The 144179-nt window shown below is 43.7% G+C and overlaps 4 protein-coding genes and 3 long non-coding RNA genes across 9 annotated transcripts in view; 4 read left to right on the plus strand and 3 right to left on the minus strand.

Annotated features, from left to right (window-relative positions):
- Nucleotides 1-395: 395 nt before the first annotated feature.
- Nucleotides 396-70853, plus strand: LOC119655452 (bcl-2-related ovarian killer protein). 3 transcript variants are annotated; one of them, XM_038061351.1, is made up of 6 exons: nt 396-1071; nt 27609-28091; nt 63917-64167; nt 64232-64384; nt 70169-70477; nt 70543-70853. In XM_038061351.1, exons 3-6 carry the CDS (start codon nt 63934-63936, stop codon nt 70699-70701), a joined length of 855 nt encoding a protein of 284 aa, XP_037917279.1. In that variant the 5' UTR covers nt 396-1071; nt 27609-28091; nt 63917-63933; the 3' UTR covers nt 70702-70853. The 3 variants fall into 3 exon arrangements, with proteins under 3 accessions (XP_037917279.1, XP_037917278.1, XP_037917280.1); XM_038061350.1 differs by lacking the exon at nt 27609-28091; XM_038061352.1 differs by lacking the exon at nt 27609-28091 and having other exon boundaries at nt 396-696.
- On the minus strand, nt 27788-28511 carry LOC119654124 (malate dehydrogenase, mitochondrial-like). Its single transcript, XM_038059287.1, has 2 exons — nt 28471-28511; nt 27788-28388 (listed from the first exon to the last, which is right to left on the minus strand). Exons 1-2 carry the CDS (start codon nt 28509-28511, stop codon nt 27788-27790), a joined length of 642 nt encoding a protein of 213 aa, XP_037915215.1.
- On the minus strand, nt 48331-56620 carry LOC119655451. The gene is made up of 3 exons (XM_038061349.1): nt 55565-56620; nt 55212-55384; nt 48331-49108 (listed from the first exon to the last, which is right to left on the minus strand). The coding sequence occupies exons 1-3, from the start codon at nt 56602-56604 to the stop codon at nt 48564-48566; spliced, it is 1758 nt and encodes a 585-aa protein (XP_037917277.1). The 5' UTR covers nt 56605-56620; the 3' UTR covers nt 48331-48563.
- A 6135-nt stretch (nt 70854-76988) lies between the features above and the next one.
- On the minus strand, nt 76989-77695 carry LOC119654502 (protein mago nashi). The gene is made up of 2 exons (XM_038059935.1): nt 77333-77695; nt 76989-77277 (listed from the first exon to the last, which is right to left on the minus strand). Exons 1-2 carry the CDS (start codon nt 77591-77593, stop codon nt 77095-77097), a joined length of 444 nt encoding a protein of 147 aa, XP_037915863.1. The 5' UTR covers nt 77594-77695; the 3' UTR covers nt 76989-77094.
- A 30418-nt stretch (nt 77696-108113) lies between these two features.
- Nucleotides 108114-108969, plus strand: LOC119654684. The gene is made up of 2 exons (XR_005249838.1): nt 108114-108355; nt 108430-108969. It is a non-coding gene; the product is annotated as an uncharacterized LOC119654684 (long non-coding RNA).
- Nucleotides 108970-137238: 28269 nt separating this feature from the next.
- Nucleotides 137239-137668, plus strand: LOC119655690. Its single transcript, XR_005249941.1, has 2 exons — nt 137239-137400; nt 137462-137668. It is a non-coding gene; the product is annotated as an uncharacterized LOC119655690 (long non-coding RNA).
- Nucleotides 137669-143847: 6179 nt separating this feature from the next.
- Nucleotides 143848-144179, plus strand: part of LOC119655556 — a 358-nt gene continuing 26 nt past the window's right edge. Inside the window, exons 1-2 of the long non-coding RNA XR_005249919.1 lie at nt 143848-143933; nt 144014-144179. The exon at nt 144014-144179 is cut by the window's right edge and continues 26 nt beyond it. This is a non-coding gene — a long non-coding RNA (uncharacterized LOC119655556). The remainder of the gene's footprint in view (nt 143934-144013) is intronic.

Here is a 144179-nt window from a genome sequence, read left to right on the forward strand (position 1 = left end):
CGCTTACTAAGTATTAGATTAAAGCTACTTTGCGGAATGTTGGTGGTTAATGTATGTTAGCTATTGAGCTTCCTACGTCATGATCCATATTTCAAAATATTGCATGTTAGAACTAGATAAGATAATTTACCCTTCAGGTTGCTTCTCACGCGCCTAGTGAGGCAAATCGCAATAAAATTGCATCAAAAAGGGAAATCAATCTTAAAGATTGAAGAATTTTTGGGAACTTAGTATGGATAAACTTCAATAATTTAAATGTATCGTATCTAAATGGCAGCATAAATCGATACCCGAAACCCTGATAGCTTCGATATCACTTACAGGCACATAATACAGTCGGCGGCTTACAGCCCGTGGTACTCATAGAAAAGCTTCGCGTCGAAAGTATACTCGTTGGAGTACGCTATGGGGGCAGTGGGATTTGATTCTGTTCCCAATGAAGCGAACAACGCTTTATCTGGCTAGCGACTTGTGGTTCCATTCAAGCCGTTGGTACCGGTGCGTTTAGGCGGGTGTTTTCCGTGAAAGCAGTTGTAGGTGCATAGTAGGTGCTGAGTACCCGGAGTACATCACCAATCAGGAATTTAATTGCCGGCGATAAGGTGAAGGTCGTTCTTGGTGTGATTCCGTGATGGTCCAAGTGACCATTAACTACTCGAAGACACTCACCTGAGCTGATCCACCTGAGATATTCAGGTAAATGCTAACATCGGAAGTGCAGTGGGTTTGGCGGCATTCTAAGTTCTATTCTCCAACGTATCCAGAAAAAATGCTTTTTTATCAGTTTGTTATCAGCGCGGAGTGAATGTGCTCGTTAAGCTCACGCTAAAAATTTTAATGGTTTAATTGAAAATGACCTCAATATTTACTCGTGAGTGTAGAACGTAAGATCAGGTGTGCTGCGGTCTGTGATTTTGTACAGAAATTGTGCTCAAGCAATTGTTGCTGTGTTGATTTCGTGACACCAGAAATTGAAAGTTCAATTTGCAAATTGACTAACTGCGAGACGGATAGCGATACAAGTTGCCATTTGTTGGCCATTAGCAGCCAAGATTGCGGTGTTCTTATCGAGTGAGTCATTTAGATACTTTATCCGATCATTATGAGTTACTTGAGTAGAATTTCATTAGTAATGAACTGACTGTAATGGTCAGTTTGATCTTTAGGATCGTGAAGCGATTAACTTCGCAGAGGTGCGTTGTGCAACTCAACTGTTGGTTTTAATTAACTGTTCGATTTGATGCTTTTGATAGATGACTTGAATGGAGCCAGGATTGATCTGACTCCAAGGAGACAGGGACAGAATCGTGTGGGTGATATTGTCGACCAGTATTCTACAGGAAGAATATTTCAAATTATCAGCTAAAAATTTGGACACATTCAATATCTAATTATTTGAAACAATGGACCAACCACCAATCGGAAGACAATTTAGTAATAACAATATCAAGGAAAATACATTGCGTCCCAAATAAATGCCGTGCTCTTGGACAACGATGCGTGTATCTATTACAACTATAGTATACCGATTGGAATTTTAGGTTAATCTCCATTTTTAGGAATTTTAGTTCTGTGTCTAGTATATACTCGTATATATAGTTAAATAAGCCAAAGAACCCCTTTCCTCGCCCAACCGGACCGAAGAGCAGCTAACCAGAGAATTCGCTGAAGGCCCGAATCATATGATGCGTTTCAACGCAAACTGTGTGCGACCATCCCCGAATGTCGCAAACACTTCAAGCATTGACGCGATGGTTCTAATTTGCATAGACATTTATTATTATTCTGTTAAGGGAAAGTCGCACCGCGTCCTTGAAGAACTATTGTGCCCCTTTTACTGGTTATAGTGTATTTATTGATCATAGTATCTTAAGCAGGCCTATAACCGTTAGTAACTTTAGTATGTTCCCTACTTCCAGATCTTTCAGCTTTGCATCTGGTATTAAGTGTTCTCCCAGATGCCTCTACCTACTTTGCACAAGTGCCGGACACTGTCCCAGGACGTGCATAGAGGTTTCGTCCTCCTCTTCACAGAACCTGCAGGCAGTGTCCGTAGATATCCCTAGCTTCCCTAGGTGATAGTTCAGCCGATAATGACCAGTGAGAATTCCCACTATGATTCGGAGGTTCTTTTTGGTGAGGTTTAAGCAATCCTTTGTACGCATGGGTTCGTATCCCCCAATAAGCACCCTGGACTGCTCCATCCCTGGTAGGTCCGCCCAATATAGTTCCCTCAACCGTTTCTCTTCGTTTCTTAGATTCATAGCCATAAAACCGTTTCCAATTCCACAGAAGGGTTCTGGCCCATGTAAAGGCATCCCTGCTCCCTTCTTGGCTAGTTCATCCGCTGCCTCATTGCCTTCCAACCCAGCATGGCCTGGAACTCAAAGTATCCAGACCTTGTTGGACGAGCCGAGTGTATTCAGTCTCTCAAGGCATTCCCATACCAGTTTAGAGTTCACCTGGTTGGACCTAAGTGCCTTGATCGTTGCTCGGCTATCGGTGAGAATAGCTATGTTCTGCCCCCTGTAGTTCCTTTGCAGATTAAAGGAGACACATTTGTCTATGGCGTAAATTTCCGCCTGGAATATGCTAGTGCCCATTGGCTCAAAGTAAATTTTCCTTGGACTAATGACACCGGCACCCGCTGCCTCTGCTGTGAGGGATCCGTCAGTGTACCAAGTAATCAGTTGCTGGTTTAAGCCGTATGTCGCAGCCACGCTCTCCCAGTTTGCCTTGTTACTCCAACGTGTTTCAAACTTCTTATCGAAGTGAAACCTCGTTGTCATGTTGTCCCTCGGTATCAGTAATTCGGGATACCGCCTAGAAAGGATATCAATCTTCCTTCGATTTAGGCAGCTCCCCGCCTCACTCATACTACCGGCCATTCTGAATATTGATCTCCTTGCCTGCATCTGTATGTGCAGATGGAGAGGGGTTAATCCCAGAAGGACCTCCAGGGATGCCGTTGGGCATGTCCTCATTGCCCCACTGATACACACGCAAGCCAGCCTTCGGAGCTTATGTAATTCCCTGGCTTGTGTGCTGAGTTGGGTTCTTTCTGCCCAGATTACCGCTCCATAGGTAATCATTGGCCTTACTATTGCAGTATATATCCAAAGTAGTATCTTCGGGCTGCAACCCCATTTTTTCCCGCTATGGATCTGCAAGTCATCAGAGCCCTCGTGGCTTTCCGACAAGTGTTTCCGACATGTATCTTTCAAAGTAATTTTTGGTCTAGCGTAATGACATACATCTTAAATGGAAGACAGTACAAATCAAGACTGAAGCCTACTAGGTCAGACTATTACCGGACAGGACTCTTCAGACTATAGGATAGGTTGCAAGAATAATCACTTTTTGCATCTTCATGTATGAATGAATGTATCCTGAATTGAAGTTAGGAATGCTTTGGTCTCATAGAATAGTTCACCGTTAGTCAACGTTGTTGGAAGCTTCGATGTCGATGCCTGACAACAACCAATTTTTTATACGACCTCCGTGGATGGGTTTCCCTTTCCACATGTAGATTAGACTGAAATAATTTTCGACATCATCATCGTCATCATCAACGGCGCAACTACCGGTATCCAGTCTAGGCCTGCCTTAATAAGGAACTCCAGACATCCAGTCGGCCTCGTCTTTTTTTTCTACCATAGATATTGCCCTTATAGACTAACCCGGAAAGGGCTAGATCATCCTCATCCATACGGATTAAGTGACCCGCCCACCGCAACCTGCGGAATCGCTCATAGATTTGAAGAACTTTGACCCTATGGTGAGACGTTTCGAGCGAAACAGCTTCTTTGGTATGGGCCGATGATATTCTGGGCGTATGGACCTAGCAATATAGTGGAGAACATCTTATAGGTGGTATTCAGCAACGTGATATCTCTATAATTGCTGCACTGCGTGATATACCCCGTTTTATCTATGGGACAGGTAATGCCTTGATTCGCTGTCCCACACCTTGAGTGCAAGTTGATAAACCCCTTGGTGTAATTGGTCGCCACCATATTTAACAAATTCGCCTGTAATTCCGCAGGATGAGCATCGGTTGTTCCCTGTACTTTTCGAATTCACAAACCTGTTGGTTATGCCAGGCTTCCAGCTTCCGTCTGTCAAGTCGCTTTTCCGTTCGATGTAGTTCTTGCTAGGGCTTTGCGCGTGCCCTCGTTCTTTGAGAATGCAACATTACTCGGTATAGAGCTCTTTACCGTTCTGTTGCTAGCTTACATTCCTCGTCGAATCAACCGATCTGACTTTTCTTGCGGCTGGGTCCAAGAATGTTTGTGGCCGTATCAATGATAACGCTTTTCAGGTGGTTGTGAAGATTATATGTTCGTGCTTCATCTCCAGGAGATCTGTTAGCTGCGGATATTGCGGCATCCACTTCCCCTTTATAGGTGTTACGGAGGGCTGTGTTGTGAATAGCTTCAGTATTCACTCTCACTTGGTTGTCAGATTGGATTGTGGGTGGTGTTATAATTCGAGCCCGGAGCACTATATCAACGAGATAGTGATCCGAGTCTATATTGGCCCCATATATACTCTCACATTCATCAAGGCTGAGAGGTGGAGGCGTTCGATCAACACGTGGTCAATGTTGTTTATGGACCACACTCTCTCTACTCCGAGCATATGGTTTACTAGATGGCCGCTATAATATATAGTGCAGTGGCTCTTCTCCAGGAAACCGGTCCCTATTCAACGCATTTCTTGCAACGCTACTACCACAAACCATATATTGGGAGAGGGTATCGGCTAACTGCCTGGCAGCTCCATCTCTGTACAGGGAGCGCACGTTCCATGAGAAAATGCGCAAATCGTTATTTCGTTGACGTTGCCGGGTTCGTCGTTGTAAAGACCATCCTGTCCAAGGCTCCTTCTGTGGCTTCGTAACGTTAGTTTTCCGTGTAGGGTTGTCAGCCCTATCCAACCCCTAATCTGAAGGACCAGGCCCGCCTTCATCCTTCTCCGTCTGCAACCTTTCGTTAAGAAAGAGCTCCCAGCGGTCACAATGTGGAAGTGGAGATTGGGTTTGTTGGTAGAGCTGTTCGTGTTGGTTCAACCGGCGTTTCCCAGGTTTTATGCTCCATCGTGGGTACCAACCCACGTTTCGACCTAGGACCAATACTACCCTTTAACCACTTGCGCCTATGCCTACGTTTTTTCCAGTCCTTGAATATGTGTTAAAATCGATCGAATGGGATCTTCTTCGATGCGTTTTGAATCTTTTCAATCAAATCAAAACGATGTCCACGAAATGGCAATTTCAGTTTGGGGAACAGCCAGAAGTCAAATCGAGCTAAATCAGGCGAATAGGGTGGGTGCGTACAATATGCGTCGAATTTTTGATGAAAAAATCATGCAGAACCAATGCTGTGTAAGAAGGTGCATTATCGTGGTGAAGAAACCAAGAGTTGTTGGTCTTTCAAAAGCGACTGGTTCTTCGAAATCGATTGAATTGAGCCAAATAATAGTTTGGTGATTTTGACAAGTGACGATTGAGGACTAGACCCTTGGTTCTCATCGGTAGACTTGGAAGGACGACCAAGACGCTCATCGTCCTCAACGCGTTTTCTGCCTTTTTTGAACAATTTATACACCAAAAACACTGGCTCTCGACAAAACATTATTACCAAATGCCTTTTTCAACATATCCAATGTTTGGTTAGTCGAAAGACCATTTTTAAAACAAAATTTTATGCAACTCTTTTGTTGAATTTTTTCACTCATTCATTGTCTTCATTGTCTAGTATCCTACGACGTGAAGGCTCTGTTTTCGAACACACCCGTGAAAGAAGCCCTGACAAAATTCGAAGAATGGCTCCTACAGTTTGGCAATTCTATTGAATGGACAAGGAAAGCTATGCAATACACAAAATTGGCAGCCCAGTGTATGAACGAAAATTCTTTTACTTTCAGAGGAAGATTTTTTAAGACCACTTCGGGAATAGCAATGGGAAACCCATTATTCCCACTTCATGTCATCAATAGAGCAAAATATGGAGCAAAAAGAAGTCTAACCGAAAACGTGGCTGAGTTATGTCGATGACATCTTGATAATTGCCTTGAAAAACAACGTAGACGTGATGTTGAACACTATTAACACAATACACCCGAAGACCACATTTACCCAAGAGATGGAGGAAAACGGCAAACTCCAATGGGCACTCTCATTCGAAATTTACGAACTATCCCTAGCACTTCGTTCCACAATTACGAACAAAAAAAGACCTCCTTCGACATAATGATCCATCGACTCCTGACTACTCCGCTCTTACCAGAAAAGTTTCGTAAGGAGAAAGAATACATCATGGGTACGGCCCATAAGAACGGCTATGATAATGGGCTCATAGAATCCATGATAAAAACAAAAGTTCGAAAAATGCAAAGAGAAAACTTAACTATATTATAATAAATAATAATCGTTGGTGCAACAATCCATATTGGATCAGGGCCTTGAAGTGTGTTAGAGTATACTGTAGGAGGCAATGTGGTCAGCATTGCACTCGCCCGAGATTATTACCCTGATTTGACTCAGGTACTCATTGACAGCTGAGTCGACTGGTATCCGACGTCAAACACGATACAAAACCTAATGCCATCAGTGAGTTTTGAACCGCGACCTTCCGTACGACAGCCTTGTGCTCTAACCACTCAGCTATCCGCAGCTATATTATACTCGCAACAAATGTGGGGGGGGGGGGGGGTGTTAGGTTTTAATTACCTTAAATCTGTTTGCTAGAAACACCGCGAATTTCACATTGATTAAAAATAATTACGCCATGCAGCGAGATCCACTCTCCCAAGATGGCCGACGAGTGGGTGCTAAGGGTGCTTGGCGCAGAACAGTAGAGGATGAGCGCGAGCGTCTCGGGAAGTCGTGGGGGGTGGTGTATTTAAATGATTTAGTTGGACTTAGGGTTGCAAAGCGGTTATTATTAAGGTCTATTTCGTATTGTAGATTATGCTTAAGCGCCCTTATTGCTACAGATAATTTCCACTTAGTGAATGGAGATCGGCGATTCAGGAATTTTTTTTCTTTCTATCTTACATTTGGTTTCGGCTAAAGTTATTTTTAAGGTTTTGTATAAAACAAAACTCGATTCACTGTCTGTTTGTTTGACTGTCTGTCACAGGCACTTTTCGCATTAGAACATTAGTCACTTATCTATGTTCTATAAACCATTACCTACCGAAGAATAAAGGCTTCAACTGTAACAAATGGAATTAATGATAAACTTCTTGATATTTTGTTTATGATTTGATGATTTTATGGGGGAGAAAATTAATCAAAGCCTTCGTAATATTTTGCAAATGATTTGAGGAGTTTCGACTAAGTTCACTGTGAAATTTTTCTAGTAAATCTAAAGTTTAATAAATACCTTTTTACCATTGACAAAGGTATTGAACGTGCAGCATCTGGCATACTGCAAAACTCAATTTCCGATAAATCCTGAAAACCTTACCAGTTACCTTACCCAAAGTAATCATTATCGAACGTAAAGATTTCGCTGTCAGCACATTTAATTGAATAAATGGGAGAATCCTCTTTATTCTAGTGGAGTTTTTCCTCATCATTTCTATGCCAGTAGAGAGAAGTTACAAGACCATTTATATTTGTGGGCCCCAATCTCAAGATAATTATCCATTCCTCTACATAACTTTTTGCGTGCCTTGCGCCATCCCCCCATGCGAATCAATAAAGTAAGGATGACTGTTTAAGGTACGCAGGTGAGAGTAATTGCTTATTACTTGAATATCGATTGCGGATTAAGTTCTTAATATTCAAGGAGTTTTCAATTCGTATTTTCATTTGGATTTTATTGAAGACCAATTTTTGACCTCTAATACTATACTTTAGAAGTTGGCGGGTATGTAAATTTAAGATTTCTAAGAGAATAATACTGGATTTAGCCTATCATAATCATCAACGGCGCAACAACCGATATCCGGTCTAGACCTGCCCTAGTAAGGATCTCCAGATATCCCGGCTTTGCGATGAGGTGCCCCAATTCAATATCCCTAAAAGCTGTCTGACATCTTGGGCTACGCTATCGCTCCATCTGATCTGGCAGGGTCTGCCAGGTCTTCTTCTTTACCATAGATGCACCATAGACTTTCTGAGGCTCGCGGATTAGGTAATCCGCCCACCGCAACCTGTTGAGCTGGATTTTGTCCACTACCAGGCGGTCGTGGTATCACCCATAAGTTTCGCCGTTATGTAGGCTTCGGAATCGGCCATCCTCATGTAAGGGACCTAAAATCCTTCGTAGGATTTTTCTCTCGAAGGCGGCCAAGAGTTTACAATTTTTTTTTGCTAAAAACGGAAGTCTCCGAGGAATATAGTACATACGTCTGGCATACTAAAAGATTTCCGATGTCCTCTTACATCGAGGTGGCGGTGAGGAAGATGGGGCGGCAACCCTATCAGCCAAACCAACACCAAGTGGCCGAGGAGAACCTCCATAGTGGTGGCACCGGGAGACGCTGTATTCACTTTGGTTGGTTTGCCGGCCGTGATGCAGTAGGCAAATGCTCCAAAGGCCTAATCAGGGCGATCAGACCCGAGTCTGCACGGGGACTCATCTGAAATGGCAAATTGGTCACGCAACTTTACCAGGAATATACTGGTACCATGGGAACCGGGAAAGCCCCTGGACTCACATAATTTGGGTGAACTCCTGTTGTATGTGAGGACAGCTCGGTTATTTGCGGTTCGCCCCCCTAGTGGGAGTTTCATGGTGGTTGTGGTTATGCTCAAGCGAGAAGAGACCTTCGGGCCTCGACGTGGTGTTGTAGTGTTCGGTAGAGATTTAGGTAATTCTTGCATCCACCAGTATGAATGCTAAGCCATGCACTTGGTATAGACTTGTCTCAGCGGGGCTCTGATTGTGGTCACAAAATCAATCCGTGTCTGAAGAGGACCGTAGGATTAAGTCTCACGACAGGTACCTACGTTAAACACCATGGACGTAACTGTCCTCTTACACCCTTACTAGCTATCTTACCCCAGGTAAACTCTGTACAACGTGAAGATTTTGCTGTCAGCGCATTTAATTAAATAAATGGGAGAATCCTTTCGATTCCTTTGGCATCCGCGTAATTTCTATCCTTGTGGATTTATATTTGTGGCCTCAAGATAATTATGTATCCTTCTACACAGCATTTTCTGCGGATTGTACCGATTTCCCTGATGCGGATCAATAAAGTAAGGTACGCAGGTGAGAGTATTGCTTGTTACTCAAATATCGATTGCGGATTAGATTTCATTATTCGAGGAATTTTCAATTTACGTTTGAGTTAGATTTCGTTTGAACATAACAAACAATTCCTGCCTTTTTATATTTTAATTAGAAAGCTGGTTCGTACTCTGTCAAAATAAGACTCGTAGGAGCGTAGTAGCCGTACAAGATATATGCCGCCTTCTATGTATAGCTACCGTAAACTTACTTTCGTGTGGTTTAGCCACCGAGTGCTCATGTTGGATTTGTGGCCGTTCCATACTCCTTGACAATATGTCCGTTATTCTCAAAGACTCTGTATCGAAAGAACCGATCAATATGCTTTGCTTGCCTTGGTGAAATATTCATACACGAAATCGCAGAGAGAGAAACCGGACCTAGGGTGAACAGGAGCAAGTTGTCGTGACCAAATCGCTATAATCTTCATACAAATATTCGCTGCGGCTTCGTCCAATCCATGTTCGAATAAAAAAGAGATGAAGACGACTTACGATTGGCGCCAACTACACCAACCGAAGTGATGGACACCACTGTCCACTTGGAACAGGTACCACCGGCGTCACTCGCCCTACCGTCCGGGTCCCACCCCGAGGTCTACCCCATACTCAGCGAGGCGAAGAAGCTATATCCCGCCAGCGCACCCAAACAGCCACCACCAAAGCAACCTCAGCAGCTGAAACCAGCTGCTGCAGCGCCATCCAAGAAGGAGGTACGTCAAAAAATACCTCCACTCGTTGTAGTTGAAAACCCGGATAATTTCAAAGCAATTAAAAAATCCATTTCCCGTGCACTCCCTAACAACTACCAAATCAAGAAATCAGGTATTTCCCACCATATTATCACCAAAACGCCGCTATAAAATCATCGCGAAAAAATCCTCGTGGAGAACCATAATAAGTTCTTCAGATACATCCTGCCGTTTGAGAAGACGACCAGTCTCATCCTCCAAGGCTTTGATACGATGTTCTGCCCCTACTAGGAGATCGTCGAAGAACTGAAGGCTCGGGGAGTCTCAAGCACCCTGGGCTCTAAACCCTTTGCTACGACCTGGGCAAAAACAAACAATGCCAACCTCGACTTGTGGTTGGTTACGTGTGACGTGATCTTTAGCAAGGAACAGTTACGTGAAGTAAAGGTCATACAGCACATGATTGTCCGCTTCGAAGAGATAAAAAATAAGCAGGTGCTACAATGCAAAAATTGCCGTATACAGGTGCGGTAAATGTGACCAGCTACATGGTCCTAGCGAATGTGCTAAAACGGTCGAGCAGGCAACGAAGTGCGTTAACTGTGGGGACAACGATCACCCCGCCAACTACAGAAAGTGCTCACGGTTTTTTGAGGTGGTGGCAAGGAGAAACGCACAAAAACGTGCGCCTCCCACCACCTTCTCCCCACAACTGCCTCCCGCCCCGCTGGTCGCCCTATCACAACTTCAGCCTTCACCCGTCTGTCTGTGTCCTTCGTCGTCGCCGTATGAAGCGGAACCTCTTCCCGTGCACCCAACCGTGTGAACTAACCTACCACCATCTCCAATCCAGACTTCCTTGAGTTTGCCAGGAAATCGCAAGAATTCGGTATCTTGGCATCCATTAATGGACGTTAAGATAATCGAGTTGAACATTAACTCAATCATCGGTCGAGCCCGACATGAGTTCGAGCTTTTCCTTGGCGAGCACAAACCCGATATAGTTCTGTGAAACTAGGTTGAACTATATATACAGTCTTTCCTTTCCCAACTTCAACCTCTTCCGGAGTGAAAGACCACAGGCCAATCCTCAAGGCCGCAACACTTGTGGTGGAACGGCCGCCCTCATCGCCGACAAATTCCTAGTCACGCAAATCCACCCACCTCCTAATACTTTCAAATCAATCGAAACCACCATAATCTCCTTCAAATCCCAATCAACCTTGGTCTTCGTTTCCTCTGTTTACTGTCCCAACCAATCCCTCGACACTCACGACTTTCTCCGCATCAAGTCCCTCAGCGATTCTTAATACCGCCCTCCCGGTAAACAATGGTCCCTGATTATCGGTGGAGACATCAATGCCAGACACCTGCCCTGGTTCGTCTCCTGCTCCTCTAGCCGGAAAACCACCCATACAATATGTATTTTATTAACGCTATCTGTGTATCACTACACGCCCCCTAAATCGTAATACATTAGATTCATTCACTAATTGTAGCCCTAGTTGATACTGCAAGGCGATCAAGTCCTCATATTCGAGTACTTGTTTATATTCACCGCTGCTGCTCACCTCCATCTTCACCAGCTTTAAACTCCAATAATAGATCGAGAAACGTTTCCGCTTAGCTTCGTCAAGGAGGATCTGCTTTGGCTTACCGTAAGGTCACCGCATAAGTACGTTCACTGCATTCCTTTTGCCGCTCGCTGAGAAGATGAACCTCTTCAATAAGGCCTTTTTATCACTTCTTGCTCATTTCTGAGGTGCATTTATTACCCTGAAAACATCCTTCCATGGTATTGACTTCTTTGAAAAAAACCTTTTGGGAATGACGTCTTCGGCATTGATTGGCATCCTTCCTTCATCACGTGCTTTGGCGCATATTATGCCACTGGATTCCGTATTCCATTAAATTTTGCATCAATGTCCTTTCCCAACGACCTTAATGGTTTTTTATTATTTCGCGTCGGAATCACTGGTGTCGCTAGTGAACGGGTGGCGAGTTCTGGAATACTTGTCGGCAAGCGACCATCAATAGGGAGATTTATCTCTCCGGCAGTTTGGTTTTAGAGTGTGGACATCCACAGTTGAAGCTGTCATGCAAGTCGTGGACGCCGTTCGACGAGCGGAAGCACATAGCCGCCGAACTCGACGAGTGGTGCTCCTCGTATCGCTTGACGTCAGAAACGCCTTTAATTCAGTAAGATCTAAAGACATTCTAGGCGCACTAGACAATACTTTCAACGTGCAGAACTATCTCTTACGGATATTGAGGGACTATCTGAGGAACCGCGCCCTGCTCTCTGAAACACTAGAGGGTCAAAGGAGGATGGAGGTCATGTCGGGGGTAGCACAGGGATCCATCCTAAGGCCGGACCTCTGGAACGCTACCTCGCCTGGTCGGCTATGCAGATGATGTCGCGGCGCTTCTTGCTGGACGCACTGTCGAACAGGCGCAAAGCAGACTTGGCATATTGATGCGACGAGTAAGCGGATGGATGACTACTCATGGTTTCAACTTTGCACTGGAAAAAACCGAAACTAAACTCAATATTAGATCAAAATTCGTTTAAAATCTCTAATGCAATTATGTTGATGCGGGAGTGATCCCCATTGCCCTTCTTGCTAAGGAGCGTCAAGCCATATCCAAATGCAAGGGAGATGAGCCAAGGGAGGTAGTTGCTCGTGAAGATCGGAAACGCACTCTAGACGAGTGGCAGCTCTCGTGGCAAAATGAAACTAGATGGGTGGCTGAATTGGAAGCATGGTGAAACTGACTATTTCCTTACCCAATTTTTAAGAGGGCATGGAGGTTTTCAGTCTTACCTACAAGATTGGAAAGCCGCGATCTCCGGATTGTGTGTTTGGCAATGGAGTTGTGGACGACGCCTATCACACTTTTTTTCTTGTGTAAGATGGGATGGAATTCGTCAGCAGCTCGATTTAATACAGGGCATCTCTCCCCAGAATGTATTGTCGAGGAGAGACTGAGGTGCGCTGACAGATGGAGCTGTGTTGGCCATTAGATTCGGGTCTTTCTTGTTGCAAAAAATATAGAGCTCGACCAGTGGAGGAGCCGAATGACAGGTGGTTTTCTGAACTCCCAGTTCCCTTCCTCCTCTCCCTTCCCCTTTTGGTGAAAGGAATTCCCTAATTTGAAGGTTGGTTGTCCAACGACGTACTGAACCGGAACTCCGACACTGTGTGCGTAAATGCATTCACCACCATACCCCCAAGAAAATAGTCTATAGTTGGCTACAATTTTTTTAGGTTCGAAAGCTTCATTCAATCAGTTTCTTACTGTTCAATCAAGAAAAGTTGAACTTGTCTTTAAAGGAAACAACAGAATAAGAATGGTTTGCTGGTTTGCATGAATGCATCGAAAACTATTTTATGCCACACCTAGCCTAGCTTAGGCTCAAACTATTGGCGGTTTCAATTGGATATAATTCGCACCCTTACCGTGGTTTTGCGATTATATTGTATAAAGGAGCGTTTTCCATCTGATGCCACTCGCGGTCACGCTGCTCCCAGGGCAGAAGTGAGGCAGCGTCTGACATCTGGACGAAACCGTTTGTCCCATATTTTTTGAATGCTGGGGTGCCATGTCCCACACGAGGGATCCGTGGACCAAAAAGACGTGAGAGTAAGTTGCTCTCCATTTGGTCCGGTCCAACAGCAAGTGGTTGTGGACTTAGGATCCCTCACTTACCCTAAACAATAACGCGTATTGTATTCTTTGATAAGGATTTCAATAAGTCAGTGCGGTTTGTCAAAAAATGCTCAAATCGCGTTATAGTTACTAATAATCGTCTCCATAATTTGACGTAATTTGACGAATTTCTTTTAATTTTTTTTTTGCGAATTTAGATAAGAATAATGCCAACAAAAATGGAAAGTTTGGTGAAAATCCGTCTATTTTTTACCCGGTGCAGCGCATGGATTAAGCAGACATACGCAAACGTCCACTGTTGCTTATCATTTCCAAGTCTTGTCTTTTACATTTATGAGTCTTTATATCCCTATCCTCTTTTTTCTAAGGCAATCGTTACTGGATTTACAGATTTATCTTTTCTTACATTTGATTCAATAAGTCTTCGTTCTAATTATCAACTGTACAACGAAACTACTGAAAAGGTGGCATAAAGGGGGCATAAATTTTCTACTTAGTTGAGAGAAGAAATACAAAGCACTAAAAGCAGCTATAAATTTTGGTCCTGATCTGTGAGTTGTAAATTTTCATCTATGTAAGAAATATCACTTTTCATAGCTCATAAAACTTACATATGGGCATTCTGAAGAAATTGTTTAAAATTATAAATGATTAACGACTTCATTTCTATGCGAGGCACGTCCAGCCATCAGCAACCTATCCTAACCCAGCCTAGCCTTGTCACTTGCCCCATTCCTCGGACGGATTATGTCAGTCAAACCTGAGGCAAATCTAAAGCACTTGAAGCGGGTTCAGTATGCAAACTATAAATATAATGCGGAGACCTTTCTTGTCTGAGCTACATACGAGTATGAAGTATTTCCATGAATGTTGTAATGATAGAGTAAGAACATGCGTAAAATTGTTACTGCTAACTCGTTTGTTATTCTGATCGGCTTCTCGGAATGCTCAGGGGGTACTACACTGCCTGCAAGGCTAGATGATGTGGCGTGCTTGAAATCGGTAATTTACATCAGAGTTTACTACGCTCCATCAACCACATTTTCATGGTTATTATTGTAGTAAACAAATCGGATATCGATTATGACTGACTATTATCAGTAAATTCTTGTATTATTGCTCTCGTGACTTACTTTTTAATTTATATGTATTTTCTTTTATCAAAGTAGATAACTCGGGATTCGCAAGTCATCATATATTTGATTATAAGTTTACTCATTTGTTTATAACTTTTATCAAAAAGTGAGGAAAAACTGGAGGTCGAGAGCTTAGTACTCTCTCCTTTGCGGTTTCTAGCTATTGTTGCATAATAATTTAATTTATTCAGTTTGCACTAAATTTTCTACTTTTGCTCTGGGTATTATTTTTCACTCAACTGGGAAATTTTAGGTTATTAGAATGAGCTAAAAGCGGGCTTCCTAGTAAGATATCAGAGTAAAACACTATTATTGTATTAGGGTTAAGATACTTGTACGGACGGGTTAATTTTTTCACAATTCAACCAGAGTTTTGCGGCGCAACTGGGACTTTGTAACGATTGCCAGAGTTCTTTACCATTCGTCTTCCCTTGTTAGAACACAATCTGGAACTTCTTCTTTGTAAGGTTTTGTGTAAACACAAAATCTTATTAAAATCGGTTTACTGCCTGTCTGTTTTTTTTTCATCGTTGGAAGGTGGAAAGGTTCAAACCCTACTGCTGGCTCCTGCCATGCAGTTATGTGAAACTCCTACTCACTAAAACCACCTCCTTCTTCTTCCACTCTCCCCAGGGGACTGCTATAAGCATTGCATCACGGGGCTGGATCAGTTCTTAATTATGGCTCATTATTGTTCGCTCCCTTTCTTGCCTTCTTCGCAGTTCATCATGCCTTAGCTATTGATGAATCATTTTCAGCTCAGTTACCACTTGATTCCAAGCCTTCGTTGATTCCAACATGAACTCCACTATATTTTCAGGTGTTAAGCGCCTGTCTGCGATCGCCTCCAGCCTAGTTCGGTGTGCTATAAACCTTGTGCATTCAAACACAACATGCTCCGCATTCTCAGCCATGTTACCACATCTTGGGCAGTATGGTGACTCATCGTGTCCAAATCCATGTTCACTTAAAAATTGTGTTAGCCCGTAGCTTAGTTCCCCGTGCCTCCTTTCAGTCCATCTTCGAATGTGTGTGGAATGATACGGTACGTTCAACGGCCAGTTTGTGCCTCGTTCCATCTCTTCTGCCATTCTGCGATGGATTCCCGCCGTGCTAGTTGCCGTCGAAGTACAATAGACTCCCTGATTACATACATTTATCCGCGAAAATATCTATGGGGATTGTCCTTGTCAGTACATATGCTGCTTCTCCTGTACTTAGTCGATACGACATTCCTAGTTTTCCGCAGTTTGATTTGTTTTCCAGAACAGTTGCCCAAACTGGAGCTGCGTAAAGTAGCACGGAACTAATTACCCTTGAAATAAGACGACGTCGACTTTATCTTAGTCCACCAATGTACGGTAGTATCCTTGAGATCGTTGCAACGCACTCAATCTGTTTTTAAAAGTTGAGCCTTTTGTCAATCATTACTCCCAAATATTTAAGCGACTCTTGGGAGTCTGTTTGTCCGTCCGTCACATGCATTTTTCTCGGAGATGCTGATCGTTTTAGTCATGTGGGGTATCAAACTAAAGGGCTTGGTAAGTACTTTTCGAAGCCGGTCTTAGTTTTGGCATTTGTTGGAAAGGTGGGGAGTGCGGGGATTGAAAGTGATCATTTCAATAAATATATTGTGGTATCAGAAAATTTTTAGAACCAGACCCTGCAATTTGATCTTCACCCTTAGCGTACTCCTTTTTTCAGAACCTAAAATGTCTTTTATTTTTCGAGGAGTTGTCAATTGGCAATAGATGTTACACATAGGAGCTTATATTTGAAATCTTGGCCAAGTGCAGAAAATGTTTTCTGCATCTTCGGCTGGACCTTCACACGTAGGACAATCGAAGGACTTCCTATACCCACCGTGTCCGGTTAAGAACTGAATCAGATCGCAACTCGTCTCCCGGTGGTTTCGCATAGACCACATACTTATGTCTGGGATAAGCTTGTGTGTCCACGGGCCATTCTCCGCCTGGTCCCATATTGTATGCCATGCAGCAAATAACCTCACTTTGTTTGTTTAAGCTCGCTTTCTGATTCTCGTACAGACGACTTGTTGCATCGGTTAGGATACCCACTGGGACCATCCTCGCAACCATGCACGCTGCCGCATAAGGTATTGCTCGGTAGGCGCAACATGTTCGGAGAGCGCATAGTCGATATGCAGCTTGAAGCTATCTGCAATTTTCTTCGATTTTTATTGACGACGCACATACTGGTGTCGCGTATAAAAGGACAGAGCTGACGACTCGCAATTATACTAATCATAGGCTGTTTTTCGGGCCGCCTATATTTGGAAGTATCCTTGCCAATACTAAGCTGATAGTCACCGTTTTCTGGCCAGTAAGCTTGAAATGAGGTTTAAAGCTCAGCTTGGTGTTCAATATTACGCCCAGGTATTTCCACAATAGCTGGGAGCTTACAACATATGCTTTGATGCAAATTCCAGCAATTTTCTGTTTCCGCCGTTCTGTAAAGAGCACCAACTCCGTCTTGTGTTCGGCAAGCTCCAGCCCGTGGTCTTTAAGTCAAGATTTGATCATCCAGATAGTCTCGTTCGTATATATCTCTACTTCGTCGGTGTAATTGGATGTTATAACCACTCCAACGTCATCTGCAAATCCGACGAAAGCGGCTTGCTTAACTGCTGGGAGCTGAAAAACGCCATCATATATTAAGTTCCAAAGCAGAGGACCCAGAACAGACTCCTGCGAAAATCGTGCCGTTATTACATATATCTTCAACCTTGCATCCGAATCATAAAGTAGCTTCTGAAAGTAGTCGAAGATTATATTTGATATATATTTTGGCATTTCTTCCGCGATGAGCGTTTCGATGAGCGCGTTGTATTTCTCTTTGTCGTAGTTTTTATGGCTAGCTCAACATCAACCAAGTCTTCCGAAAGCTAAACTGCCTATTTGATAAACAGCCGCCACTATCAATTATTGGATATAGATTATCCCATTGGCTCACCTGACTTCGGGATTAATACAAGCTTTTGTATTTTCTACTCTGCCAGGAAGGATTGCCATTCTCATTACCAGTTTCAGCGCTTTGTTGGGGATTCAATGAATGCCGAGGGCTGCGGTATCCCGGATCCTTTTCACTGCGTCAAAGATTTCGTCTATGTTTATTGGAGCGATGTCTTCGGCGCTCATTGGTATCATTGGGAAGATAGTTCCCGGATGTTGGGGAAACAATGTCGAAACTATCTCCCACCATAATCTAGGGCACATAATAGCAGGGGACCTTTTACCTTTTATTGCCGACATAACCGACTTTTACGCTCCTCGCCATGGATCGGAGTCTGCCTCATCACAGAGTCGCTTGAAGAAATAATTTTTACTTTTGGTGTTGGCCCACTGCAACTTTTTGCGTGCGTGTTTATATTCGAGGTACGTTTTTTCCTACTCCAGCGTGTTTCTTCGGCGTTGACTCTGCCTTCTGGCCTTCAAGTATTCCGTACGATACTTCGCTTTTTCAGCGTTCCACCAGTAGTTAGAATTGCGCTTCCGAGAGTGTGAACGTCTTGGCATGGAAGCATCACATGCCCGGTATATTTGTTCGGACGGATCTTCTTTCGATTTGGATAAGACAATACCGTGAAAATCCTCTCTTCATGTAGGCAATACTATAAGTCTATAAATATTAGCTTTTGAGGTTTTGTGTAACACAAAACCTTATTCAAATCGTTTCACTGTCTGTCTGCCTGTCACAAACATTTTTCTCCAAAACGGCTAAAGCGATCCGAACGAAAGTTGGTGAAAGATGGGAACTATGAAATCGCAAGCATACAGTGAATGACATAACTTTATATGGAGTTTAAATATATTCAAAGGAGGATGTCAAATTTTTTTTTAAACCCATGAGTGGTTAGAGCGCAAGGCTGTCGTACGGAGGGTCGCGGTTCAAATCTCACTGGTGGCAGTGGGATTTGTATCGTGATTTGCCGTCGACTCAGCTGTGAATGAGTACCTGAGTCAAATCAGGGTAATAATCTCGGGCGAGCGCAATGCTGACCATATTGCCTCCTAGTGTACCGTTACGGTCTTGAATGAAGTGCTCTAACACACTTCAAGGCCCTGATCCAACATGGATTGTTGCGCCAACGATTATTATTATTATTATGTAGTCATGTGGGATATCAAATGAAAGATCTCGATTAGTACTTCCCGTGTGATATTAGTTTCGACGTAGCTTTCAAAATATGCGAGTGGCGAGCCAAAATGTGCACACTTAAAGTGAGACAGGACTCATTTTCAGACAGCTACCAAACGCAAAAATCTGATAAAAATAAGGTGGTGGGCTTATACTAAATATAGGCCTCAAAATATGTCCCATTCCTATATCTGCTCAAATAAACTTACGGATAGTATGTTACCAACTTTTAGGAATTGACTGAAAAAAACCCTCCTGATTTCTTCCTAGGCACCGGCATAGAGGACATTATTGCGAAAGTGATCATATCTTTAACGGACCTATTTTCAGAAACTACCCAACAGAAAAATAAAAAAAAAAATCGACAGTCTGCCACTATATGATACCTAGGCTCCGGAATAAAGTTAATAATAGTATATTACTTTGATTTTTAGTAATTGACTGCAAAACCCCCTTAAGTTCATTCTAGCACCACGAAATGCTACAACAATGTAGACCTATTACATAAAGCATGATCGCACTATTACTAACAAAATTATAATAGATCAAACTTGCCTCTTCTTTGCAAATTCAAGACTTTGAATGTCAATGTCACTTTCAGGTGGTGTATATTCTCTTGTAATATATGCATATATTACGTGCTACACACTAATGGGACAAATACGCGCTCAAATGTCCTTATAAAAGAAATACACAAAAACTTTCATACCTGAAGCGTCCAGCTCTCGGTTTCCCGACACATGGAACTGTCATGTACTCATAATTCCTCACATAAGGACATAAAACACCTTTTATACCTGAAGCTTCGAGCCTCCGGTTTACCGAGTTGTCTGTCTTTGTTTATATTTTGCGAGATGTGAGCTTCATCTTATTACCATATTATTTTGACTGGATTCATGGTAGCAACAGATCGTCTTACCACTTAGTAATATAATATTGGTTACACCTTCCATATTCGATTAAATTAAATAGTTTGCGGTTTTAAATAATGAAATAAAATATTCTCACGTGTAAAGTTGGTGGTTTTGGTGCCTTGATTACTTTTTAGGTCACTGACTTGGAATCGTGGAAATAGTAAAATAAGAATCCAATAAAGCAAGTGTACTAATATTTCAACACGTCCTAAGTGAGTGAAATGATATTTTGTAATTAATGCAGCGTCTGTGGTTTTTCAAAAAAAAACTAATTGAAATGTAACACAAATATGACCTGGTGGAGTTGTACTTATAAAGTTTTCATCCGTTTAATACTTGTCGGCGCCACAATTTATTCAGAAAATGTGTTCCATCCCCCCGTTGCATGCAGTAAAAAAAATGATTGAGTTTTACATATATGATATAAAGACAGGGTGTAAAAATTGAGTGAGCTACTCACAAATGGAGAAGTTGTTTTTACGTTTAACGCATGACATAATGTTCGCCACTCATGTGTTAAAAACATTGCCATGTGGGAGGTAAAAAGTGCGACAGTTTCCAATTTTACAACAAATACTAATAATGACCAGAGCTTTGACGTCGCCAATTCTCTACTCTTTCGAACGCTTGATTCCATATCCCTCCATGAGCACCCCGGACTGTTCTATTCCTGCTAAATTCGCCCAGTAAAGTTCCCTCAGCCTATCATCTTCATTTTTCAGTGTCGTAGCCATAAACCCATTCCTGACTCCACACAATGACTCTGACCTGTGGAGCGGTGTCCCTGTCCTTCCCTGTCCACCTCGTTCACTGTTTCATTGCCTTCTAACCGAATGTAGCAACACATTAACTGAGCCGAGGGTGTTCAGTCTGTGTAGGCATCCCCATACCAGTTTGGAATTTACCTGGTAGGACTTAAGTGTCTCAATAGCCGCTTGGCTGTTGGTTAGAATAGCAATGTTCTGCCCCCCAGTTCCTTTCGAGGTTGAAGGGGGCACATTTGTCTATGGCGTATGTCCCGGCCTCAAATATGCTGGTACACTTACCCATTGGTTCAAAGTTCGTATTCCTTGGACCAATGACCCCAGCGCTCTGCCATTAGGGATCCGTTGGTGCACCAGGTAATCAATTGCTGTTTTAAGCCGTATGTCAATGCCACGCTCTCCCAGTTTATCCAGTTGTTCCAACGTGTTTCAAACGTTTTATCGAAGAGGAACCTCGTTGTCATGTTATCTCTTGGTATCAATAATTCAGAATTCCGCCTAGAAAGAATATCAATTTTGTTTTGATTTAGGCAGCTCCCTGCTTCATCGGGACTCCAGAACATTATGAAGATCGTCCTCCTAGTTTACATTTGTACGTGCAGATGGAAAGTAGTCAATCTCTGAATGTCGTTGAGCAAGTTCACATTCCCCCACTGATACACACTGCTTGGCTGTTGTACTGAGTTCAGTTTTTCTGCCCAGATTACCGTCCCATAGGTAATCATTCCAGCGTATATTCAGTGTAGCATTTTCGCGGTACATCCCCACTTTTTCTCTGCTGTGGACCTGTAAGTCATCAGAGCCCTTGTGGCTTTCCTACATATGTTCTTCAAAGATTTTGTTCTAGTGTGATTCTCAAATATTTGACCTGTGTTACTAGTTTCACCTCAGTGCCATGTAATGAAATGACTTTTAGGTACTCAAGCTTGCGCTTCCTAGTGGATGATACAATATTGGCCTTGGCAGGATTTGTGCGCATCGCCGGCTTTCTGCACCAGTTACAAGTGATTTGCAGTCTGGTTTGCCCCTCTTAGGTGCTCAAGCTTGCGCTTTTTAGTGAATGGTAATATATTGGCGGTATATGCCTGCCTTAATAAGGAACTTCAGACATCCTGGTTTTGCGCCGAGGTCCACCAATCCGATATCCCTAAAAGCTGTCTGGCGCCCCAACCTACGCCATCGCACCACCTCAGGCAGGATTTGCTTCGTCTTCTTTTTCTACCATAGATATTGCCCTTATAGAATTTCAGGTTGGATTATCCTCATCCATACGGATTAAGTGACCCGCCCACCGCAACTTGTTGAGCCGGATTTGATCCATAACCAGACGGTCATGGTATCGCTCATAGATTTCGTCATTATGTAGGCTATGGAATCGTCCATCCTCATGTAGGAGGTCAAAAATTCTTCGGAGAATCCTTCTCTCGAACATGGCCAAGAGTTCGCATTTTTTCTTGCTAAGAACCCAAGTCTCCGACGAATACATAAAGACTGGCAAGATCATAGCCTTGCACAGTAAGAACTTTAACCCTATGGTTAGATGTTTCGAGCGAAACAGTTTTTAAGCTCAAATAAACTCTTCTGGCAGCCAGCTGTCGTACGTGAATTTCATCGTCATAGCTGTTATCGGTTGTGATTTTCGACCCTAGATAGGAGAAATTTTCAACTGTCTCAAGATTGTAGTCTCCTATCTTTATTGATCTCATTTGACCAGTTTAATTCGATGTTGTTCGGTCTTTGGTTTTTAGCGCTGACGTACTTTCGTTTTACCTTCATTAAGGTGCAGGTCGAGATCTCGCGCCGCCTGCTCGATCTGGATCTAGATCTGGGCAGTTTGTACGTCTCGGGTGGCTCTTCCCATGATGTCGATATCGTCAGCATAGGCCAATAGTTGGGTGGACTTAAAGAGGCTCGTTCCTCTCGGATATACCTCAGGATGATAGGGCATCCCTTTGTCTTAGACCGTTGTTGATGTGGAATGATCTTGAGAGTGATCCTGCTGCTTTTATCTAGGTTCACACATTGGCCAGAATCAGCTTAGTCAGTGTTTTTATTTTCTTCGGGATACCGAATTCACCCTATGGCCGTGTATAGTTTTACCCTGGCTATGCTATCATAAACGGCCTTAAAGTCGATGAAGAAGATGGTGCAACTGATGTACATATTCCATCAGTTTTTCCATCGCTTGGTGGCTTGATCGCTTTGGTATGGGCCTAGCAGAATAGCGGAGAATATCTTATAGATGGTACTCAGCAAATTGATACCTCTATAATTGATGCACTGCGTGTTATCCCCCTTTTTAAGATTTTATGTAAAACAAAATCTTATTAAAATCGGCTTACTATCTGTCTGTCTATCTGTCTGTCTTTTTTCTTTGCCGATGGAAGGTGGAAAACTTCAAAAGCTACCGTAGGCTCCTGCCACACACTTATGTGACTCTTACCCACTAAAACTACTTCCTCCTCCTTCCACTCTCCCCGCGGGAACCCCATTTGGCATTACGCGCGTTTGCCTTTAACTTTCGATACTATTGTCTTATAGGAGCCACCCCAGGGGTTCGTGTCAGCTTCCTTACACATGTAATTTCTTCCGAGCGTTTTTGTATTCTTCATGTAGCTGCTCGAATCCAGATCGATTTCTATTTCGCTGACTGCACCTTCTGACATTGAGGCAACCCTTGCGGCGTTCTCCGATTTCAGAGTTCCACCAAAAGTTTGGAACTCGCTTCTGGGATATAACACACCTTGGCATGGAGGCGTCATATGCTCGCCGCAACATTTCGCCGATTTGTATAGCTTTATCTTCTGCGCTTCCTTCAAGCGCTGTATTTTGCTGCAGAAATTCTTCGAAAATTTCCTCGTCAAACTTATTAGCTGCCCACCTTTCAGCTCTTGTCCGTGTACAATGCATAGTTTTAAAAATGATGGCCTGGTGGTCGCTATGTGTATATTCACTGACATACCACTGGAGATCATTAGCTAAAATATCGCTAACAAAAGTGACATCTATCACGGACCCTATTTCTCTCTTTCGGAAAGTGTTCACACATCAGTGTTAACAACTGCAAGATTCAGGCGAGGAAGAGCTTCGAGTAATATACGTCCTTTTGCAGTCGTTTCTCGGCTGTCCCATTCTTCAGTCCATGCGTTGAAATCGCCAGCCATTATCCTAGGGCTATGGTTGTTTGCATCCATTGCTAGCCTCCCCACCAAAGAATGGAACTCCTCTCTTGTAAGGCTTAGAGCCGCATAGCAGCTGTAAATTGATATTCCGCCTATTTTTGCTCTAGTGAAGCCACTCTCGAGAATCTTCCTGGTTCCTTCTATGGCTCGATTTCCGCATGTCCATATCGCTGCTTTTCCGCTCTTATCCGCGACCCAAACTCCACCGTCTAGATTTTTGTACTGCTGGCTGGGGTCCTGAGCCGCTTGGCAATGGTTTAGGTTTAGTTGTAGGAACCTCATTTGAGCATCGTGGTCTCCTGTGCTGTGGAATAAATTAAAATACTTGCTTTGGAGCTCTTTGATGATTCGGTCTCCTCTGATCCAGGGTTTCTGTATAGTGCGACGCCGATGCCTTCCTCTAGCAGTAAAACAAGCAGATTAGCCGAGGCGCTCTTTGAGTGCTGCAGATTTATCTGCATTGCCCTCAGCATGACCTGCTTGCGTACGGGGTTCGTTGGTTCGAAGGCGACCCTCATCTCCTTCAACAGCTGGTTAGCGGCATCGATTAGATCCAGTTCGTCGTCCAGTTTTGCAGAGCGGAACACTTTCAATTTTGCGTTCCTGACTGCGAACCGCACTTTATAGTCTACCTTTTCCAGTACCTCCAGGCACTCTTTGTTTCTACGAAGTAGAAAAGGTTATCTGTTTGCCTGGGGTTCCTTCTCCTTGATAACAACCCACTCGTCCATGAGAATCCTGGGGTTTTGAAGGTGCAGGAATTGGACGAGCTTGTCGAATTCCCTGCGGATCTTCGCAACCAGATGCGAGCGACCGGTCTCCTGGGAATCTCGTCGTAAGGGATGACATTGAGCTTTAAGCCCTCCCAGGCGTCGCTGATCTTAGCGGCGCATGAACCGAGAGAGTCTCGAGAGAATTGGTCCTCACAAGCTATAACGTGGAATCCAGGGACTACCTGTGGGTTTGCCTTGGGTGTAAAGGAGATGCTCAAAGACCATCTCCACCAGCCTGGCCCCAACACTGGTCCACACCTTCAGAGCTACTTTGCCGCTAGCAGAATCACCATCCGCCAGCGTCATACATACTCGTAAGTCGTCGTCCGATTAAATTTTTTACACGTGAGGTATTGGACCTCAGTCTAACATTCTAAGAAGATATGTACATTACCGATTTATTCCCACGCTATCCGCACGGGATTCAGCAGTACTTGACCTGAGATGATATAAATTGTTAGTGGATTGTGCTTCATTGCGAACAGATAGTCCAATCACTTCATTGCACATTAGAACTATCCATAAAAGCTTATTAATCCATAAATCGACCATGCACTACCTTGAAATAGGAGAGGATCATTTGCGTATATTCATATTTAGGCATGAACAAATGAGCCTTCAGGCCTCGACCAGAAAATTAATTGTTTCAATTGGATTTGTTCTAGCTACGACCGAAGCCCACATTTATCTAAATAAACGTGCCTTCATTATGCCTCCATATGGAATTATCGATTGAACCACAAAGAAGTCATGTCGCAGACCACTGACCTGTACACACGAGCTCTTTTGCGATAGTTAGTTAGTGGGGTTTCCTCAATTACAGACAATAGGACATAATAATATTTGCAGTTCGTCCGTACGTGCATTCTCAATGCAGTCTATGAATGCTAAAATTATGCTCACCCCATGTTCCATATATGGAATATGCAATTTATCTGCAACTTGTGCATTCTTCCGAGGTAATAGGCTCCACTCACTAAACGCAACAAATGGAACACATTATTATGCTGTTTTGTTGCTCCATTGTTTCATTAGTAAATGCGAAGTATTCACTGGCAAATCAGTTGATCTCAGATAATGTCTTGGAACACGAGTAATGGCACAAGTGATTATTGTTGAATTACGTAATTTCGTATGGGTGCAGTTCGCTATTGTTCTACCATAAATATTTCGAAACAATGGCTTTTCTAGGTCAGTTTAGATACAGGAATGCTCGGCTTCTATCACGTACAATTTATCAACTTACATGAAACACCACACTCCAACCCTTGGTAAAATGATTTACTACTATGACTGTAAGTGATTTATTACAAAATGTTTTCAAAAGCATCTAAGATTAATTTGCAAATTTTTAATAGTGTTTTGATAATTTTTAATAATTGTTATTCTCAGATTCGTGCTTTATTGTATAATTAAATGAATTGAAATAAATTTTTTTGCAAGTCAAAACGCGCCATATTTCTTCTATTTTAGCGAATACTTTTATTTCATTTATTGAAAACGAATTGGAAAAGTGATTGATCGATTTTCTGTTTCATCTAATCACGCGCTATAAATCAATATAGTTGATTACTCCTCGACAATTAAAGGGTCTAGCTTGCTATAATAGAAATGGGCTGCGAAACCAGCTAGCAATATATATATATATATTTCAAATTTGGGCAAAGTCATATACGCGCTACCGATAAGTTTAGATAATTACAAAACTTACAAAAGTGATAGAACCAATAAAGTTTCTATACCCGTAATCGATGCATAGACTCATCAGATTGTTATCAATATTTATGATGGATTCAGCAAGTTCTGATAACGATTTCTTCACTAATGGTATATGAAGGAAATAAGTGTGGGTGTGCATAATGGTAGATAGGTGTCATGCATTGATTGAAGAAGAAATATCAATTTGCAATCATCGACACATGACTAGAGTTAATATGTATTTTAATAATTAATCTAACCGAATATTACTTATTTATAAAGTGAATTGTAAGTCTTATAAATATTCTTTCCAACGTTAGCTTCAGGGTATTTCCTTGTTCAGGAAAGGGGACTCCTTAGTCTTGTAATGAACTTAAGGGAAATAGGAAGATCAGATGATCATCCTAAGTGACCGAGAACGACCTAGAGGGAAGAGTTATCCCAGAAACCTAAAGAGTTGGTGAAATTGACCGTGAAGGTCCGCCCGTAAAGATTGAAGCTCCATCAAAATGCTCGGTCGATACAAAAATGTCAAGCGATGACGGCTTTACGGTTACTTACAAGGTCAGAGGCAAATCGTCAGACGCTGCCTCACCTCTGCCCTGGGAGCAGCGTGACCGTAGCGGCTCGCAGATGTTGAGTGCCCCTTTATATAATTCGTAGAACATAGTGGACCAGGAAAGAGGGAGTAAGTTGCTCCCCATTTGATCCGGTCCAACATTAAGTTGATGCGGACTTAGGACCCCATCATTCTCAAAAAAAAATATATCAGTCGATACGTTCTTGAGCGCCTCTGTGTTAACCAGGCTCGGGAATATGGGGGGGGTTCTTTGAGCGCTTTGATCTCTCACGTGTCATTAATACAAAATTAACGTGTCTATACCGATGCGTGGGTCCACACCGGATTTCAAAATAGACAACAAACGAAGGGATTCGCAACGGCCTAACGAAAAAAAAACTGAAAAAAACGTAAGTATCCGGACCCGAGTGCTGCGATCTAGAGGGAAGGTCCACGGCGGATCACAATCCCGATCATGGTTTCTTCTGCCTCAGATCGTGATTGAAGTGCGGCCCCTGAAGTTTCCTCCCATCCTTGACATTCTCAGGCCATTATTTAGAGCATGTCCCTAATACGGTTTTACGGGGTCAAGGAGCAAGAGAGAGAGAGGAAATCCTCAAATCAAAAAAAAAATTTATTCACATTTTATGATATAATGATATAATAAATATATAAAAATAAAATAATATATGAAAGAAAAGAAGTGAAATCCAATCAAAAAATTAACACTGTTCTGTTTGTAAATTAAAAATATTTAGACCATTAAAATATGAATTCCATAATTACATAATTCACTACTTCATTTTCTTCTAGATATCAAAACTCCACCGAATTTTCCTTTCAAACGCACTTTGAGAGTTCGGGGTTGCTTCTAGGGCTGGTTTTCGATGCGTCGCGTTGCGTACGGTTAGCAATGAACCACGCTTTTTGAACTACCAAACTCTTAACCAAAATCTCTGAAATCACTTGCTGTTCCGCGGAACGGGCACAGATCAAAATCGCTTTAGCCCTCTTCTCGCTTCAGCTTTAGCCTCCATACCTTCTGTGCCAGCTTCTTGGATGCGTACTGTGATTTTCTCAAGATCGGGCTGCGAAAACGACACTTTTGGTTTGCATTGTGATATCACCGGAATAATTGTAACACCAGAATGTCCACCGATCACCGGAATATCAATGGTTGCCAAATCAACTTTACATGATTCAGAAATGAATTTTTGAGCACGGACAATATCCAAAGTTGAAACACCGAAGAGACGACGGGGATAGTATTTTCCTTTGGATTTTAGAACTTCTGCGGTAAGTAGTACACACGAGTTCACAGGATTCGTAATAATCACAATTAAAGCCTTTGGACAATTGTCCGTAATGGCAGAAGTCAAATCTCGAACGATACCAGCATTGGTGTTGAACAAATCATCTCGAGTTATTCCAGGTTTCCGTGGCACGCCCTCTGGGACAACAACTCCATCGGCGCCTTTAAAACAATCAGCAACTTGCCTTGCTCCGACGTATCCCTTTACACTCCTTGCTGTGTCGATGTAGGAAAGCTCGGCTTCAAGAGTCAGGACAGGGGCTGCTCGATACCACCAGATGCTCCAGCGAAAATTCCTCGATTGTTATCTCCCGTCTTCACGGCTGTCTCGGGTGTCAATCCAAACCTTTTTTCCCATCTCACCGGCCGTTGCACAGCCGTTCTACCCACGAACCGGTCCCCATGCTGCTACGCTTGCCTTGAACTCTGTTGAACTCCGAGAGTTTATGTTTCAGCAACATTCGCGTGCGCCTACGGATGCGCAAATCATTCCCCTCTGTCAAGATCAATTCGCTCGAATGCATTTAATAATGTGCAATCTGCGGCGAACATTAGAGTAATTACACATTATGAAATGCATTATTTGAGCAAATTAATTCAGAACAAGTCGGGAAACCGGAAGCTTGACGTTTCAGGTATAAAAGGTTTTGTGTTTCCCTGTGTGAGGAGCATAACGTAGTTCTCCATTGGCTTATAGCATTGAGATATTGAAATCGCTCAGCTCTGGGCAAGTTACTGCCATTGCCAGAACAGAGCGATTTAAATATCTCGAAGGGCAGGTTACTGCCATTGCCGGAACTTTAAACATCGATTTAGCGATTTAAATATCTCGAGTCAATGCTATCAGCCAATGGAGAACTGCGTAATGAAATTGTTTCACGCATTAATACAACCTGGATGAAGTGGCATTCCCCAACTGGTGTTCTTTGTGATCGACGTATCAGCGCACATCCCAAATCTAAAATTTACTGCAATGTCGTCCGGCTGCCACTCTCTATAGTTCTGAGTGTTGGCCGACTATAAAGGACAATGAACGGCATCTTGCGGTAATGGGGACGAAGATGTTGCATTGCACTGGTGGCGTGACACGTTTTGATTACGTCTAAAGTGAGAATATCCCCCATCGATAAGGGTTTGCATCGATTGTGGAAAAACTGCAAGAGAGGCGTTTTCGATGGTGTGGTCACGTAACTCACGCTAACGTGAATTCAATAACTAGTAGTGGTCAGAACATCGAAAGCAATGGGAAGCAACCAAAAAGCCGGCCAAAACAATGGTGGCGTGATACGCTGGATGGGGATTTAAAGGTCTCGCGATTACATCTTGATCAGGCAATTGATAAAACAAAATGACGAAAAAGATCACCACGAGCCGACCCCGCTGGTGAACTGAAGGCCGAAGAAAAAGAAAAAGATGTGAGGAGCGACGAGTGCACGACAACTCCGTGTAATATAGTTAAAAATTCCATTGCCCTCTATTTTCTAGAAAGCGATTTAAATAAATCTTTTGATGGAGAGCCCTGTGTTGATAATGGTCAACTTCATGCGCTTCACGCTCTCAGTTTAATATTATTAGCAAATGTCAACTATTTAACCAACATCAAATATAAACAAGTCAGGAAACCGGAAGCTGGACGCTTCAGGTACGAAAGGTTTTGTGTATTTCTTTGTACGTAGCACGTAATATATCCATATATTATGTGAGAGTATCCACTTTCGGGTGATGACATTCATAGTCTGCAATTTTCAAAGAAGCAACAAATTTGAGGTATTATAACTTTGTTAGTAATAGTGCGATTTCCACCAAACTTGGCAAGATTATGGTCTACATTATAGCCTATATCACTGCAAAATTTCATGGTACTAGGATGAACTTAAGAGGGGTTTCTAGCCAATTACAAAAAATGGTAGTAATATACTATTATTAACTTTATTTAAACAGATATCGGCATGGAAGGTATTTCGGAGCCCAGGCACAATACAGTGGCAGCCTCCTGATTTTTTTCAGATTTTTCGGTTTGGTAGTTTCTGAGAATGGCCCCCTTAAAGAAGTGATCACTTTCAACCCCCCGCGCTCCCCACTCTTCCAACGAATGTCAAAACTAAGATCGGCTTTGAAAAGTACTAATAGTGACCTTTCATTTGATACCCCACATGACTATATTTGATGAAAAAAAATTTTACATCCCTCTTTTGCATGTATGGGGACCCCCTTTAAATTCGACGTAAAAGGCTGTAATTCACTGCATGCGTGAGCGTTCACAGTTCCCACCTTTCTACCAAATTTGGTGTCAATCGCTATAACCGTCTCCGAGAAAAATGCGTGTGACGGACAGACAGACAGACAGTAAACCGATTTTAATAAGGTTTTGTGTTTACACAAAACCTTAAAAAAGGGCTAGGGAGAATTAGATTTTTCTTGAAGGGAATTTTAATATTTCACTGGAATTTCAATTATTCTCGTTAATTATGACGTCAGCATTTTATTTGTATGGCTTAGGATACAGTAAATTCGCACGAAACTGATAAATTTGAACTGCTGTAACTTTGACTTTGATAGTCGGATTTTCATGAAAATTGGCAAGTGTATGCATGAGACTATCTTCAATGTTGGTGCAATTTAGTACTCCTAGGATGAACTTAGGGAGAGTTTTTCAGTCAATTTTTAAAAGTCGTTTGGATATCGGAATGGGACATCTCTCGAGGCTTAGATTTCACATAAATGTTTTACACAAAACCCTAAATAGGGCTGGAGAGGAGTAGATTCTTCATAAATGCGACTTTAATATTTCATGCGAATGTCAATTATTCCCGTTAATAATGACATCAGCATCTTATTTGCATGGCTTTGAAAGCAGTTATTTCGCGCGAAATTGCTAAGTTTGAAGTGTGTTAATAGCCAAATTTTCATGTGTATACGAAATATTATCCCCTATGCTGGCGCGAAATTTGGTAGTCCTAGGATGAATTTAAGGGTGTTTTTTTAGTAAATTTGTAAAAGTTGGTAATATACTATTAATCATCCTGATCACCATCCTGATTTTTTCGGATTTTTGGGTAGGGTAATTTCCGAAAATGAGTCCTGTCTCACTTTAAGTGCGTACATTTTGACTCCTTACTCGCGCACTTTGCAATTCACGCCGAAACTTATGTCAGTTTCGGAAAGTACTAAACGAGGCCTTTCATTTGATGTCCTACATGATTATACCTGGTGAAATTTTTTTTTAAATCCCCCCTTTCCATGTATGGGGAGCCTCCATTTAAACTCCACCTAAATTAATGTCACTCGCTGTATACGTGAAATTTTATAGTTCCCATTTATCTACCAAATTTCGTTTGGATCGGTTTAGCCGTTTTGGAGAAAAGTACGTGTGACAGACAGGCAGACACACAGTGAATCCATTTTGTTTTACACAAAACCTTAAAAAGGAATAAATGTGTGATATTTAAGCATCCACAGTATTATTTGGGGGATTATGAGCAGAGCAGCATTCAGTGGTTTACATTAAAAACCATTTTTGGTAATATAGACGAGAGATGTTGAGCTTATGTCGAAGATAAACACTCAGTAATGTTTTATGGAAAATGACACCGGGCTATCTATCTATCATTGCGTTATGGTCAATGGTAGCCTTGTCGGTAATCGTGACAAAACCCTTTTAGTCACCTGGATGAGTACTACTCCCTAGTCTATCGTATCGGTTGGACACAACTGGAAAAAAATACCTGTACACGCTGGTCTCGTGAATCACCGGTACGGGTACGGAGGGGAGGAGTTAGTGGAGTCAGAACTAGCACTGAATCAAACATGCTTCAATCCAATAAATTTCTGCCTCCCTCCCTAATGCTATATAATCTACTATACTCAGTATTTTTGATTTAACACTTAAGGGGTGTCTTAAATCATGCGGAAAGTAACATCGATTCCATGCCCAGCTTAGTGCAACATTCTTCAATAAAATAAGTAGCATTATTTTTGTGTACCTCAAAATGGTGAAGGGAAGATAGATACACGAGGATATTGTTTTCCGGCATCCTTATACCGAAGAGCTGAATTAATGCTTTGACGCAGCGTTTTCATGCTACTAACTCCTAAGATCCTGACTATTGTGGCGAGGGCAAGGGAAGTAAATCCGAGCCAGTCCACTGCATTTAGAAAGGATAGCAGTTCTTCACCTATAACCAGAGATTCTTTTGAGGTCCCTTAAGAATTGTTTACTTAGTATCCGCAGCCGTGTCTTTAACGACCGCTGGGGACTAGCAAAGGAAGTGCCCGAGGTTTTTTCCCTCTTCTGATATGCCGAATCTGATAGTCTAGGGGCTTGTCTGGTGAGTCAAAGGAAGAAAATGTTTAATCGATACCCTGTGAGAAGGAGCTATTATTGCTGTTTTTTTTTTGTTGATTAAGTCTCGGGAATTTTGCTGTCCTGTAGTATCCGTGGTGTTTGTTTATCCAATATTTCCTCTTTTCTCATATAACATATTTTTCATTTCATTATCTTATGTTTGCTTTCCAACATTCCTTCCCAACTCCACGTCCATAAAAACCAACGTTGTTTAAATTTGAATTCGAAATATCCAGCTTGATACCATTTTTATCAAAAACCCAGCCATCCTAATATCCCGGCTACATCAAAATCCCATTTAGTAACCATACACTTACATAAATTACATTATATTGTGTTCCTGAATTACATACCCGCGGATGCATTTTGTTTAACGGCTCGATATAGTCAATAGAGATTTTTTATGTATGCAACTTTCATAAACTATGCAATGTACGCCGCTGCCTGATCTTAAAGAAAGGTCTAAATTGATCTATCCGAAAACTTGCGCAATTCTCAATTATCTGCAACTGGTCTTGTAAAGTTATTATTTCTAAGTACGATTGTGCCATTTGGGGTCAGTTATTTAACAGGAAAAATAAAAAAGATTATACGATCTAAGATGGAACGATTCGAAAAGCAGCTGGACTGGCGACATTAGGAGGTATTTTGGGTACATGGTGATTTCTAGACACTATCTTGGAAAGTTTTCAATTTGCGGTTGCAACTACTTAACTACTTTCAGTATTTGCAGTGCTTTCGATTGACTTTAGTTTGTGGATAACGTAAGACTTTTTGCTTTCATTATTTTTATTTTTTTTTTTTATATATTGCGTGAGCATTTGCTTGACAATATTTAATCCATATTTTGTCCTTTACATTATTATTTAAATTTGCATTATTTTTGCTTATAAGGACTTAATTTCCTTTCTTTCTTCTCTGAAAAGGTGAAAAGAACACTTCACCGCGGTTCTTAACCGTATCACATCCGGTGCCCTACACAGGAGAGGCATTCTGGAGAAACTAATAGCTATTATTAGCGATGATGGCCCAAAATATCGTGTGCTACACCGAGGAAACATCTCAAAGAATTTTGAGGTCGAAGACCTAGTCCACCAGGTTTGCATTTTGTCACCGATAATATTTCTTTTTGTTATTGGTGGCGTCCTTCCTGCTGCCTTGCCGGAGGACATGGAGAAATTCAATGGATTATGACATCTTTCATCAAACACCCCCACTACGCCGCTGACATCTGTTTGTTCTTCCATCGTTCTCACCGGGTCTTGGACCTTGGCCAAATGACTCTGGATTTGAAAAGAGAGGGGTAGGGTTGGACTGAAACACGAACAGAATAAAGGTTGTCAGTCTGACGCGTCATCGTACTTTCCCTGGAAATACAGATATGTATCTCAACACCAGACTCAATTTGGGACTATTTTGTGCTACAGTTCTTTCTATGTTGCTTTATAGTAGTAGCTCCAAGCCTTCGTGAACACTTGTTTGCGGAAACTAAGGAGCCAATCACCACATTGAAGGCCCAGGTAAGCCAAGAGTTCGGGGACTGCACCATTCCTAAGCTGGAGCTAGAAAGTGCTGGCATCACGGATGTAAACAGGAACTTACGGCTATCCCCGCAAAGTTAATTTTTTCACATTAATTCAGAAGTGGCTTTTGTGTGAATCTGAAACCAGAAACAGGTGGGGAATAAGGTGGTGAAACGACTCTTCGCAAAATCGTCTCTCGATCCGAAATTCATCATGTGAGGTCAAAGCGAAATCTTACAGATTGAGCCTAATGAAGTATGCAGCCGCAGTAGTTCATGTATCATCAGCTGTGGCTAACTGGTGTTCCTTTTTCTAAGGAGAGAACTCCCAATGACTTTTTTTTTCTATACCGAAATTATAATACAATAAGGTATGCGGCTCTAGATAAATTGAAACGAACTTCATTACTCAATTCTCATCAGCGGCTTGGCGAGGGTTTCAGGAACTTTAGCATGACTGGAATTGCAGCAGGTCGAGCACGTCGTAATCAAATCCCAACAGAAAATGCTGTTCGACGGGCAGATAAGAATTCACAATGGTGCCCATTTGGGAAAAGTCCCATTGGTTGAAAATTCTCTATTCTTTTATTGGAGATCTCAGTGGCCAGGGCGACTGACCCAAACCATCTTATAATCAGAGGCATTATATTATCTCAGCGAAGTGTCGTCTGTCTGACTTATTGATTTGGCAGGAAACTGTATTGCGATTAGGGCTATTGAATACATATACCTCCCTGTGGAGCATACACTTTGTGTTTAAAAATGTAGGCATTGACCTTCTCCTCCAAATTAAAGTGGATTGGAGTGCTATACCGATGTGGTTGCGTTTGTATGCATGGGAACCAAGGCCTATAGCTTTGAGAGTTCTGTCCACAGTACCGATGCGTACCTGGTTGCCCTCCGACAAAAACAGTACAATCAGATGAAGATGCTAACTTGGTGGGTACGGCAAGAATTTTGAAGAAAGCTTAACAAGAGCAAGCCACTATCTGGGGATTTTTTTAAAGCGACAGTTAAGAGGACTTTTATACCGCCAAGCCATTCTTAATAGTATGTCACTGTACCCCCTATCAGCACTCTCACCAGGTGCTGACGCTAGCTCACTTCTCAATTTAGCGCATTTCTGCAGAGTTGCTACTTCCACTTATATGAAAATCCTGGAAATCTAAAATCTGAGGAAAAAGGAAATGATCATCAAGATACTCGTCTTGGGTGCGAAAATCTATGTAGGAGGAACATTCCGAGGATACTATTGGGTGGGAGTTTTTGGTTTCTGTTTTTTCTTCTTGAAAAAAATTCGTCCAGATCTGTTAGAGCAAGGTGAGGGAAGTGCGGGGGTTGCATCAATTGCTGCCCACCTAACTGCCCAATTTTACTTTGCGTGAGTAGAGCAATGTTACCTCTGTTAGCTCTGCTATTAGGGTTTGGCTGCGTGGTAACAATTCCCAGTGAATAAACCCTTCCATATCCCACTAAGGGAGAGTAAAAAAAAAAGTCTAAGCTCGAAGAGCTAGATATTATATATTTGTGGTATTTATCTGCCGAGATTTGAATGAATATTCAAATTTATTTTCAGAGAAATGCTGTAGAATTTTCGTACCTGGCAATTTACAAATTAAAATGCAAGAAACCAACAATTACTGTTTGTTATATTCCGATAAAATTCAACACGAACTGAAGGCTGAATGGTTAACAAGAATCCGCCAGCAATGGATACTTAAGAAACAAGCAATTACCCTCACCTGCTTACCTTACAAAGTTACCCTTACTTTATTGATTTGCGTTAGGGAAAATGATACAAGGCGTACAAGGCACGCGAAAAGTTACGCAGAAGAATGGATAATTATCTGGAGACGAGGGCCGACAGATACAAATGGTCTTGTAATTTTTTCCGTTGCCACTAAAAGGAGCAAGAAAAGCACCGATGGAGCTGAAAATAGATACGGAATGTAGAAGCCTTAATTATTATGGTTACACAGGTTGAAGCTATGCCAAACTGAAATTCAGCAAATCACAGCGTCCTTCCGCTTTCCAATGACTAAAACAGCAGCCGTTTAAATGAAATTTGGAGGTCTATTCTAAATAAGTACCTTCCGATGTACAAAACAATTCTTTTATAAGAAAATTAAAATTAGAGACGCCATTCCGGTGGCTAGTTAAATTTTTATTAACGCATAAACCGATATTTAGGGAACGGCATATGTTCCTTAGTGCATGGTATCTTCGGAAGTGAACAAGTGATTCCAGACTATCTGTATATGCTTTAATAAAAAATTTACTACCAATCGAAACATAGTCTCTGATTTCAATTTGTTTATCATCTTCGCTCGAAACAGGCCCAATAATTTTTTTACGACGAGAAAAAGGGATCGTTTTATCTCGGCACACTAAGGTTATCTTATTCTAATTAATTTATTGTAGGCAGGAAATTTTTTGAATTGACATCTATATCCCAAATATATAGGTTTTGCAAGTCAAATTCAGAATTTTCCAAACCAATTCAGAATTTTTCAAACTAATTTTAGCATTTTCCAATCTAACTTCAGATTTTTCCAAATCTATTTCGGAATTTTTCAATTCAAATTCAGACTTTTCCATCTCCAATTCAGGATTTTTTCAATATTTCACTATAAAGTTTTATAACAATTTTTTACCTCTAGATAAGGATGGAGCTGGAACTCTTTGAAAAATCTGGGCTGCCTATCTATTTTCTGTTATTATTTGATTTAATGAACCGACCTGAGAATATGATTGCCCAAAGGCGTTCTCTAGGACGAGTAAGTGTCTAAAACTAGCAGTCATTGCAGTCACAACTAAAAGATTGATGAGCTGCTCAGATTTTTTTCAAACAACCCCAGCTCCATTCTTATTCAGAGGTAAAGGATTAGTACAAAAACTTTATAGTAAAATATTGAAAAAATTCAAAATTGGAGATGGAAAAGTCCAAATTTGAAATGGAAAATTATGAAATTGACTTGGAAAAGTCTGAAGTTAGTTTGGAAACTTCTGAAATTAGATTGGAAAATTCTGAATTGGTTTAGAAAATTTTGAGTCAGATCCGCAAAACCTATAAACATAAGAGATTAGATTTTCTCTGGCATTTGTAGTCTGTGTGTCCGGATAGCTGAGTGGTTAGAGCGCCAGGCTGTCGTACGGAAGGTCGCGGTTCAAATCTCACTGGTGACAGTGGAATTTGTATCGTGATTTGACGTCGGATACCAGTCGACTCAGCTGTGAATGAGTACCTGAGTCAAATCAGGGTAATAATCTCGGGCGAGCGCAATGCTGACCACATTGCCTCCTAGTGTACCGTTACGGTCTTCAATGAAGTGCTCTAACACACTTCAAGGCCCTGATCCAACATGGATTGTTGTGCCAACGATTATTATTATTATTTGTAGTCTAGCCTAAAATTAATAGACAACGGTAGCTTCATCCAAACTGAAATTTTTAGTTTTAAATGTAAATATATATTTCGGGAGCAACTTATCCCCTTCATTAGTACAAAGCTACTTAGCTTTGTACTGGTGGTAGGTAGGTAGGTATCAGTGGCCGCTCCGAGGAGTCCAATTAGCGCTTTGGTGCGCCGTTTTGATGCCACAAACTCCTAAAACCGTGACTGTTGTTATGGGAGCGGGGAGGCATTCACGAAGTAAAGCAGCTCTCCCAGCCTGCAGCTAGAAATCTCTCTGAGGTCCCCAAAGAATAATTTACCCAGTGTCCGCAGCCTGAGTCTAGCCGCAGCCGAGTTGTAGGGTATGCCGAGCCTAGCGACATGGTCCCCTATGGGCCAGTGCCCCGTGCAGACCGCCGTAATCTTGAATGCATTTGCACGCGAGCTCTCGTGATCGGGCTATGTTATAAGCGGGCCAAATTCTCCTTGACTTGGCACAGCTTGTAAGCCTTCGCCATCTCAGGCCCGCGGCTGCTAGGTAGTGCGAGTAGACTCGGCCCCCGACAGCCGCCAGCGGAACACCTGTATTCGCCGAAGGACTGTCAAGACAAAAGTCTCTCTCCCAGAGGAGAGTGGCCTTGAGCGTGCCGCCCAGACGGTTCAGCGCGGTCCTCATCACTAAGCGCCGGAAGAGAAATTACGCCTGTATTAAGATCGGGAATCATATCATCACTTCCAAGCCGACCAGCAAATACTTGGGGGTGGTGATAGACAGGAAACTTAGCTATGGGCAACATGTGAGGTATGTTTGCGACAAATCATCAACTGCAAGTATGGCCTTGGCGAGGATGATGCGAAACGTGGGAGGGCCACGGCATACCTCTAAGTTGCTTATAGCCAGGGTGGTGACCTCGATCATTCTCTATGCAACCCCAGTTTGGAGCGAGGCGTTGCGGATGTCAGGGAACGTTACCAGACTGAGTTCAGTCTACAGGAGGACAGCCCTGAGGGTATGCTCTGCCTTCAGGACTGTCTCAGATGATGCAGTATTCGTCATCTCTGGAATGATGCCGATTGACATCCTGGCAGATGAGATGGCGAACATGTACAATGCGAAACCAATCTCTTCCTCATCGCGGACGAAGAACACTGAAAGGGAGAGATCCATAAATAGATGGCAAGAGCGGTGGGAACGCTCAGGAAAGGGTCGGTAGACTCACAGGCTTATTCCTGCCTTCAAGGAATGGTTGGAAAGACGACACGGTGAGATTAATTATAATCTCACCCAGTTTCTCACGGGGCATGGAGGATATCTCCAATACCTTCACAGGTTTAAATTGGAGACCTCACCCGACTGTCCAAATTGCGATGGAGTCCCAGAGGACCCAGAGCATGTATTCTTCTACTGTCCGAGATTTGTGGAAGAAAGGAGGAACCTAGAGGAGACTCTAGGAGAGGTGCTGGTAACAGAAAATCTGGTGCCGAAAATGCTAGCACATCAAGAGAATTGGGATGCGGTCAACTGCATGATCGCATCTATCCAAAATAAACTGCGAATAGCAGAGGAAAGGAGAAAGACGCGGCAACGTGCACCGCGTATAGAAGAAAGGTGACAAAGCTAGAGTGAGCTGACTCCGCCCCGTGATGTAATACCTTATGGTGGTTCCGCGGGGCAGGGAGGGAGTCGGGGGTGGTTTTAATGGGTAAAAATCCCACACGCTAGTGTGTTCAGACCAGTGTCTTTTGAAGATTTCCACGTCCTAAAAAAAAAAGACTTCCACTATCGCCAGTACTTCCGCCTGGAATACACTAGCGAAACCTGGGAGACCATACGATTTGGATACACTGTGTGTATTCGAGAAACCCCCACGCCGACTCCATAGACCATCTTTGATCCGTCCGTAAAGAATACTGTATCATAGTCTTGCAACACGCCGCCGGTCTTCCACTTTGCCCTGGTTGGAATGTCCACAGCAAAGTTTCTCGTGAAGTTCAGCTTGTGTGTGACATAGTCCGTGGGGATGCCTAGATTTCCCGAGGTATTTCATCTAAGATATTGCTGTGGCCGTAGGACTTCGTTGCCCAGCATCCGGACTCACGTAGTCTGACGGCACTGCACGCTGTAATATATTTAATGTGTAGGTCTAGGGGGAGGAGATGCCGGAGTACATTGAGAGCATCTGCCGGGCAGGACTGCAAAACCCCAGTAGCAGCTGCACACGCGGTTCTTTAAATCCTATTAGGCTTCGTTCTATTGTATTTTTTCTTCAACGGCTGCCGCCATACAATAAAGCCCTACTGTAGGATTGGACGCACTACAGCGGTATACATCCAGAGAACCATCCTCGACCGGAGATCCCATTTCTTTGTAAAGGTTCTCTTGCAGGCATAGAAGGCTATACATACCTTGTTAACCCTCAGTTCTATGTTCAATCTCCAATTTAGCTTTAGATCCAGGATTACACCCAGAAACTTTACATTAAAGGAAAGAACCAATCTTGGTTCATTCAGCCGTGGTAGATGGAATTCAGGTATCCTTGGCTTGGTGGTGAATAGCGCGTTGGTTGGGTTTCGCAACGCTCCTTCCATGATGTCGCTCATAATGGACAGAAACATCCGTGATACTAATATCACCAAGTCGTCGGCATACGCCACCACCTTTACCCCGCTGCTGTCCAATGTACGTAAAATTTTGTCCGTTACTATTAACCAGAGCACCGTTGAGATGGCGCCACCCTGGGGCGTGCCTCTGTTCACAGCTCTGGTCAAGTGATTGCCTCCCAGATCCAACTGGATTATCCTGGTACTTAGCATGAATATAATCCAATGCGTGAGATACCCCTCCAATCCAATACCGGTCAAGACTTCCTTGATGGCGTTGGTACTGACGTTGTTAAAAGCTCCCTCTATATCCAAGAAGGCAGCAAGGGTACACTGCTTGTACTGCAGCGACCGCTCAACCGTGCCAATTACCTTGTGGAGGGCGGTTTCTGTGGATTTTCCTTTGAGGTAGGCATGCTTGGACTTAGAGAAAGGCGTTCTCTCCATAATCGTCATTAAGTGAATGTCCAGGACGCGTTCTAGGGTTTTCAGCACGAAAGAGGTCAGGCTGATTGGTCGAAAGTCCTTCGCGGACTCATGACCGCGCCCACCCGCTTTCGGTATGAAAACCACTCGTGCGCGCCTCCAGGACTGCGGTACGTATCCTAACAAGATGCAGCTCCGGTAAATTTCAACAAACCACGGCTCAACCTTTCCTGCTGGTTCTATAGCATGACTGGCATTATGCCATCTAGGCCTGGAGATTTGTATGCAGAGAAGCTGCTTATAGCCCAGCCGATCCTATCCTCGGTAATTGCCGATTTGATAGTCTCGCACAACTGGGGTGGCCGTAAACCCTTCAAGCACGGTTCTGACTCACAGTCCTCCTCGCTAGAGGGAAAGTGCGTTTGAACCAGCAGTTCCAAGGTTTCTCTAGAAGATTCCGTCCAGGAGCCTTCCGACATTTTAAGGAAGGATGGGCTCTTATGTTCCTTGGACAGAATCTTACTGAGCCTCGCGGATTCACTAGTGCTTTCGATATTCTGACAATAGTCCAGCCAAAACCGCCTCTTGGCGGTCCTGATGGCCGACTTGTACTTCTTCAACCAGTCTTTGTATGGCTGCCAGTATTTTTGTCTGTAGCAGATGTTGAAGATTTCTCTGGTCAGCTTCCTGAGGCTAGAGAGATCTTCATTTTACCACGATGGCAGGGTCTTTTTCTTGTACTTAGTAGGGCACGAGAATTTACATTGAAAACTAAAAATTGTTGTTTGAAGGAAGCTACCCTTGCCTATCAATTCTAACTTTAAATATATTTTTTTTTGCAATCTATATATGTTTCATGAATTTCATTTTTTTAAAAATATTGTAGCACTGAGTCGACGCCTACAGTGCATCTTTTCAAGGCAAATTGAACTTGAGACTACAATCGATGAAGATACGAAACGACTCAGTCACCATTTCATACCATAATTGATAGATTTTTACAGCTACAGGAACAGGAGGAAAAACTGCAGGCATTTACCGCAACTCCAATCAGTGTGTAATGTTATGAAGAATAATCAATGTGTGATTCACAGTATTAGCTCATTGCACATAAAATGGCCGATCAAGTGAAGTTAGTTGCGATTTTGCTGTATCAAACCACCCCCAGTTAACGCTGTTGGTGTCGGATAATGAAGTATAAATACTCCTGCATTTAATCAAGGAGTCATTTCAGTTTTGACCATAGTTGTGATAACAGTGAATAAAAAGGAAAAAAGGATTGAAAAGACCGAAGAACGTATACTTTCTCTGTATGAATTCAAACTCGGTCATAAAGCAGCGGAGGCGACCAGGAACATTAACAGCGCATTTGGAGCTGATACGGTAAGCGAACGAACCACACGGCGGTGGTTCGAAAAATTCCATTCAGGCGACGTAAACCTTCAAAGTGAGCCACGTGGACATCCGGGACCATCGATTGACAACGACGAACTGCGTTTGCTAGTCGAATCCGACACACGTCAGTCTGTGAGAGACATTGCAGAGTAACTGAGCGTACACTATTCGACACTCTCCTAGCACTTGCAAAAACTTGGAAACGTGAAAAAGCTCGACAAATGGGTTCCGCATGCCCTTACGGAGCAAAACATAGCACTTCGAATGGAAATTTGCAGTTCTTTACGCTCCCGCAACAGACGCGAAACTGGCATACATACCCTTGTATCTCGCTGGGAAGTGTTTTAAATCGACTGGCACCTATTTTGATTAATTAAATAAATTTTTGTAAGCTTTACAGTCGTTTCAAATTTTAATACCAAATCGGCCATTTCATGTGCAACAGCCTAATATTTCTCGCGAACAGGTTTAAGGAAATTAAAAGGTAACACCGTCTCCGTCGCTAGTAGTAATTATTTTATCAAGCAAATATCGATATTTAAGGAGCAACTTGTTCCCTTCTTGGGTGCACAGGTGTATACTGAAGAAGGAAACAAGTTGTTCCCGAAATATCGATATTTGCTTAATAAAATAATTGCTACTAGTCACGGAGACGGTGTTACGTTATGAAGAAGTCCAAACATCTCTCCCGCGTCAACAACGCATTTGATGCTAATGTTGAATCAGTTTTTCTTAGAAATAAATTTGTTTTGAAATAAACAACCATCCTTGGATTTCATTATATAGATCATTGCTTGATGGATAAATTTACTCCCTAAAACACATTTCCTAAAACCAATCAACCCTCAACGCAATAACAAGATTTCACACATATGTATCTATAGCAGTCTCCCCAGCTATCTGTTTATCAAATTTAGGCAGCAGACTCGAGCTAATCATAATTTTTTCGTTGAAATTTACTTGCAAATGTCATGGACGTGTTGATTTCTAAATCAACATGTGCTGAATTTATTTCTGTTGGAATTCTTAAATTTAAATTTCCTCTTGACATCAGTACGGAGATATTATATCATTGAACGCAACAGAATAATGTAGTGTAAATATAAATATTTGATGATTATTTTTAGATATTCCACGAGATTTAGTATTTTGACAGGATATAAACACAACTGATGGGCGGTGCTTAGATTTGACATGCTAATCTTGGAATTTTGAAGAAATTTGACTTTCAAAGGAATTGTTGTGTTTGGAATACTGGAATAAAATATATGCAGTGTTTACGAAATTAGGATTAAAAGAATGTTGAACACACAATGAATGCAAAAATTTAAATTCAAATGGAATGCCCCCTTAAAGTCCTCCGAAGGAATTCTCTTCATGACTGTCGTCACAGTCTGCTGAATCAATTCGATGCCTTCGAAGCGCCCACCTTTTAATACTGCTTTCAGTTTAGTAAACAGTATGAGGTCTGCGGGGGCGAAACCAGGTCAGTAGGGAGGGTGTTCAATCACAGTAACCTTTTTTTGCCAAGAACAGCTTAACAATGAGAGAGGAATGTGATGTTGCATTGTCGAGAATAAAAAACCATTCACCGACGTCCCACATTTCTCTTTGTACTCGACGAACCTGGTTCAACAGACGCTCCAATATCTCTTGGTAAAAGGTCATAGTCATTGTATGGCCAACGGACAGGAATTCCCGGTGGATAATTCTTCGCCAGTCGAAGAACACTGTTAACATGGTTTTCATTTTGGACTTCAGAGCATGCACCATGATTGCTCGTCCCTTCCCCGGACCTCTCCATTCAGTTGTTAGGCGTTTCGTGGATGAGTCGAACTGAAAGCACCACGACTCATAACCGGTCACAATGTTTTGTAAAATATCGAGGTGTTTGTCAGCCCATGGAACATGGAGTCCACTTTAAAAATCGTGACAACAGGTCTTACCACGCTAACTTCTATCATTGGGTAATGCAACTATTGCAGTCGGTCTAGAAGACATTAGTCTAGCGCGTCAAGCGCCAATACCACCTTAACACTGTAGGCTAAATCTTCCGAGGTGCCCAAGTAAGTAGTTCTGACCCCCAAGCTGGTGGTATATCTGCATCTTAGATAATAGCCTTGCGGGAACTTCTCCGTACAGAGCGAACCACGAATGATTGGTACATGTCGGAACACATTGGGAGTCCTCGGAGCCGCCGATAGCTCCCTGCCGACATCGATGCGGTGGTAATTGCGGTGTTTATCAGGAGCCAGCCCCTTCGAGGCCTTGGTCAAATAGTGTGCATCGAACCGGTATTAGTAGTCTGCGGCGCTCTGAGCGACCTGATCCGTACGTAAGTTCTGGGCTCAGCTAAACGTAGGTCAGGCCTCAGAGCCGTAGAAAATCGCATGATCTGAGCAGGTGGATTCGGGCACAGTTCGACTCGGAACGCAGTCGACTGTCCTTTTTAGAGCTAAATAGTTAAAGCTTTTCAGGAAAAGTGCAGTAGTTGTATGAGATTCATGCGACTGGCAACGTTCTCCCCAATCGCCAGCAAAGGTGTGGAAAATGGATTGATGGAACTGGAAGAACTCCTGAACAGGCGAACGTAGACAGTAGCAAAAGACGTGCGAAAAGCAGAAACAACGGCAAAAGGATGTAGACAACTAACCGCTAACTGAACTGGGGATAAATCGGTAAGAGGAAGACGTTTTTCAAATAGGTTTCATCTATGTAGTTCCCAAGCACAAAAGGAGAAAAGAAACAACACGTCACGTTGTCCGAAAACCGTCTGTCCAAAACCATGGTGATTATGAAAAAATCACAAGCGGAAAAGACGAGGAAGCTTCTCAGTGAAAATCTTGCTCTGTGAGTTTGGGCTTAAGAATACACTTAAAGTTTTCCCTGCTTGTCGTAAGAGGTGACTAAAAGGGAAAAGCATTTGTGGGCTAGCAACCTGCAAATGTTATTGCTACTGAAACTTCAACAATGCCTCGGATAGGGACTGCCCTCACGGCTATAGGTTTCTGGAATATGCGTATGCTCCTAGACAATGGTGGGGCCTTTTCTAACTCTGGGCTTAAACGAAGTAAGATGGTTTGAAGGCTCTACTGACGTGACCCGCTCGAACTCCGATACCAAACAAAACTTGAGGAAGTTCAGCATAGTGTGACAAAAGGGAATTTTTAATTGTGCTGGTCAGGGAAGCGGAACATGCCGCAGAACGCAATGATTTCAGAAGTGTATTCCGCACCATGAAAGAACTTGTATGTGGTTGCAAATCTTTCGATGGTCCTATGAAGGATGTGAGCGGTTGACTTCTCATCCACTATGATGAAAACTGAAAAGGTGGAAAGAACACTTCACCATGGTTCTTCACCGCATTACATCCGGTGATGTTCGTCCTCTTGTGGATGAAATGGTTAGTCAATTATTTTCGCCATCAATTTACTCAAATGGAGCAAAGCCGCTGGGCTAGACGGTCTCCCGACAGAGTTATTAATCGCTGTACCTGCAGTTACTGCTAATCTGTTCCTTCTACTCGTACAGAAATCTTGGCAATCCGAGACATTTCCCAGAGAATTGAAGAAGGGGATGATCGCCAAGATCCTAAGGAAGTGTACCCGCTTTGAGTATGAGAAGGGGTATCTACGTGCACCCTGCCGTTGTAAAGATAGCTAAAATAATCCTGGAACGCTTTAAAGAGCATGTGGAATGCTTAATTGATAGAGAGCAGGATGGTTTTCGCTCCGAATCATACTGTATTGCTCACATCAATACTATACGGATCATTTTGGAACAGTGCGCGGAGTTCAGATTTTGGCGCCACCTGCTCTTCATTGATTTCATGAAAGCTTTCGATATCATGAAGAGGGAGTATATCTGGAGTGCTTTACGCAGGAGATGCATTCCGGAGAAACTAATAGCTATTATGAGAGCGACATACGATGACGCAATATGTGATATGCTACACCGAGGTAAAATCTCGGAGGATTTTGTAGTCCAAAGCGGATTCCGCCAGGATTGCATCCTGTCACCGACATTATTACTTCTTGTTATTGGTGACGTTCTTCATGCTGCCTTGTCCGGAGGAATTTAATGAACAATGACATTTTTCCTCAAACACCTCAACTGCGCTGATGGTATCTATTTACTCGCTTACCGGGTAATAGATCTTGGCCAAATGGCTCTAGATTTGGAAAAAGAGGCAAGTAAAATTGGAATGAAGATAAACACTAACAAAACAGAGATTCTCTGTCTGACTGGTCATCGCACTCTCCCTATCGGCATTAATGGGCACAGAACCGAAAACGTTGATCAATTTGTATATCCAAGAAGCGTGTTTTAAAATTTGTAAAATTTGGAAATGCAGCTATCTCAACACTAAAAGCAAGTTGAGACTGTTTTGTGCTAGTGTTCTTTCTCTGTTGCTATATGGAAGTAGCACATGAAAAGTGAACTTCATTGTTACCCAGAAGCTCCAAGCTTTTGGCAAACCTGTCTCGGTCGTATCATTGGAGTACGCTGGCCTGATACTATCTCAAACGAAGAACTTGGTCGGCGCACAAGACTGGCAGTACTCGTAGCACGCGATGTCATCGGAAGACGGAAGTGGCGGTGGATAGGTCATACATTGAGGTGGGGCGACAATTGCATTGTTGGCTACTCGCTGCAGTGGAATCTACTGTCCCAAGATGGTCGACGAGCGCGTCGCTCCAAAGAGAGTAAAGCAGACTTGGCATGTTGATACGATGTATAAGCGTATGGATAACTGCTCACGGTTTCAGCATTGCGCTGAAGGAAAGCGAAGTTTCCATCTTGACCAGACAGAGAATCTTGAACCTGCGCAAGTCAGATCAAAGCAGCAAACGACAAACTGCAGTGTTAACCTTAAGTCGGCTAATGGCGAATGTTGGGGACCTTATATCTACCAAGTATCGTCTTTTTATTGGAGCAACGTAGGCTGTTCTGCTCTAAGACGAGGAGGTATGGGCTGATGCACTTGGCAAGGAAATGTATCGTAAGTAGGCATGGAAGTTTTAATTCTTATCTGCATAAGATTAGGAAAGCGTGATCCCCTGATTGTGTGTTCTGCAATAGAGTTGTGGCCGACGCCGATCACACTTTTTTTTTCTTGTAGGTAGGTAGGATGTGTTTGTCGGCAACTTTTTGCAGACACAGAGGAGCCCTCTTCAGAAAATGTTGTCAAAGAGATGGTGAGGAGTCCTGGCGGATGAAACCGTGTCGCGTATTACGTACGGGTTCTTCTTGTTGCTAAGAAGATTGAGCTCGACCATTGAAGGGACCGAATGGCAAGGGATTCCTTAAAGTAACAGCTTCCTTCCTCCTCTCCCCTCCCGTTGGTGAAAGGAATTCTCTGATTTAAAGACGGTAATGATTTTGGTACTCATTGTCGTCCAGAATCAAAGTTGAAACTGGGAACTTTGAAACTTATTAAGTACTCGTATCTTCTACTTCTAGTTTATTGTGTGATTTTATTGCCAGTCTCGTAGTGGAAATACTCAATAAACTAAAAATAATTGTGCAACAAAGTTTATTCTATCTCACAAAAGGACAAAAATACCAACCAAAAATGGACGATGTGAACAATTGTATACACATTTAATTTAATAAAACATGAAATACACTTGCCCGCATAATTGATTAGTTGGGTCCGATATATGGTCAAAATTAAGAATGCCTAACAAACTAGAATGTCAATTGGACATCTTGAGACACCTGTAAAGTCCCGCGATTATCCGATTAAGTCGCAATCGAAATCCCCTGCAGAAAGGTTTAATTGCAAGCTCACTCCCAGTGGGAAAATCCATCTTGCATTTCAAATTAGTTTCGCATGTACTAAGATAATTTGCTGAAATTCATTCTATGTTGCAGTTCATTTAAAATAATTCAGTCTAGAGCAAATATGGCATCCATAATTGCGCTACGTTGGAATTCAAAGGACGACTAAGTCGGAGCAATTACGAAGCACATTCCCTCCCCAGACCGCAGAGACCGCCTTACATATCAGGGATGGTTTGGCCGTCATAAAGTTAGTTGAAATTATTGCAATTATAAATCTTTCAATCTGAGATATTGCATGGAGCGATTGAGTCGTAGATACTCGTATGTGATTGCAATTGGGAGCGAGAAAGCAAGTACCATTGGAAGCTAGTCAATGACCACTATGGTTGCGTGATGATAGGTTGATGTCAATAAATCGTACTGGAAGCAGTAATTGGTTGATTGGCATTTGTGGTATTTAATAAAATGACAATTTCTCATCGATCGAAATCCAAACTGTCACCAATCAATCTGCTTCTGTGGGTTTTTGCGCGGATCAAGTGCTTAACCAATCTCTATGAATTAAACATGCATCGTAGGTTTTTATCCAGTCGCTTTAGGCCATCAAGACGCTCATCTTGTGTAAACTTTAATGAGTTCTGATGGGATTATCTTTGCTGATGGAATGCAAACTGTCGTCTGTTGAAGTGAATTACTATTTTGAATTTTTCAGATGGTATTCGACTGTTATAAAAAAGGATAATCGCTTCAGGGTTGATTTTAATATGCAATTAGGTTCTTTCACTTTCTAATACTTTGAAGATTAGAAAGGAAACTTATGGCTTTATTCATTCGAAATATATATTTACACTGAACAAAATGAATAAGTGCATTTTATGTGCAATAACAAATAACAATGTCCTAAATATCACAAAGCATGAATATACTCGAATACATCCTTATGAATAGTTACTAATAAAATTTAAGATAGGAAAGGAGTTCACCAGCTAATACTTCCTGGAAAACCTAAGATACACTAAAACAGCTAACAAACATATCAAACAAATCAGTGCCAAGACCCCACCAATAACAACATGAGCTGCATTTATTCTTGGCTCCGAACCAACGGCATCTATCTCTGGCATTTGTACCCGAAAAGATATCGTAGATACTTCAGATAGTTGATCAGTAGCGTTCTTCTGCGGCTGGTTTTCCACCGTTGTTTCGTTGATAGCCCGTCGCCTTCGTCCACTGCTTAGAGCATTTCTTTCGCAACCTAAGGCGTTGACATAACAATCTCGTTGGTCCAGACAACCAACAATCTTAACGCTCATGAGAAGCTCATCCCCACTCCGCATTCCTTGAAACATGGCAGCTTTGAAAGTAAGACGGTGTCCAAGGGGTGGTTCAAATATTGGTGGTCCAGAACATATGGATCGCATGGAAGGATTTATACAACCGGTTGGATGCACCAAAGCAGCAGAATTTACAATTTCACCGGTAGATGATACGCGTTGAAGGTTCACGTCTGCAAGCCGAGTGAAATTCCATCCTGGAAGAAGAGAATATTTAGTAAGTTGGCAAAGCTTGCATAAATTTTTGGCGGCATTAAACTATTTCATTGTCTCCGTTTTCTAGTCTACCCTCGCTGATCGTATTATTATGAATTTTCAATATAACTTCAGCATATCAGCTAGAAAAGTAGGGGTCTTTTTGCTTTCTTCCTAATTTGCATTTTCATGCCCATCATACGAGGGTTGTTTCAGAAATAAGGTTCCCAAAGCTGTAAATTTGCCGCCCGTGAGGCTAGGCGAAATCTGGCAACACCGCCTTAGTCGTTGGTTCCTCCACCATCGATCCCAACAACAATCGCTTGTCTGCGATGGTCGGTACCGGCCTGACAGCTCTCCGCGGTGGAGATTTTCATCACCTTCACCACCAGATGCGAAATTTGTGCGGTCATCTGATTTTTGCACACAAAAAAGTTACCACTGCCATTCTTCGCCAGTTAAGTGAATTGTATGGAATAACATGTATAAGCATTCAATATTTCCTCAAATGGTATAAAGAGTTCGCTGACGCTACGATCAACAACGGGGTGGAAGACCATCAAACTCCGACGAAGTTGTGGCGAAAATGCTCGAAGATCGGTGAATCATGATCCGGCAATTGGCTGCTGGAATTCCTGAGGAATTTGAAGCTTCAATTGACAGGATTTTGAAAGAAAAGCTAGGCTACCATAAGGTAGTTACGCGGTGGGTGCCGCACATGCTTTCAAAAATCCAGAAACAACAGATTGTCGACTGTGCCCGGGAGTTTTTGAGGAAATAACCCAAGGCTTCTGAGGCTCAATTTTTACGGGGGACGAAACATGGCGCCATTACGTTATTCCAACAACAACAACAATCTCTCCATTGGAAACACATCGAGCCGCCCAAACGAAAGAAGTTTAAGCAGAAGTTGTCAGCAGGGGAAGTCATGGCAACGTTGTTTTAGACCCGGCGTAGAAGGACCACAATAAACTCGACAAGTTATTGGGAGTTCCCGAAAAAGTTCAGCCGGGCAATCCAAAATCTTCGTAGGGGAAAACTCACCAAAGGCGTAAGACTGAACCACGACAATGCGCGTCCACATGTCTTGCAACAAACGAAGGATTTAGTCGAGAGATCTGGGTGGGATGTCATTGTCCATCCCCCTTACAGCTCTGACATTGCACCCAGCAATTTTCATCTATTTCTGAAGTTGAAGGAGCACCTAGACGGTCAACGAATCGAGACGAAGTATCCAGGTTTCTCAACGGGTTGGAGGTAGACTTCTTTGAGGCGGAAATGCAAAACTGGCGACTATGTAGAAAAATAGTTTAAAGATCATCAAGATTCCTTGATGGCCATCTTTGATCCAAATTATTTGATCCAAACTGTGACAGAAGGACTTCTACAATCATTTAAGTGATCTTCTAGGTAATCATAATGTTTTCAACATTAAACTTGTTAAAAAAAAAATAGAAAATGGCCGGACACAATATCAAATAAAGAACTTCGCCAGCATACCTGTGTATGTATTCAACACAAGGTGGAAATGGCAGTGGATTGGTGCAGAGCAGAGAAGGATAAGTGGGAAGCTACTTTAATCAAACGTAACTTTCAGCAAGGGTTTTACAATGCCAGTAATAGGTTTATAATTTATGGGAGAGATTGGGTTATCCGTTTCGGTGTGGCTGTGTCCTGCTTCGTGCAATATTGTCTGGGCTGCCACAATGGATATTGTTGATACCCTCCACATAGATTTTTTGGCCCACGGTGTTACTGGTTCAAAAAATGGAGAGCGAGTCACTCCCACTTTTTTTGGTCAACAGACCCTTTGTTTTGGGTTTAGCACCGAAGTACTCAAAAAAGGCGACTAATGGTTCCGTCCAGGGTAGAAGCACTTGACACATTCGCGAATGTCGGGAATGAGTTTATAGTGCGGCCGACTCTTCAACAATTTGTTCTATCTGCGTTGCCAGCATCATGTGCCACATTCCTGCGTTTCGCAAAGATATCCACACGTCTTGCCCCCTGCAATCAATTTACAACTTGCAACAACGTGGATCAGGATCCAGCCCCTTCGGGACCCTGTTCGGGTAATGTGTTAGTACACCGCGAGAGTTGGTCAGGTCTTAGGGAACTGGGGTAGAGGCAGTGTTTCCGGGTGTACACCCGTTCCTGACTATTACGGCCCGCTCCCTTGCACACGATGCGCTGGTGAATTTTCCATGGAGTATAAACCTGAATCAGCAAAAAAATCGACGAAATAGTAGGGAAGGAGGAAGAGCTGAGTGCGTTTGAAGCAGTACAAAAATGCGTCGTTCACCGCAGTGATCAGCGAAAGAGGGTAGCGAAGGCTGACATACCCGATATGACACGGGGACGCCCAAATAAAGAGGAAGCCTTACTAACTGGCGCGACTGACTGTGCGGGGACAGCAACTTCAGTACCCTGTAGTGCCCTTGTTCCGAAAAAAGCCCAGTCAAAATCGCTAGTCCTGAGCAGGTGGATTCGTGTACGAACTGAATAGAAGCACAGTCGACCGCCCTAGTTAGAGTCAAAGAGAAATGGCTCATCAGAAAATCCGCAGGAATGGTAAAGCGTATACGGTCGGCAGCTTTCCTCCAGAAGAACGTCAGTGAAGGCGTTCAAAACGAGCAGATGGAACTGGAGGAACTATTGAACCGCATCTCTTTTTACAGGCCAAGGTGGAGAGCAGCGGAAGACGATTGAAAAGCAGGAACAGCCACACTCTCCGCTCAGAACACTACTAGCAAGAAACGGACCGCCGATAGCACACTGCAATGCGAAATGGGGAAAAGCAGAAAGAGGACTTCGTGCCTCAAGGAGACTTTATTAAAGTAGTTTCCAGGGCCCTAAAAAAGGAAGATGATGAAAAATAGACTGACCCGTCTGTCCAAAGACAAGGAGGCTGCAAACCAAAAGGCGGGCTCGGGACGGTGTCCAATCTTTAGGACGGAGGGCTAGGGTGCGAATGGCATGATCCGCATTTTACAAATTAACATGCACCGGAGTGCAACCGCTCACCAGTTGCTAGCGCAGTTCGCTGCGGAGATAAATGCTGATCTAGTAGCGAGTAATACCAAAACAGGGACCCGGCTTCATCGCATCTCGACTTATCGGGTACCGCTGCCATGTGGGTTCAGGACGACGTTCGACTTCGTGTTCTTGCCCAAGACCGAGGGAATGGGTTTGTCTGGGTTCGGTGTTTAGCATTTACTTAACGCCAAATGAGACGATGCCCGACTTTCGACGCAGACTTGATGCTCTGGAGGACGCCGTTTCGGGCACGAGGGGCAAATCCTTGTAGGCGGTGATTTTAATGCTAAGAATGGGGCATGCCTTGGCCCAGACTCCAGAGGGAAACGGATTCTGGAAATGGCGGCGAGAACCGGGCTCGTAGTTTTAAACACCGGATCTACGCCCACGTTTCGGCGCCCAGGCTGTGAAGGAAGCATCCCTGACATCACTTTTGTGTGGGAATTTCTGGCACCATCGGTGAACTGGTGGCGAGTCCTGGAAGACTTCTTGGCAAGTGATCACCAGTACATCGCGTTCAAAGTGGTTGACGCTACTTGCCGGCGTGCACCAACCCGCCGCTCTCTCAGCTTGTGGAATGTCGCAAGTGTGAACATGGGGAAGTTCGCCAAAGCTCTTGGAGCAGGCAGAGCCCCGCTGGAGAGCGCTCCGGAGGGTGATAGCGTTGCAGCTGACACTTTCGTAAATTCAATGATGAACCTGATAACGACGGCGCGTGAGCCTTCCATGCCCGGGAGAGGCCCCAGCCGTGGCAACCTTCTATGTGCTTGTGGACGGCAGAAAATGTCGACCTAAGGAGGGAGTGTCATTAGCTCGGCCGTTTGGCACAACGTTTACCTGCGAACGAGGAAGCATGCGCCATAAGGACACAGTATGAATCAGCAAAAAGGAGAGTCCATGGCGCGAGAAATAAATGAACGATGACCCATGGGGACTTAGCTATAACCTTCTCACCCCCAAAATCCGGACTCGGCGGAAGACCTGCATACTAAGTACCAACTAGATGAACCAAATTCTACGGGCATTATTCCCCAGATATCCTGTACGGGTTGATGTCTATAGCGCGGAAAGCGTCGAGGATTGTCCCCTATTCACAATGATAGAGCTCGAAGAAGCGGCTCTCACTATGAAGTTCTGAGGACGTTCCGGCGGAAGTTTATAAACTGGTGTTCCGCCAACGGCCAGACCTGCTGCTTGGGGTGTTCAACACTTGCTTGAAGGAGGGCATTCTTCCTTGTTACTGGAAGCTGGCCAGATTTGCGCTGATTAGCAAGGGAAAAGGAGACCTGTAGTTTTCGTCCGCATACCGGCCGCTGTATATGTTTGACATGGCCGGGAAAGTGTTCAAGAAGTTCATCAGGGGGTAGATTGAAGCAGTCCGCGTTGCTGAGGACTTATCCTCACGGCAGTTCGGGTTCAGGACAGGGAGATCCACAGTGGATGCTGTAATGGAGGTCGTGGTTACGGTTCATCAAGATACACACGGCCGCTGATCTCGATGGTTAGTGCTCCCTATAATGCTTGATGTCAGTAATGCGTTCAATTCCGATGGTCAAATATTCTAGGCACATTAGAAAACTCATTCCACATGCCAAGCCATCTCTTGCGGATATTGAGGGATTATCTGAAAGACCGCTCCCTGCTCTATGAGACGCTAGGGGGCCAGAGGAGGATGGAAATCACGTCGGGAGTAGCACAGGGATCCATTCTAGGGCCACACCTTTAGAACGCTTTCTACGATAATCTGCTGAGACTCAATGAACAGTTGAACAGGCGCAAAGCAGTCTTGGCATATTGATGCGACGGGTAAGCGGATGGATGACTGCCCAGCCTTGCGCTGGAAAAAACCGAAGTGACCATCTTGACCAGAAAGAGAATCCCGGCCCTGCGTCCCTTATTGATCGCCCAGTTGAGTATAGAATTAAAGCCAGCGGTTAAATACCTTGACTTAATGCTCGACCCGAAAATGAGCTTCTTTGAGCAAATCAAAGCAGCAATGGACAGGGCTTCAGCTGGAGTCTCGGCCTTGAGTCGGCTAATGGCGAATGTTGGGGCCCTATATCTACTATGATAGAAGACGTCTCCTTATGAAAGCAACGTAGTTCGTTCTGCTCTAAGGCGCAGAGCTATGGGCTGATTCCCTTGACAAGGAGGTGCTGTGCATGTGACCTTTGCTTATCGCACTGTCTCAGAACCGGCTGTGATGGCGATCCCGGAGTGATCTCCGTTGCCCTCCTTGTCAAGGAGCGTAAAGCCATCTACTGCCGTAAGGAAAAAAACTTAAGAGAGGTGAAGAACGCACCCTTACTGAGTGACCGGTTTCTTGGCAAATTGAGCTAAGGGGTAGATGGACTGCGCGGCTAATCGACAATTTGGAGTCGTGGCTGAACCGAACGCAAGGTGAGATTGAGTACTTCCTTACACAACTTCTAAGCGAGCATGGAAGTTTTCAGTATTACCTGCAAAAGATTGGGAAGGCACGATCTCCTGATTGTGTATCTTGCAATGGCGTAGCGGACGACGCTGAACACACCTTTTGCTCTTGCGGAAGGTTGCATGCAGGTTTATGCAGATACAGGGGAGCTCTCTCCAGACAACATTGTCAGAGAGATGCTGAAGAGCACTGGCAGATGAAGTTGTATTGCGTATTATGTTCGACCGGCGGAAGGACTGGATGGCAAGTGGTTCGCTGAACTAACATCTCCCTTCCTCCTCTCCCCTCCTGTTGGTGAAAGGGATTCCCTGACTTGAATGCTTCCAGAGCCGGGAGAGCGGAAGGGCTAGCCCGAAATAATGTGTCAAACGGTTCCAGGCTAGATCTCTGATGACAGGGATCTGGTATAATCTAGTTTACCTTTTCTAACCTGAAGGCTGTAGAGGCCAAAATAATCAGTAGATTTATCAGGAAATACCTTTATAACAAATGCTCTGAAGCCAAATCTATGTTGCAAAATTAAATCTATTTGAGTTTGGCAACAGGAAAATATCTTTTCAAATATAGATCCGTTGACCAAAGGAACGGATTTTTAAAGGAGAAAGAAATCGAATAGACTTCTACTAACAACTTACCGTCACCTGCTCTCACGTGGGCCCTTAGCTGCAGATCTTCTCCCAACTGAACGATTCCGTTTGGTTCCAGATACTTTGTGAATCCATTTGCGGTCTTCCTTAGCAATTCCAAGTGCGTTCTGAATGGGAGCTGAGTGCCGCCCTGAGCCAAGGCGCCAACACTTCGTGATTGACTGCAATGAAAAATGAGATGATGTCGCCTGTGAAACGTGATCTGCACTATCTATAGATAAAAATTATGCCAACTTAATGAGCTTATGTAAGCGGAATTGAGAAATTAATATTTCAAAAGGTAACATTAGATGTCTACTGGCGTCACTGAAGCAGTTTAAGTGGCGTCTAAGCTTTCTTACTATTCATTGGACACTCCAACTTTCAGCGCATGCGTCTTGGATACCACTCGATCCTGGATTTTACATTGCAGCGTTAAGATGGAATCACCTCCAGTCTTCATACCGCGTATCAATGGGAATCGCACCCTCAAGCATAAATTTGCACCACAATAAACCACCCCGCAACGTTGAAAGTCTTCCGCAGCAATGTTCACGTATATTTGCGTCCGGACGAGACGCAGATCACAACGACTATCCACAATGTCGTTATCAACAATAGGAGCTGCGTAGATTGCACTGTGCAAGGTCAGGACGCTTCTAAAGTAACCACCCTGGTTCGGAATACAACGCATCTCATTCAACTGCAGCTGAATTGATCCTTTATCGTTCGCAGCGAAGGCATCGATTCCTTTCGCCAGGCGCTGTTCAGTTTGTGGTGGTAGATATCCGGTTGTAGGTGTCCTGGGTGGTTCGTACACATAACCTCCTGGGCTTTGAGGGACATTTACAGGTTGGTCCGCTTGGGGGATGAATACAGGTGCCTGTGGAGTAGTAGTTGTTGTAGGTCGGTCGTAATAGTACCCAAAGCCGCCCTCCTTATTCCCATTAGTAGACGTAGGAATGCTGACGACTATCTGAGCTGGATCGTTCTGAGGGAATATGTCTTCAAGATTTTCACTAATCTCCTCCGGCGTGGAAGGCGGAAGATATGAAGGGTTCGGAGGTGGTGGTGGTGGTGTAATAGGAGCATCAGCTAATGGAATCGATCCTGATGGCGGAAGATATCCATTTACGGGAGTGTCGGCTTGCGCCGGAAATGATGGTGCTGAGGGTGGAGGCGGTGGTGGTGTTAAATATGTGTTTTCTGGCTTATCATAATGATATCCTCCCCCACGGTTTGCTGAATTGACTATGATTTCGGGCAAATTTGGCCGCGGCGTAGAAGAAATAAAGACAGGATGGTACCCAAAAAAGGGATCTACAGTTCCAAACACCAAATGCGAAACATCACTTCTAACACTGGCACAAACACAAAACCCCAGAATAAGAAATGAAATCATTTTGACTTCAAGCTAGTCAAGGCAAAACTGCCATTGGAGACCATCTTCAAAACCTTTTATATGACCATGGCCAAAAATCTATCGAAATTTGTCAGTTCGACGAAATTTCCATTTTACTTTCATGCATGCAAGTAATCTACAATTACTTTTCCCCATTCATTGAAAGCAATCATCATAAAAACTACGCGGAGAATTCTGTACGATTCGACCATGTGACAAAATCGTAGTTTCGGTGAAAAAATGTCGAATTGTCACGACTGCAATATGGAGGATCTCACGAAAAAGCGATTATTACACGCAAAGTGTGTAGGAAAGTTGCTCCAAAAATTTACACCGAAAAAAAAGTGATATCAATGGCTATTTGCATGTAAACATTACACATATTGTGCTTTTGTGTCAGTAGGACTGGGACTTGTTTGAGGTTTCGCTGGATTGTTACAAGGAAGTCATGAAGTGATTTTCGGAGGTCGTGATTGGTGATAAGACCTAGTTGAAATTGAAAGACATTAACATATTCGAAAGTCAGTTGGAGAAATTCACTTTCACTATCCTCATTTGGAACAGCACCGCTTTGGGTAGGTTAAGGGATTGAAACCGGTTAATTGATAAATGAAGGGTTTGTAATGAAGGGTGACCTCAATCCCATAAAACTTAGAATACCTCAGTCTACGAAAGTCAGCCGAACATAAGGGGATTTTTCCGAGCTTAAACATTTTAAGCGAGCGCAACCTAATTTGCAGTAAGTTAGAGAAAATAAAATAGGCTCCATTTGGTCATCCTCTTTATAGTCCTGATTTTTCGAAGAAGGTCCAAGAATCTGCTTAAAGTATTCCCTGTATCACGTAAAAGTCACTCCAGACGTGTCCAGAATGCAACATACGCGAGGAACCAGCGGATCGTCCAGACAGTGTACTTTTCGGTAACCGAAGCGAAAGAATACAGGGGTAGACTTTGAGGGTTACCCGCCCAGTTTGCTGAGTGGATCACCGCCGAAGGCACCCGCCATGCCAATACGCCTGGCATGAATTTTGCGGAGGCTACCAAAGAGGAAGTTCGACGAGCTATCAACAGCTCCAAGAACTGGAGAGTCCCAGGTCTGGATCAGGTGCAGAATTTCTAGTATAAGAAATTTACCAGCGTACACAGTCGGTTGGCACACAACATAAATCAGGTCATGAGTCGGCCGGTGGAATTTCTACCCTTCCCCACTGCGGGGATTACCTACCTTATCCCTCAGAAGGACATGATGCAGGACCCCGCAGACACAACACCGATTACTTGCTTATCAACCCTCTACAAATTCATAACGTCCATTATTAGTGGAAGGGTCAATGCGCACCTCGAGACCAACAACATTTTGTCCGAGAAGCAGAAGGGCTACCGAGTTGGGTCAAGAGGTTGCAAAGAGCAACTTATTATCGACTCGGTAGTTGTAGAACAAGCAACTAGAGGCCAAAGAAACCTCTTTAGTTGCTATATCGATTATGCCAAGGCTTTCGATAGCGTCCCGCACACCTGGCTAATCGATATCCTACATCTGTATCGCATTGATCCGAAACTAATAAAGTTTTTGGGAGACAGTCATGGAAGGGTGGCATACCACCTTATCAGTCCGTACATCTGAGGATGCTAATACCTCAGCGCCCATCCGTATACGGAGGGGCATCTTCCAGGGGGATTCATTGAGTCCCCTTTGGTTTTGTATGGCACTGAACCCCCTTTCATGGCTACTGAATGATGCTAGAGGGCATGGTTTTGCAATAAAGTATGGCCTACGTGCTAAGTGCGAACTGACACACTTGATGTACTTAGATGACATCAAGCTGTATGCTGGTAATGACGACCATCTTAGAAGTCTGTTGCGAATAATAGACATATTCAGTCGTGATATTCGGATGGAGTTTGGATTAGACAAGTGTCGAATCTAAGCCATCCGCAAAAGTCATCACGAGCCACATGCCGGACATAGCATTGGTGACCTCCACATCGAAGCTATGACCGAGACAGACTTCTACAAGTACCTAAGAATTCTGCAAGGAACCCATGGTCGAGTTGGTGATCTGAAGGAAGCTCTTCTGTCCGAATTCCTGCGACGTGTAATGCTGGTACTGAAGTCGCATCTCTCGGGGAAGAATAAAATAAGCACATTGAATGTATACGCTATCCCTTCATTGGCTTTTGCATTCAGAATATTGCCGTGGACGGAGACCGACCTGGAAAGCGTCCAACGGTGGATACGGACAACTATGTCTAAATTCCGAATGCATCATCCAAAGTCTTCCGTGGATCGGATGAACCTGCCTCGTGACATCGGGGGTAGGGGCGTGGTTGACGTGACGGCATAACATCATCGCCAAGTCGATTCGCTGTGCGCTTATTTTTACAGCAAAAAGTAGCCGAGTTCCTTGCATACTGTTGTCTGTAAGGCAGACTGTGGGCTGACTTCACTTAACTTAAAGGATCAGGCTTTCAATCCTCTGAGTGGGGTGAAGTCGGACCAAGAGCGGATCGATGAAAAGAAGTCGAAAGCAATGCACGGTGAACACGTTTGTCACATTACTTCTCGCTAGTTCCCGAACTCTCCCGACTTGCGGAGCCTTCAAATCAGGGAATTCCTTTCACCAACGAGAGGGGAGGGAAGGAAGGAAACTGGCAGCTCAAGAGACCCCTTGCCATCCGGCTCCTTCACCGGTCGAGCTCTATCTTCTTAGCAACGAGAAAGACCCGAACGTAATGAGCAACACGGCTCCACCTGTCAGCACTCCTGAGCATCTCTTCGACAATTTTGTCTGGAGAGAGATCCCCTGTGTTTAAATAGAGCTGCTGACAAACCCCATCCCACCTCCCACAAGAAAAAAAAATGTGGTGGGCGTCGTCCACAACTCCATTGCAAAACACACAATCCGGACATCGCGCCTTTCCAATCTTGTGCAGGTAAGACTGTAAACTTCCATGCCCACTAAAAAATTGGGTAAGAAAATAATCAGTCTCACCATGCTTCCGATTCAGCCACGCACCTAAGTTGCCGATGAGCCGCGCAGTCCATGTGCCTCTAGTTTGATTTTGCCACGAGAGCTGCCACTCGTCTAGAGTGCGTTGCCGTTCTTCGCGAGCTACCATCTCCCTTGGCTCATCTCCCTGGCGCTTGTATATGGCTTAACGCTCCTTAGCAAGAAGGGCAACGGGGATCACTCCCGCGATCACCATCACGGCCGGTTCAGAGACAGTGCGGTACGTAGACGCCACCCGTAAAGCTCTCCGTCCCTGTACTTGCGCGAGGCGTCTACGATATACCTCCTTGTTAAGAGCGTCAGCCAATACCTCTGCGCCGTAGAGCAGGACAGACTGCGTTGAACTCATCAGGAGACGTCGCGTGCTAGACATAGGACCCCCAATATTTGCCATTAGCCTATTTAACGCCGAAACTCCAGCTACAACATTGTTCGTTGCTGTTTTGATTTGCTCAAAAAAGCTCATCCTTGAGTCAAGAGTTAACCCGAGGTACTTTACCGCTGATTTTGACTTAATTATCGACTCGCCGAACGATATGGGACGCAGGGTTGGAATTTTCTTTTTAGCCAGGATGGCTACTTCGGTTTTTTCCAGTGCAAGGTTGAAACCATGAGTAGTCATCCATCCGCTTACCCGTCGCATCAATATGCCGAGTCTGCTTTGCGCCTGTTCGGCCATGCGTCCAGCAACCAGCGCCGCGACATCATCTGCATAACCGACCAGGTGCGACTCTTCTGGCATGTCGAGTTTAAGTTGACTATCATAGGTAGCGTTCCAGAGGTCGGGCCCTAGGATAGATCCCTTTGCTACCCCCGACGGGACCTCCATCCTCTAGTGTTTCATAAAGCAGGGGGTGGTTCCTCAGACAGTCTCTCAGTTCGGCACGTTGAAGGTATTGTCTAGTGTGCCTAGAATGTCTTTCCATCTTACTGAATTAAATGCGTTTCTGACATCAAGGGTTACGAGGAGCACCACTCGTCGAGTTCAGCGGCTATGTGCCTCCGCTCATCGAACGGCGTCCACGACTTGCATGACAGCATCAACTATGCATCTCCCTGCTCTAAAACCAAACTGCCGGGGAGATAAATCTCCGGCAGCGCGTATCGCTTCAGCGAATCTACTTCTGATGAGCTTTTCGAGCACTTTCCCAGCAGTGTCAAGCATACATAGTGGGCGGTATGAAGACGGCAACTCGGGGTCACCTTTCCCTTTGCTGATCAGCGCAAGCCTCACCACCTTCCAACGAGCAGGGAAGTGCCCTCTTTTAGGCAAGCGTTGAATACGCCGAGTAGTAGGCCTGGCCGGTTTTGATATACCAGTTTGTATAGCTCTGCTGGAATACCATCTGGTCCTCGCGCCTTTTTGTTTTTCATAGAGAGGACTGCCTGTTTCAACTCTTTTATAGAGAAAAATGGACAGTCCTCTGCGCTCTCCGCGACGACGTCATCATCCCATACGGGATGCCCTTACAATGCGGTCCATCTGCTCGGCCTTAAGTGAACAGGGTTTCCACAGAGCCCGATTTTTCGGGTTACCAGTTTGTACCCGATTCCCCATGGGCCCCCATTCACCTCGTCGACCAGATCTTGCCAGCAGCGAGCTTTGCTCTTGTTTATTGCGCTGCGGAGTCTCCTTTTGGCTGATTTGTACTCCGTCATTGTGGTACATGCCTCCTCCCGGTCGCTTAGACGTTGTGTTAAGCGTCGGAGCCTGTGACACTCCTTCCGGAGCTCTGCGATTTCCACTGTCCACCAATACATGGAAGGTTTGCCACGCTTCGATGCCCTCCTGGGTATGGAGGTTCCGCAGACCGTCGTTATCAGGTTCATAACTAAATTTACGACAGTGTCAGCTGCGGCGCCACCGTCCCCAGGAGTACCCTCCAGCGTGGCCCCACCTATTCCCAGAGTTTCGACAAACTTCCCGGTGTTCACTTTCGCGACGTTGCATGCACAGAAAGATCGCCGGGATGGCGCACTTCGAGAGTTTGTGTCCACCACTTCGAAAGCGATGTATTGGTGGTCGCTTGTCAAGAAGTCTCCCAGATTTCGCCACCCGTCCACCAGCGACTCCAGTGACACGAAGGTTACGTCTGGAATGCTTCCCTTGCAGCCCGGGCGCCGGAACGTTGGGATGGATCCGGTGTTTAGAACTATCAATCCTATTCTCGCCGCCATTTCCAGAATTCGTTTCCCTCTGGAGTCTGTGTGAAGTACCCTAGCATTGAAGCCATCCCCGACCAGGATCCGCCCATTCGTGCTTAAAATAGCGTCCTCCAATGCATCAAGCCTCCTTCGAAATTCCGCCATCGTCTCATTCAGCGTAAGATAGACACTAAAAAAAGTTATCCCTGAACACCGAATCCAGACAAACCCATTCCTTCGACCTTGGGCAAGAACATGAAGTCGAACGTCGTCCCGAACCCAGATGGCAGCGGTACCTGATAAGTCGAGATGCCATGAAGCCAAGTCACTGTTTCGGTATTGCCCGCTACAACATCAGCATTTACCTCCGCAGCGAACTGCGCTAGCAACTAGTGAGCGGCTTTGGACAAGAACCCTAAGGAGGGTGCCGTCCCGACCCCAGATGGCAGCGGTACCTGATATGTCAGGGTGCCATGAAACTGGGGCCTTGTTTTGGTACTGCTCACTGATGAGTACTAAATCAGCTGTGGTTTCCACAGCGAACTGCGCTAGCAACTTGTGAGCGGTTGCACTCCGGTTCATACTGATTTGTTGGATGCATGGAATTTAGTTATGACATTAACTAAATTAGGCGAAGTGGACAAAGCCGGACAAAAATGAAATTGGAGTACCTGGAGAAATGGGCACAATTCGGAACACCAGGCAGATGGCGATGATTCTTGTTCGGGGCGAACATGTTTAGGGGAATGTCGGGATCGTAATTAAAAAATTGAATGGTGTAAATTGGAAAAGCTAAGAGATGCTAAAACGTGGGAAAACAAAGAGTATCGCATATTACTAAGTGCATTCTCTCGTTAGACTGTCCCTGGACGAAGCAAATGCAACTGAACATGTCGCAAGACCGCGGACACTATACATTTCGCTATTGCAAAGATCTGAGGTGATAGAAATCTGTATCCATGAATGGCCGAAAAAATCCGTATTCAAAAATTGTATACGAATTTTAGCCCCAAGCTGTAGGAAACTCCTTACTAATTATGACTGCACTTCTATTTACGCAATTATAAGAAGTCTATTAGCTTCAATCACCTCTAATCACTGCAGTATAAGCTTGATTACAATTCAATGGCTAATTGCATAATTACACTCATTTTCACACCTACTGACCTGCAGAATAGATGGAATGATCACAATCTAGAATCAGATTATGGGCAATTATCAATTGATTGTGACATGATCTGATTACTTCAGACATTGCTCAACAATCGACTGGAACGGATAAAACGTTACAGCCCCGAGCGATCAGACCTCGATCAGAGATTCGCAGCCATGAATTGCATTCCATGAGAAAATGCATCTAAAATGTTGGATATCTGCGCATGAATTTAATAGTTTCTGCTGCGACTGAACGTTCCTTGCATATGAGTAAAGCTCATTCCTAAAAGGATTTTTTTTTGGGGAGAAGGTCATTTTCAATAGGTAGGAATATTTGCATGTGCAGAGAATAAATTTGGAAAGTGTACGACCAAATGCATTGGAAATTTTTAATGTTACATAGTGCACCTGGCCCCCTAAGAGGACCATGCCAAAGTCTAGTTTGTCTAGTGAAAGTTGATTATTGTTTCTAGCCCTAGGACTGATGCAAACATCAAGGCAAGGCTGAAGATCTCAGTTTCCAAACCACTGACTGGGATGTCTGCTCACTCTGGGCCACTTTCGATCTCCCCATTGACCATAAACTGGAATTGATCGATGTCGATCGCTGGATATAATTTATTGCCCGCGAGATCTCTACACATCAAGAAGTCCAACGAATGAGTAATTATGAATGAACTAGTTAATGACTGACTCGCAAGGCGAATCGGAGTTAATGAATTGATCCAAGTATTAATTGGATCGACTTACACTCCACTTCTCTTAATTGGCACCCGTGCGTGCCCATATGCCCCAGGGGTAGGGCCTTATGGAAGTTTAATATTGGCATGTCGCGTTTTACCATAGATTCAACTGATTTGTTTGTCTCTTTAAAAAGTATCGAGTTTATGTCGAGCTAATTTCAGTTTTTCATTTAAGGAAACTTTACTTTCCCTTTCGAGCCTTTGGCAGCTTGAATTATTTGAAATCTAATTAACCACCTCCACCCTTATCTCTTCCAGACATCAATAGTCGCACAATGTCGGGAACCCTCCCCTTCGAGCGAAGTATATCATTAAATGATAAAAGCCCGATAAACGGCAGACGAAAATTGAGTTTCCCGGCCTTGCACCCACCCTCGCTTCTGGGCGACAGCACAGCGTTATCGGCACGACGGCGATTGAGCAATGTCAGCGATAAGGTCACTCGCAAGTTTTCCCATACGATTGGGTGGAAAATCGCACAAATACCATCACAGGATATAATCAATCAAGTAGGTAAATTGGTAACATTTCAATGAGAAAATCTATAGTCTGACTTGGTGTTTTTCTTATTAGGGAAAATGCCTTTGCGGACAATACATAAAACGACGGCTGAAGCGTTCGGGGCTATTCAACAGGAAATTAGGATTGCAAAGGATACGGAGCATAATAGGAACAGGAGCTGACTCTGCCTCGGTAGTTAGAGAAGTTTTCCCGACGTTAATGGTCGTAAGTTATTGTTTATGTTCACATATTTATTTATATACGAACAAGAAACGTTGATGAGAATTCAGGCATGAGGAAGGATATCGTAATAAAAAAACCAACGCCAGTATCCGTAGGATTTGGACATGATTGAACTTTTTTAGTGGATATTTTTAGGGAGCATAAACATTTTTCTGTTTGATTTAAATTAATTTTGTCTATTTAGGCACACAACAGATCCTAATTTTGTCTATTTAGGCACACAACAGATCCTTTATTAACATCATGAACGTCCGAGTAAGTTCTGCGAAGTGGTCAAGGGGTTACTGGGGGAGAAGGCTCTTGTTTCTAGTCTAGAGCCCCTGCTCTCTCTAGAAATCCGAGATCTTGACTGCCTCACAGAAAAGGTCGAAGTGGAGGAGGCCATAAAGCGTGAATGTCCTGAGGTAACCAATGCTCGGATAGGTATCACCTCTGTAAATGCTCGAGGCCAAAATCTCGCTGTCTTGGAAGTCTCCGAGCAATATGCAAGGAACCTCCTTAGTAGCGGAATAATCAAAATTGGATGGGTAGTATGAGACGATGCCAAACTTTCGACGTCGTTTCCGGCACACAAGGGCGAACAGTGACTTTAATGCAAAGGCCCTTGAATAGGGCATGCCTTAGCCAGACTCCAGAGGAAAATAGATTCTTGAAATAACGGTGAGAACTACGCCAACGTTTCAGCGCCCTGGCTGCGAAGGAAGCCTCTGACATAACTTTTGTGTCAGAATCTCTGACACCATCGGTGGACGGGTAGCGAGTCCTAGAAGACTTCCCGACAAGTGATCATCAGTATACTGCGTTCGAAGTGGTTGACGCTACTTGCTGGCGTACACCAACCGGGCGCTTCGCATGCGTGTGAACATGATCATGAGGAAATTCGTCGAAGTCCTTGGAACAAGCAGAGTCGCGCTGAAGGAGGCGAGCCCCAGCGATGTATAAGCCTTCTATATACTGATATATGGCAGAAATTACCGACCTACGGAAGGAGTGACGTAAGCACCGCTCTTTGGCACAGCGTTTTCACGCCCGCCATAATGGCGGAAATAGATCAGCAACAATGCAACTCCACAGTGCGGTAAATAAAAGCAAACCTCGCGGCTGACAGAACGTATTCAACGAGGTAAATAAGAACCCGAGTAGGCTTGGCTATAAACTTGTCACCCGGAAAATCGGGGCTCTCCAGAAACCCTTCATACTAAGTGCGTTCTAGATGGACCCCATTGTACGGGCATTATTCCGCAGACATCCTGTACCGATTGATGTCGACAGCGCGGAAGAAAAGCGTCGAGGATTGCCTCATTTTCACAATAAGAAAGCTCTAAGGAACAGTTCTCACTAAGAAAAAGAAGAAGGTGTCAGAACCTAATGGTATCCTGGCGGAATTTTGCAAACGGGTGTTCCGCTATAGAGAACCTCCTCGTGGTGGCACCGGGAAACGTTGTATTCACTTTGGTTTGCTGGCCGTGATGCAGTAGGCGAATGCGGGGGGGGGGGGGACTCATCTGAAATAGCTTCGGTCACAAAACATTACCAGGAGTATGCTGGTACCATGGGACCCGGAATAGCCCCTGAATTCTCATGTTTCAGGAGAAATCCTAGAGCATTCAACATGGGGATAGTAGAATTTGTAACGTGAGTGGTCGTCGGATACCATTCGACTCAGCTATGAATGAGTACCTGAACCAAATCAGGATAACAATCTCGGGCGAGCGCAATGCTGACCACATTGCCTCCTACAGGCTATCCTGTAGTGTACCGTTACGGTTTTGAATGAAGTGCTCTAACACAATTGAAGGCCCTGATCCAATTGGGTTGTTGCGCCAACGACTATTATTATTATTATTCAGCTTGGTTGTTTGCGATTGACCCCCTTATGAGAGCTTCATGAAGGTTGTTGGTTACATTCAACCGAACAAGTGACCTTCGGGCCTCAATCATGGTGATGGAGTTCAACACGGGTGCCGTACTCCAAAGTTCGGTAGAGATTTAGGTAGGATTATGAATAAACTGAGCCACGCACGCAGTATAGATTGGTACCGTTGTGCTTGTTTCAGCAGGGTTTGTGGCTGTTTGGGGTCACAAAAGCAATCCGTAAGAAGACCGTGGGATTAAGGCCACTGGAGTCACGCAAGACCCATAGAGAGACACGCACTAACCAGGAAAGGAAAAGGAGACCTTGAGTTGCCGTCTGCATACCGACCGCTGTGCATGCTTGGAACGGCCGGGAAAGTGTTCGAAAAGCTCATCACGAGTAGACTCGCCGAAGCGACCCGCGCTGCTGGGGACTTATCACCAAAGTCGTGGATGCTGTTCATCAAGCAAGCGACGGATAGTCCTCCTCATAACGCTTGGACAACGGCCTTTTTCGGAATTATCCCACCCTTGCTGTCATCTGCTGTACAACTCCTTCTTAGTGGCCTTTCGGAAGCACGCAGTCACTTCGGCCGGATTCGCCCTCCTTCCCCGATAGAGACAGTTTGCCTCACTCGCTAGAAGGCCCAAGGGAATCATCCCCGTGATGACACACACTGCCTCACCAGATATCATCCTATGTGCACTGCATACCCTCAGCATGATTGGCCGGCACGCCGAACTTACCTTTCCCTAGTTCACTGTGTTATCCAGTGCGCACGCCCATACAAGAATCACGTATAGCAGGATGAATTTCACCACTCCTGCGATAAGCAGCGGATGACTAGAGTTTGGCCCTCTAATATTAGGCATTATCCTTGCTAGAGATGAACTAGCTTTTTTTAACTTTTCGCGGGCATAATCCAGGTGGTCCTTGAAGCTGAATTTGCATCGATCATTACCGCCAGGTATCTAATGATCGATTTTAAAACGACTTTCTGATTACCAATCCGGATTTTGCCAGTGTTGTTTTTCCTGCGATTGTTAATAAGGACCGACTCCTGGGAATGACAGTGTTTCTTGAGTGGCCTGCTCACATGTCCATATTGCCGCGTTTCCCGATGAGACTTTCACACAACGTAGCGCCAACGTAATTTCGGTAAGGTTCACATATTACCGCCACGTCCACATTCGACTCCCGAATGGTTTGCGAGAGCAACTTTTGAGCTGCCTCGCATTGATTGGGGTTGATTTGTATCAACCTCATTTAGCCCTACGATTTAGCTCCCTCCTATATGCCAGGCACCTGCCACCATCTGCAACGTGCTGGTCGTCCACTCCCTTTTTCTCTTTGCACAACATGCATCGTTGATTTCCAGTGCAGTCTTTGATAAAGTGGCCTTCTTCTCCACGCTCCCTGCACTTTCTCGACCTATCATGCTCACTAGTACATGCTGCCCCGAAGTGATTGAAATCGAGGCATCTGTGGCACACGACCTAACCTATTCTTACCTTGCCCGCAGTAATCAGTTTAATCCCTAATTCCACCGGCAAGTTAATAATAGCAGTCTGTATACCTTCATATGCCTTCTTCTTCCTTTTAATGGCACTTTCTTCTATTTCGCTAAGATTGAATTGTTCCCTTAGCACAGCACAGATTAACTCGCATAGTGTGACCTCGTCTAGGTCTTTGCACTCTGTTGCTTTCGAGCTTTCACGTTTGCTTGCTCACCTAACACTTTTTCCACCTGACCGCGAAAACTATTCACTGTCTTCTCGCTAGATTTGTTTAGCTCCACCATCAGATCCCCCTCTTGCGTACGCCTGATGCGACTCACACTGCCCCTAGGCACATTATAAAACTCATTCCGCGTGCCAAGCTATCACTTGCAGCTATTGAGGGAATATCTGAAAGACCACTCCCTGCTCTATGAAACGCTAGGAGGCCAGAGGAGTATAGAGATCACGTTGGGAGTAGCACATCCTAGGGCCGGACCTCTGGCTCGATTCCAATGATAGTCTACTAAGACTCGACATGCCAAAAGAGTCGCACCTGGTCGGTTATGCAGACAACGTTGCGGCATTTGCTGCCGGACGCATTGTTGAACAGACGCAAAACAGACTTGGCATGTTGATGAGACGGAAAGCAGATGGATGACTACTCATAGTTTCATCCTTGCGAACCAAGGTAGTTATCTCGACTAGAAAGAGAATCCGCACCTTGCGTCCCGTTTCGATTGGCGAGTTGACTATAGAGTCAAAACCAGCTGTTAAATACTTTGGTTTAATGTTCGACTTGAAGATGAGCTTCTTCGAGCAAATCCAAGTAGTAGCGGACAGGGCTGTAGCTGAAGTCTCGGTCTTGAGTCGGCTAATCGCGAATGCTGGGGGCCTACTCTATGGCGCAGAGGTATGGGCTGATGCCCTTGACAAGGAGGTGCATCGTAAGCGCCTTGCGCCAAGCGCAAATACGGAGAGCTTTGCGAGTAGCTTCTGCTTAGGCACTGTCTCAGAATCGACCGTGATGGCCATGGCAGTGATCCCCGTTGCCCTGCTTGCTAAGTAGCGTAAAGATATCTACAGCCGCAAGAGCGAAGATTGTCAACGCACACTTACCGAGTGGCAACTCTCTTGGCAAAATAAGCCAAAAACAGATGGACTGCGCAGCTCATCAACAATTTAGATTCATGGCTGAACCAAACACATGAGATTGGTTACTTCCTTACCCAACTTCTAAGTGGCCATGGAGGTTTTCATTCTTATCTGCACAGAATTGGGTAGGCACTATCGCCTGATTGTGTGTTCTGCAATGGAGTGATAGACGACGTTGAACACCCCTTTTTCTCTTGTGAAAGGTGTTTCGGCATTCATCAGGAGCTGTATGCAGACACAAGGAAGCTTTCTCCAGACAACATTGTCAGAGAAATGGTGATGAACGTTGGCAGACGGAGTTGTGCTGCGCAAACTGTTCCAGCTCTTCTTGTTACGAAGAAGATTGCGCTTTACCGGAGAAAGGACCAGATTGCAAAGGTTTCCTTAAACTAACAACTCTACTCCTCCCCCTCCCCCCTCCCGTTGGTGAAAGGGATTCCCTGACTTGAAGGCTCTCAAAGCTGGGAGAGCGGAAGGGTTGCCCGAAGTAATGTGTCAAACGGTTCCAGGTTGTTTTTGGTGCTGACACTGCCTGCATATATTTCGTTTTGCCTTCAGTGATGTGCAGCCCAAGAACTGGCGTCACCTGCTCGATCTGGATGAAGACAGTTTGTACGTCTCGGGTCGTTCTTCCCATGATGTCGATATCATCAGCATAGGCCAGTAGTTGTGTGGACTCAGATAGGATGGAGCCTCTCGCATTTACTTCAGCATCATGGATCACTTTTTCCAAGGCCAGGTTAAAAAGGACGCATGATAGAGCATTTCCTTTTCTTAGACCTTTGCTGATGTTAAATGGTCTCCAGAACGATCCTGCTTTTATCTGGCCTCGCACATTCAGCAGGGTCAGCTTAGTCAATCTTATTAATTTCGTCGGGATACCGAATTCTCTCATGGCCGTGTACAGTTTTACCCTGGCTATGCTATCATAAGCGGCCTTGAAGTCGATGAAAGGACTGTGCAACTGATGGTCATATTCCAACAGTTTTTCCATCGCTTGCCGCAGAGAGAAAATCTGATCTGTTGCTGATTTGTCTGGAGTGAAGCCTTATTGGTATGGGCCAATGATGTTCTGGGCTACAAGCTATTTACCATCGTGTACCCAAATATTCCTACATAAACAGTCAACCGTTTCATACCTAAAGCGCCGACCTTCCTATTTCCGAGTTTTTTACCTTTGGATTTGGTGATGTTTATCTTCAGTCCGACTCTGCTTGCTTATCCTTAATGCTGGTTTCTGATTATTTATTAATTTTCCAGCTTGGCGACGAGCTCGAACGTATGCATCCTCGCACCTACAGTGGCGTTTTTCGACAAATATCACGTGCCCCAGGTGGTGAAATTCCATCTGCCGAAGCGATATCCATAATCCTTGGTTCGGTGGGAAGAGAACTATTTCGACTGGAAATCACGTGGGGGAAAATCATCTCCCTATTTGCGATAGCAGGCGGCCTAGCTGTGGATTGTGTTCGACAAGGACACCCCGATTATCTACCAGGACTGGTGGAAGGTGTTACAGAGGTGATCGAAGATGAGCTAACGACGTGGGTCAACGAAAAAGGAGGATGGGTAATTACTTGAGATGATTTGAAGTAAATTATATGCATATCACTGTCTTTTCTGTTTTGTTGCAGATGGGGCTGAATTCGCATGTTCTTCCAGCCAGCAACAAGCTGACTAAGTTAGAGTGGACTTCGCTAGTTATAGGATTCATTTTCGCCTTATTTATTATTTTTGTGTTATTACGGATTATAATCACATATCTCATTCCATTATTTTTCAACAAATCTTAAATTTCAGTTTTTGTGCTGAGAAAATTAGGATTCTAATAATACGAAAGTATTAGAAGTAACATCGAAACAAAGTATTTATAAACGAACTTTATTTTTCTGTAAATAATAAAAGTAGGCGATTTGAATGTCAGATAAAATTTTTGATGGTTGAATATTGATGTTTGGAATTCATTCTTGTTTTTTGATATTAAGATTACCAGGTAAAGGAGGAGTCTTTGAGGCAACGTACTTTACTTATCCTCAGTAAAACAAAAATAAAATGCTGAGATCAGAATCCTACATGACCTCTCTTGGTGACAACAAGTGTCGTGGGGAGTTTGGAGCAATCAAAGAAAGTGCCGAACATTCAGTCGATTTTGTGGACACCCATAACCTTATACTGGAAATAGTCACGAAACCTTACCAGGGGTATACTGGTACCTTGGGAACCGGGATAGCCCCTGGACCCACATACTTCAGGAGAATTGCTGTTGTATGTGCGTTCAGCTTGGTTGTTTGCGGTTGGCCCCCTAGTGGGAGGTTCATGGAGGTTGTGGTTATGTTCAGGCGAACAGAGACCTTCGGGTCTCAGCGTGGTATTGCGTTTCAACACGGATACCGTACTCCTAGGTAGAGATTTTGGTAGATCTTGAATCCACGAGTATGAATGCTAAGCCATGTACTCGGTATAGACTGGTACCGTCGTAACTTGCTGCGCTGGGGCTCTGATTGTGGTCACAAAATCAATCCGTGTCTTAAGAAGACTGTGGGGTTAAGTCTACAAGACAGGTGCTCACGTTAAACTCCCAGTACTCTCGTGTCAGCACCATTGAAGTGTAGGGAGCAATAAAACGATTGAAATCGGGGAAAGCAGCAGGACTTAACAACATCGCATCTGAGCTCTTGAAAGCGAAGAGTTGGGACCGAACACTCTGACTCAATGAGTTTTTGAATCGAGTTATTGAGGAAGTAGGAAACCATATGACTGGCAAGAAAACACTATCAATAAGGAAAAAGGAAGCCAGTCCAGTATAGTACAATTCCATCTGGCTGCTTTCCCATACCATGAAGATTTTGGAGCACATTCTTGGAAACCATATTTGCGAAATCGTTGAAATAACCGTGAATGAAACGAGTTAGTCAAGAACCGCGAAACTACTGACGCAATTCACGCTGCGCGGTTACTCATGGAGAAGCATCGTACAAAACACTACCCCCTTAAGATTGCATTTCTCGATCTGGGGAAAGCGTTCAACCTGTTCTTACTTAAAAAATTAATGGTCGCCTCATGCAATACGGTCTCAAATCGAATCTGAATAAAACTGAATTTTTGTCAAATAATCCCCATAAAACCGGGACTATCACTGTCAATGCCAGTGACCTGTCCAGAACTGAGCGATTTAAATATCTCGGATCAATACTATCCCCTAAGATGGCGAAGGCTTACGAGCTGTGGCAAGTCAAAGAAAAATTGACCGGCTTATAACATAGCCCGATCAAGAGAGCTCCTGTGCCAGACCCGTGCGAAACATTCAAGATTACGGCGGTCTACACGGGGCACTAGTGCATAGGGGACCATCCCGTCAGGCTCGACATACCCTACAATCCGCATTGCCGAAGCTGCCGAGAAGGAAGAGAAACCCTCAGGCACTTTCTCTGCGATTGCCCAGCTCTAGCTAGAGTCAGGCTACAGACACTGGGTAAACCATTCTTTGGGGACCTCAGAGAGATTTCTTGCTGCAGGGTGGGAGAGCTGCTTCCTTTCGTGAATGCTACTAGTTGGCTCTGAAGATCCGAGCCGACTAGACTCTCCCTCCCTGTTTCCATAACAGCAATCACGGTCTTAGGAGTTTGTGGCGTGAAAACGGCGCACCACAGCGCTAATTGGGCTCCTCGGAGCGGCCACTGATACCTACCTGCACAGAGAAAGGACACACGGACCCCCGGGTCGTAAAAATAGACAAAAACGCAAATTCATCGTATTGCTGTGGATTATACCTCGTTGGAGAGAGGAGACGGCCCAGATTCAGAAAATGTAAGATTTTTAACGCTACGATGCCTAGAACGTGAGATATCGCGGAAAATCTGCAGCTTCGGAGCCACCCGAAAAATCGAAGAAAATTGAAAATTATCACGACCCCCCGGGTCGTAAAAATGTGAAAAAATGCACAGCCATAGAAAAATCCAAATTCGGTAAATTTTCATTTCCGACTGCAAAAGGATACGTGAGATAATTGACCTACACACGCCGACTATTTTTTGTTCGAATACTCTCGTTTGGAGCTGACAATGTGTGATTCTGTCGTAACTTCAGATGAAAAAGGGTGGCTCACCTCTTCACCTATCCTCGGAATATTCCTTGTTCCTTTAGTTTAATTCCTTTTTTTTGTCCCAATTTCAATTTTTCTTGAATTATTTTATTTCCCTTTTTCCTTTTATCTATTTTGTTGTTCTTTTTCTTCAGCTTTAGTTCCGTTCACAAACGGGGTCGGGTCGATGTGATTGATTTCGCCATTTGGCTCTATCAAAAGCCTGATCTAGATGCAATCTCGAGACTTTGAAATCCCCATCCAACGTATCAAGCCCCCATTGTTTCGGCCGGCCTATTGGTCGCTTACCATCGACTTCGATGTTCAGACCAATCTTGGCACGTGAATTAATGTTGGCGCGAAGACGCCTCTCTCGTAGCTTTTTCACAATGGTCACAACCCCATATTAATCGCGGATATCCTCATTTCGGATGTGATCAAAACGTGTCACGCCACGGAACATCTTCATCTCCATTACCGCAAAACGCCGTTCATTGTCTTTTATAGTCGGACAGCACTCAGAACTATAGAGAGCGGCAGGACTGACGACTGTAAATTTTAGATTTGAGACGTTCGTTGACACGTCGATCACAAAGAACACCAATTGTGAAACGTCACTTCATCCAGGTTGCATTAATGCGTGAAGCAATTTTCTAACGCAGTTCTCCATTGGCTGATAGCATTGACCCGAGGTATTTAAATTGATCAGTTCTGGGCAGGTCACTGCCGCTGACAGTGATTGTGCCTCTTTCATGGGAATCGGTCGTCAAAAATTCAGTTTTGTTCAGATTCAATCTGAGACCGTTTTGCATTTTTCGGACAAGCTGCTCGAGATTATTTTTCCTATTAGACACTAGGAAAACAAACATCATCTGCATAAAACAGTGTATAGCGGCGTTGGGTATTTGATGTCCGGTGTGACAGTGTCCATAACAAGAAACAAGTGGAATGGTGAGAGGGCGCTTTCGTAATGAACACCAACAGAGACACGGGCGATTTTGATACACCCGCCATACTTCGAACTTTACTTTTCGGATCGTGGTAGACCAATTGAACATAGCGTACGAGTTCTTCGGGCACTAAGTGTTGTCGTAAAGCATACCAGATGAGCTCGTGTGGTACACGGTCAAACGCTTTCTCTAGATCCAGAAAGGCAATGTAAAGAGGGCAATGCTTCTCACGGTGTTTCTCCATGAGTAACCGCGCAGCGCGTCAGTAGTTCCGCAGTTCTTGAAAAATCCGGCTTGATTCACGGTTATTTCAACGATTTCGCGAATACGGTTGTCAAGAATACGTTCAAAAATCTTCATATGGGTAAGTAACCGGATCGGACAGTAATTTGAACATTCTGCTAGACTACCTTTCTTTTTCCATATTGGAACTATGGTACTTTCTTGACAATCAGATGGTGTTCTACCTGCCCGAATAACCCGATTAAAGAATTCACTGAGCCACATTGTTAGGTCTCAGTTCTTCTCTTTCCAGAGTTCAGATGCGGTGTCGTCAGGTCCTGTGGCTTTCCCCGATTTCATTCGTTTTATTGCCTCCTCGACTTCAGTTGCGCTGACAGTTAAGCCCTTGGGTGTTTAACGTAGGTACCTGTCGTGGAGACTTAATCCTACGAGGACCGGATTGATTTTGTGACCACAATCAGAGCCCCGCTGAGACAAACAACAACGGTACCAGTCTATACCAAGTGCATGGCTTGGCATTCATACTAATGGATGCAAGAATTACTTAAATCTCTACCGAACTAAGGAGTACGGCACCCTTGTTGAAACGCAACACTACGCCGAGGACCGAAGGTCTCTTCTCACTTGAGCATAACCACAACCCCCATGAAACTCCCACTAGGGGGCCAACCGCAAATAACCGAGCTGTACTCACATACAACGGGAGTTCACCCGCAGTATAAGAGTCCAGGGGCTATCTCGGTTCCCATGGTACCAGTATACCCCTGGTAAGGTTTCGTGACCAATTTGCCATTTCAGATGAGTCCCCGTACAGACTCGGGTCTGATCGCCCTGATTAGGCCTTTGGAGCATCACGACCGGCAAACCAAAGTGAGTACAGCGCCACCCGGTGCCACCACCATGGAGGTTCTCCTCGGCCACTTGGTTTTGGTTTGGCCGACAGGGTTGCCGCCCCGTCTTCCTCACCGCCACCTCTGAGCACCAGTTGCGCTGACAGGTGGAACTGGTCCATATGTCGGCAATGATTGTGGAAATGGAGGATGAGAAAAATCTTCAGTTGAAAGCTGCTCGAAGTATTCTCACCATCTATCCGTTGTGGTTCGACGGTTGGTAAGCAAAGTATCGTTCCTGTCATTAACACAGTAGAAGTGTTCGATATCTTGTGTGCGTTAGTTTCGGCTTTTGGCAAATCGATTCAGATCTCTCTCGTCATGCCAAGTTTCCAATTTATCGTAAAGATTTTTGTAATGATCCGCTCGGGTGAGAGCGACTGCTTTCTTTACTTCCCGATCGGCATTTTTATAAATAATGATGATGATGATGTAATGGTTCGCTCGGGTGACAGGGACTGCTTTCTTTGCTTCCCCGTTGGCATTGTTATAAATTTACCAAATGGCCGGTGTGTTATCGTCGAGAAATTTGTGGTAGAGGCGGACTTTCATATCAACATCATCATTCCAAAGCCAAGTATCTCGGTTGATGTACCGCTTACCTGGCTTGGTGACCCCGAGGGCTGCAGAGGCAGCTTTCTGGATCGTGTCTTTCATTTGGTTCCACGATTCTTTTACATTTGTAATGGTCGCTAATCGTGTGAGTGAGATCACTTCATTCCTCACGCGGTTTTATCGGTGACTTAATTCTCAGGACGGCAATCAACGGCCGATGTTGAGGGGCGATGTTCTCATAGGGAGCGGCTTTGAAATCAGTGACAGTGGTAAAATGTTGGCGTCTTTCGATTTGCGTTTTACTGTTCCCACTATAAAATGTAGGAAGATGAGACAATCGTTTGATGAGCCATGTACTCATAAGTATATGATCATTGTGCGATCAGCTGATATAATGGTCGGTCTTTCCAGTTAGGGTGCCAGCGTTTAGCGCACAGACACGTAATTGTTTTGTTCGAACTAATTTACTTACGTCTTGACGCCGTCCATGCATCAAGAACCCTTGCCCATTTCTCGACAGGACCGGGGCTCGTCCTACCGCGTCGAGTGAGGAGGACGCCCTAGTATCTTTCCGAGGCTTATAACTTGATCCGATCATCTTTCTAACGACATTGGATGTATTTTCTTGGTCGACCTGCCGCGGGACCTGTCACCAAGAGAGACCAGGTAGGATTTAGCATAGTGGAGTAACCCCAACTATACTCTGTTTATCTCTTTTCCTAATCTCAGCATTTTATTTTTGTGTTACTGAAGATAGTACAAAGTATGTTGCCTCAAACCCTCCTCCTTTACCTGGACTTGTGATCTGTCATGGAAATTCCCTCGGGGAACTCGGGTTGGAAGTTTACGGGTGCACGCGCGGCCCAGTCGTTATTTTTTTTTGTTTCAATTTCCAAGCTTAGCTGGTGCGGCCCACGCATTGGTGAAGGATGAGTGAAGTGTTCAGAGAATTCGGTGTAGCTTCGATATTTGCGAGCTGATCTTAAGTCACTTTCGCCAAGTGCTTGCGATAGCGCTCCCCTTTTGGTGATCTCCGGCCATTAAGGAGGGTCATCACACAGGCTATAGTTCTATAGTTTTACTGTCCCGAGCAGTTGCCTTCCCTGTATTGTTTAAACTCTGCTCAAGTAGTAAACAGAGTTCTGCGTAGGAAGTCGTTTATTCGTAGGAAAGCGAAAAAATCGCACAAGTTAGCACCTTACACGTTTGCCTTTTCGATTCTGATAATCAACCAGCTTTGGTACATCCGCGTCCAATAGGACTTGATGACGATCCTTCAAAATGTCAAAATACCAGGATCATAGTAGGAATCGACGCAAGCAAGGGAACCAACCGCAAACATGAAGGAAAATAAGCACCGATTATTGTTTATACAAATTTATTCGATATTGAAAGATATCATACGTATGAATACTCAAATTAAATAGATTGAAGGGAAGCAATTAAACTTAAAACACACACAACACTTTATATGGGCTTAATCTTAAAGTGGAGACCGATCAGCGAGAAGACGAGGCACTTCAAGTCCTGCACCAAATAATAGAAGCAGCGCAGCCCCTCGGGATCCTTGGAGCGGTTTACGTCCACTAGCGATCCAGTCTTCGAGGTAGTGAAGGAGATGTGTTCGTCCCCAATGACAATCTCAAGTTCCTGTAAACAAAGTCCTGATTAGCCAGAACTAGTCTAGGATTTCCTGCGAACTTACCTGTCTTCCTACACGATCTGGTGGGGGCCATGGGGAGTCGTCCTCAGCCATGATTTCAGAGTCCAAGATAATCCTCTTCAGCTCCTCCATCACGGACTGATGGACGTACGCTTCCTTCCGGATCATTGTGTCGTTCTTGTAATTGGAGTTGTTCGCGTACCGCAGCTTGCCGTCCGGTCGGAACTCAAACTCAAGAAATTCGTGGCCAAATTTACCTTTGTGGCCGACATAGTAACGTAAGTAGAAATCTTCCGACGACATGATTCTCGACCAGAAATTAAGAAAGCGGTGACCTCAATATTTTAAGAAAAACAGCTCAGATGCCACTTGTCGTAACCTCAAATCGAAATGTCAAATTGAGGTTCTGATGGCATTCGAAATTAACATCGCCATTTTGTCTTTGGAGAATTCGAATTGGTTGACTGGTACCGCCATATTCAAATCGGAAATACGTAACAATAAGCTAAAGTTACTCTGGAAAAACGGTTGCTAAATAAATCGAAACGAATTGCAACGAAAAACAACCAAATTACCCAGAATACGTTAAAAAAAAGCAATATTTGTGTGGACTTAAAGAGGATGGCGCCTCTCGTATCGACATCGGCGCGAATCACTATCTCCAGGGCCAGGGTAAAGAGCACACCAGGTTTAATTTTTTGACTGACTAAGAAACCTACTCCGAGCACATGGTTTACTGGATGGCTACTATAATATATGGTGTAGTGGCTCTCTGTCCAACGCATCTCCTGTAACGCTGTTACATCAGTCCTATATTGGGACAGGATATCAGCTAGCTGCTCATCAGCTTCATCTCTGTACAGGGAGCGCACGTTCCATGAGAAAATGCACAAATCGTTATTCCGTTGTCGTTGTATAATACGTCCAGTCCGAGGCTCCTGTTGTGGCTTCGTAACTTCGGTTTTCCGTGTAGGGTTGTCAGCCCTACCCAACCCCCAACATGGAGGACCAGCTGGTACAATTTGTTCCGTTTTTATTCTGGAGCGTCTCGAAAAAAAATGAATTGCAGTGCCCCTCATAACTCGGTGCTGGATCATCCGAAATCAAAACATCAAAATATATCGCTTTGCTCCCCGTAAATTATGTACAGAAATAGTATTTAAAATTTCGAAACGATCGGTGCGGGGCACCGTCTTTGAAAACGTGAGTTGTGGGAAAAACGCTTTAAAGTTTTGAACACTAAAAAATATGGGATTAAGGGGGTCATCCCGTGTGAAGGTCGTTTTTTTTTGCCTTTTTTGAAAAATTATTTTGGAGGACTGGATAAAGATAGAAACGTGATTTTTTCACCATATGTTTACTGATATCTCTAGTATATGTGATAAATTTTTCAACTTGATATCGTAACTAGTTTTCGGAATACGTGTCCATTTATGCACCCAAAAAAATTTGTTTTTCTGCTGCCATGCTGGAGGGCACTGTGTTCGTCTGAGAAAAAAAAACTAAACGACATTTTAATGTGGACAATATTCCACGGTCCGCAAACTAGGATAATTAGAAAATATTAAAAGGTAAATTTTTGGTGGGCTTTTAAACTTAATTTTTTGGATTTTGGTATTTTTTTACAACTTTTTTTATGAATAAAAAAACGACCCATCCGATTGAAATTATCCTAGTTTGCGGACCGTAGAAATATGTATTAAAGAAGTCGTGAAAATTTCAAAGCATTTGGTTGGATAAATTTGGAGCTACGGTGGCAGCCGATTTTCAAGATGCAGTTTCGAGAAAAACGCATTTGAAAATTTAAATGTGATTTTCAACAGTAAAATTTTAACTCACCATTAATCTGCTATACCTGGTCCATAGAGAGCACCCTCTGTTTCTTCAAAAAAGTCTTGTAAGGCCGAATGTTGCTCGCTGGTTTCAATTCTGGCTATTTTAGCGAAGTCAGTCGATCGTCGTTCGGACCTCCAAATTCGCGCTTCATTACGGCGGTCGACATAAACCTGACATATGTCACCAGCTTGACATCCCATTCTCACTAGGATTTTGAGAATGCCATTGAATCCTTCATTGAAAATAATTGCAGCCAGAAAAGTGGCTATTCCTACGACCTTGGCCCCAGAATGGAGGTGTTTAGGAGCCAAAGTCCAGATCAATGCATTTAACGACTCATTGTTATTCATCATCTCGTAGATTGGTTTGACGACTGTTTGAACTTCTTCAGTCAAAGGTGCCTTCTCGTGGTGGAAACTATCAAGTTCTCCTTTAGCTTCCGCTTTGCGCGATTTGCACCAGCTGTCCTCGCCTGCTGGACAATTTTGATGCTGAGGATTTTCGTCTGTAGAACATTTATGGAAGAAAGTTTCCCAAATTTCTTGCTTCATTCCTTCTATCGAATTTGCGTGTCGATGAATAGCCAGCCCAGGAAATGTAGTGAGGTCCTTATCAGTAAGTTTTCCAGTCCCTTTTCCACCAATGCCTTTGTGATTCTTCCTTGCATTTCTAAGCCGCGTTCCCATTCTTTCCTCGACATGTCCTACGTATTCCTTTTTTACTACTACGTATATTTTATTATTTACAGAAATTTGCAGGAATACCGGAGAAAACTCCAACAAAATCCAATATACAATATATAGAAAACTTGTCGCAATTGGAACATCCATGTTCATGCTTGCTAAAAGTTTCTTTGCTGATGTTGATGCCAAATCCTTTTTCTTCTCTGATAAGTATCGATTCCCATGAAATACTCGTTTTTTAGTGCGAGCATGACGTTGAACGTTAAAGCGATCTCTCTTCGTACGATCCATTTAAAAAAATTACTGAACACACAAACAGCATAATACTTACAACAAAATATAACTGAGTATAACTTGAACGCCTTTCAGTGCTCACTCTAGACTGGATTATCCTTTTTATTGCAAACAGCAAATAAGTTTAGACAATTGATTGGTTTTCCATCTTTTTATATTTGTACCTGTGTTCGAATTTATAAGGCTCAGGTAAAAAACTAACAGGTAAAAAAGATTCGATGCTCTTCCTCATTGAGTACTCTAGCCGCGGCTGCAAACTCCTTACCTGTTTAACACTGTAATTTCTGAACGACTCAGAATATCGGAAAATCCCTTTGCCCACATATTCTCCACTATATATAGATACAATTCATGCAAAAAAAATCAATTTCTCCAACCCGACACACGGAATGACCCCCTTAAACGTTCATAAGCGAGTTCTATCGGCTTACCTCACACTGAATCATCGATGCCAGATATATAAAGGATGCTGCAATCATCCATGGTGTCTAAAGCATCGTTGAGTTCTGCCTTATTTTGTTTGTTTTTCAGTTTCCTCCGCTCCTCGACCTATACACATAGAGTCAGTTGATCGCGCCTACTCATGAGCGTTTAATCCACTACTGAATCCCATGTTTTGCATGAAGGTTAGATAAGCAAAAGGAACTGCAATCTCAACGATGACCGAGGACGCAAGTATTTTGGTGAGATTTTCCAAATAAGTTGGTTTAAACTCTCATTGTTGTTCTGCGTGAAGCCTCCGACATATTGCTCCAGGAAGGCATCTTTGTTCAGATCTACATAGATGAGCTTGATGGCATCCAAAACATCGTTGAGAAGAGGAATATACGTATATTTGAACGAATCCAATACATTAGCAGCTGCAGCTTTTTGCCATGCCTGCCTGGTAATTAGCATTAACAACTGGGCGCTTCGGATATAAAGGTTTCGTGTTAATCTTATGTGAGAAACCCCTAGAAACTCTATGCACGATTTTCCATTCGTGCATAGCTAACAATACAAAATATTTCGTCATATTTTGCCAAACTCCAAGGTTCATGTAGATACATATCAGCGACATAAATACTGTGTTTATGCTAAATAAACAAACATTGGCCATTACCGCATGCGATGCAGCTCAATTGATCTAACACATCTTCGCGCATTTGTGATTTTTTTTTCTAATTTTTCGGTTGGGTATGTTCTTAGAACGAGACCTGTTTCACATTTTGAGCCCTATCTCCCCTATGTTTCACCCAATATCAAAAATGAGATCAGTTTCGAAAAGTGCTAATCGAGCCCTTTTATTTTATCAAATGCCTGATCTGGATGTAATCATGAGGCTTTTAAATCCCCATCCAGCGTATCAAGCCACCATTGTTTCGGCCGGGCTTTTGGTCGTTTAAAATTGACTTCGATGTTCAGTCCAACGGAACGACTATGTCTCCATTACCGCAAGTCGCCGTTCATTATCTTTTATACTCGGCCAACACTCAGAACCATGGAGAGCGACAGGACGGACGACATTGCGGTAAATTTTAGATTTGAGACGTTCGTTGATACGTCGATCACAAAGAATAGTTGTGGAACGCACTTCATCCAGGTTGCGTTAATGCGTGAAGCAATTTCATTACTCAGTTCTTCGTCGGCTGATTGCATTGACCCGGGATATTTAAATCGCTCAGTTCTGGGCAGGTCACTGCCGTTAACACCATTAGTAAAATACTTAAAAATCTGGATGCCGTGGATGAGTTGAGCGGCGAAAACCACTCATTTCGCCGATTAATCGAAAAAAACGCCTTGCCTTTGCGAAACAGAGCGTAAATGAGTTCAAATCGTCTTGGAGAGATTTTTTGTTTTCAGACAAAAGCAAATTTTGCATTTTCGGAGTAAAAGGACGAAAATAGTATGGAAGAAATCAGAAACAGCACTCCAAAAAGAAAATTTACTTCCTAGAGTGAAACACGGTGGTAGTGGAGTAACGGTTTGGGGCTGTTTGTTGGCGTGGGTAACTTTGAGTTTATTGAGTCAACAATGGATAAACTAGTTTACCTTAATACTATAAGGAATAATTTGGAGCAAAGTGCGCGATGGAGCATAAAATCTGGGGAACGCCTGCTGAACCAACACCAACAGCTCTACTACCAAACCCTATCTCCACTTCCACGTAGTGATCGCTGGGAGTTCTTTCCTCATGAAAAACTGCGACGTGCGCTCCCTGTACAGGCCGAATGGTGCTGACCAGCTAGTCGATACCCTGTCCTGCACTAAGACTGATGTAACAGCGTTGCAAGAGATGTACTGGACCGCGACCGGTTTCCTAGAGAAAAGCCGCTACACTAGATATTATAGCGGCCATCCAGTAAACCATGTGCTCGGAGTAGGTTTCTTAGTCAGCCAAAAACTGAAACCTGCTGTTATCGGCTTTGAAAATATAAGCGAAAAGCTATGCACAATTTAGAAATATAAGCCTCATAAATGTTCATGCCCCTACAGACGAGACGGCAGAGTCGGAGAAGTATACTTTCTACGAGGCAGTTGAGCTCCTCCTCCCAAGCTCCTCCTCCCAAGTATGATATCAAAATTATAATTGGAGATTTGAACACTCAAGTAGAGACGGAGCCCGTATTCAGGCGATACGTTGGCTCCCATAGATTAGATAGGGATACCATTGATAACGGACTAAGGATTATTCAGTTCGCACGAAATGGTTGTTGGAAGTACCTGGTTTGCGCGGAAAGCGTTCCACAAACATACGTGGGCCTCTCCAGACGGGCCCACTTTCAACCAAATTCACCACGTGCTGATTGAACGCCGCCACCTCTCAGCCTTGATGAATGTAACAAAATATAGGGGGGCCAATATAGACTCGGATCACTATTTCGTTGGCATAGTGCTCCGGGCTCGAATTACGACACCACCTACAATCCCCTCTGACAATCAGGTGAGAGTGAATACTGAAACCATTCACAACACAGCCCTCCTCAACACCTATAATGGGGAAATGAATGCCGCAATAACCGCAGCTAACAGCTGTCCTGGAGATGAAGCATCAACAAATGATCTTCACAACAACCTGAAGAACATTATCATTGATATGGCCACAAAGATACTTGGCCCCAGCCCCAAAAAAGTTGGAACGGATGGTTTGACGATGAATGTAAGCTAGCAACGGAACGGAAGAAAGCTGCACACCGAGTAACGTTGCATTCTCAAAGAACGCGGGCACGCGTTGAGACTTATCACAAACTCCGGAGAGCGGAGAAGCGACTTTACAGACGGAAAAAAGAAGCCTGGGAGAACGAACAAGTCTGTGAACTAGAAAAGGACAGAGAACAACCGCACCAGGTGTGGAAGTTTTACCAACAAGTCAGCAGGATGAAGCCTTACACACCTCGTTCATCCTGCCGAGACAAAGAGGAAAATCTGATTTCTGACAGAATGGGCATATTGGAGCGATGGGTTGAGTACTCTGATGAACAACTAAACAACCAGAACATCGGCGAGTTGGAGGTCCCACCAAGTGAAGACGAAGAACAGATATTGCCACCACCACGTATAGAAGAAACAGTCCAAGCAATTCATCGGCTTAAAAACCATTTGTCGCCAGGAGCCGATGGAAATATAGCCGAATTGGTTAAATATGGAGGCGACCAATTACACTAAGTGGTTCGTCAACTTGTGCTCAAGGTATGGGACAGCGAATCAATGCCTGACGATTGGCAACGAGGCATTATCTGTCTCATACATAGAAAGGGAGATATCACGCAGTGCAGCAATTATAGAAGTATCACGTTGCTGAGTACAATCTATAAGATATTCTCCGCTATCTTGCTAGGCCGGTAATCTTATACGCTCCCCTTCATACCCTCAATTTCCCTTCCCTGCAACAACACCGCATCTTCCATGATATGTGTACCCATGTCAAATTCTGTAATTGCCTGATGGACTACTCAGCCAACTCCGATATTATATTCCGCATTGCCCCCGGAGTAGACGTGGTGTGCAAATCTGCTTCCTTAGTTCTAACCGTAAATTAAGTCACTTACTGGCTTCCCCTTCTGAGGAAAGTATAAATATGGAAATTTACTTTTCTGTGTATTGTCTCTCCGAAAAAGGTGATATGATGCACGTCGATATTCTCAGGAAGGTTTAATCCGATCTGGAACTGATCGACTTTGGAGAAGACGTCAGACATTTCCACAAACAAGTTTTGATGCTGACGAACTCAAAACCACAAAGAACAACTGGAGATGTACAGTCTACTTTCATCCAGATCAAGCAGGCGGCGCGAGATCTCGGGCTGCACATTAACGAAGGCAAGCTGAAGTACATGGTGACAAGGTCAGCGCCAAACAATAAAGACCGAACAACATCAATCGCACTCGTCAAACGAAACGATAGGAGACTACAACTTTAAGACCGTTGATAATTTCCTCTAATTAGGGCCGAAAATCACAACCGATGACAGCTACGGTGATAAAATCCGCGCACGGTTGTTGTCAGCCAACAGAGCCTATTTCAGCTTACAAAAACTGTTCAGCTCGAAATGTCTCACCATAGGGTCAAAGCTCTTACTGTACAAGACAATGATCTTGTCAGTCCTCATATATTCCTCGGAAACTTGGGTTCTTAGCAAAAAAATGCGAATTCTTGGCCGCGTTCGAGAGAAGAATCCTCCGAAGAATTGTTGGCCCCCTACATGAGGATGGACGATTCCGTAGGCTACATAACGACGGAATCTGTGAGCGATACAATGACCGTTAAGTTGTGGAGAAAATCCGGCTCAATAGGTTACGGTGGGCGGGTCACTTAATCCGTATGGATGAGGATGATCCCACTCGGAAAGTCTATAAGGGCAATATCTATGGTAGAAAAAGAAGACGAGGCAGACCTTACCTGAGATGGAGCGATGGCGTAGATCAGGACGCCAGACAGCTTTTAGGGATATCGAACTTGTGGACCTCGGCGCAAAACCGAGATCACATATGGCCCGCTGCCTTTTCAGCTTTAAAGAAAAGGCTGAAATAGGGATACGATTCCCTTTTGGACACAGAAGAACAGGAAACACATATTTGTATGGACTACATATATATCTGTATGTATACACATAAACATTATGCATTGCTTTAAATCAACACAATATTCGACCTTGTTCAAATATTTGACAATAATGAGACTCTCAACCTGCAACGACGGAATGAGTCAATGCGAAACTTAGCCGACTATTAACCCACATGGTGAAATTCACCAACCCAGGTATTGAAGCTTCAGTATCTTTTTCATTTTAAAGTAGTAAAAAATCCGCTTCCAATTCCATTCACCTACAATTGGGATTTATACTTGGAATTGACGCAAGTAACGAGCAATGGCCTCCATGTCGCATACCAGCACTATCCACACGTACGGAACCTTGGGCATTTCTTTATCACCCAGGAAAAAACCAGAAGAGGTGTGTCTTCAAAGTTCAGTTGCCGACATTTGCAAATCAGTCGGAAATCAGCAAGCGCCATCCAAATCTGCCGCATCATTGTTAGGTCGACTGCTGGCGCACGCTCCTAAGCAAATACGCCACCGCACTCAGCATAATGAATTCATGGCTTTGTATCTGGAAGCGCAGAATTTCGCAACTTTGTGGACCCAATGGAGGTGATAAGATGCAGTACTGGGTATACTGGGTAGAGTGGAAATTGCCGGCGCCTCAATTACGTCTCTGAGGCACTTCGATTATGTGGTCGGTGATTCACATGTGACTAGCCTTCCGTTTACATTTCGCACCTCGGCAAGGCGGCCATGATCAACCGGGGCGAGTGGGAAAATTTAGGTACAAACCATGCCAGCCATTGTATCGAATGGAAATTTGCAGAAAATGACGTTGGATCATCAGACTAATTTGCGTAGATTTGTGGGCAAAGTCTGGTGACTGAGTGTTGATCTAGCGTCAATGGTAACCGGATGCAGGGGAGCAGATTCTGTTCTGGGGTACCAAAGGCAAATATTTGGTAGGAATATATCAAATAGGGGTAGATCTGACCTAGTTCAGACAGCATTGAATTCCACAGTTGGATACCCTATTGTCTCACTAAAATAGTTCTATGAAAGAATAGATAGTGCGTCTGCACCCCGGAGTGCGTACCCAAGAAATTATAATATTCAGAGTGAAATATGGTGACCGTAAATTTCCTTCTGTAAATTTGCTCTCTATTTATAACTGTCGTGCAAATTATCAACACCGCCGCAAACACAGATTAGGCTAAAAATAGTCCACTTTATTGTTCTGTAAATAAATAAAGAAGGAATGGATTTGATTTACAGAAGTTAATAACGTTAACCTTATTAAAGGTTGCGTCTTCAACTATGGATAGAAGAGCATCGAAGCGCTAAAAATTGGACAAATACGCAGCATAACCCAAGATCTTCATTAGTTTTTTTAGTTTTCCATAAAAAAAATGGCCGTGACTTTCGAGATGCTAATTCCTACCGTAAACGGACTTGTTTTATTGCGTTCTGGACTAACATTGAAGGTAATTGGGAGGAGAATACAACTGACTTAAATATGACCAGAAACAAAAAAAGATGGGGACACTGATGACCCCATTTACACTTTCATGAGTTCACTTTGTGACCCTACTACATCAGAGCCTGATAGTCATCATCATCAACGGCGCAACAACCGGTATCCGGTCTAGGCCTGCCTTAATAAGGAACTACAGACATCCCGGCTTTGCTCCGAGGTCCACCACTTCGATATCCTTAAAGGCTGTCTGGCGTCCTGGCCTAGGCCATCGCTTCATCTTAGGCAGGGTTTGCCTCGTCTTCTTTTTCTACTATAGATATTGCCCTTATAGACTTTCCCGGCTCGATCATCCTCATCCATACGGATTAAGTGACCCGTCCACCGTAACCTATTGAGCCGGATTTTATCCACAACCTGACGGTCATTGTATCGCTTATAGATTTCGTCGTTATGTAGGCTACGGAATCATCCATCCTCATGTAGGGTGGCAAAAATTCTTCGGAGGATTCTTCTCTCGAACGTGACCAAGAGTTCGCAATTTTTCTTGCTAAGAACCCAAGTTTCCGAGGAATATATGAGGACTGACAAGATCATTGTCTTGTACAGTAAGAGCTTTGACCCTATGGTGAGACGTTTCGAGCAGGACAGCTTTTGTAAGCTGAAATAGGTTCTGTTGGCTGACAACAACCGTGCGCGAATTCCATCATCGTAGCTGTTATCGGTTGTGATTTACGACCCTAGATAGGAGAAATTGTCAGCGGTCTCAAAGTTGTATTCTCCTATCTTTATTCTTCCCGTTTGACCAGTGCAGATTGCATAGCCGTTCGATTATGTTTTCAAAGCCGATAACAGCAGGTTTCATTTTTTGGCTGACTAAGAAACCTACTCCGAGCATATGGTTTACTGGATGGCCACTATAATATATGGTGTAGCGGCTCTTCTCCAGGAAACCGGTCCCTGTCCAACGCATCTTCTGTAACGCTGTTACATCAACCCTATATTGGGACAGGGTATCGGCTAGCTGCTCATCAGCTTCATCTCTGTACAGGGAGTGCACGTTCCATGAGAAAATGCACAAATCGTTATTCCGTTGTCGTTGCCGGGTTCGTCGTTGTATAATCCGTCCAGTCCGAGGTTCCTGTTGTGGCTTCGTAACCAGTTGTTTTCCGTGTAGGGTTGTCAGCCCTACTCAACCCCCAACCTGGAGGACCAGTTACAATTTGTCCCGTTTTTAAGCGCGGGAGACTCGCCTTCATCCTTCTGCGTCTGCAGCTTTTCGTTAAGAAAGAGTTCCCCGCGGTCACCACGTGGAGGTGGAGATAGGGTTTGGTAGTAGAGCTGTTGGTGTTGGTTCAGCAGGCATTACCAATCTACGTTTCGCCCTGGGACCTATACTACCCTTTGACTTTACCTGATAGTACCGATCTAATATTGAATCAGTATACAGACGTACCTAATCCTTAGCCATTTTAGCAGGGTTCCCAACTTATATTGACTGCCTTGTCGCCCCAAGAGGTGTGCCTCAAGTTGGAAGGCCTCGCTGAGAAGGAGATATTTTGTTTCTAATTGGAGATTGCCAAGACTTCCAAGACATGACCTAGTTGCTCAGTTCAACCAAGTTCGCAAGCCGCTTGATTGGCAGCTTTGAGAAGAGCTTTCCGAAGACCTTGCGCACATTGTTTGCTTGACTGAAAATTTATCAGTTGCCTTCCGGGTTTTGGCAGTTTCCTGTGTGAATACCATTTCTTTATAAGCTGAACATTCCTGCTAGCTTGCAGAGTGCCCGGTTTAGCCGTAGTTGCAGCAATGCGGAACTTCCGTCATGAGTTTTGAGCATTTTCTATGCGGATGGGTCTTTGTGCATTTAACGCATCTGTGTATTATCGAGCAATTTTGGGCGATACGCCCGGAAAATTTGGCAATTGTAACACTGCACTTACTCCATTGATTCCACCTTTCGGAAGGTAACCTCTTGATGAAAGATGTACTTCACCTTGGAGGGCTCAAAGTTGACTATAAAAAGACCAGATTGATTTGATTCTCCCTGCAAAGGGCCTTATTTTTCCTGGTCATAAAATCTGCAACCGAGCGATCTTTTAGATGTGGGTGCTCTGAAGTGAGTTCGCCATAATTTCTTCTGGATCCGTTTGCCTGATTCCTACGAAATGGAGGGGTCCTTGTGGTGGCACGCAAGTCTTTGCTCTTTGATGATAGAAATTGTCGCGGTCCCCTGTGGACCCCGCAGAAATAAGGGTTCTATTACCCCTCGTGTTTATACCTTTGTCCTTTAGTGATTTCAAAAACTTCTGGACTTTAATTTATACACCATAATCGGAGGAACTATCTCCTTTTTGGGCTTTAAGGCAACAGAGGAGGCACTGACACTTGGCACCTGCCACCGATAATTGCAAGCAAACCGACGCTTCCGTTCCTTAGACCGTCACACGTACAACTGCAGCAAGAAAAGCGATATGAGGTCGGATTTTCGGAATGGCGGAGGTTACAGTACATCATGGGCACTAAACGCGAGGTAGATACTGCTAGATGTTTAGTGTCTATGATGTGTACGGATAAGCTTTTCAAATACATCCGTAAGTCCGGATCATTTAGTGTGGATACTACCTATTATATTACATATACTGTGACCTCTGCCAGTCCGGAAATCCATCCTCGGGCGGCTTGGTATTGCTGTAGAACCTAAGAACCGGAAGTATAGATTCAACACTGTAATTTTCGGAGTTAATTTAGAAGATATAGTCACAATGCTTTCGCAATCACGAATGTTCAATGCAGGAACGGTCTAATAACTGGGACTAAGCATTTTGGAGGTAGAGGCTTATGCGTGTTTAGAAATCCTTCACCATAGTAGAAGAGTCTGAGATCTTCGAAACAGTCCTTGTACATATGTCCAATCTGCCGACAATTCCAGCAAACCAAATCCGAATCACAATCTTGATCTTCAAGTTATGCATTTATTGAGATGCACTTCATGTTCACCTCCTTTTCAGATTCAGCAGATTACCTTGAAAGACGCTTCCTCGTGAACCGTACTAACCCCAAAATAGAGAATTTGCCTCTGAACGCCGTGTCTCCGACGTAGCAATTTGTCTTCCGTTAAGGAATTTTCCAACCTATCGACTAGCGAACTTACAACTTTATAGTAACTATCGAAATCCTCGCATGGACCTTAAATGCAGCTTGGCATCAGATCAACGATATCGTAGTCATATAGTGAGCCTTTAAATTGCTGGGGAAGACCCTCACGAAAAGAGATCCACTTGATTTATCAGACAGGCCGCTGGTAATCCCAATATCAATTAGCAGCTCTATTTCTGAGCAGGGTGTATACGTAAGTACACAGCAGACTCCTTTGTAGGGTTGAGTGAGTTAGCACTTCACGCGGGAAAGGAGCCGGTTAACTGCCACAGATGTTGATGCGCTTTCAAAAACCAGCTCCCAGGATGCGAAGATTCTGCACAGACGATCCACTGATATGGAGTTATGCAATCATGCCTAACACCCAAGAATCCTCATCGTAGTGCATACAGTGAGGCCCGAAACTATTGTTATGTCCGTAGTAGATCTCAGATCCATACCTGTCGTTAATTCCGTAGGAGTTAACTTTCCGTCTATCGTCAAGTTTGTCTCCTATGCGAGTTGAAGAAGGTTCAAGTATGTTCGGGTTCAAGGGTTGAAGCGTAGCCAAACGCTATCGAACCAATTCGCAACTCATGAAACGATATAATAACCGTCGCCCTTGCGTCTTGCCTGGAAGAATGAACCCAACCTACAGGCTCTTTCCTCCTGGCCTTCATGCCACCATAACAGGCCAAACTCAGCAGAGCCCGAGCGTCATATCGGTGGAGCTTCAATATTTGCGGGCGGACTTTCAGAGTCAACTTCACCAACTTTTTAGGTTTTTGAGTTAGCTCTCCCCCATAACGTCATTACTGGAACCAAGCTAAAGGGTGTTATAAAATCGACATAACTTTGGAACCGGAGAGTAAAAGTAGTAAGTAAGTAGTAAGTATGACGGAAATTTGAAAAATGTCCGCGCTACATGTACGCATTGCTGCAGATGATATCGGAAAAGAGAGTAAAAAAAGAGTACACATATCAAGGAAGTTCTACGCTGTTTCAGGGAAGGAAAAATCCGGGACTGGGTAGGGTAGTCTATGGAAGAATTTATTTTTAAAGAAAAGGAATCGGGTGAGTTTACCTCATATCCTCACAATTGCGGAAGGGAGACAAAATTTTCAAGAAGGACTAAGTTGAAGATGATTGAGGAGGGCTGGACTAAGAAGGGAAGTCTCTGGAACAATACAGGATAATAATAATAATAATCGTTGGTACAACAATTCAATTGAATCAGGGCCTTGAAGTGTGTTAGAGCACTTCATTCAAGACCGTATCGGTACAGTACAGGATGACAGTATCCTGTAGGAGGCAATGTAGTCAGCATTGCGCTCGCACGAGATTATTGCCCTGATTTGACTTAGGTACTCATTCAGTCGACTGGTATCCGTCAAATCAGGATACAAATCCCACTGCCACTACTGAGATTTGAACCGCGACCTATGACAGCCTTGTGCTCTATCCACATACAGGATAATCCTAGATATTCTGGAAGTACGGTTGATGACATAAATGAATTAATTTTTGGAATCAACAAGTGTTGCGGATGAGTTGAGAGTGAATCAGAAATTAGTTTAGTAATTAAAGTGAAACCAAACTTTCTTATTCCATGTAAATGTCCGATTTCATTAGGTTTGCCTCTGGAGTTTGACTGGTTTTGTCTCTCCCGGGAGCGGCTGTTGTCGCCATGGTGTTCTGGTTTTAGTCCGATAGTCTGGTCCATTCAATATCGTTGGTCATTTTGAATACGAGTTTGACTCGATTAATGGACCCTGTGATGTCACGTCCGGCGACATCAATCTTGAAATACTTCTCCTAACTTCTTGATGTGGGCCCTTTTGCCGCAATTAGAGTTGTATAATGCCTGACTATACGCGGCTCAGGACTTGCTACCATATTTTCCTTCGAAGATGTCTGGATGCCTAGTAGCGGCAGGTAAACCTCCCTATCCTCATTTAAGGTAATCCAAAGTAATATGCCAAATTTAGAGATCCATACGTCAAGAAACCTAGAGCCTATTTCAGCTTACAAAAACTGATCCGCTCGAAACGTCTCATCGTAGGGTCAAAGCTCTTACTGTACAAGCCTATGATCTTGCCAGTCCTCATGTATTCCTCGGAAACTTGGGTTCTCAGCAAGAAAAATTGCAAACTCTTGGCCGCGTTCGAGAGAAGAATCCTCGGAAGAATTTTTGGCCCCCTACATGAGGATGGACGATTCCATAGCCTACACAATGACGAAATTTATGAGCGATACCATGACCGTCCGGTTGTGGATAAAATCCGGCTCAATGGGTTACGGTGGGCGGGTCACTTAATCCATATGGATGAGGATGATCCCACCCGGAAAGTCTATAAGGGCGGTATCTATGGTAGAAAAAGAAGACGAGGCAGACCCTGCCTAAGATGGAGCGATGGCCTAGGTCAGGACGCCAGACAGCTTTTAGGGATGTCGAATTGGTGGACCTCGGCGCAAAACCGGGATGTCTGGAGTTTCTTATTAAGGCAGGCCTAGACCGGATACCGGTTGTTACGCCGTTGATGATGATACGTCAAGAAACGCTCCGCTCTGAATAATGTGAGAAAAGGTCTACCATGGTGATGCAGTTGCGTTGCCTACCATAATAAGGCGTGATGTTAAAATCTAGATACATGTACTCGAATATGAACGATGGTAGCGTAAATGTTTCGGCCTAAGTGATTATCCGACCGTCACTTCAGATCGCTGGCAATTATTGGAACCGCAAGTTAAATTCCTGCCATCCGAAAGTCCGGCTTGTGATTCGTAAAGATGCTGAACCCCCTTGTTTCTACTATGCGATGAAAACGCTTTATATCCGGGTATGTAATCGGTCGTATGCAACGTATTCACTTTCAGCCAATCTAAAGCTATTCCAGAAAGAAGAATCATGGAGCGTCAGGGTGGGACAAGGAAGCTCCAGGACGTGGCTACCATGGTCCTCATCTTACAACTTAACATAGACCGGAATGTAACTGCCAACGAAGGGTACCGGAACAAGGACCTGGACACATGTCATCTGGGATGGTGCTAAACTTCAGATTCGAGTCCAAGGCCGTATGTGGTTTTTGGGGATAACATTTTTCAATGTCTATCTAATATGGGCACAATAGAAAATTCATTACACGTGCCGGTCTACCTTTCGGGGTAATGAGGGATTATCTGCGAGATTATTTAAGAGACACTGGAGGAACTAGGATCCGACCTCTGAAACGATAGTCTACTGAGACTCGACATGCCAAAAGAGTCGCGCCTGGTTTTTTATACATATGATGTTGCGAAACATGTTATTGAGCGCATTATTGAATAGATGCAAACCACATTAGGGATTTGAATGCGACGGTAAGCAGATGGATGACGACCAATGCTTTCATCCTTGCGCTGGAAAAAAAACCAAAAATCTTGGCTAAAAAGGGAATCAAGACCCTGCGCTTCATGTCGATCGGCGAGTTGATTATGGAGTCAAAATCAACGGTTAAGTACCTTGAATTGACACTCCACTTAAAGATGAGCTTTTTCGAGCAAATGAAAGCAGGAACGGACAAGGCTGCAGGAAGAGTTTCAGCCTTAAATCAGTTCATGACAAACAATGTGGGTCTTACCTTTGTAGGAGACATCTTTCCATGAGTGTAGTCCGTTTCACTTTATCGTGCGTTATTATGGGCTGATCCTCTTGGTAAGGAGATGTATCGTAAGCATATTGTGCAACTGCAGAAACGAGGATTTTTACGAGTGGTGCCTAACTATCGCACTGTTTTAGAAAATACTGTGATGGTGATCGCGGAAATGATTCCTTGTTCGTTGTCCTTTTTGCGAAGGAACGTAAAACCATCTACAAGCACAGGGAGGTGGCTACTCGTAGAGAACGGACATCATTGTCAGAGATGTGCTGTTGCGAAAAAGATTGAGCACAGCCGGTGCAGGGACCGGACGACAAGAAATTCCTCGCCTCCTATCGCTAATAGGAATTCGCTAACTTGAAAACGTAGGGCTACCTGGAAGTAATGTGTCAAATGATTGCATAATGGCAGGGAGGTGTTTAGTTGGGAGTCCGACAACATACCGCTGCGGGATTCCAACAGTCAGCGCGATTAAAACTACTGTCGAAAGGACTTATTGCTGGATTAAACTCCTGTAGACTGAATAGTGCTGTGATAGCAGTTTCAGTATATCTTTTTCAGCCATTGGGACCTCGTGAAATGATCTCACTAAGTCTACTGTTGAGGAAACCTTTTTGTCATAGTGCATTGTAGAGCGCTTCGATGAAGTCTGCGATGTGTTCTGTTGAATATGGTGCCCTGTTAGCCACCGAAAGTTTTTTAATGGCCAAGAGCGCTCTGTAAATTGGTCTAGTAGCTGTAGTTATTGTTGATTGTGGTTTCCATGATTCTGGGCGTAGAAGGAAGTGCATTAGCTGGTTAGTTGAATTCGGCGCCAAAGTAACATATAATGCTTGCTGTTGAAGCCTCCAGCACAATTTTGATAGTATACCTATAACAGGCTTCGAGAGCTCTCATCTAAAATTAAAACTCGGGCTGACCAACAGCAGCGTGACCAAAATCAAATCCTTCTTGTTCCTTTGCTCGTTAATTGGTAGGAATTTAGAGTTAACATTGTTGTTAATGCCTATTTCAGGTTATGCCAGAACCGGACGATTTCATCAGACAAGCAGGAAACAGTCTGAATGTGAAGTCCATTTACTTAGTCCTGAACACTTTTGTTCAGAAGTAGTAGCACAGAATACAGGCTAAAATGTTGGGAATTTCTTAAACCCAGATGCCACGCTTCATTAACACACCTTTAACCTTTTTCTAATAGATAACTTAATATTGACATTATTTTTCTCTAAATTTACTTCAAATTGTGAAGTGTTTGTACAACATTTGTGCCTCAGGAAATTACCGGGCCATTCTTACCACAAACTGAGTTTCTTTTGTTTGCAAGGTAGATTAGTCTATTTAGTGACTTCCATGTTTACATCCCGAGGCGAGTGAGATTTCAGGGGCGTATTCACATGCAAATGTCAACAGAAAGAAAAAGCGTACTTTGGTCGAGGCGTAAATAAATGGCAACCGCTCAGTAAATCATCTACATTTTATTCGAATATAAAGTTGCAATGGCAGTTATGCGAGTTCATTACATGACTCTGCATGAATGGGACGCCTTTTTTAAATGATACGCAAATACTATCTTTCCACTGACTATGTATTAACCAATAAATCACGTGAATCAACACTTCATTCGTTAATAATTTTATAACTTTCATATTAGCCGCCGTGTTATGCCATTCCAGGAATCTGTAATTAATTCTGATTGGTTGCTATCACAATAAAGCCGCTCAATTAAAAACATGAATGATAGACGCGTGCTACCAACATTGTCCCACCCTTCCACCCCCAAAAAGAAGAGAAACGACGGAAACGGGAAACTGCAAACAAATCGGCCAAATTGATGTATGTATATAAATAGCGCGAATATGTAAGTTAAAGATAAGATCTTGAGCTAAAAAAAGGCCGTTATTTCACACCTTCCGCCATGAATGGGTTTTCCAATTTCAGTGATAATTTGAATTACGTTCGTTACTTACTCAGAATTATATTTAATGTTGGATGGGTTCCGGGCTAGCCGCATTTTTATTTTTGCATGGAACTGGGACTTTTTGGCGAATTGAAATCAGAATAGTAAATCAAATGTATTGTGGGATGAACAATATGATTTTAGCTTCAGCTTTCATTATGAGAGGTACGAAATGGGGTTGGAGAATCCTCCTCTCCAACCACTTTTAACTGTACCAATAAAATTTCCTTTTAAGGCAATGCTTGTTAAAAAAGGTCTGTCTGTCTACCTGCCTGCCCGTCTGACTATCTGTCTGTTCTCAAAAATGGTTACGGCTGTACGACTATTGACACGAAATTTGGTACAAAGGTTGGAATTGTGAATCCCCACACATACGGTGAATTACCCGCCTGGATGGGCGCAAAATTTTCTTTCACGGAATATATTCATGATGGGTATCAAATGAAAGGTCTCGATTAGTACTTTCCGAAGCAGATGATAGTTCTGAGATTGGTCGCAAACGGAAGGAATGCGGGGGTCCGAGAGGGGAAAATTGTGGCGCACAATGCACATGGCATCTAGGCCTCAAAGTACCCTTCGTTACGATATCTACTCAAATAAAGTTAATAGCCGTATTTTATCATACTTCAAATTCATCTTAGATTCGTAAAATTTTGCACTAATGTAAATTTTAGTTCCCGGTACGAACACTAGCGAAAGTACTTTATGTGGATGGTTAGCTACAGTTAACATAGAAGAAATTATAATAAATTAAATCAAATTGGGGAAAGGTATTCAGGGAACGGAAGCTGAATCAAGTATTCAGAGATATAAGCCAAAAGAGTATTTCATGAAATGCAGAATGAAGTTCAGAAGCAGCACCAGCTTTGAAGCTGAGATCGAACCGCATGACGCGTGCCAATCAAGACAAAAAAATCGAAAAAATGCTGATATGAATAAAAAACTACTAAGGTCTGATCACCTTCCCGCCCCGTGACCTCATCAAACAAAAATCCACCTTAGGACGACAACTCCACCGACACAGATACGCACCCCATTTAATTTCCTCAAAGCACGGATTTATTCCCTTACCCCTCTTCATCCAAACACTCTACGTTGACCACTATGCAGTGAAGCACGCGGGTATTTCGCCCAATATGAAGACCTGGAAACTGCTCCGTGGAACATGTCCTTACCTAGCGAAACCCCGAACAATCAGCGACCTCTCCCCACAAAAGCCTACGCTAATCTCATCGCAATTAGCATTCATACCGCACATCACACTACCCGACCAACCCAATGAAGCATTGGTGCGCTAACAAATCCTCAACCTTACCTCCTCTCCACACATCTACTTCCAATTCCCAACCCCATCCCCACAGCGTACAACACCTCTTTTCTCACCTATACAAGCCATCACGCCCTTTACAGTAGAATCCATTATCCTTTCCCGAAACAATAAGAAATCCGCGGGCCTTGACCACATCCAATCATCATCATGAAGAAATGCGCGAAAACCCTCAGTCCGTTCCTGTCCCAACTCTTCAATCTATGCCTCCCATGGAAGAAATCTCATATCGTCTCCAACCTAGAAAAGCAACAGCAACAGCCAGCGACCTTCCCGGGCAACTACCGCCTTATCTGCCTCCTCAACTCCGCTTCGAAAATTTTCGAACAGGTTGTCCACGACATCATGTTCCAGCCCATCCCCCCTCTTAGCTCTCAAAACTAACATCCTCTCGTAACTAAACAACAACCTCCCTACCACGGCCTGCCTCCTTGATATCCAGAAAACCTTCAACAATACATTCAAACACGTTTTGTTAAGTAATCTAGCGATTTTGCTATGTTAGTTTTACAAGTTACCGGAAATATCACAAAACAAATTTGAAAATAAAATTGCGCCATCATTTGTGGAAACTTGGATGGTGTTTCAAGTCCAACATAGATGAAGATCCTGGCTGGTAGGTTCTGACAGTGAATTTCATCACTTTAAAACAAGTAGGCGACAACTTATAAAATGCCTTAAGTCCATTGTACAGGGTGCGGCAGCATAACTTCCTTTTTTAAAATGCGCGCCACTCAGTTAGTTGATGTCATAGCGGAGCGCTAGTGGTCTCGTTCAAGAGGGGATACTGTAAAGTTTTGTCCCGACACGGTTCAGTCGCCATCATGCGTTGGAATAGTGAGGAGCGTGCCTTTGCCGTTGAGGTTTACTTTTCAAGCGGATGTTCGGTTATTGCAACACAGCGTGCATTTCGGAATCGCTTTAATTTAGCCCCGTTGGCTCCCGTCCCAGACCGCAAATCAATTGTTACATGGGTCACTACATTCAGACAAATTGCAAGTGCGACAAAAGGAAGAACTAGAGTCCCTCGGCCCGTTAGATCACCTGAGAACATTGAAGCAGTGAGAGCGTCAATGTTGCGATCGCCACGGCGTTCTGCGCGCAAACACGCATCTGCCTTTGGACTATCCGATCGTTCTGTGAGAAGAATTCTTCGTGATGATCTTCATTTTCATCCCTATAAGATGGCGATAGTGCAGGAACTTTCAGAACGTGACTTCAATTCTCGGATGAACGCGTGTGAGCTTCTTCTTGATGTCGTTCCCGAGGGTGCTATTGTTTTTTTAGCGATGAAGCCTATTTTCATTTGTGTGGGTCGGTTAACAAACAAAACATGCGCTACTGGGCTGACACCAACCCTCGAGAATTGCATCAAAAGCCTTTGCATTCACCCAAAGTCATAGTGTGGTGTGCAATTTCCTCAGCTGGAATTATTGGCCCCTGGTTTTTTGAAGAAAATGAGGTTACAGTGACAGTGAATTCGGACCGGTATGTAAACATGCCACAGAATTTTTTTTTCCCACGGCTAGAAAATTTGGATTTGGGGGACACTTGGTTCCAACAAGACGGTGCAACAGCACATACTTCAAGAGCATCGATGGCTGTTTTGAGGGAACACTTTCCAGAGCGCCTTATCTCAATTAGAGGCGATTTGGAATGGCCGGCACGCTCTCCCGATCTGTCCCCTTGTGATTTTTTTCTATGGGGTTTTTTGAAATCTCGTGTTTATGTGAACCGTCCAAGAACCCTACAAGATTTGAAGATCAACATCCAAGAAGAAATTGCCAACATAACACCTGCTAGGCTAACAAAAGTCATGACAAACGCCAGAAATCGGTTTACGCAATGTATGGAGAATGGGGGACGTCACCTAACAGATCTGATCTTCAAAACAATGTAAATAAAGACTTTAGACATGTACAATTATAATAAAAATAAAATAAAAAAAAATAAATAAATATTTTCCGATGCATACAATAGTTTTTATTGAGTTTTGAAAAAAGGAAGTTATGCTGCCGCACCCTGTATTATACTAACTTTCAATCGTCACCCCTGAGTGTATAAGAGGGTTAGAGGGGAAAGGGCGTGGGGTTTCTCTTCAATTCTTTTGCAAATCTCGGCGATATTTGTCTTACCAACAAATTTATTAACGATAGAAAAATATCCCCACTTTTGAGGCACCATAATTTGTTCAAATCAAGGGGGTTGCTTACAGAATAAACCCAGAGCATGTTAGTAAAGTTGTATAACTAAAAATTCAATTCTAACACCGTTTTTTCCTTCTAAATATTTTTATTATCTGCAAATATCCATATGATTTTTAGTAAACTTTAATCTTCAAAAGACATATGTACAAATTTGACAGCTGTTGGACTACTAGTTTGGCGGATCGAGCATTTTGAGTGAAGCAAGTTTTGTTTGTTTGAAGAAAATTGTTAAAAGAAAATTTCGTGTGTTCATAAAGCATTGGTATTGGCTATTAAAATACTTTTGAAGCCAAAGCTTGGCTTGATAAACATTATTCGGACTTTCACCAGGAAAATCAACCGATGAAAAGTGGTTTGCTAAGTTTAAACGAGGTGAAATGAGCACCGAGGACGATGCACGCAGCGGACACCCCAAAAAGGCTGTTACCGACGAAAACATCAAAAAAGTTAACATAATAATTTTGGATGACCGCAAAGTAAAATTGATCTAGAGGCTATAAAGATATCAAAGGAACTTGTTGGACATATCCTGCATGAATGTTTGGGTATGCGAAAGCTCTGCTGAAAGTGGGTGCCGCACAAGCTCACAATCGACCAAAAACAACGACGAGTTGACGATTTTAAGCAGTGTGAAGCTCTTCCTCCATAAAAAAACCCGAAATTGTAGTGACCTCGGCTTCGCGGCGGGAGCCGAATCTCATTCGCCTATTTCTGAGTTAATTTGCTCAAATAATGCATTTCATAATGTGCAATTATTCTAATATTCGCCGCAGATTGCACATTATTGAATGCATTCGGGCGAATTAATCTTGACAGAGGGGAATAATTTGCCGCATCCATAGGTGCACGCGTATGTTGCTACAACATGAACTCAACAGAGTCCAAGGCGAGCGTAGCGGTATGGGGACCGGTTCTTGGTTGAAACACAAAACTCCTTTTAAATTTTCCCTGCGGCGGCTTGCAGTGACAGCGTTTTTTTAACTTTTTCGAGGTTGGGGCTCCTGAGCGTGCAATTGATCTTAAACGGCGGCTCCGGCTGCCTGCGGCGACGTCGTCGAAGTCAGCTTCCGCTTCTTAGAGACTGGCGGCTCAGCGGTCTGAGGAATGATTTCAGCACTTCTAGTCGGCGTTAATACAGGACGTCCTCGGCAGAATTTAACTACGGGGCGGTCACGTTCCCGGAATTAGCGCTGCACCTGGTTGCTTCTGGGGCACTGTGTTGTTGAACCTGAGCTCGCAGCTGGAATGACGGAAGCGCAGTTCAGTTTCTTCTTATATTATAACTTCGGGACGTTCTTGCATTTGCAATGCGCTTTGGAATCCAGAAAATACTCGGGAAATGCAGCAGTCTCGGAAATTATCTTCCTCCACTTCACGGCACGAGCGATCGATCCAAGAATGCCGTTTTTCGCCAGCTTTTTTCCAATTTGATGATTCTTGCTTTGTTGCAGAGAAATTTCTGAACGATACTTTACTGCATACGTGGCTTAACCAATTTAATAATTACATTTTAAAATAAACATAGAAAACACTGATTAAATAATTTTATTATCATAATATAAAGTTAAGGAATAATTAGCGACATTCTCTCAGTCGAAAAATTTCAAACCTTTTTAATAATTAGTTTAGCTTGTTTAAAATTTACATGTCAACTCTCTTTTTTTCTTAACTTCAATTATTATTTTTTACATTTGATTTCAAAGACTACTCCGCCACGGAGAACACCGATGGTACGCCGAGCTCGGAGTGTTATTTTTTTTTTATTGGATCTCATTTTTTTTAATTTATTTTCTTTGATTTAATTTATTTTTTTCTTTTATTTATTTATTATTATTTATTATTACTTTTCAATTTTCTTTTACTTTTATATATTTATTTTTTTTTGTTTGGAGTGAATAAATATATCATGAATTGTGAATAATTTTTTTTTGATTTGAGGACTTCCTCCCTCTCTCTTCCTCCTTGACGCCGCAAAGCCTTATTAGGGACATCCTCTGAAATAATGGCCTGAGGATATCAAGGAAGGGAGGGAACCTCAGGGGCCACGCCTCAATCACGATCTGAGGCAGAAGAAGCCATGATCGGGATTGTGATCCGTCGTGGATCTTCCCTCTCGATCGCGGCACTCGGGTCCGAGGACTTACGGCTCCACGCGCGCGGTCGAGCCGTTTTTATTATTTTCCAGTTTTAGCGCGCATTCTGGTTTTCATCGTTAGGCCGCCGCGAATTTCTTTATTTGTAGTCTATTTTGAAATCCGCTTGAGGGATCAAAGCCCTCAAAGGACCCCCGCACATTCCTGAGCCCGGATAGCACAGTGGCGTGCAAGAACGTGTCGGTCGAGCATTTTGATGGAGCGTCAGTATTTGCGGGAAGACCTTCACGGTCAATTTCGCCAACTTTTTAGGTTTCTGGGATAGCTCTTCGTTCTAGGTCATTCTGGGCCACTTAGGAGGATCGTCTGATCTTCCTGTTTCCCTTAAGTTCATTATAAACTTATGAATCAACATGTGATAGTGGACGAAACGTCGTTCCATTATTTCACACCAAAATCAAAATGAAAGTAATCTGAGTGAACTGCACGTGGTGAACCGCCTCCAAAGCATGCAACACGTTACAGTCGGCTGGCAAGACTATGGCATCAGTATTTTGGAATGCGCATAGTAGGTCAAATGGTAGTATAGGTCCCAGGGCGAAACGCGGATTAGTACCCACGATGGAGTACAAAACCTGGGAGACGACTGTTGAACCAACACCAACAGCTCTAAGACCAAACCCTATCTCCTACACGTGGTGATCGCTGGGAGTTCTTTCTTTATGAAGAACTGCAGACGGAGAAGGATGAAGGCGAGTCTCCCGCGCATAAAAACGGGACAAATTGTATTAACTGGTTCTCCAGGTTGGGGGTTGAGTGGGACTGACAACCCTACACGGAAAACCTGAACGGATGTTACGAAGCCACAAAAGGAGCCTCAGACAGGATGGATTTCAAAACGAGGAACCCGGCAACAACAACGGATAAATGATTTGCGCATTTTCTCATGGAACGTGCCCTCCCTGTACAGACAGAATGCTGCTGAGCAGCTAGCCGATACCCTGTCCCAATATAAGGCTGATGTAACAGCGTTGGAAGAGATGGGATTGACAGGCACCGGTTTCTTGGAGAAGAGCTGCTACACCATATATTATTCAGTAAACCATGTCATCCAAACAATGAAACCTGCTGTTATCGGCTTTGAAAATATAAGCGAAAGGCTATGAACTCTGCGTTTAAGAGGCAAGTTTAGAAATATAAGCCTCATTAACGATCACGCTCCTACAGAGGAGACTCCCATAGCTTACGGACTGTGGATCATTCAGTTAGCAGTACCACACGAAATAGTTGTTCGAAGTACCTGGTTTGCGCGGAAAGCGTTCCACAAACATACATTGGCCTCTCCAGACGGGACCACTTTTAACCAAATTAACCTCGTGCCGATTGAACGCCGCCATCTCTCAGCCTTCATGAATGTCAGAACATTATTATTATTATTCTGTTAAGGGAAAGTCGCACCGCGTCCTTGAAGAACTATTGTGCCCCTTTTACTGGTTATAGTGTACCTGTTGATCATAGTATCTCAAACAGGCCTGTAACCGTTAGGAACTTTAGTATGTTCCCCACTTCCAGAAGTTTCAGCTTTGCATCTGGTATGAAGTGTTCTCCCAGATGTATCGACCTACTTTGCACAAGTACCGGACACTGTCCTAGGACGTGCATAGAGGTTTCGTCCTCCTCCTCACAGAACCTGCAGGCAGTGTCCGTAGATATCCCTAGCTTCCCTAGGTGATAGTTCAGCCGACAATGACCAGTGAGAATTCCCACTATGATTCGGAGGTTCTTTTTGGTGAGGTTTAAGCAATCCTTTGTGCGCATGGGTTCGTATCCCCCAATAAGTACCCTGGACTGCTCCATTCCTGGTAGGCCCGCCCGATATAGTTCCCTCAACCGTTTCTCTTCGTTTCTTAGATTCATAGCCATGAAACCGTTTCCGATTCCACAGAAGGGTTCTGCCCCGTGTAAAGGCATCCCTGCTCCCTTCTTGGCTAGTTCATCCGCTGCCTCATTGCCTTCCAGCCCAGCATGGCCTGGAACCCAAAGTATCCAGACCTTGTTGGACGAGCCGAGTGTATTCAGTCTCTCAAGGCATTCCCATACCAGTTTAGAGTTCACCTGGTTGGACCTAAGTGCCTTGATCGCTGCTTGGCTATCGGTGAGAATAGGTATGTTCTGCCCCCTGTAGTTCCTTTGCAGATTAAAGGAGGCACATTTGTCTATGGCGTAAATTTCCGCCTGGAATATGCTAGTGTACCTGCCCATTGGCGCAAAGTACATTTTCCTTGGACCAATGACCCCGGCACCCCGGTCAGAACATATAGGGGGGCCAATATAGACTCGGACCAGTATTTCGTTGGCGTAGAGCTCCGAGGTCGAATTACGACACAATCTAAAATCCCTTCTGACAATCAGGTGAGAGTGAATACTGAAGCGATTCACAACACAGTCCTCCGCAACACCTATAAGGACGAAATGGATTCCGCAATAACCGCAGTCAACAGAGATCCTGGAGATGGACCATCAACAAATGATCTTCACAACCACCTGAAGAACGTTATCATAAATACGGCCACAAACATACTTGGCCGCAAAAAGAGTCAGAACGGCTGGTTTGACGATGAATGTAAGCTATTAACGGAACGAAAGAATGCTGCATACCGAGTAATGTTGCATTCTCAAAGGACGCGGGCACGCGTGGAGACTTATCACGAACTTCGGCGAGTGGAAAAGCGTTCACAGACGGAGAAAGGAAGCTGGGAGAACCAACAAGTATGTGAACTAGAAAAGTACAGGGAGCAACCGCACCAAGCGCGCAAGTTTTACCAACAAGTCAGCAGGATGAAGCCTTATACATCTTATACACCTTGTCCCATACATAAAAAGGGAGATATCATGCAGCGCAGTAATTATAGAGGCATCACGTTGCTGAGTACCATCTATAAAATATTCTCCGCTATCTTGCTAGGCCGGATAGCCTCATACGCCCAGAATATCATTGGTTCATACCAAAGAGGCTTCACACCAGGCAAATCAGCAACCGATCAGATTTTCTCTATGCGGCAAGCGATGGAAAAACTATTGGAATATGGACATCAGTTGCACCATCTTTTCATCGACTTTAAAGCTACCTATGATAGCATAGCCAGGGTGAAGCTGTACACGGCCATGAGAGAAATTAATAAGACTGACTATGACCCTAACCAATGTGCGAGGCCAGATAAAAGCAGCAAGATTACTCTCGAGACCATTCAACATCAAAAACGGTCTACGACAAGGAGATGCGCTATCATACGTCCACTTCAACCTGGTCCTGGAGAAAATGATTCGCAATGCAGACGTAAATGTGAGAGGCGTCATCCTCTTTAAGTCCACCCAACTACTAGCTTACGCTGATCATATTGACATTATGGGAAGAACAACTCGAGATGTACAGGCAAGACAAAGTACATGGTGGCATCGTCAGCGCCGAAAACCAAAGAACGAACAACATCGATTCGTACTGGTCAAACGGGAAAAATAAAGATAGCAGACTACTATTTTGAGACCGTTGAATCTCCAATCTAGCGTCGAAAATCTGTAGTGACCGCGGCTGCGCGACGGGAGCGGAATCTCATTCGGCTCTTTCTTAATTAATTTGCTTAAACAATGCATTAATAGTGTGCAATTGCCTTAATGTTCGCCGCAGATTGCACATTATTGAATGCATTCGGGCGAATTGATCTTGACAAGAGGCGAATGATTTGCCGCATCCGCAGGCGCATGCGCATGTTGCCGCAACATTGCCTAGCGAGTGGAGAGGCGATGTAGCGGGAAGTGAAGCGGTGCAGTGAAAAAGGACGAGGAGTTGTGCTTGGTCTTTGTTGGAGGACAGAACGAAATAAGGAGTTTTTTTTGGAATCGAAGGAGAGGACAAAGAAGTTTTTGGGATCGAAGGGAGGGAAAGGAATTTTGGAATCGAAGGCAGAGAAAAGAGAAGTTTTTGGATCGAAGGAAGAAAATAGGAAGTTTTGGGATCGAAGGCAGAAGGAAATAGTAAGTTTTGGGAGCGACAGACAAAGGAAGTGAAGTTTTGCAGAAGAAAGGGAGAGTGCTTTGGTTGTGGCTAAGAAATGTGCGGATACAAAATACTGAAAAGAACAAAAAAACTTAAATAGAAAGGAGAAAATAAGTGAAAAAAAAAACATAGGTTTATACTTAATTTGAAATTACATTGGAGTGGAGGAAGAGAACTGGTGGGAATAATATTTATGTGAATTTTGCTTTTCCGTTAATGCTCTAAACGGAAATATCTGAAATGTGAATTAGAATAAATCTAAAATTAAACAAGCACATTGCACAAGAGTGAAAATTACGGCTTTAGGTAGTTTTTATATTGAATTGAGAATGTTCATAGCTATGTTTAGAGAGGATAACAATTAATATAGATATTGATGATGTCCTGTGACATGAATCGCGATCAGATTTTTATGCATTCAATGTTTCGCGTAAATTATCACTGGTAACATCAAAGAACACAGAGCATGCGCAACGGCGAACGCTGCTACTTGCATAACTTGCAGTTAGTGTTATTAATATATGCATATATATTATAATCGTTTTACTTCCAAGAGAGAAGAGACTTGGTTTTTAATACAGAAGCAAATGAAGATGAAGCAGAAATTGATCATTAATTTCTAATTCTTGTATTTTAGCAATTACTTAAAAATAGAGAGTAAGCAACTTTGAACAAAGTAAACCAGCATCAATCCGAGCTCGGAGTGACGACCTGGGTAAGTCATTGTTTTTTTCTTTTTTTTTTTCTTTTCTATTTTCTTTTTTTTTTCTATGATTTTATTTCTTTAAATTTTACATATTGTTTATTTTAATTTTCATTTTTTTTTGGTTATAATTAATGTAATGAAGTTTGCTTGAACAACGAACAATGATGCTTGACTAATCTAATCGTAGTTTGAGGACTTCCTCCCTTTCGTTCCTCCTTACTCCCGCGGAATTTCTAGAAGGGACATCCTCAAAGTGAATAACTGGCCTGAGGAGGTCGAGGAAGGGTGGGAACCTCAGTGGCCGCGCCTCATACAAGATCTGAGGCGGAAGAGACAGCAATTGAGACGGTGATCCGTCGTGGATCTTCCCCTCCTTGATCGCGGCACTCGGGTCCGGAGACTTACTGCTCCACGCGCGTGGTCGAGCCGGTTTTTTTTCTCTTTTCTATTTTCCAATTTAGTTCGCGTTCTGTTTTTCATTCGATAGGCCGTCGCGAAATCCTAATTAGTGTCGAGTTTAGAATCCGTTGCGGACCCACGCATCGGAATAGACACGTTGGTTTTTTTAGTAATGAAGCGTGAGGGATCAAAGCGCTCAAAGGACCCCCCCCCCCCACATTCCCGAGCCTGGCTAGCACAGAGGCGTGCAAGAACGTGTCGACCGAGCACTTTGATAGAGCTTCAATCTTTGTGGGTGGACCTTCACGGTCAATTTAGCCAATTTGTTTAGATTTTTGGGATAGCTCTGCCCTCTAGGTCGTTATCGGCCACTCAGGATGATCGACCTGATCTCCTATTTCCACTCGTAGCATTACAAATCACAACCGATAACAGCTATGAAGATGAAATCCGCGCACGGTTGTTGTCAGCCAACAGAGAGCCTATTTCAGCTTACAAAAACTGTTTCGCTCGAAATGTCTCACCATAGGGTCAAAGCTCTTATTGTACAAGACAATGATCTTGCCAGTCCTCACTTGGGTTGGGAAACTTGGGTTCTTAGGAAGAAAATTGCGAACTCTTGGCCACGTTCGAGAGAAGAGCCCTTCGAAGAATTTTTGGCCCCTAACATGAGGATGGACGATTCCATAGTCTACATAACGACGAAATCTATGAGCGATACCACGACTATCTTGTTGTGGATAAAATCCGAATCAACAGGTTGCGGTGGGCGGGTCACTTAATCCTGGAAATCCCGGAAAATCTATAAGGGCAATATCTATGGTAAGAAAAGAAGACGAGGCAGACCCTGCCTAAGATGGAGGGATGGCGTAGGTTAGGACGCCAGACAGCTTTTAGGGATATCGAATTGGTGGAACTCGGCGAAAAACCGGGATGTCTGGAGTTCCTTATTAAGGCAAGCCTAGACCGGATACCGGTTGTTGCGCCGTGATGTTAATGGTCACTTACGTAATGACCGCCTGATGAAATGATTATTCCACGTTTATGTTGGCAACGCTCACTCTAAAGAAGTGTTTATTTGGACTAGTTTATCGAAAACGTGCCGCAGACAATGTAGACTATATAATAATCCAATATTGTGCCAAGATTATGGTAGTTATGGGATCATGGCGTTTATATCAAAATAAACCTCATCCATCTTGGTGCACGTGTCTTTGCCCAGATCAGAGAATTTGGTTCCTCACTTAAAACAACAAATTGCTGTCTACGTCCTCTATATTGGATGGTTTCTTAGCTTGGATCAAACGTCCTTCTGCGTACGCTGGAAGTCTATATTTCGGACATTTAGTTCAGTTCATTGCCATTTTAGCTTCATGTGTGATTCCATCTATTCAAGGTAGTGTTAAAGGTCCTTCATTAGACCTACCAAAAAGGGGAATGCTATTCGCAGAAAATTTAGATTAAAAAAAATAGATATGATGGATATCTCATTTTTAGCCCAGGTGATATCAAATTAGCATTCACTACTAAAAGATCTATAACCATCAATAAAAGCGATATTGCATCAGACTAGCAAAGTAGGTTCACCCGTACATATATGGCTTTTCGATTACGATGAATGGAAGATTGTTTGTTGGTTACATACCATCCATGCCTGCCCCGCTTAATCTTTTTTCCCCACTAGTCCGCCTGTCATTATCACTAGAAAGCAATGAATCAGAGCTGTGATTGCCTAGCACAAATCATGATCGCTCGTGGTGAGCATATGCATCTTTTTTAAGTGAAAACATGCAAAGACCAGTGCCAACGATTCAGCTATTCTTTCACGGTCGTGACGTCACAAGATATATGAGCCAGACCCCCAGATCATGTGAGTTAATTCACGTGCTGCGATCTAACCGATAGTCTAATATCTGATCAATGTAATCGCTATCACGCCTCCCCAAACTGGGGAAGTAGTGACTCCCGAGCGAAATCCGCAACATGCTCCATGTGATTCTCTGTACATTCGAATTTCCAGCCATCGGCCGCGGTCGATTCATAACAACTTGCCTTACCCCGATATCTTTTCTATTGTTGGCGAAGCAACTACGAGATACTGATAAGATATTTATCTTCAAGTTAGACTGTCGAAATTAGAGTAAGTCGCGGTGTGCTCGCAATCTTTATAAGAAGGCGATAAATTAGTGGAGGCCATTCAATCTTTAGATTTCAATCGATAAAGACATCAGGAACAATGCGTAAGTATGATCTTGAACCAGAAACGGTTGATTTGCTTCGGTACTGACTTCAGTTTCTCATTGTGGTTCCGCAGGTCTACAGGTTCTATTTATCCTTCTTCTGTGCTTCCTGCAGATCTATGCAGGCGTTATCAAAAAGCACGATGAGCCCGGTACCAAGAAGGCTCCTCGCCGGACGAATAAAAAGTTTTCTGGATTTGTAGCTTCACGAGGATAGTAGTGGATTTTAGTGTTGATGACAGTGTGTGTTCCCAGCAAGGATTCGTGTTCTTAGACAGGATCGTGAACAATGCAACGTTGGATCTCAGTGAAGCAACTTTAGTATTTCTGCAAGGATGACTATGAAACCCAAGGGACTATCTCATGAAAGATCCTTTCATAATATATTTCCATAGAATCTGTGATATATTGTTTAGTTAATTATTTATTGTCGGTGATAAGTGAGAAAAGCATGGACCATTTAATATATTCCAATCAGCGTGAAACAGCAGTTTCCGTTGAGCTCAATAAGAATTTAATTTATTAACTATTTATTTGTATGTTATGCGATAGAAGGACATGAACAATTGTGAAAGTATTATTTATCGAAATAAATCATAAAATAGTTTGCCATATTTCATCATGTTTGTTATTGTGGGCACGCGACCGCTTTTGGGGGACCTCGGAATGTGGGCTTTAGGTGTTTTCCGATAATGTGTTAAGTGTCTAGCTAAGCCTCAGATAAATACCACGACGGAGAATGCATGCCGCACCACTTGATATGGATCATTAAAGCACGACTGTTTGCTATAAAAAGTCGTGATAACGTAATAAATGTTCCACATTACTAAGGCGCTTGTCCGTCAACTCTCACTATGGCGTGCGCACTATTGGAACTACGGTCACTGTGGACAGTAGTGCGCTAAGATACTGTGATTCACTTGTAGGTGTTCGCGAAAACTCGAAAATCTGCAACGTAATGGAGCAGCTATTTTTGGGCCACTCACAATATTGTGAAATCAGTGGAGTTGTGGGTTCGTTGTCTTCTCTAATATGTCCGCGATCATATGAATGGTGGTTCGATAATGATGACACCATTTCCTCCACATTTCTTCGTTGATGCTAGCTAATCCCATCTCAGCAATATTTAGTTAGTTTTTTTTTCTAGTTTTCACTACGATTCAGTAAATCATCACTGGGAACATCCGCTGTTCATAGTACAGTCATTCAGTACTTATGGGACTCGTTATCACTTTGGAAAACGTCTGACCTCGAAAATCCAAACAGTTCGCAATACATAATCTGAAATCTGTCTGTAACTGGAAAATCAACTGATTCCGACTAGTTGAGATATTAGCTAGTACTTAAACAGTCGCGAACTACTAGTGTTAGATAATCAGTCCATGTCCATAGAGTACCAGCTTCTTTCTAGGCGAACACGTTGAACGCAGTTGGAGACAGAGGAATCAGATACAGTCGCAGGTCACGAAAAGAAATTATGATCGGTGATCATGTTATGGACGAGCTGCCCGGGTGTTTCTATCCCACTAGTCAGCTTTGAAAAGTTTCTTGAAAAAAAAAATAAATCGGCTCCAATAAACGTGCCTGATAACACGCCATACAATATATGGGGCTTGCTTATTCATACAAGGAAATCAGTGCCCAATTAACCTTCTCAGTAGACTGAGAAGCTGAAAGGAATTCGAATATTAATTAAAAATGAGGTTAATGATGAGAGTTGAGACTTGCTTCTACGTCGCAATAAACCCATAAGTATATGGTATGACTTTTTTTCAAAAATTCCCTAGAACTATTTTGAAAATATCCCCCGATCAGGGAGCATAACACCAAGTCCAGTATTCCAGCAGAAGTATTGCCTTGGTATTTCCTACAACTACAATCAAATCCTATATGGACTTTTCCAAGAAAATGTGATATCAACTGCAATAAAAAGCCGACGTGACCGTTCCGTGTTACCTCCATTGCAAACATGACTGTCTTGTGATCAGTACGTGACTAAAGATGGAGTCATTCGGATCAAGACAATTCATTGAGCACACAAAGCTATTTCCCATATCTATACCTTAAATCTTTCCTATATATGACTCCCAATCTCCCATTCCTAACATCAGTATGGTCACCTTAGGTAGTTGACCCACCAAAATCCTTGGAAACATAGTCACAATCACAAGCTACCAAACTTCTATTCCGTGACTGTCACCCCCAATATAGGGACAACTCTGTTGGAGATAGGTCCCCACTATTAGTCTTCCAAACCTTTTTAGCTTAGCCCCCTGCCTATCAGAACAGCTGCTTCTTCTACTCATCCAGAGCAAAGTATACCAGCCACACCCTCGGTTTTCTAAGGCGTTCAGTCCATTATCAAGAAATTCGATGAGATTCGTCTTGATTTTACTTACGCTAGCACTGATGGTGATCAGAATATAGCGTAAACATGTTTCGTGTCAACATTTGGTAGGAGATAATTGTTAAGTTAGTAGTCAAGAGTTACTGGTTTATACCAGTACAAAATTTTACCGGTTGGATTCACGCGAGTAGCACACTCCTGATCTTTGAGCACGGGCGAATTCTATATCTTCCCAATGATCTGACTTTCCAGAAGCTGAGGTCAATCATGGAATCGTTGATCTTCATAAATAGTTTTTTTGTTTAACTGCAAAATAAACATGATAGGAAGAGCAGGAAAATTTAAATTTGTTTCCAGCGAATTCAGAATCTCATCATAATTTCGTATATAAATCTTGAAAAAATTGTCAGTAGCAGCACAGTAGCTGTGGCAGCCATCAAGATACCAAGGTTTAATTTTCTGGGCTCCCCTCCAAGCTGTCAACCCCTAAATGGCGCCTAAGTTCACCACTTACCCCTATGACCAATTACTACCATTTCTGGAATATGCGCCTCAATTCAGAACAGGATTTCAAAACAAGTCCACACCCCCCTTCGACTGCGTGATGTTTTTTCAGGATGACTAGTTTATATACTTCGCTAGATAACTTGGGGTTTCAAAAAATGATACGACAAACAATGGAAACGTCGCTTTGTTTGAAAATATGAGCTGTCTATTTGTTGTTTTCGTCCTCTAATCAATTTGTCATTTTTATCTGTTTTGAACCCAAACGAACAGTTCATTTGAAAATTTGTCGAGTCAGATAACTTTCATGACTTGAGAAAATTCTGCATTCCTTCAGAGATAATACTGAGCAGTTTCAGTGAACTCATATAATTAGGACAATCAGGATCAATTTCTACGATGTTGGGAGATTAAGTTCAAAATTTTGTGGCACATATACCCACTGAATAATAATACGATTGCCATTTTATTTGAACTTCAGTCTCTCAATTTCGTTCCCCGGGTTCGAATCCTACGTGCGTCATTAATATTTTTGCTACTTTTACGCTTGTCATGTTGCTATAGACTTATCAATGGTACAGCAATAAGTGTAATGATAATGAAACTTGCACATAATCTAATTCAAAATGAAATGGGACAAAGTAACTTTGAGAAAGAGAAGGTTTTGTAGATGCTCTATATGTATAAAAAGAGTGAGTAGGAAACATATTATAATGAAAATCACTTTGGAAAAATATGTGGAACATCAATAACAATTAGCAGTAATGACAACTACTAATGACATAAAAGTTGTAGTGAATATTTAATTTCGAATATTTGACTGCAGATGGCTCGAAAGTCGGCAAGAAGTTCAGATGTAAAGGAAGTTTTCTGTATCTTTCTCGAATATTCAGTTCATTTCTCGCTACTGAAAGGTTCCGACTTGTTTTTTTAACAACCTAACCATCCAGACCCCCATCGTCTCGCCGACCTGCCGCCAAGACAAGATTTTAGAAGCCCATGCTAAAAGCTAAGTACCTATTACTAAAACCTAAGTACTTATTACTAAAACCTAGGTATTACCATAAATATCTTTGACTCTTTTTGACATTGCTGGCCGCAATGGGTGAGCCATCTAGCGACCCTAAGCACCGCAAAACGTGTTTTGTCGTGAAACTCTTACCGAATGTCGCCTCGAAGGATGAAATAAACGAGAAACTGCCGACGTCATCCGACATCAAGTACTAATCCGACGATCTGGACGAAAGTTCCCCCCGCAATGCTGGACCCGACCCACCCGAGAAGGATGACGTAGAAATTCTGAGGAAGGAGGACAAAATGCTTCTCGCCCTCAGTGTCCAGCAGAAAGAGCAAATAGCCACCCTCAACTGGACGATCGATGATTTACGCGACACAATGAACTTGTTGCAATTTACCATCTGTACAGCTTTTCCGGACAAGTAGTGGGACAAACCATCTACCACCGAAACATCAAGTTCCAGTTTCGCCAGCGGATGATTTTCTACCTAGAGTGAAGAAACGCAAGGCAAAGAACGTCTTAGTTATTGCCAACCGACAAGACCATCTCATTGATTCTTCGTGACCTAAACAACACTTATTCCCCTGAGGAAATCAAAGATGACCACTGCGTCGAAAGGATCAAAAACATGCATAAACCCTTTCGTCATCACTAGATCGGAAACTGAAAATCGCTAGAGTAACCTCTCGACGCCGCTTTTGACGAGAATCAACTCATCAAAGCCGTCAACCACACCATTGTTCGCTTCGAACAATTTAAGGCAAAGCAGATTTTGCAATACAAAAACTCTCAGCGCGTTGGTCACGTAGCTTCCAATTGCCACCTTGGATATCGCTGTGTTAAATGCGACAAAACGCACAACCCTGGAGAGTGCAGTGAAGCCCATAGTGTTTTACGTAGGCACCTGTCGTAAGACTTAATCCTACGGTCCTCTTCAGACACGGATTGATTTTGTGACCACAATCAGAGCCCCGCTGAGACAAGCAACAACGGTACCAGTCTATACCAAGTGCATGGCTTAGCATTCATACTGGTGGATGCAAGAATTACCTAAATCTCTACCGAACTATGGAGTACGGCACCCGTGTTGATACGCAACACCACGTCGAGGCCCGAAGGTCTCTTCTCGCTTGAGCATAACCACAACCACCAACTCCCACTAGGGGGGCCAACCGCAAATAACCGAGCTGTCCTCACATACAACAGTTCACCCGAAGTATGTGAGTCCAGGGGCTTTCCCGGTTCCCATGGTACCAGTATACCCTGGTAAGGTTTTGTGACCAATTTGCCACTTCAGATGAGTCCCCGTGCAGACTCGGGTCTGATCGCTCTGATTAGGTCTTTGGAGCATTCGCCTACTGAATCACGGCCGACAAACCAAAGTGATTACAGCGTCTCCCGGTGCCACCACTATGGAGGTTCTCCTCGGCCAGTTGGTTTTGGTTTGGCCGATAGGGTTGCCGCCCCATCTTCCTCGCCGCCACCTCTGAGCACCCCCTGGAGAGTGCAGCAAAATTAGAGAGGAAAAGCCATACTGCGTTAACTGTGCATTCGGTTAAGGGGGTCATCCCGTGTGAAGGCCGTTTTTTTTGCCTTTTTTTGAAAAATTATTTTGAAGGACTGGATAAAGATAGACGCGTGATTTTTTCACCATATGTTTTGTTTATATCTCTAGTATATGTGATACATTTTTCAGCTTGATTTCGTAGCTAATTTTCGGAATAGGTGTTAATTTATGCATCCATCTCCAAAAAAAGGTGTTTTTCTGCTGCCACGCTGGAGGGCGCTGTGTTCATCTGAGGAAAAAAAACTAAACGACATTTTAATGTGGACAATATTCCACGGTCCGCAAACTAGGATAATTGGAAAATATTAAAAGGTAAATTTTTGGTGGGCTTTTAAACTTAATTTTTTGGATTTTGGTGTTTTTTTACGGCTTTTTTTATGAATAAAAAAAAAACTACCTGTCCGATTGCAATTATCCTAGTTTGCGGACCGTAGAAATATGTACTAAAGAAGCCGTGAAAATTTCAAAGAATTTGGTTGGATAGATTTTGAGCTATGGTGGCAGCCGATTTTCAAGATGCAGTTTCGAGAAAAACGCATTTGAAAATTTAAATCTGATTATCAACAGTAAAATTTTAGCCCACCATTAATCTGCTATACCTGGTCCATAGAGAGCACCCTCCGTTTCTTCAAAAAAGTCTTGTAAGGTCAATTGTTGCTCTCTGGTGTCAATTGTGGCTCTTTTAGCGAGGTCAGTCGATGGTCGTTCGGACCGCCAAATTCGCGCTTCATTACGGCGGTCGGCATAAACCTGACATATGTGACCAACTTGACATCCCATTGTCACTAGGATTTTGAGAATGCCATTGAATCCTTCATTGAAAATAATTACAGCCAGAAAAGTGGCTATTTCTACGACCTTGGCCCCAGAATGAAGGTGCTTAGGAGCGAAAATCCAGGTCAATGCATTTAACGACTCATTGTTATTCTGGGTCTCTGCTCCTAAACATCTGTTCAAGAGATCATCTCGTGACAAATCTTCATAGATTGGTTTGATGACTATTTGAACTCCTTCAGTCAAAGGTGCCTTCTCGTGGTGAAAACTATCCAGTTCTCCTTTAGCATCCGCTTTGCGCCGTTTGCACCAACTGTCCTCGCCTGCTGGACAATTTTGATGCTGAGGATTTTCGTCTGTAGAACGTTTATGGAAGAAAGTTTCCCAAATTTCTTGCTCCATTCCTTCTATCGAATTTGCGTGTCGACGAATAGCCAGCCCAGAAAATGTAGTGAGGTCCTTATCAGTAAGTTTTCCAGCCCCTTTTCCACCAATGCCTTTGTGATTCTTCTTCGCATTTCTAAGCCGCGTTCCCATTCTTTTCTCGACATGTCCTAAGCATTCCTTATCTACTACTACGTATATTGTATTATTTGCGGAAATTTACAGAATTACCGGAGAAAACTCCAGCAAAATCCAATATATAATATACAAAACTTGTCGCAATTGGAACATCCATGTTCATGCTTGCTAAAAGTTTCTTTGCTGATGTTGATGCGAAGTCCTTTTTCTTTTCTGATAACTATCGATTCCCATGAAATACTCGTTTTTTAGTGCGAGCATGACGTTGAACGTTAAAGGGATCTCCCTTCGTACGATCCATTTAAAAAAATCACTGAACACAAAAACAGCACAATACTTACAACAAAATATAAGTGAGTATAACTTGAAAGCCTTTCTGTGCTCACTCTAGACTGGATTATCCATTTTATTCCAAACAGCAAATAAGTTTAGACAATTGATTGGTTTTCCATCTTTTTATATTTATATCTGTGTTCGAATTTATAAGGCTCAGGTAAAAAACTAACAGGTAAAAAAAGATTCGATGCTCTTTCTCATGGAGTACTCTAGCCGCGGCTGCAAACTCCTTACCTGTTTAACCCTGTAATTTCTGAAGGACTCGGAATATCGGAAAATCCCTTTGCCCACATATTCTCCACTATATATAGATACAATTCATGCAAAAAAAAAAAAAATCGATTTCTCCAACCCGACACACGGGATGACCCCCTTAATTCTAGGAATTTTCCTACCTTCGTTTAAGTCGCTGCCAGACGGAACTCACCCAAACAAACACCTCCAACCTTGAGAAAAATCATCAATCCTGCATTCACCAAACCAACAATCTTCTTCGCTGACGCTGTTGGCACCAGCTCTCAGCAAACAGCCTAAAAGAAAACAAGCTTCCCAGTCAACATACAAGAATTCGTTGAAAAATCAAAACAATTCTTTTATATGTTCAACGCCATGATAGCTGCCGTTTCGTCCAGTCATGGACCTTAAAATTATCGAATTGAACATCAATTCGATTGTAGGTAGTGCCCGTAGACACGAGTTCGAGCTTTTCCTCATGAAGCACAAGTTCTCCTATGTGAAACCAGACTTCACTTCCGCTTCAAACCATCCTTCTCCGGGTAAAACCTTTTCAGAGCCGATCGCTATAACCAAAGCAGTAACAACTTGGTCGGAAGTACTGCAATTCTCGTCTCCGACAAACTTCCAACCACCTAAATCTTCCCTAGAAGTAACATTTGTTGCTTCGGTTATTTATTGAGCCTCCGTCTACTGCCCAAACCAGTACTGGTGATTTCTCAAAACTGTTCAATTTCTGCGCGTCCAGACACAAGTCTCGGCTGGACACGGCCCACAACCCAAACCGCTCTGAAATTCCAACATTTCAGTCCTACTCTGTCAAATTATATTGGCCGTTACATTGAATCACATTTTGACCACTTCCTGATAATGAGCGACCTAACTAAAATCCAACACCCTAATACATTTCCCTTCCTGAAAACACTAACAGTGGTTGTACTTGAAATCCAGCTACCGAGCCGCCCCTGACTATCAAAAAGCAAACTGGAGAAGTATCATAAAGTCCCTCAAATCCTCCCCCTCCCAGATCCAAATCAATAACATCACACTCATCTCCAATGAGACAATTGACACAGCAGTCTATCAGTCGCCATCGAGGTGAGATGTACGAAAAACAAATACATCAACGCTCACTCAACTACAGAAACCTAATCTCTGCCTGAAGGTATCCTAAGGGACATCCAATTGAAAAGAACCCTTCAAAGAAGGCTTTTCAGAAACAGATATGGTGTCCGCTACCTCTCGCTCAAAAACGAGATTCACGATCTCGATAATTCGATTCGTCAGAGAACTGGCAAAGAGGTATTATCTTTCTCATACGTAAAAAGGGAGATATGACGATGTATAGCCATTATAGATGAATCACATTGCTTAGTACCATCTATAAGATATTCTCCACTATCTTGCTAGGCCGGATAGCCCCATACGCCCAGGCAAATTAGCAATAGATCAGATTTTCTCTTTGCAGCAAGTGATGGAAAAACTATTGGAATGTGGCCATCAGTTGCATCATCGTTTCATCGACTTCAAGGCCGCCTATGATAGCATAGCCAGTGTAAAACTGTACACGGCCATGTGAGAATTTGGTATTCCGACGAACTTGATAAGACTGACTGGGCTGACCCTTTAACCTGGTCCTGGAGAAAGTGATTCGCGATGCCAATGTAAATGCAAGAGGCACCATCCTCTTCAAGTCCACCCAACTACTGGCCTATGCTGACGATATTGACATTATGGGAAGAAACACAAAAACACAAAACCTTATTAAAATCGGTTTACTGTCTGTCTGTCTGTCTGTCCGTTTGTCTGTCTTTTTTTTTTAAGGAGGTGGAAATCTTCAAAAAACTCTGGCCTGGGCACACCAGAGTGTGGGATTTTTATCCACCAAAATACACCCCGACTCCCCCACTACCCCGTGGAACCACCTTTAGGTATTACATCACGGGGTGCTGTTAGCTTACTTTAGCTAGGTCTCCTTCCGCCTTCCCGCGTGGTTCGTAACCGCGCCTTCCTCACTTCTTCTGCTTTTCGCAGTTTCTCCTGGATTACTGCGATCATAGAATGGATCGCATCCCAGTCTTCCTGGCAAACTACCATTCTCTGGACAAAATTTTCCAGTGTTAGTACTTCACCTAGAGTTTCCTCTAGGTTCCTTCTTTCTTCCACGAATCTAGGACATGGGAAGAATACGTGCGCTGGGTCCTCTGGGACCCCGTCCATTGCCGGTGAGAAACAGGGTGAGATTATAATTGATCTCCCCATGCTTTCTCTCCAGCCACTCCCCGATGGAAGGGATCAACCTGTAGGTCCAACGACCCTTTTCTGACTGGTCCCATCGCTGTTGCCATCTGCTTATGGACCTCTCTCTTTCAGCTTGTTTCACCTGTGATAAGGGAGAGATGGACCTGGTGTTATAAATGTTCATCATTTTGGTTGCCAGGATGTCAATCGGCATCATTCCCGAGATGACGAACGCTGCATCGTCTGAGACGGTCATGAAAGCAGAACACACCTTTAGGGATGTTCTTCTGTAAACCGTACTCAGTTTATATGCATTGCCTAAAACCTGCAGCTCGTTTCCGTAAACTGGGACTGCATGCAGCATGATATAACTCACCACCCTGGCTATGAGCAGCCTGCAAGTATGCCGCGGCCCTCCTACGTTCGTCATTATCCTTGCCAGAGCAATACTCGTGGTGGATGCTCTACAGTGAGTTACATCCTTTTACGTCGAATTTAAGGGAGGTCCCCATATATGCAAAAGGGGGGTGTAAATTTTTTTTTCACCAAATGTAGTCATATGGGATATCAAATGAAAAGTCTCGGTTAGTACTTTTCGAAGCTGGTCTAAGTTTTGACATTTATTTGAAAGGGGGTGAGTGCGGGGGGTTTAAAGTGATCATTTCTTTAAGGGGGCCATTCTCAGAAAGTACCAAACCGAAAAATCTGAAAAAAAAATCAGGAGGCTGCCACTATATGGTGCCTGGGCTCAGAAATACCTTCCATACCGATATCTGTTCAAATAAAGTTAATAATAGTATATTACTATATTTTTTTATATTTGGCTGGAGTTCACACACCACACCACGAAATTTTGCAGTGATGTAGGTTGTAATTTAGAACATGACCTTACCAAGTTTAGTGGAAATCGCACTATTACTAACAAAGTTATAATACCTCAAAGTTTTTGCTTCTTTGGAAATTGAAGACTATGAATGTTACTATCACCCGAAAGTGGATACTCTCACATAATATATGCATATATTACGCGCTACGTACTAAGAAGTACACAAACCCTTTCGTACCTGAATCGTCCAGCTTCCGGTTTTCCGAGTTGTTTTTATTATTTCAGATAATTAATCGCTGGAAACACCGCATAATTGCACTCAGAAAAATAATAATAATAATAATCTTTGGCGCAACAATCCATATTGGATCAGGGCCTTGAGTTGTGCTAGAGCACTTCATTCAAGACGGTACATTACAGTACACTGTAGGAGGCAATGTGGTTAGCATTACGCTCGCCCGAGATTATTACCCTGATTTGACTCAGGTACCCATTCACAGCTGAGTCGACTGGTATCTGACGTCAAATCACGATACAAATTCCGCTGCCACCAGTGAGATTTGAACCGCAACCTTCCGTATGACAGCCTTGTGCTCTAGCCACTCAGCTATTAGGACACATGCTAACAAAATGGTGCTATATTATGTTCTTTATCCTAATGTGCCCAGGGTCTCTAATAGATGAAAAACGGTCCTGGACTTAACTGGAAATGTCAGAAATCAAGTATTCCAAGGCGTTGAATTTGTTGCTAATGCTATTTTCATCGACTGTTTCTGCTTCTCTGTTACAGGTCACACAATTAAAGGACCAGTTCGGAATTGAATAGTTACCCTGGCCCGGAAGTAGTCTTGATCTTCATCCAACCGGAAACCTATGGCAGGATCAAATAAAGGAAACAAAATAAAGGGGTATGCGAAACATTGGTGAAATTTCTACAAAAACTTCCAGTAAAAAGTAAGCAAGCACATAAAAACAAATACACGATAAATTGCGCAGGAAGGTGACTATATATTATATATATATACCTGGCGTACCAGGTTTATCCTCACCTGAGTTGCAAACGCAGAGCTGCATGCGACCAGGCGCGTGTCATGGGTTGCGGATAATGACATGACCCACCGGGTCAGCTACGAATATCGCAAGTTAATCTTGTAAATAAGTAGCCGCGGACAAGCAGAACGTTTCCCTTTGTGTTCGTCCTCCCTTACCGATTCTTCCCGTTCAGGGGGAGTAAACCTCCTTAACAAATCCGTAATCCGGGGTGAAGGGATCGACGCGCCTATCGAATGAATTGCAGTGACTTTACACTGTATTTCAGCGGCTCCCCTCCAAATACCTTCCCTAACTTTGGAGGTAACCATGGGGCATTGCAACATTGGGGCTCTGTTGCAGGGTTGACTGCCTCCCCAATGCTCGTAGGAACAAAATTGGGGAAAATAATTCAAATTCATTTGATGGGACCCCAGGGACACGAAGACAGTACCCAACACGGTTAAGGGTCGTTCAACAACATCAGAGCGGCTCTTCGCCCTTGGATGTTTTGGCGGTTATGCCGTCAACCACCAGGGACGGGAGACCTAGGCGTCGTATGGTTTGGACGAACCAACTTAACGAATTTATCGTCCGCACCTATTACCGTGTCACGGATTTGGAACGGAATCCATCAGGGTACAGACATCGACTGCATGACGCGTTCATAACCCGATTTCCGGAGCTAAGTCATGTTCTGGAACAGAACGTCGTCAACCAGTACCGGGTGATAGTGAATAACAACCGAGTTGCCTTACCAACTAGGCAACAAATCTTCCAAGAGGTTTCACTTGAGCTCGGGCTGGAGTCATCAAATTACCGGACTAGTCAAAGGGGTAACACAAGTACTCCACCTGTAAGGCACTCCATGAATCCAGTAGTCAGGAGAAGCTTAGTAACTGGGGATGTCGACCCAATTTAGAATGAGGCTTTGACCGCATTCCAGGTCGCATTCACAGAATATGCTGAGATTCTCCCAGACGCTAGGCCAAAGATCCCAAAACTGAAGTTTACTTCGGCAACTACTAACATCATTGCTGCCGTTGACAGAATTTTGGCTGATCGTTTTGCTAGCGAGATTACTGCTACAGAGGTTCACAGCCTGATCTACGTTGCAGCTGCCACGGTTATTCGTCTTCATAATCAATATCTTAGAGCGAATAACAGAGGTATGCGCAGAAGGACTTTACCGTTCTGGGTGTTTCGACTAAACAAAAGAATCGAAAAGTTGAGAAAGGAGATTGGTCGTGTGACGCAAGCACTCCTTGGAAATCCATCACCAAGAGTGCATAGATGCTTTGCGAACATCATTGGAAACTACCATCTGTCCAATGATATGCCAATCAAAGAAATCCTCGAGGTGCTGAAGCAGAAACTTGCGGTATGCTCCATTCGCATCCGTAGGTATCAGAAAAGCTTTCAGCGAAGGACAGACAACACCTTGTTCTTCCAGAACCAACGGGGATTCTACAAAAATCTCACCAACTCAGATAGGGAAAGTAACCTCGATCTGGATCAGGCAGAAGACTTCTGGAGAAGTGTTTGGAGCGAATCCAGCCGTTGCAATTTAGAAGCAGCGTGGCTCCCACACCTTATGCGTTCATGCAAGGCCCTTCCCGAAATGACCATGCCTGACGTAACTGAAGTCGACGTTGAAGCAGCCCTTGACAAGGCAGGTAACTGGAAGGCGCCAGGAGTTGACAAGATTCACAACTTCTGGCTGAAGTGGTTCAAGAGCACTCACAGGATATTGGCAAATCAATTTAATCAGATGATTGCCGATCCTGATTTAGTTCCACCATTTTTCACCAAGGGGATAACTTTGCTCATCCCCAAGGAACAGGGTGTCTCTTGCCCTTCAAAATGTCGACCAATTACTTGTCTTCCGACCATCTACAAGGTTTTCACTTCAGTTCTGTGCGCGAACATCTCAAAACATCTTGATGTTCATAAATTGATAGCTGAGGAGCAAAAAGGATGCGCAAAAGGCTCCCGAGGCTGCAAAGAACAGCTTATAGTCGATACGGTCGCTGCAAAGCAGGCTGTCCATCAGAAACGAAATATCTCGACAGCCTACATCGATTATAAATCAGCCTTTGACTCCATATCACATTCGTGGTTACTACAAGTGTTACGCTTGTATAAAATCAACCCGAATATCGTTCTTCTTCTGAGAACAGTAATGAAGAATTGGAGCACGAAGCTATCGGTATCCTCACAAACATCAGGAGAGATACCAATCAGGCGTGGCATTTTTCAAGGCGACTCTCGAAGCCCACTGTGGTTTTGTTTGGCTTTGAATCCGTTATCCCATCTTTTGCATGAAAGCAAATACGGGTTCCAAGTCAAGCATGGCATATTGTCGAAATGTACATTGAGTCATTTAATGTACATTGACGACATCAAATTGTATGCCAAAGACGAGAACCAACTTCGCTCCTTGCTGGACATCACTTTCCAGTTCAGCAGGGATATCGGCATGCAGTTGGGTTTGGAAAAATGTCGCTTAAAAACAATTGTTCGGGGAAAACACACCGACAACGAAGGATACAGCCAAAATAACATCCGAATTGAGGGTACGGATTCGGACGACGTCTACAAATACCTCGGCATATTGCAAGCAACAACACCTGGTGTGGCAATAATTAAATCACAGTTGCTGGCGGAATTTGAACGGCGTTTGGATCTTGTCCTTAAAACTGAACTGTACGGGAAAAATAAAATCCTGGCAATCAACACCTTCGCCATTCCCGTCCTTCTATACACTTTCGGTGTGATACAGTGGAGTAATACTGATTTAGAATCTGTCAATAGACGGGTAAGGGTAGTTCTTGCAAACAACAACATGCACAATAGAGCTGCCGAAAAATTGAGGATCACTATCCCACGTCATCAGGGAGGAAGGGGGGTACTTGATTTAAAAACGTTGCACTACATCAAACGTTGCACTACAAATGGTGTACTTTTCTATGAGACCGAAGCATTCCTAACTTCAATTCAGGATGCTTCGCTCCCAACAAAAAATTATAAACGGTACATTCTTCACGACTCCTCAATCACCAACTCCAGTTATAGGTTATGCAACTGTGAAGAGGAGACCATCCAGCACATAACATCTGCATGCAGGATGTTGAGCGGTACCGAGTACACCAATCTTCATAACTCCGTCTGCAAGATTCTCCATTAAAACCTTGCGTTGAAGTATAACTTAGTGGCAACCTACCATCCTTACTATAAGTATACTACGTAGAGAATCTTGGAAAATGATCGGGTCAAACTACTATGGGATTACACTATTGTCACCGACCACAGTGTTAATCATAACAGACCCGATCTAGTTCTGCTTCTGAAGGAAGAACGAGCGTGCTTTATAATCGATGTAGCCGAACCGTTGGACCGGAACTCTGTTGAAAAACAGCACGAAAAAATCCGGAACTACGGCCCCTTGGCAGACGATATGAAGCAGACCTGGAGACTACAAAAGATCGAAGTAGTCCCAGTAATAATTTCAGCGACGGGATTAGTCCCGCAGAACTTACATAAAGCGCTGAAAACGCTCGATCTTAGGGCTGGACTATACATGGAGATGCAAAAAGCGGTTATCCTTGCAACCTGTGCTATAGTCCGAAGAGTCCTGTCCGGTAACAATGTGACCTAATGGGTTTCAATCTTGATCCGCACTGTCTTCGGTATAAGATCCATGTTTCCGTTAAAACGCATCATCGCTGTGATGCGGGCCTTTGGATGTTGCCTTCAGACCATCCTTGGTCGTCCCTCGGTCCGGTTGGGCGGGAAGAGGGTCCGTGGGTTTTTTTAACCAAATATATATATTTAATAAAATATTTTTTTAATTTCGCATTCAAAATTAAGTCGAAATGAAACTGCCATTTATTCACTTGCAATTTCTTTATATAACTCATATATATCAAATATTTATACACGTGATTGTATTCAATTCTCGACAGAATTAATTGCATAAATAGCAACTTACAAGCAAGTAGCTTTTCCAATGCTTATCATTTTATTTGTTTATTTTGGAATTTATGGGTAAGCTTTCCACTTTGCATTTCTTTACCAATCAAGACACATCACACCGTGCTGGAATGCATGCTACGCATTCTGGTATGTAAATTTGTTTTCATGCAACATGGTTTATTGGCGAACATTATCGGACTAAGCCAGACATATCCAGACCCTGAGGCTAGAACCAGCGATATCTTGTTTTTCTTATGAATAATAAATGCAATAACTATAATTGTCAATAAATTTGAATGTCAACACTAGTTCTGACGTTATCAAGGTTGCTTAGAACCTTAGGGTCTCTATGATCTCCTCATTGTCATGTTCGATATTTGATAGCTGATTGTCAATTAGGGAAGCTAATGATACCTCGTTTATGCCAACTGCTTCTTGAAAATTTAATATCAAGGTTAGGTAGGTAGGTAGGTAGGTATCCGTGGCCGCTCCGAGGAGCCCAATTAGCGCTTTGGTGCGCGGTTTTGATGCCACAAACTTCTAAGACCGTGACTGTTGTTATGGGAGCAGAGTCCAGCCGGCTCGGATCTTCAGAGCCAGCCCGTAGCGTTCACGAAGGAAAGTAGCTCTCCGACCCTGCAGCTAGAAATCTCTCTGAGGTCCCCAAAGAATGGTTTACCCAGTATCCGCACCCTGACTCTAGCCACTCTAGCCAGAGCTGGGCAATCGCAGAGAAAGTGCATGAGGGTTTCCCTTCCTTCTCCGCAGCTTCGGCAATGCGAGTTGTAGGGTATGCCAAGACTAGCGGCATGGTCCCCTATGGGCTAGTGCCCCGTGCAGACTGCCGTAATCTTGAATGTATTTGCACGCGTCTGGCACAGGAGCTCTCGTGATCGGGCTATGTTATAAGCGGGCCAAATTCTCCTTGACTTGGCACAGTTTGTAAGCCTTCGCCATCTCAGGCCCGCGGCTGCTAGGTAGTGCGAGTAGACTCCGCCCCCGACAGCCGCCAGCGGAACACCGACTGTATTCGCCGAGGGACTGTCAAGAGCAGAGCCTTGCCTGCCAATCCGTCAGCCCGCTCATTCCCCTCTATGTTCCTATGCCCGGGAATCCAAAGGAGAGTGCTGCGCAGACGGTTCAGCACGTCTCTGCACTGCCCCACCAGCCTGAAAGATGTCGTCGCTGAATACAAGGCCTTGATGACCGCTTGGCTGTCGGTCAGAATGGCTATGTTACGTTTGGGGCTCGAATCTCGCTCCAGCCATCGACAGACTTCCAATATCGCCAGTACTTCCGCCTGGAATACATTGGTGAAACCTGGGAGACCATACGACTTGGATACATTATGTGTATTCGAGAAAATCCCCGCGCCGACTCCACAGGCCATCTTTGATCCATCCGTAAAGAATCCTGTGTCATAATCTTGCAACACGCCACCGGTCTTCCACTTTGCCCTAGTTGGAAGGTCCACAGCAAAGTTTCTCGTGAAGTTCAGCTTGCGTGTGGCATAGTCCGTGGGGGATACCTAGATTTCCCGCGGTATTTCATCTAGGATGTTGCTGTGGCCGTAGGACTTCGTTGCCCAGCATCCGGAATCACGTAGTCTGACGGCACTGCACGCTGCAACATATTTAATGTGGAGGTCTAGGGGGAGGAGATGCAGGAGTACATTGCGAGCATCTACCGGGCAGGACTGCAGAGTCCCAGTAGCACCCGCACACGCGGTTCTTTGAATCCTATTAAGCTTCGTTCTATTGTATTTCTTCTTCAAAGCCTGTCACCATACAATAGAGCCGTACGTTAGGATCGGACGCACTACAGCGGTGTACATCCAGAGAACCATCCTCGGCCGGAGACCCCATTTCTTTGCAAAGGTTCTCTTATAGGCATAGTTCAACCTCCAATTTAGCTTAGGATCCAGGATTACACCCAGATATTTTACATTAGAGGAAAGAACCAATCTTTGTTCATTCAGCCGTGGTAGATGGGATTCAGGTATCCTTGTCTTGGTGGTGAATAGCATCAGTTGCATTTTGGTTGGGTTTATGCTGAGTCCGCATCTTGCGGCCCACAGGCACACCTTTCGCAACACTCCTTCCATGATGTCGCTCATAATGGACAGAAACATCACTGATACTAATATCACCAAGTCATCGGCATACGCCGCCACCTTCATCCCGCTGCTGTCCAATGTACGTAAAATTTTGCCCATTACTATTAATCAGAGCAGCGGTGAGATGGCGCCACCCTGGGGCGTGTCTCTGTTCACAGCTTTGGTCAAGTCGTTGCCTCCCAGATCGGACTGGATTATCCTGGTACTCAGTATGGATATAATCCAATGCGTGAGATACCCCTCCAATCCAATACCGGTCAAGGCTTCCTTGATGGCGTTGGTACTGACGTTGTTGAAAGCTTCCTCTATATCCAAGAAGGCAGCAAGGGTATACTGCTTGTACTGCGGCGACCGCTCAACCGTGCCAATTACCTCGTGGAGGGCGGTTTCAGTGGATTTTCCTTTGAGGTTGACATGCTGGAACTTAGAGAAAGGCGTTCTCTCTATAATCGTCCTTAAGTGAATGTCCAGGACGCGTTCTAGAGCCTTCAGCACGAAAGAGGTCAGGCTGATTGGTTGAAAGTCCTTTGCGGACTCATGACCGCGCCTGCCAGCTTTCGACGTGAAAACCACTCGTACGCGTCTCCACGACTGCGGTACATATTCTAAAGAGATACAGCTCCGGTAAATCTCAACAAGCGATGGCACAACCCTTTCCTGCTGCTTCTGTAGCATGACTGGTATTATGCCATCTGGACCTGGAGATTTGTATGCGGAGAAGCTGTTTATAGCCCAGCCGATCCTATCCTCGGTAATTACCGATTTGATAGTCTCGCACAGCTGGAGTTGTCGCAAACCGTCCAAGCAAGGTTCCGACTCACAGTCCTCCTCGCTGGAGGGAAAGTGCGTTTGAACCAGCAGCTCCAAGGTTTCGCTAGAAGATTCCGTCCAGAAGCCTTCCGACTTTTTAAGGAAGGATGGGCTCTTATGTTCCTTGGATAGAATCTTACTGAGCCTCGCGGATTCACTAGTGCTTTCCATGTTCTGACAATAGTCAAGCCAAGATCGCCTCTTGGCGATCCTGATGGCCGACTTGTACTTCTTCAGGCAGTCCTTGTATGGCTGCCAGTATTTTTGCCTGTAGTAGATGTTGAAGATTTCTCTGGTCAGCTTCCTGAGACTAGAGAGATCTACGTTCCACCGCGGTGGCAGGGTCTTTTTGCTGTACTTAGTAGGGCACGAGACTTTAAAGGCGGTATCAAATGCCTTCTCCAGAGCCCCGACCTTTAACTCCAGTTCGTCTGTCGTGCCAATCCTACCAATTTGCGCACCGGAGAGTTTGTCTTTAATTACCTGACCAAACTTTCTCCAGTCAATCGTCCTGGGGTCTCTAAAGGGCTTGGAGACCTCTGCGGCGAGATCTAGACTGAAAAGTATCCAACTATGGTCAGAGAAGGATCTCTGGTCAGACACTCTCCAGTCCTCCACCCTAAGAATCCCATTATCGGTTATTAGGGTGATATCAAGGACCTCCTCCTAACCGTCACAGTTCACCGAGCAGGGGAAATGGAAGGTTGGTGTACTGCTCCTGTTACACACCGATAGATTTGAAGTAATAATAAAATTAAAGAATGACTCACCCCTTTCGTTGATTTCGGAGCTGCCCCAAAGCGTATGCCTTGCATTCGCGTCGCAGCCTATCAGCAGGTTGGCTTTCTTTGTTGTTATGGTGTTCGTCAGATGTTGTAGTTTTTCTGGCGGAGCTGATCGGTCATGAGCCATGTAAACCGAGGAAATATACACGTTCTCTGCCCCCGCCTGCTCCAGCTTGACCACAACTAGGTCACTGGAACTCAGGTCCGGGCTCAGGAAAGCGTGCAGACTGTTCCTCGCAAGAATACATGCCCTAGGTCTATCCTAATCAGCGTCTCCTGTGCTGTGGAATAAATTAAAATATTTGCTTTGGAGCCCTTTGACCGAACCGCTTTCGACCCAGGGCTCCTGTATTAATGGGGTGTCGATTTCTTCCTCTAAGAGGAAGACCAGCAGATTAGCCGAGGTGCACTTCGAGTGCTGCAGATTTATCTGCGTTACCCTCAGCATGATCTGCTTTAATATCAAAATTTAATCAAATGATTGGGAATGATGGGTACTTATCCATTTGTAAGGGTTCGGATTTTGTGACCCCTATTGGCTAATGGTACATATGCCCTATCAAAGTAAAGAGGATATTCTCAAGGTATGACTTTCTATCGACCCCATTTTCCAACATACCTGAGCATGTCAATTTTACACACCCCCAGGCCCAATTCATCCATCATCCACTTCACTTTCCTGCAGAATAACGACCTCGGTCTTATCGCTCGCAGAAAAATCGCAAAGAATTTCCCTTAGTCAGCCACGTAATAATCACTCTATGGGTACTCTCTACTCTAACAATAATTACGGATATTAATCTATATCTGGAGGCAATAAAAATAAAACTTAATTTTCTATTAACGTCAGAAACGACCGATAACCATACACGGAAGGGCCTTAATCAAACTATTGTATATCCCCACGGTTTGAATGCTTCCAAGTTGATATAGTGATGCATTCACGGTTATGTTTACGCAGTAATCCAACATTATTAATCCCCTGGAAAACCCGAACAATATAAATTACTCCAAGAGGTGTACATTGATTAATTTCTTGTATACAAACGTCACTAGATTGGAGGTTTTGAAGGGTGAGTAATATGCAGGTGAGCACACTATCAGGTCAATTCTTACAATGGAGACCGGGTAAATTCCACGTCACGAGATACTTCCACACCATTCATTATAAAATTTGAAATTTCCAAGAATTTGCCATGTATTTTGTTAATGAAAGGAATTTTTCCGGTAGGTGTATGAGTATATAAGCGCAGAAACTTATCACCTAATTTTTAATTAACAAGAGCAAATTGCGGTAAGGAAATACATAGCATGTTTGCCCATTGATTAAATGTTAGTGACTGTATCATCTGAACTTTCTCGTTTTTTCACTAAGCTTAATTTTCATTAAATGAAAATTTACTATAATTTAGTGGCTGATATTCTATCTGGTGGTCAAAGGGTAGTATAGGTCCTAGGGCGAAACGTGGATTGGTACCCACGATGAAGCATAAAACCTGGGAAACGTCTGCTAATCCAACACCTACTATCAAACCCTATCTTTACCTCCATGTGGTGACCACTGGGAGCTCTTTTTTAACGGAAAGCTGGAGAGTCTTCCGCGCCTAAAAACGAGACAAATTGTGCCAACTAATCCTCCAGGTTGGGGGTTGGGTACGGCTACAACCCTACACGGAAAACAGCCCGTTATGAAGCCACAAAAAGAACGTCGGACTGGATTGACTGACTGATGTAACAGCGTTACAGGCAATGCGTTGGGCAGGGACCGGTTTTCTAGAGAAAAGTCACTACACCCATCCAGTAAACCATGTGCTCGGAGTAGGTTTCTTAGTTAGCCAATGCCTGCTGTTATCGGCTTCAAAAATGTAAGCGAAAGGCTATGCACACGAGACTTGCGAGGCAAATTTAAAAACATAAGCCTCATAAACGTTCACGACACTACAGAGGAGACTGCAGAGTCGCAGAAGGATACCTTTTACGAGGCAGTAGAACGAACCCTCGAAGTCTGTCCCAGATATGATATCAAAATCATACTTGGGGATTTTAACAGCCAAGTAGGAACGGAGCCCGTATTCAGGCAATACGTTGTCTCCAACAGCTTAAACCAAAATACAAATGATAACAGACTGCGAATTCATTTAGCAGTGTCACACAAAATGGGTGTTGGAAGTACTTAGTTTGCGCGGAAAGCGGTCCATAAACAAACGTGGGCCTCTCCAGACGGGACCACTTTCAACCAAATTGACCACGTGTTGATCGAACGCCGCCACCTTTCAGCCTTGATGAATATCAGAATATATAAGGGGGTCAATATAGACTCGGATCACTATCTCATTGGCATGGTGCTCCGAGCTCGAATAACAACACCACTAAGAATCCCCCTGACAATAAGGTGAGAGTTGACACTGAAGCCATACACAACACAGCCCTCCGCAACACCTATAAGGGGGAAATGGATGCTGTAATAACCGCAGCTAACAGATGTCCTAGAAATGAAGAATCAATAAATGATCTTTACAACCACCTTAAGAACGTTATTATTGATACGGCGACAAACATACTTGGCCCCAGCCGCAAGAAAAGGCCGCATTCTCAAAGAACACGGGGACGCACAGAGACTTATCACAAACTCCGTCGAGCGGAGAAGTGACTTCACAGACGGAAAAAGGAAGTCTGGGAGAACCAATAGGTCTGTGAACTCAAAAATCACAGGGAGAGACCGCCCCAGGCGCGCAAGTTTTACCAACAAGTCAACAGGATGAAGACTTACACACCTCGATGCTCAGCCTGGCGAGACAAAGAGAGAAATCTGATTTCCAACAGAATGAGCATATTGGAGCGATGGGTTGAGTACTTTGATGAACTACTGAACAACCAGAACATGGGCAAGTTGGAGGTCCCGCCAACTGAAGATGACGAACAAATACTGCCACCAAGCATGGATGAAACAGTCTATCCCGTACATAAGAAGGGGATATCACGCAATGCAGCAATTATAGAGGTATCACGTTGTTAAGTACCCTCTATAAGATATTCTCCGCTATTTTGCTAGGCCGGATAACTCCATACGTCCAGAACATCAGTGGCCCATACCAAAGAGGCTTCACTCCAGGCAAATCAGCAACAGATCAAATTTTCTCTCTGCGGCAAGCGATGAAAAACCGTTGAAATATGGGCAACAGTTGCACCATCTATTCATCGACTTTTAAGCCGCCTATGATAGCATAGTCAGAGTAAAACTGTACACGGCCATGAGAGGATTCGGTATCCCGAATTGATAAGACTAACTAGGCTGATACTGACTAATGTACGAGGCAAGATAAAAGCAACAGGATCACTCTCAAGACCATTCGACATCAACAACGCTCTACGACAAGGGGATGCGGCACTGGAAAGAGTGATCCGTGATTCTAAAGTAACAGCGAGGAGTGCAATCCTCTTTAAGTCCACCAAACTATCGGCCTATGCTGACGATTTCGACATCATGGGAAGAACCACCCGAGACGTACAAGCTGCCTTCATCCAGATCGAACAGGCGGCGCGTGATCTTGGACTGCAGATCAATGAAGGCAAGACAAAATATATGGTGGCGACGTCAGCACCAAAAACCAACCAACCAACAACATCAAATCGCACTGGTCAAACGGGAAGATTAAAGATAGGAGACTACAACTTTGAGACCGTTGATAATTTCTCCTACCTAGAGTCGAAAATTACAACCGATATCAGCTACGATGATGCAATCCGCGCAGGGTTGTTGGCAGGCAACAGAGCCTATTTGAGCTTACAAAAACTGTTCCGCTCGAAACGTCTCACCATAGGGTCAAAGCTCTTACTGTACAAGATGATGATCTTGCCAGTCCTTATGTATTCCTCGGAGAATTGGGTTCTTAGCAAGAAAAATTCCGAACAATTGGCCGCGCTCGAGAAAGGAATCCTCCGAAGAATTTTCGGCCCCCTACATGAAGATGGAGAATTCCGTAGGCCACATAACGACGAAACCTATGAGCGATATCACGACCGTCTGGTTGTGGATAAAATTCGGCTCGTTAGGCTGGGGTGGGCAGGTTACATAATCCGCATGGATGAGGATGATCCAGGCCGAAAAGTCAATATCTATGGTAGAAAAAGAAGACGAGCTAGACCGTGCCTGAGATGGAGCGATGGCGTGGGTCAGCACTCCAGACAGCTTTTCGGGAAATCGAATTGATGAACTTCGGCGCAAAACCGGGATGTCTGGAGTTCCTTATTAAGGCAGGGCTAGACAGACATACCCAACATATTCGGTGAAAACAATCTGCACCCCCCTTTCGCATTTATGGAGAGCCCTCCCCCCTTAAACTCAATGCAAAGTGGTTCAACTTGTTAGATGTAAAGTGATTCCCAGACCACATATCCCCACCAAATTTCATAACAATCGATCCAGCAGCTTCCAAATAAATCGGGTGTGACAGATAGATAGACTGACAGAGAAACAGACAGACAAGCGGACAGACCGACATCGAATCGATTTTAATAAGGTTTTGTTTCATACAAAACCTTCAAAAGGGGGAAACTTCCGTTTACCTGTTTTACACCTTCCTCCTTCAGGATCGGAACTTTACCATGATGATGCTAAAATACCCTCCCCCCCCCATATGGTATAACTTTTTAAGGAAGAGTCACCGCCGCAATTTTTCAACAGGGTAGAAGAGAGGAGACCTCCCTCTTTTCTATCGAAACCCTTCCTGTCGCTTCGAGGGGTGGGATTCAAAGCTAAACTCTAATCTCTCAAATGAGAAATCGCCCCTCCCTCCATAATTTTCTAACGGCGTTAACCGCTGTAAATTATCATCGCGATTGAACTAGGGGAGAACCTCCTTTTTTCCCCCCGAAAAATTTTCACTCCCCTAAAACCCCAGGGACTACAAAAGAAATCGTGTGGTCGCTTATCGAGCTTTAGAGGATCGCTTCTCCTTCTCCCTCCTAACTTCCTACAATACTCACACAAAGGAAAATGGTTATCTTCAATTACTATCGCGGAATATGCCGTCCTACCTCGGCGATTTAAAAGGGCGCTCCTTATCAACAATTGTGGTAAGGGAGATATCGTGGATCTTCCCGATTGTTTGATATTTTGGCTGCTGGCGCTACTCCTCGTGCATAGCTAGCACACAGGTTTGTAAGCTTGTATGAAGGAGACACTTCAGAGGAACTGCAAGGCCAAATTTACCATTTTTTAGGCTTTGGGATAGCTCTGGTCTCCTGGGTAACATAAATATGATCAACCCGGTTAGACACTTTCGCCATCCTCTACTTTCCCACTAATATAAATTTTCAAGTTAATATATTTGATCATTTTAGGAATTAACTATTGGAAATCGAGGATGACTCACTGCAAGCTTTATAAACAATTACTTTTTTGAAGTCAATTTATGAAGGGGATCCTTAATTGACGTCATTTATGTCGTTTTTTCATCATTCATAGTTCGTATTGTTATTCTAAAAGTTATCCCAAAGATAAATCTACTTCCTACAACAACGAAGCGCAATGCATCAAAACCATTAAAATACATGATAAAATTCCAAATGTTTAAATCATCGCATTGTATACAGTTTTATCAGGAAACTGTCAAAAAACTTTCTTATTCTGCACAGCAAATAATTTTAAATGTATCTCGTTATTCACACCTTCCACTTCAACGACTTGTCTATAGAAATATCTAAAGATAATGCCATCTTTTATTGTGTTTATATTAAAGCTCAACACCGGATTAAGCGGAAAAATTACCGCATGCCAGTTATGTGAAATTTTATTAATAACTTTGGCAATCTTTGAATCAGAATAGGATCTTATTTGTTTCGAGACATACCAAGTGGATTATAATACTAAATTTGCGTCACGCTCATTAGTCACAACTAGGACTTTCTCCTAATTTATCTGTAAGGCAAATATTTGATTTTGATGCAGTGAAATTCTCAGAATACGGTACTAGAAGTCTTAAAAAATATGGATTGACTCAAGATGATGGTTTAAAAGTTTTTCCGACAATAGAAAGGCAGGCAAAATAATAGAACTAAAGGATGCATTCTCCTCTGTTGGATGAAGGCAAGAAGATGGTGCTGTATTGATGCCTGCAGCCACTAGACACTTTTTTTTAGGAATTTGGGAGACCTAAGTCCGCATCTACTTGATGCCGGGCGGGACCAAATGGAGAGCAACTTGCTTCCACTCTTTATGGTCCACGGACTCCTTTTTTTGAATTTACCGCCAAAGGTTCAAAAAGCAAAAGAGGGTGGTAAACTCAAAAAGAGGAGTCCATGGACCATGAAGAGTGGGAGCAAGTTGCTCTCCATTTGGTCCGGTCCGGCATCAAGTTGATGCGGACGTAGGACTCCCAAATTCCTAAAAAAAACTTACCAAGAGGTCTTCGTCTGAGATCTGAGGAGGCCGGGCAGCTGCATAAAATCATGCAGGGCCGTCTCCCCCTCCTCCTCCTCACATTGGCTACACATAGTCGAAACCACTACCCCAAGTTTCACTTCCTAAGGGACAACAAAAATGCCGCTCTGGCGACCCCAGGTTCTTTCACAAGGATTTTCGCTTGTCGGCAAGAGTTCAAATTTCTCCCCTCGGCTCCGCGAATCCTTGTAATTTCACCCTTCAGAGTAGACTTGACAGTGGAGTTTCGGATTTCAAAAGCTGGTTCTTGCCCCACCATTGTGGATCCAGAACCCCCGCGAGCCAGTCTATCAGCCTTCTCATTACCAGCAATGTTTAAGTGCCTGCCACATCAGATATATTTCGTTCAATCGGCCGAGTTTCAGCAACACCTGATAACAACTCCACACTAACTGGCTTGATATGTCGTTGCTATTTAGTGCTGATAATGCCGCCTGACTATCGGAACAAATTAAAATGGTGCGACCCCTCCATTTTTATCGCAGACATTCTTCTCCTGCCAACGAAATGCCATATATCTTCGCCTGGAATATGGTCGTCATTTTTCTGAGGGATCAGGCCAGTTGCATAATCGGATTCCCCGAGAACACCCCTGCGCCCGATCCATGACTGACCCGTCGGTGAAGATGATTAAGTCTGTAATTTGAAAAGACTCATGACCATTTGTCGACCAATCTTCTCTTTCGGTGATTACGACAGTATTTGTCTTTTCAAAGACGAATCTGGAAACCATATGATCGGTCGGCATCAGGGTTACCGGATGTTTGTCAAGGAATTTCCAGATAGACGCATGACCGTGTGATTGGCCGCCTTTCCACGCCCCAATGGTATCAAGTCTCATTGGCTGCTTTCCGTTTCACCTCGAAATGGATGTGGGGTAAATTTTGGATAACTTCAAGTGCCGCAGTTGGCGTAGTACTCATTGCTCCTGTATCTTGCGTAAGCAGCTTCCTGCTGTTAGCAAAGTTCAATCTCGGCCATCAGACGATGTATGCATACATTAAAATAGGTTTTATTATGGATGTATACATCCAGTGTATTCGTTTGGGTGAAAATGCCCAGGTCTTACCTCTAGTATTCTTACAGCACCAGAGGATTTCTGATATTGTTCCTGGATATGGTACTTCCACGTTAACTTGGAGTCGAAAAGTACTCCTAAATACTTGACTGTTTGCGCCAGCTGCATTTTCGCCCCTGCTAAGGTGGGTAGCGTATAGCTGTCCCACCTGACGTTCCTACTGAACATAACTAGTCCAGTCTTCCTAGCGTTCATCAACTGTGGATCTCGCAGTGGTCAGTAGAGCCTTCAACCCCTTCGGTCTATCGATCTGCTTCCAAGAATACGCAGTCAGCCACATCTTATGACGTGTCTTCGGGATGTAGCCGACGACCTGTGTAGCATCCGAGAAAAGAGCATTTTTGATGGCACTCCCATGCTCATCGATATTCCCAGACGCGTTACTCAGTATACCTGCCTCCGATCAGCAAGGTAGCTCTCCCATCATCCAGTGGCAGCTGAGTCATACAAGCGGTCGATGTTGAACATAGGGGGTTGTAGCTCCCCAACTCTGCGAGAAATGGCGGACGCAGCACTCAAGCGAGCGTAACCGACCATGAGATGGTGATTCCTTTGGAGGCCGATGTCAGCACCTCTCTTGTTACGAGCATCCAGTAGACAACTCCTAAATCTACTGCTTATCGCGAAGGGGTCAACCTGACTGCTTGTCCGGTGTTGGTTAGTTGAACCCCAACTGACTTTATGGTAGGCTTTGTGTTCGAACAATGTGCCACCAATGACGAGGTGATGGAAGTTGCAAAAATTTACAAACCTCCCACCATTATCGTTAGGGTCTCCAAGACCTTGTTCCCCCATCGCATGTCCAGATAAGGTGTTGTCAAATTTTGGAATCAAAAGTCTGTCAAAAGCGGGCTCCCAAGTCAAGAGAATGCGCATTGCAGAAGTCGTCAAAAGCAACCCATCAACGAATTCGTGACTGCTACCATTTGACTTTCCCGAACACAAAAGCACATTGTCATTAATGTGGTATGAGCGAGAGGTCCAGAATGTGTAACTTATATCGTTGGAATTTCGGACCCTCGACACCGTTGTGGAGGAGCGTGCGCATATTTCAGAAACCAATCATAATCCAGTTTCGATAACTAAAAGTCTTCGTCGTGAGGTCAGTCCCTATCCGAGGCGTTGTTAACGTCTCCATACCAATCATAGATTTCGTCATTGTGTAGGCTACGGAATCGTCCAACCTCATGTAGGGGGCCAAAAATTCTTCGGAGGATTCTTCTCTCGAACGCATACAGTGAGTAAGTCATGCAACTAGACCCTATAGCTGGACCATTTTCCGTGCACTCTCTCTCTAGAATAACATTCATGACCGCTACTAACAGGGGTCGAAATTTGTTGGCTAACACGTGCAATTTTCAAAATTGTCATACCAATGCCTCGGGTCGGGACTGGCCACAAAGCTATGAATTCTTGCTATAGAAAACGGTTGATTGGTTTCTACAATGTGCACACTTATCGACCGCCCCAAAATTCCCGTCTTCTTCAACCTCATTCAATTCCGCACTATCAGCTGGACATCGTGGGCCTAACCGAAACACTAGGATTGTGAACAGTACTCCTTTCCCTCTTTCGGAACTTTGCTTTTGTATTTTAGAAAGCCTAGTGGTAGCAGACGTGAATCCGATGTGGGACTACTTCTGATTGCTAACACAAGGTGCGTTCTTGGACAGCTCAGACATGTGAGGAGGAAGCATAGTTTTGGGTTTATAGATTTTTACGGAATAATTCAATTTCAGGGGCTACTTCTGCTGGAAAGGGCGGGGGGGGAAAGCAAAAACACAACGGTTAGACATTAACGGTCGATTTTAAATTCAGGATGACTACCTGAAGAGGTGGTAGAAGTACATCATCACTATTTTTAAAAACATCCAGTGAAGTTCGACCTCTTCTGGATGATATAGCAACTGCACCTCTAAACAGAAGCGAAACTATCTTTGTGTTCAACGCAATCATACAGATTAAAGCCGTCGACGAGTGGCTCGCAGAACGGCGGACAAGGAGTACAAACTCCTCGAAAAATCGTGGTGGAAATTGAAGAACATTGGCAGGAACCAAAAGCGAAGGCACTTAGGAGTGACTGACACGCTATGGCCCATTTAAAGCTATGTGGAAACCACATACATGCCCTTGTTATGTTTGCGTAAAATCGTTAATTACAGTAAATCAGATTCGTTGTTTTAATAAATTGATGCTTATCATAACAAGCGAATCGGTACATAACGCTCTCTGACTTTCCGTTTATTATTCAACCAACTCCGAAACGCCAATTTTTCAGTAATTCGTCACAGTCACCCGTTAAAAATTATCCTCTTCTAATACTAACCTTTTTTATTGCTAAACCTTTAAACGTGATTTGAGCCGCCCATATGTATATAAACGGGGTGACAAAATATTGGAAGCTATAGGGTCTTCAGATTTCAAACCATAGAGAACAATGCGTAAGTATGGTCTTGAAGGAGTTTTACACACGCTAACTTCTGCTGTTCTTTTACGTTACAGAATTCCAGGCGTTATTTGCTTTTATGCTGCTCTTTCTGCTAGGCTATGTATCGGCAGGCGTTGATGAAAAGAATCTCTTCAATTTGCTCAAAAATGGGACTAAAGGTGATGATTTCGTTCCAGCGCGAGGATAGAGTCAGACGAATTCCAGCAAAACCTTCTCATTCATAATCCAGTGAAGGAATAAATTATCTTTTAAATCAACCAGGATTTGCTCTTTTCTATTATTGTTTGCAAGGGTTGAAAATTGAAATCAGTTATCGTCCTGCTGGTGACAGGTTAAAATTCCAGTAAAAATCTATGTGTTCTTGTGAAAACCTTTCTTCTAACCTCGGAAAGGCCAAACAGATACAATATAATCTCAATCCTGTTCCCCCCGAAACGTTACGTACACTTGTCTACATCTTTCAGGTTTTAGGTTAAACGTCTTTTTCCCAGAAGCAATTGTTCCTAAGCCTCATTTTCTTCTGCCACCTCATGGAGTAGAGTTTTTTATCTCTTCCTTATAGTATACCATCAAAGTTGAGGCATACTTGCAGTGTGTTGAGTTTCCTTTAAAGGGTAAGCGGTAGACCTCACAAGGGAAGCCTCTCAGGTGTGTCGAGGCATTGAAGAGTGTCTTCCCTTGGACTCCGCTTTTGTGGTGTTTTGAGGCTTTAGGTTTCGCCGGGGAACGTTCCTTAAGTCCCTGGAATACAATACGGGGTTTGCGGAAGCGGAGAGAACTCGTATTAGGTTGGAAACGGAGGATTGTAGCGAGGTGCTGTACCTGGCCGTCCTCAATATTTTGGTCTTCCTAAAATAAAATGGAAGAAATGCACACGTTCCGATACTCATGGTGACTGAAAATGCATCTTTTCTTCGTTGTCGGGGGAAGGATTTTGATCGAAGGCGAGTATTCTGTTGGAAACAGAGATATGCAGCATGCGGCTCTGCCTGGCTGTCGCCAATACTTTACGGTCAATTTTGGGGTCAAGCAGTGCACTGCAGGATAGACTGGCGCGGAATATAGCTCCCTGAGACCGACCTATCTCTCTATGAGGGTGAGCTGTCTCTCCTCTAGGGCGATGTGTGGCTTTTCAGGGGCCAAGCCTCTCGTCTACCAAGACCGTTAGTGAGTGGTGACAGCCACTCCCTGTACGAGGTGACGGTATTATTAACAAAACACTACGGATCTAGACTGGGGAGTCTAAAAACACCTCCTCCAATCCAGTCGGGGGTAACTGACTGTATTCGAATGGAGCCTCACTGATACTTGGTCGTCTCAGTGAGTAAGTTAGACCTTACCATGCTACGGGCAGCTATGGCACGGAGGGCCTCGTGGGAATCAAATGAATACGAGCAATAAAAATATAAAAACTAAAACCAATAAAGCGGGACCCCCTACCGCACACAAACTGGTTAATCAGACGAAGGCACATCTCCGAAATACTGAGATCGAGGTGATTACACCCAAGAAGGGATAAGTTGGGTCAACATTGGTATATTGCGTGAAAAACAACCAACAACGCCACTGCTGAAAAAGCAGGGACTAGCAAAAGCACGACTGAGATAAGTACACCCGACGTCAGGACGAGCAAATACTCACTCGTGAGGAGCAGGAAACCATCGAAGACCTTGTCGTCAGGCACATGTGCAAGGGATGGACTTGGAAACTTGTATTCTCCGGAATATGCTTTCGATCAGGTCTTATACTGGTGGACTGCGCGATGGAAGACACTGCAGAGTAGATTAGGTCCATAGTTCCTAAATTGCCAGGCTGGGAAGGGGCAGAACTGTCAACATGTGCTTGGGATGATATACCAGGAGCACACATGGTGACCATTTTTCTCCCAAAAAAGCCGGAAGATCTCATGGACCTCTTAATCGCTCAGAATGAGGATCGCGGATGGATCGATTATGGAGAGTCTTCAGAATCAAGGTGGAGGGAAAGAATAAACTACTCACGATCGGGGTAGATAACCGATCCCTGGAGGCAATCATGCCATATCAACTATCGATGGGGCAACATACCCGTGCATGTGCACATGAAAAAATCGAGGAGAGATACCTCGGATGAGACACGGGGTGAAAAGCATCCCGAGCTTCCCGAAGGAGTCTCGGAAACCAAAGAAGCGGTTATTACTGGATCAACCAAGGAAGTAGACCTGCTGCCCAGTGAAGAGCAGAAGCTGGATGACCTTGACCTAGGGCTCAGGGTGAACAGCGACCCACAGGAAAGCACCATGTCGGAGGGGGAGGGCGATACTCCGACAGTGGAGAAGAGCTCCAAACAATAACGGAGCGAATGGCCAGCACTAAGATAGCTCAGATAAACCTCCCCCATGCGAAATCTGCATCTGCGATAATTGCAAGGGCAAGATCCAAGGAGAACATTGGAATAGTGTTGACCCAGGAGCCCTGGGTGTAGATTCTCGGATACCCGGTCTGCAAGGAGGAAGCATGCAGATAATTTGGGATTCCTCTTGTGAAACACCAAGAGCTTGCATAATTCCTAAACGTAATTTAAAATATATATGTCTTTCAGAGTTCCTGAAAAAGCATGTCTCTGGTTTATAAATTGGCATCGGTAAGGGTAATAAGACTGACTAGGCTGACCCTGACCAATGTGCGAGGCCAGATAAAAGCAGCAGGATCACTCTCAAGACCATTCGACATCAACAACGGTCTACGACAAGGGGATGCGCTATCATGCGTCCTCTTTAACCTGGCCCTCGAGAAGGTGATCCGTGATGCTGAGGTGAATGCAAGAGGTACGATCCTCTTCAAGTCCACCCAACTACTGGCCTATGCTGACGATATCGACATCATGGGAAGAACCACCCGAGACGTTCAAACTGCCTTCATCCAGATCGAGCAGGCGGCGATTGGCGCGAGATCTTGGGCTGCACATCAATGAAGGCAAGACAAAATATATGGTGGCAACGTCAGCACCGAAGACGAATCAACCAACAACATCAAACCGCACTGGTCAAACACAAGCACGAACAAGAATAAGGATAGGGGAATACAACTTTGAGACCGTTGACAATTTCTCCTATCTAGGGTCGAAAATCACAACCGATAACAACTACGATGATGAAATCCGCGCGCGGTTGTTGTCAGCCAACAGAGCCTACTTCAGCTTACAAAGACTGTTCCGCTCGAAACGTCTCACCATAGGGTCAAAGCTCTTACTGTACAAGACTATGATCTTGCCAGTCCTCATGTATTCCTCGGAAACTTGGGTTCTTAGCAAGAAAAATTGCGAACTCTTGGCCGCGTTCGAGAGAAGAATCCTCCGAAGAATTTTTGGCCCCCTACATGAGGATGGACGATTCCATAGCCTACACAATGACGAAATCTATGAGCGATACCATGACCGTCCGGTTGTGGATAAAATCCGGCTCAATAGGTTACGGTGGGCGGGTCACTTAATCCGTATGGATGAAGATGATCCCACCCGGAAAGTCTATAAGGGCAATATCTATGGTAGGAAAAGAAGACGAGGCAGACCCTGCCTAAGATGGAGCGATGGCGTGGGCCAGGACGCCAGACAGCTTTTAGGGATATTGAATTGGTGGACCTCGACGCAAAACCGGGATGTCTGGAGTTCCTTATTAAGGCAGGCCTAGACCGGATACCGGTTGTTGCGCCGTTGATGATGATGATGATCGGTAAGGCTTATGAGACAGTGGATCTCCGCATCTTGATAAATATAATGCCAGACATAGATCTTGCCCCTGACATTATATTATAGACTTGAAGGACCATGTGCAAGAAGTCAATCTTCTGTAAACAACGTCCTGCCCAAGGGGTGTGTTCTGGCCCAGTGCTCTTCAACATCTATACAGCTGACCTCCATGAGACGTGTGCCAACATGGTGGAGACCTTCCAGTATGCGGATGATTTCCTAATGGTAGTAACAGGAGACAAGGAAAAGGCCGAAGACATCTTGCGACAATAGGGATGTCTCTTCACCAACCAATGCAGCGGATCCAAACTGCCCGTTAATATTAAGAAATCCTGCACCGTCACCTTCTCGAGAGCCCGCGCAAATGTATTTAGATTGAACGCCAACACCGTCTTCCTTGAACACAAAAATTAATTTCTTTCTTGGGGCGAACGATTGCGGCATCACTAGCAGTAAATCACCATGTAACTTCGTGACGGGGGGTCAGCTGGGGTCTCCACCCGAGAGAAGTCCTGAAACTATGTAGAGGGGTAGTAAGACCCGCTCTTGACTATGCATCCTTAACAATATTTATGTCCAAATACTTTGAGAATAAGAAAAATCTCATACGGTCGCCTTCCTGAGCCGATGTCTTAGACTCAGCAGATATACACCACCTCATGTCGTCTCTGCTCTAGCTAACGCTTTCGCCCTCCTCCAGAAAAACACTGCTGGCGGCAAGTGAAATTCCTTCTCTCTACTCTAATCTCTCATCAGAAGCAACTATGCCACCTCTAACTGTTCAACCGAAGTTTTCAATAAATTGCATACAATTATAGAAAACACTGTTGTTGATAGGACTCCTAACATTTTCAACAACTTCACCGTTTTAAATCCATAGCGGGATGAGGCCTCAAACGACAAAACCAACCTTGCCTCCCGCTGTGAGGGGGAAGTACACAAATGGGAAGCCTTAGGTTTCCTAATCCTGGCAAGCGATACTTCGGTTGAGCTCGTGAATTCCGGATGCGGTGTCTACTCAAAGGTTGAATCTCTATATTCATTGCTCAGGACATCCGCAGTTTCGGTTCTCTGGGCCGATAACGTAGCTCTCTGGCAAGCCATAAATCTATCAGGTGACGCAAAGTTTGACAAAATTATCATCATCACGGATTTCCTCGTAGCCATTAAAGACCTCACCAGCAAAACCCTGATCAACTATTATACTAGGCCGCACTGGCGCTTCATGAAATGAAGAAAGCTCTGATCAAGGAGGTTCTTATCGCTGGTGTCCTGGACATAGTGGTAAGTTTTTTAATGAAAAGACAAGCGAGGCTGCTAAATGAGCCAGGGTGGCTGGTTCCCGCCCTCCCTTCACGTTCTCAGACACATGGCGTGCCGTGCGCAACACCATTCGCGTTGAATGGAACGAAGAATAGAAACTAACTTCCTTGGCTAAAGGCATGTTTTTTGCTGGAATTTTCCATGACATTACTAGGAAGCCCTGGTCCCAGGAAATATTTCGCAGTACGGAGAATGTGAAGACTCTGAATAGATTGTCTATAGCAAAGCTGACTGCTGTGGGGTAGAGGAAACAAATGATCAGATCATCTTTCAGTGTAACACAACTAATCTCTATGGATTTACCTGGCCAGGTATAAACCTGAGAAGAGCTGGAATTGATTTTAGCTCCTCCAGTTTTCAATTTCCTTTCGTTTCCGTTTTTGTAGTCTTTCTCAGCATGCTAGCCGGCCAAGACCTCGGCCTAGACTGGCATGCCTTTTCTGTATCCTTTTTTTTTGTATATACCAATCGCACACCAGATCCACACATCAATGTACATTAATACAACTTTGTTTTCATGTCTAGAGAAATTTAGTATTCTGATCGCTCCACCCCAGGACCGCGTAACTTCTCTAAGGAAGGACTGGTACACTGATAGGTTCATCGCAGCAAAGAGAACGGATGCAGGAGTCGTTGATCTAAGGAAAACGTACTTCGATTTCAAGCCAAAAAATATATGCCACAGGCAGGTGCGTTTACTTTAATTTCCAAGGGACTTAGAGAGGCTAGAACATGGTCTTCCTTATCGACAGCCAGGTGGTTATCAACACACTTAACTCCAACCAGGTGAACTCTAAACTGGGTTAGGCATTCTTTAGTGAATTGAATGCACTTGGCTTGCACAACAGTGTTTGCCTATTTGGGGTCCCAGTCCTAATCGGCTAAGAGGTAATAAGACCGCGGTTGGGCTGACTAGGAAAGGAACACCGCTTTATAGACTAGAGCCATTCTGCGACATCGGGAACTGATTCATAGTCATGACAATAAGGAAGGAAAATGGAGGTTTCTTAGTTGATTTCTATGAGTAAAGGTCTGTATTAGCATCTCACCGATCTCAATCTCTTTCTCCATCTTTTTCACTTCCACTATCGTTCAGATTAGCATTCGAGGATCATAGCACGAGGGGATATTGAACCAAGATTCCAATCCTCTAATGATAAACCAAAGTCGTTATAAAATTAATTAGATTTTAATAGACGTTTATTGCCTTCAGAGTTGATGTTTATCGTAACAAGCATATCAGCTTCCAACCCTCATGAATGACTGCTTATTATTCAGGCAATTCCGAAACGCCAATTTTCCAATGATTAGTTCCAGTCCCCCGCTCTCCCTGATTAATTACCTTTCTCTAATATACAACTTTTTTATTGTTAAACTTTTAAACATGATTGAAACCACACTTATATATATAAAGGGGTGACAAAATAGATTTAGTTAGTTCAGTTTAGATTTCAATCGATAGAGAAATAACAATGCGTAAGTATGATCTTGAGCTACCTTAAAATTGAAGGAATTCCACATGTGCTGACATAAGTCGCTTTATAAATTCATTACAGGTTTCGAAGTCCTACTTGTTTTTATGCTACACTTTCTTCTAAGCCATGCATCTAAGAAACAAGAGGATATTTTCTGGCCTTCGCGGGGATAGAACCATCTTTACGGGTAAAAGACAGAATCCAAGGAATGGAAAGTTACGAAGCTTTTTACATTCATAATTCAATG

Source organism: Hermetia illucens, chromosome 4 (genome assembly GCF_905115235.1).
Source record: "Hermetia illucens chromosome 4, iHerIll2.2.curated.20191125, whole genome shotgun sequence".
In the NCBI taxonomy this organism is placed as follows: Eukaryota; Metazoa; Arthropoda; class Insecta; order Diptera; family Stratiomyidae; genus Hermetia; species Hermetia illucens.

What these genes read in the sequence shown, in the direction of transcription:
- LOC119654502 (XM_038059935.1), bottom strand. Translation starts at nt 77,593, where the DNA reads ATGTCGTCGGAAGATTTCTACTTACGTTACTATGTCGGCCACAAAGGT. An exon ending in CAGATCGTGTAGGAAGACAG is followed by an intron (nt 77,278 to 77,332) that starts GTAAGTTCGCAG and finishes CTTTGTTTACAG; the next exon opens with GAACTTGAGATTGTCATTGG.
- LOC119655451 (XM_038061349.1), bottom strand. Translation starts at nt 56,604, where the DNA reads ATGATTTCATTTCTTATTCTGGGGTTTTGTGTTTGTGCCAGTGTTAGA. An exon ending in GTTGGAGTGTCCAATGAATA is followed by an intron (nt 55,385 to 55,564) that starts GTAAGAAAGCTT and finishes TTTTCATTGCAG; the next exon opens with TCAATCACGAAGTGTTGGCG. An exon ending in CCACGTGAGAGCAGGTGACG is followed by an intron (nt 49,109 to 55,211) that starts GTAAGTTGTTAG and finishes CTCTTCTTCCAG; the next exon opens with GATGGAATTTCACTCGGCTT.
- LOC119654124 (XM_038059287.1), bottom strand. Translation starts at nt 28,511, where the DNA reads ATGGGGACCGGTTCGTGGGTAGAACGGCTGTGCAACGGCCG. An exon ending in GAACGGCTGTGCAACGGCCG is followed by an intron (nt 28,389 to 28,470) that starts GTGAGATGGGAA and finishes TTTTCGCTGGAG; the next exon opens with CATCTGGTGGTATCGAGCAG.
- LOC119655452 (XM_038061351.1), top strand. Translation starts at nt 63,934, where the DNA reads ATGTCGGGAACCCTCCCCTTCGAGCGAAGTATATCATTAAATGATAAA. An exon ending in CACAGGATATAATCAATCAA is followed by an intron (nt 64,168 to 64,231) that starts GTAGGTAAATTG and finishes TTTTCTTATTAG; the next exon opens with GGAAAATGCCTTTGCGGACA. An exon ending in TCAACGAAAAAGGAGGATGG is followed by an intron (nt 70,478 to 70,542) that starts GTAATTACTTGA and finishes GTTTTGTTGCAG; the next exon opens with ATGGGGCTGAATTCGCATGT.